At 49.6% G+C, this 109,358-nt stretch overlaps 2 protein-coding genes across 5 annotated transcripts; one reads left to right on the top strand and one right to left on the bottom strand.

Annotated features, from left to right (window-relative positions):
• The first annotated feature begins 458 nt into the window (after positions 1-458).
• NINJ2 (ninjurin 2) lies at positions 459-47,750 on the top strand. 3 transcript variants are annotated; one of them, XM_058852932.1, is made up of 4 exons: positions 459-595; positions 41,074-41,305; positions 43,271-43,455; positions 44,304-47,750. In XM_058852932.1, exons 1-3 carry the CDS (start codon positions 566-568, stop codon positions 43,432-43,434), a joined length of 426 nt encoding a protein of 141 aa, XP_058708915.1. In that variant the 5' UTR covers positions 459-565; the 3' UTR covers positions 43,435-43,455; positions 44,304-47,750. The 3 variants fall into 3 exon arrangements, with proteins under 3 accessions (XP_058708915.1, XP_058708916.1, XP_058708917.1); XM_058852933.1 differs by lacking the exon at positions 459-595 and adding an exon at positions 2,463-2,669; XM_058852934.1 differs by lacking the exon at positions 459-595 and adding an exon at positions 34,269-34,330.
• A 1-nt stretch (position 47,751) lies between these two features.
• B4GALNT3 (beta-1,4-N-acetyl-galactosaminyltransferase 3) lies at positions 47,752-107,295 on the bottom strand. 2 transcript variants are annotated; one of them, XR_009279090.1, is made up of 21 exons: positions 106,959-107,295; positions 71,891-71,994; positions 71,151-71,228; positions 63,846-63,941; positions 63,221-63,311; positions 62,235-62,335; positions 61,799-61,866; positions 61,199-61,277; positions 60,752-60,818; positions 58,860-59,003; positions 58,353-58,462; positions 57,746-57,846; positions 57,051-57,127; positions 55,545-56,475; positions 54,215-54,510; positions 53,709-53,862; positions 52,993-53,065; positions 52,429-52,582; positions 51,618-51,744; positions 47,849-50,831; positions 47,752-47,766 (listed from the first exon to the last, which is right to left on the bottom strand). XR_009279090.1 is itself a non-coding variant. In XM_058852931.1 (20 exons), the coding sequence occupies exons 1-20, from the start codon at positions 107,092-107,094 to the stop codon at positions 50,723-50,725; spliced, it is 3,096 nt and encodes a 1,031-aa protein (XP_058708914.1). In that variant the 5' UTR covers positions 107,095-107,295; the 3' UTR covers positions 47,778-50,722. The 2 variants fall into 2 exon arrangements, 1 of the variants encoding a protein (XP_058708914.1); XM_058852931.1 differs by lacking the exon at positions 47,752-47,766 and having other exon boundaries at positions 47,778-50,831.
• Positions 107,296-109,358: the final 2,063 nt, after the last annotated feature.

A 109,358-nucleotide genomic window follows, 5' to 3' on the forward strand; every position in this document is an offset into this window, starting at 1 on the left:
TGTTGTTCCATACCAGGAGCCTCTCGGAGCGCTGGTTATGATGTTGTTCCATACCAGGAGGCTCTCGGAGCGCTGGTTATGATGTTGTTCCATACCAGGAGGCTCTCGGAGCCCTGGTTATGATGTTGTTCCATACCAGGAGGCTCTCGGAGCCCTGGTTATGATGTTGTTCCATACCAGGAGGCTCTCGGAGCCCTGGTTATGATGTTGTTCCATACCAGGAGGCTCTCGGAGCGCTGCCCGCTCACTCGCCCCGGCCCCGCGGAGCTCCCGGGGCTCGGCCGGGCTGGCCGGGCGGCGGAGGCGCGATCACCACGCGTGTCATGGAAAGCCTCAGAGGGAGGGACGCGTGTTGCAGGGCTGCCCGGACAAAGGAGAACGGGCTGCCGCCCCCGTCTCGCCCCCCGGGCCGTGCCAAGGCCGGCAGATGAATAGCGGCTGTGTTCTGGCTGTGTTCTGGCTGTGCTCTGGCTGTGCTCTGGCTGTGCTCTGGCTGTGCTCTGGCTGTGCTCTGCAGCCCCGCTGGGACAGCCGGGCCGGACAGAGGAGAGGAGAGGAGAGGAGGATGGCATCGGACACCAGCTCCAGCCACAATGTGAGTGCTCGGGAAACAGCCCTGGGGCCGGGCAGAGGGAGGGAACAGCCCCGGATCGGGGGGACAAACACCGCTCCCATCGTTTGCTCCTCCGCTTTGGCAGGCGCTTTCCTCTGAGAACTCGCTTCTGCTTTTTCCCTTCGCTCCCCTTTGAAGAAAAACCAGCGGCAGGATGTCTGCTGTGTTCTGCCAAGGGCAGTTAGGAGCCTTTTTTCCAAAAAAATCAGGGTAAGAGGAGGGATATTGCTAAAAAGAGATGCTTTTTAGGGAAGGAAGGGCAGCGGAGGAAGAGATTGAGCCCTCAGGAGGAGGCAGCACACGCTCTACACCCTGCTCTGATCTGTCCCTCATCTCACAAAGCCTTCCTCTGTCTGCCAGAAAATACCCTCAGCCTGGAGAGGAGAAAAAGAAATAAATACAGCAAATACTGAGGGAGTGAAGAGGCCAAGGTTTCCTATGTGGGGTTTATAGAGAAACAAAAGTTCTTGGTGAAGCTCTTTCGGTTCTCTGCGTTCCTGTTCTGGGTGTTTGTGTTTTTTAAGAAGGGTGTTTCTTGTGCACAGCGTGTGTTCTCGGAAAGGGCAGCTGCCCAAAGGTCTGGAAAAAAGAGACTGTTAGAGATGAAATGGAATCAAAAGCCCAGATCACAAACACCCATCAAACCTCAGAAGCTCAGGTCCAGATCTGCCCTTCAGACAGCTGTGGAGAAGGGAAGGACATGAAGCATTGCCTAGGGCACAGCTTCCAGCCCTGAGTAGGTGGCATCAGGGTCCACATTTTGCAGCTGATTTTTCTGTCTGAAATGGTCTTAATCATCCTCAGACTTGGCAGCAGGGAAGTCACTGTGGGGTCACAATTTCTGTTTCTTTGGCCCATGTCAAAGAAATTAAAATGGTAAGATTTGTGCCCTTGGAAAAAATCAGGACAATGCTCCTTAACTAGAAAGGAGGAGTGAGGCTCCCCAAACCTGCAGACTGTATCTCTGGTGAGATATGAGGTGCAGAGCAGCTTTTGAAGATCTGGGATTAGCTGTAAGAGACACAATTAGTGAGGAGGATGCACAGGTAACTATGACAGTTACTGAAAATGTACTTTATTAAGACTGGGAGAGATAAATGTTAGTCTTTCCTAGAACTAGACAGCAAGACAAAAAAATACAGACATCATTAAGCCAGGAACTGATGGTAAAGAGAGGACAAGAAAATGATGCTAAATAAAAAGTCAAATTAACTCCCTGTATATTGAATCACTCCACTTGATGGAAAGTTTCAGGTGCATCATGCATTTAAAGTCCAGGTATAATAGATGAAAAAAAATCACTTCACTCATTAAAAATCTCATAAACTACTGAAAAATCTGTGTTGTCGAGTTTTCTCTTCCAACCCATCTTGAGGTTAAGTGAAGAGCCTCCAGCACCTTTGGCCTGTACAATACTCAGCTAAGTAAGCCCAGAAGGCCAGAGGTTCCCTGAGCTCAGGAAGAACACCCTGTCTGTGTCCAGAGCAGCCATGTGGAGAGGGTGCAGCAGCACACAGAGTGTCCCAAGAGTCCCTGTGCTGCTGAGGTGTCCTCTGTGTCCCCTTGGCACAAAACACAGGTGAATGTTCACACATTCCTGCAGTGCTCAGAAACACTCAGTTCCAGGAAAGGGAGAGATACTCACCGGTGTAAAACATAATGCATATGTTTTATGGCATAAAGTGCAAAAGGACCAAGCTGCTTTCATTCTGCAAAGGCAGGGAGGAGCAGAGCTGACCCAGCGAGGAGCATCGAGGCATGAGCTGGGAGCAGCAATCATGCCATCGACACATGAATAGCGAGCGCCTTTTCCAAGACTCATTTAGCAAGGAACAAAGAAAGTTGTGGGTACAAGGAGTCTCAGGCATACCTTTACTTTCACATGTGATTTGACTGCAAGCCAGCCACTTTATTCTATAAATAAAGGCCCAGTGAGCCTTCTCTGAGCTCTCCTGGCTCAGCAGCCTGGCTGCATGGCAGGGATTGCCCCTCACGCTGTGACAACCCTCAGGGCTGCTCCTCAAAGCTGAGACCTCTCACCAGCAGCAGATCTTGGGTAAGTGATTGATACTGCACATAACCCCCTGGTATGGGAACTCTGATTTGTGCCCTGCTAACTTTGATTTTATCTTGGTAACTTTGATGGTTTTTTCTTGGTGAAAACTTTTCCCGAGAACTTCTTTTCCTTCTTTTGCTTGTGCCTTGGTAGCTTTGAATCATTGTTGAAATGGTTGTGCTGTGTAACACCCGGGTGAAGCTGCCCATCAAGCATTTTAAGTCCCATTTTTACAGCATCATATTAAAATCAGTTTCACAGATGTCGTTGATGATGATCCTTGAAGTGATCTAAATCCCTGTTCATATGAATCGGTGTAGCTGGCAGAATCCTGAGCCAGGATTCAGGACAATGGCTGAGATGAGCAGAGTCCTGTAAATGACGTGACTTGACAAGTGGGAGGTCATGGGAGAAGTGGTCACTGGCAGAGGGGGGAAAAAAGAGTGTTTTTCTGTGGGAAGTAGATTTAAAAGCCTCTTTTGAGTGCCTGCTCTGAGCAGTGAATGCAGAGCAGATATCTTCATGGAAGTTTCCAGCCGTGGGTTTAGGAAGGTCTGGGGAATGCTCAGCACGCTGTGACTCACTGCTCCTCAAAGCAGGAAAGCCCTGGAAGCTGGCTGTGATACAGAAAAAGAAACTTTTATTTAGAGGCTGAGGGTCCTGTGTGTGAAGCAGTTGCACAGCACCTCTGAGCATTTCTTGGCATTTACAGGCAGGTAGCTAAAGCTGAAACACTGCAGCTCTGTCCTCATGGAGGAGACTGCAGGGAAAGGCAGGCAGGATTTAAGAAGGCTCTGAGGAGAACTGATCAGTCCCCCACGTTTTTTGCTTATTCTGAAGCACGAGCAGCAGCTCACTCAGCAAAATTGAAAGTGTCTGTAACAGGATTCCTTCATCCAGCATGTCATCAGCCTGTGGAATTTGCCATTCCTGGGGCAGGTTAGGAGGTCAAATATTGGGGCGAGCAAACACTGAAAAGAGGTCGGGAGGTCCAGTAACAATATTTACAGTTCTGCAAGCTAAAAAAGGTACCTTCAAATTCCATTAGCCAATGGCAGGATAAAAATAAATATGCTTTTCAGTTCCCTCCAGGCTGTGGCACAATGGCTGAGCAGACCACAAGAGGTTGCTTGCATTAGAGAAGTTGGACACCAGCTCCCCATAAGTGGCACCTGGGACTGCTGTTTAACAGCAAGAAGCATCTCCACTTTCTCCCTCACAGAAATTCTCCTGTTCTGTGAATTTCTAGGGAGTCTGCTTTCCCATTCTGACTTCTAGGAAGACCAACAAAACCTCAAACAGTGCAGAGAGAGCTGCAAAAAGGAAATGGTGCCGAAATAGGAAAAAGGCACAAGACTGTGCAGCCTTACCTGATTTATGCCAGCCAGTCAAGTGCTAGGAAAACAAATAAAACTGGAAGGAAAATAGTTTAATTAAATAGATTAATTTACCTATTAAAAGATAAAACATTGACAGTATTTCATCTGAATGATGCATTTTTCTCCCCAGACGTCTCTATTTGTGGCTTCCAAGTGAAACTTTCACCTTCCTCTATTAAACAGCTGCCACCAGGCAGAGAGCAGAGTCCTGGTGAGGTATAGCAGATATCCTGAGATAGATCTGAAAAATACATTTGGGACAGAAACAGAACAACCCAACAAGATCCAGATCCCATCACCAATTTCCTTTTACTTCAGGAAACACAGGTTTTTAAAATAGAAGTATGGCTTTGATAGAAGCGCTCTGGCTGATCTGTCTGTACTTTGTTGTGCTATTTTGGCCCCAGACTCTCACCTCCAGCCCTTCCACAGAGATCTGCAGGGGGAGAAGGGAGGGGGAGCCATAGAGGACAGCTCTTTTAGCAGCAAAAGGCCCATTAAATCAGTTTAGCTGTGCACCTCAGCTGCTGCAGCTCACGCTCTGGCACCTCAACACAGCCCTGCTTCATTGGAGATCTGAGGCAATGTCCCAGACTCGGAATGGGAGCCACTGACAGCATCATTCCAGCACTCCCAGCCAGGAACAGCCCTGTGGACAGCTGAAACTCACACTTATTGCCACAGCTAGGCCTGCTAGAGCCCCAGATGGATATTGCAGAGCAAAGACTGGGGCTGGTACTCAATGGCTCCACAGTTTTATTAGATTTGTGTTTGTTCTGATGAAATGTCATCTGTGTTCATACTGCAAAAGAGGTCATATACTGTATGTTGTGTCGTTCTTTTTATAGTTTCTTACTCTTTGGATTAAAAAAAATTTACAATCCTCTGGGATGAGAAGCAGAAGTAATACCTCACCATTTAGGGAATCATTCATACTTCAAAAGTAAAAAGAGTAAACAGCTAAAATAATCGTTCTGGAAAACACTGAAATTTTTTGGCAGGAGTTGCTTCATGAATACCTTGAATGGAAAATACATCTGTGGAAATAAAGACAGGTTTATAAGTAACTTGCAAGGAAAAAAAAGATTTCAAGTAATCGCATACTTTACTTCCAGTGCTCAGTTTTTGACCAGATCTACAGCAGGCAGACTTTAGAAAGGCAGATGAGCAGAGTTAGCTGCAGGTCTAACAGTGTGGACTTTTCCAAAATGCCCACAAACAAACAATTGGAAAGTCCCCCTTACCACAGTAAATCCCATCTCCCACATCCCACTTTCAGTCTAAATCTGATAAGGGCATGCAGAGAGTGTGTTCACAGCTGGGGTAGACTTTCAGTTTTTTGGTATTTTGTGGCTTTAATTTGTGCCTCAAGGCTGTGATGCGCTTACAAGTTCCTGGTTTGGGCATGTATTCACCTGCTTCTTCAACAGCAGCCAGCCTCTCCTCTCCTCTCCTCTCCTCTCCTCTCCTCTCCTCTCCTCTCCTCTCCTCTCCTCTCCTCTCCTCTCCTCTCCTCTCCTCTCCTCTCCGAACCTCTCCTCTCCTCTCCTCTCCTCTCCTCTCCTCTCCTCTCCTCTCCTCTCCTCTCCTCTCCTCTCCTCTCCTCTCCTCTCCTCTCCTCTCCTCTCCTCTCCTCTCCTCTCCTCTCCTCTCCTCTCCTCTCCTCTCCTCTCCTCTCCTCTCCTCTCCTCTCCTCTCCTCTCCTCTCCTCTCCTCTCCTCTCCTCTCCTCTCCTCTCCTCTCCTCTCCTCTCCTCTCCTCTCCTCTCCTCTCCTCTCCTCTCCTCTCCTCTCCTCTCCTCTCCTCTCCTCTCCTCTCCTCTCCTCTCCTCTCCTCTCCTCTCCTCTCCTCTCCTCTCCTCTCCTCTCCTCTCCTCTCCTCCCAGATGTGACATTTCCCCATTTTCATTCCTCCTGCCTGGCATGGCCAGCTTTCCCTTGGGGCAGGTTTTGCTGAGGCCCTTCCCAAACACAGGGATAGGGTTTGAGGAGCTGGGCTCTGGGTTTTGAGGTGTCTGGGGAAAATGAGGCAGCGTGGAGTCCAATGTTCCCCTGGGGCATCCTTGCAGCAGAGGCTGATCTGGGTCCTCACACTCCATCTGAGGGCGGTGAAGGGAAGGTGGGAATGGCTTTCTGAGGGAGGGAGCCTGGTCCCACACCACACTGGACATGTCTGATGACCACAGAGCAGCCAGAGTTTGGGTCACAGCTGAAAGTTAGAAGTGGTGAGGGACAAAAAATGGGCTCTGTGAAAGCAATCTGATGAAGCTCAGACATTGCTGAAGAGAAAATTGTGAGGGAGGGAGGGAGGGAATGGCCAGGGATCAGCGTGGCTGTACCCTGTCTGGGGGCCAGCTCAGGCAGCAAACCTTGCTGTGTTCCTCTTGTGAGAACCAAAAATGAGGAGTGACTCAGGATACAGCAACCCCACAGAGAGGGGAGAGCTTCTCTGAGAGCCAAAGCGTGAGCAGGCACCTGCACTGCCCCTGTCCTGTGCCTGCCCTGAGATACAAGGGTTTATTAAACTGTCTCTGAGGACAGGCAATAAAGAAATGAGCTCCTGTAATCTAGAGTGCCTCAGGTATGTAAACACAAAACAGAAACCTTGGAGTTGGACAGCAGAGGGATGGAGGGGCCAATGCAGAGGCTGCAGGATCCACATCACCATCACCATACACCTTGACACACTCCTTTCAACCAGCCACGATGTAATTCCTTGTCAAATTACATGAATCAGATATGTGACTCTGTAATTACATCTGTGCAAACCATTATACACAGGATCATAGAACTTTCTACCCAAAACAACCCTTGGGGAAGAAATTTCTCATGAAGCTGCTTGGGTCAAGGTTCAGTGAGTGCTGGAAATTCTGGGGGAATCCTGTTGGCAGGTTTAGAGAAATGAGAACAAGAAAATGAGATAATGTTCTGGTTTGTGGCTTGTTCATGCTCTCTTGGGTTTTTCTTTATTTTTTTCCCTAATATTTATGCACATTTGCAGGAGTTTTCTCTTCTGCAGTCACATAACTGAATAATGTTTTGTGACATTTAAAAGAAGGTCCAAATTCACCACAGACCTTGATTATGTGAGTAAAACAACTGCTCCTACCAATCCAACCAGAGCCAAAGGGTGGCCAACCATTCCTCTGTAACCTATGTTTTACTGAAGGAGTATTTCCACAGAAAATAACAGCACAGAAACACTGTCCTAGGACTTGTGTGAGAAGCAAGTTCTGTCCCTAGTTCTCCAAGAGTGCTATGAATATCAATGAATTTAATTTCCCAATCTCCACATGGAGCAAGAGGTGTTTTCCTGCCTGTTTTCCAGCTATGAAGTCAGGGCAGGGATGGTTAAATGGCACTGAGGTAGCCAAGGGCACACCAGGAGGAGGAAGGAAAGGATGAGCACCTCTGGATGGGTGAATTGCCACAGAGCAGCAGTATTCTTTGGTTTCATTTTTGTTCTCACTGGTTAAATTCTTAATCTCCATCAATTCTTGAAGGAGCTGTTGAGGATTTTTTCAGTCAGCAGAGCCCGCTCTGTTACTTCACACGGTGTAAAGAGGAGCATTAACTGAAGCTGCCAATAAGAGACCACACATAATTCCTTCCCTTGCTGAATGTTAACTTCAACACCCAGTGGAAACAAATTTTGACACACTTTCAAAAGTTCAAAAGGCACACAGCTGTGTCTGCACCTCTTTCTGCTGGAACTGGAGTCACCCTCCCACACCGGTGTGGTGTGAAATCCTGAGGCCAAAGTGAAACAAGCTGAAATATGTTAAACAGAAATTCTGACTCAGAATGACCATACAGGTTCTTGATGCAACTTTTCAACTTGAACTTTGCACCTCCTTCTGGCTGATTCAAGATGAAATGTTGCTGCATGTCCCTGTGTGATTTCGGGCTGTGGCCACACGGTTTTTGCTGACTGAAGCTGGAGCAGGGAGGTTCAGCCTTCCTCATGACCACCATCAATTATTATTGCTGACTCAATGCAATGCTCAAAGCAATCACTCTATCAAGAATGTCTGGGCTAGGAAACCTCCATCACTGAGTGTCTAAGCTCACCCAGATCATTGTGAAAGAACTTGTTTAAGGAATATGTCTGGGCAGAGACAGGAACAGCAGCTCCTTTCCACAGGCCCTCATCTATCTTACTGCAATGGGATAATTGCTCAAATTCTTGAATATTTCTTAGCTGGTTATGTTAGCTGGAGATCTGGTTATTCTGTGATTATCAGAAGACAGCAGGTATGCAATCTGGGTTCTTCTTCACTTGGCTGTAAAAATTAAGGCAAACAGTTAACAGATACGAACACAATAAAAACTATTCCTACATAAACATTGGCACCTGGGGTTTTTCTCACCTTTTGCCCATGGTGATACCTTGATTGGCAATTCACACTGATCAGGGAGACATTCACCAAAGGACTGATATTCTACAAGAAAATACACTGCTCTGCTGTTTGCTTTTAGCCAAAACAGATTTTTGGTTAAACCATCCTCACGTGCTGGATTCTTGGGACCTGACTCTGGTGCCTTAGCCAGCCCCCATTTTTGGCATGTGGTTGTGAACAAGTCGCCGAAGGGAGTTGTGCCAAAGGGCTTTTACTCTGCTCTTAATGGCTCCACGTCGAGTCTGAAGGAATCTGAAGCGCTCACAAAATGTGGTTTCCCCTCTGGTGTTTGCTGTTCAGCTGGCTCAGCAGCTCAGCCATTTAAAACCATTGTGAGTGGATTTAGCACTTGTGAAATAATGCTGGCCTGTTCAGACCCAGAGAGGGATGGGCAAAGTCCACTGGTACAATAAAAGCCCCTCTTACCTCCTTCTCCTGGGAGGAGCCAGGGTGCAGTGGAGTTGGAGGGAGAAAACTGCTCCCATCCAGGTGCAACCACACAGATATTGGGTGCAAGAGACAGCAACTACCAAAATAAAAAAAGCTAACGTGTGTTCACAGGTAGGAATAACTTCAGTATCCCAGAAGCAGAAAACAAACAAACAAACAAACAAAAAAAAAAAAAAAAAAAAACAAACCAAAAAACCAAAAAAAACACCCCAAAACAAAACAAAACAAGACAATCAAAAAACCACCGAAAACAAAATAACCAAACCCACACCAAAACAAGCACACCAAAACCTCACTAAGTAAGTACAGGGAGAAAATCATGAAGGAGAAGGAAAAAATAAAGAGGAGCACAGCCCCAGAAGAGAGCTCCAGCAGGGTGTGTTCCATAAAATCCCAGAGTCTGAGTGCTGGTCAGCCAAATGGGGGGAGCAGATCCAGAGAACAGAGGCCCAGAGGTCCCTGTCCCCAGAAACCAGAGCAGATGGAGTGCCCCACTTCCTCCTAGTCTGAGCTACTACCTGTAGCAAGAGGAGTGTTCCGTCCCTGAGCTGATCTAATGCCCAGTTATTCTGCTGAGACCATAAAAAAGGAGATAACAGGCACGCTGTAGATCTGTATCCTCGTGCAGAGATCTGAACCCAGAACCAGGCTCAGACAAGCAGCTCCAGAGCAGATGACAACAGGTCTTGGTGGCTGCTGATTAGATTGGCTTTTGGTCAGATTTGGGATCAGATTCTGGTTCATTTCCAAGCCCTTCTGCCTCCAGCCACGAGCCTCCAGCCACCCCCTGAGCTGCAGGGGCACTCGGAGGGGTTTTGGGGCAGCACGGTTCCCTCGCGGGTCCCTGCCTGGGAAGGGGAGGTGAGCTCAGCTCTTTGGGGCCAGGTGCAGAGAAGGGTGTCCCTGTCATCACCAGCAGCAAAGAATGGCTAAAAAATAAAAAAATACATCACTCTATGGCTGCAAATGATAACAGCACATTCCTCTTTATTCTGATCCAAAAGCAATTTTTTCTTCCTTTGTTCCCCTCCCTGTGTTTTCCTATCTGATGAGAACTTGTTTCTCAGCCAGGAGCCCGGTCAGCCTGTTATTGGTGTGCCTAACATCGTTTTTATGTTCCTCCCATTTTTTTGTTTTACCTATTATCAAATGACTTATGAAAAGCAAAGTTCAGCCAAGCAAACCTCAAAGGAATTATGCAAGAGCCAGCAGCCCTGAGCTTTGCCACAAGCCCCATGCAGGAGAGGTGATGTGGGTTGATAAATCTGTTTGTGGGGTACTCTGTGGGTACACAGAGGTGCAGATACAGCTGGCAGGGGCTGTTCCCAGCAGCTATCCCTCAATCAAACGCTGTCTCTAGCCCTGCTCTCCACCTCTCTGAGAACTGAGGGGCACTATCCAGCCCAGCAACTCCTATCATTCCATAGGGATGATACAATTCCATAGACATGATACATTTGTACCCTGCACACCGACAGAGTACTTCCCTCTCCTTATCAGCTGCTCAGTGGGCGTAATTGTGAGGCTGGTTCAGCAGAAATGGGAGCCACACTTGTGGGAAGTTTGTGTCAGGACCAGGCAAACACACAGGCTGGGAGAAGGCTGTGATTTCCTGATCACAATCTTTGTACAGAAAGATCTGTGGGCTTTAAAGGCCCCCTTCTCCTTTTGGTGCCCTGGGAAGGGCAGGCAGGACTCTGGCTCCTCTGGGTGGGCTGCAGAGGATTCTTTGGGGATGTAAAATTGTGGGAATATTGTATCTGTTACACAGCAGCATTGTCTGCCTCTTGCCCAAGGCACACGGGTTACGTGCACAGTCAGTGCTAACATGTTGATACCTGTGAGCAGAGGGAAATTCACATTCTGTACTCCAGTGCTGCAGGAGCTGAGGTGTTGAGATGATGCAGGGAGGGCAGAGGATGGATTACAAGGTGAAAGGTCTTCAAAAGGCTCAGGAAAACAAAACTGTTTGGTGTCAGGGTCACAAACTGGAGAGAAAAATTACAGTGATTTCACTAAATACTTATCTCCCTGTCAGGTAGGGATAAATATATATTAAAAGTCACTGGTCATGTTAATAGTATTAATAAGAGCAAAAAAGTTTCTTTTGCCCACTTTCTCTGGTCATGCTAGCAGCAGCACCAGAGTATCAGGGTGCCCAAACAGAATATGAGAAGTCATGAATAAGAAAAAAAGAGGCAAATTGGAATTTCTTTTTGTTGGGTTTTGTTTAGGATTTATTTTTTAGGGGAAGAAAAAAAAAAAAAAAAAAGACTGTAGTGAGTGCACAGAAAGGCACCACAAAACCCCAGGACTACTGCACAGCATATTGACAGAAAAGGCAGAAACCCAGAAGGGAAGGGTGTGATCAGGAGTGAATAAACCATAGGGATAAACTCCTCAATCATTTCATGCTGGGTGTTGTAAATGTTTCAGTGCATAGCTAAAACGGGGAGCTAATATGAGCCTTTTGAAATATGGCCAAATAAAGACCAGCACAACTGCCTTTTAAACAGATTCATCCAGTGCCCATCTATCCTACACTGTCCAGGGTTTTTCTTCCTCCTTCCTATCTCTTTCATCCCTCCTGAAACATTTAGGGTTTCATTTGGACACAGCTTTTTGGCTATCCCCTTACAAGAGTCCAGCTTTGGCACACAATGTTTTCTGGGTGAGCCCCACCTGAAATCCAGGGCATTTGTTCTGTACCGGTGGTTCCCACTTCTCCTGTCCCTTGGCCACCTTGAAGGGACAAACTACAGGACAAACACAGGTACAGTGAGAAAGGAGCCACACAAAGCTTCAGCTCCTGCAAAGTTTTGTTTTCCCACTCCTAAAAGTTAACGTGTTCAGTGTCTGAATGTGAATGTTTCTTCAGAACAAGAGTGTGTTTGCAGAAGCTGGGCATTCAATCATCAGAAAAATGGTTATTCTGCTTTAATCTCCTCCCATTCCTATTGTGGCTCTGAGGGATTTGCTCCCCTGTGCAGTCTCCCAGGAAGGCCTCATTTGCTACACCCCTTTCCAAAGGTCTCTCAGAGCAACCTGCACCCAGGAGAGCTCTGGAAAACACAGTTGTCACTGGGGACCTGGGCCTCCCTTGAATTTCTGCCGTGCTGTTCTATAGCTCCTCATTATAAAGTGAGCTCTTAAAGGTTCTTTGTCTCTGCAGGGTTGAAAGTTGCTGACTGAATGTCTGGGTCCAATTTTCCAGCAGTCCTCCTTTAACTGGCCGTTCTCAGCTGTGCAAAGCGCTTGCACAATGCTGCAGGATCATTCACACATCAATCTTAGTTTACATTTTGAACCTGTTTTGCAGAGGGGTTAATGAGAAAACAAAAGACAACCTGAATAATAAGTCACCAGAAAAAACCACTATCCTAATCCTTTAATATAGAGCCAGAACAGCAGTTCTTTTCACAGAGGGAAGAGGAGGGACATTTTTCTAATCTGAGAATGTAATTCCCAGGGACAGTGTATGAGAAAACAGCAGTAATCTACAGAACACCCAGGAACAGTTGTTGAAAGATTCCCAGGGTGTTACTTTTGGCAGGACATCAGGTTCCAATAAAACCCTCTGAAAACACTAGCCTAACAACAACAATAATAATAATATTTTACACAGATGAAGAGTCTTTTATCTAAGGCTCACTGCAAATGATGAACGAGCCTCTTGAGGAGAGGTGGGTAAAACCAATGCTCCACAGATATTGCCACTGATTTGGTGATGTAGGAAACAGGTTATTGTGTGCAGACTTTGGAGGGCACACAGAAAAGAGTTAACATGCATGGGCAAGCTTGGGAGCATTCTTTATGGTGAACTTTCGTGGGCATGGTAATGTGTTTTTGAACGTTTTCAGTAAATCAGCTGCTGCATTCCTCACACACAACCTGAGCACCTGTACACAAATCAAGCAAGCAATGATTGATTACGTGGTGTAAATACACAGAGCACTTGCTGAGTTCATTCACAGCCACTTCACTGTAATGTGAAGTTCTGTGTGCTCTGCTTCAGTTCCTTCCTGGCGTGCTCTTGGATGTTTTCTGAGAGCAGACTGGACTTTAGATATGTGTGCAAGCATAGATGAGTGTATGAAAAGCTATGAAGGGAGAGGTTGGTGTGGGCTGGAAGTTTTGGATCCAGACTTTCACCTTGCACTGTGAGCCCATCCCTGCAGGGGAGCTGCTCCACAGTGTGGCTCCCTTTCACAAAACCTGAAATTCTGCCTCACTCTGGGCCACACATGAATCTCAGCCTCTATTTCATGTGCCACACTGTGAAGATGTTGCTTGTGGTGTCCCAGTGGCAAAACCTGCAGTGAGATACAGCTTCTACTGCATCATTAACAGTTTTCATGGCTGAATTGGATTGCATGTGACTTTTTGGCATGAACATATCATCAAATGCTGCTGCCCTGACCTTACCTTGGTGACCTTAGGAGGACAGCATATATTGAGATAAGTGGTTCCTCTCCTCAGGGCCTCCCAGTTTATATTTCACATGAAGATTACATCTTGCTCTTTGTAGCCACTTTCAGAGCTAGCATCACTTTTATTTCCCAGTACAGCACTCTCCTCAGCCAGCAGAAGCTGTTGAGCTGTCTGGGCCTGGACCCTGGAGTTCCTACTCACTGCTTACACGAAGGAAACTGTGAGAAACAATTTGTGTTTCCTCTGTGTCATGAGGGTAACAACACCAGCAGCAGAGGTTTGCCAAGGCAGCCCCAGCCTCAGCAGTGAGTCACAGCAGAAAGATGAGATTTGGGGGTGATCCAACAGCCTGCTGCTCCCAAAAGGGGGAACCCTGCTCCACTGCAGCCCACAACCCTTTGCTCCCTCCTTATCTCCCTCTCCCTGACACATCCACCTTGTCCTTGTGCTGGAATCTGCCAAACCCTTCTCACAGACAGTTCAGCTCATTAAAGCTGGAGAAAATTGTCTCTTCTAAACATGTATTTATTTGTTTGTTTGTTTGGGTTTAGCTTAGCTTGTTGAGCTGGATTGGCTCAGGACAGAGTCTAAGGAAAGCAAAAGCACAAGAGAGCTCAGGAGTCACAGCAGCACTGTTTGCTCTGCACTCGTAGATCACCTTAGCCACAAGGTGTAACTCTCAGAGCTGGGCTGAAGATATCCTGTGGCTGCTAGTTTCACTTTTTTTCCTTATGGTTGACCATAGCTACTTTCTGAGATGATTCTGCCAAGTCAGGAAGCAGATTAGCAGAATAATTGGTATAATTCAGAAGCTGCATTCAGCTGCAAATGCAGAAGAGAGAATAATTCTGGCCTCTCAGAGCTGCATTACACAACACCACAAAAGAATGAAGAGGGGCAGTTAGAACTGATGACACACAACTGGAATAGCTTTTATGGGTTGAACACAACATGATGGGAAGGCATGACAGCCTCCAGGAGCTGTGCAATGCTTTACTCACTATCAGACAGGCCCACATGGCTGCCCTGTGGCTGGAAGCAGCATCTATCACTAAGCTAAAATACAGAGGAGCTCACCAAGCATCATGAGTCACTGCAGCATTCGAGTCCATTCTCTCTGTCCAGTTTTGCTTGCCCTAGACCTGGAGGGTCAGAATCCTTAAATGACCTTCAATACCAGCATTACTGGAGTGCTTTTGCCTCCCTACAAATGCAGCTGCACTTGTTTCTTGTTCTGCACTTGTTTTATGGCACTCATTTCCCGTGCAGGGGGGACAGATGTGCAACTGCTGATGTTCAACACGGGATAAAAGTTTGCAAACTGGTCTCAGCAGCTGCATTTGGAAGTTAGATTCTGAGAAAGTGAACTGCTCCCATCTTCCCAGATTCTGCTTTTGAACAGCCCTATAGTTATGGTCAGACACTGGAGAGATTTTTGTGGTGTTGAAAGAACGTTTTGGAATTTCTTGTGCAGCTCAGAACTTAGCAGATGACTCACTAGCATTCACCTCTATTTGTTACTGAGCTAAAACTTTTATCCCCTCGGCTTCTTGTGAAGTTCCACTCTGTATCCTTTCAGAAGCAGAGCCTGTTCTAATGGGAAAGAACAAAAAGTTTTCAAAAGCTGCCGTGTTAAATTCCCCCTGAGCTCATGTGCACGTGTCCAGAGAGGCATTTGCACACGTAAATCCCTCTTGCTCACTTCTGGCACACCAAAGAGCCACGCTGCTCACCTGGGCTGCAGCCACTGACTGCAGCTCTGCAGAGAAGTTTGAAGGAGTTCCTTTGTAAAACCTGACCCAGAGTTTTGCTGATGTTCTTTACGTGCCAGGCTCGCTGCTGCCTGCCCCTTCCTGACGGAGTTTCTGCAGCCTTGCACCCATGGCATTAATCAAAAGAGGAGCTTTTTATTCCTGGCAAGTGGGAACGGTATTTCCACATCCCAGGTGTTATTGGTTCACCTCACTGTACCTGTGAGTGATCACAATTTGACCAAGCTTCAATTTGAGGGAAAGCAGCTGTCTAAAGCAGCAAAGAGCACCTTACCCAGGAGCAGCTCGCTCTTCTGCTTGCATATTCAGTCCCAAATATAGAAGACATGGCCAGAGGAGTTCAAGCTAAAAATACCAATCCTGAGCCATACCTAGGTTATTTTACCACCTTGTACCAGGATAGTGAATTTTTCAGAGCAGTTTGTGGAAGTTCCTTTGTAGCACAACATTGATCACATCTCTTTCAACTGTAATTTTTTTCCCCCTGCAAGTGGGTCAGATTCCTTCTGGGTTCTAAACTTTTGAGAAAGGAATATTTCTTTTACTCTTAACCTGGAAATTCACAATCTGGTCAGAAATGCTTTGACTTATGCAAGTCCAGATCTGTACTCCTTTCATAATTGTCTGCCATGGTAACAAAAAGGGCAGTGCCATGTCTGGTCCCTCAAGCTCTGTACTTGTGCCAAAGATAACCAGTTATACTGGCATAATTAATTTTGATGCATTAATAGCACAACAGTTTTTGTCTTTACCAGCCAGAATATTTTGCCAGTAGGATTTGGCAAGCACAATTTAACAAAGATTTTTTCCTCTGTTAAGAGGGAGAAAAATCCCTGATTTTAAAGAACAGGAGAGGAATCCTCATTTAGGGATTAATCACCACTTCGTAACTCCTGCAAAATCCACACTCCAGGCTCTGATTTAGTTACACACAATTGCTCTGGCTTACTAATTAAGAATAACATGGGTATTAGCCTTTCTTCTTTCAGGTTTTTAAATTGCTGATTTAAAACTTCTGCCTGTGTGAGAAGCATTGCTAAATATCTGAAGTGTAGAACAGCAAGGACATTTGCATCTCCAGTCAAACCCACAGGGGTGGAAAGGAAAGGCATGATCTGCATTCAGCACCTCCACCTATAACCTGGAGGACACCTGGAACTCCTCAACCTCCACTCTGTGAGGAAGGGATTCTCTCCTGAGGGTACAGAGCAGATTCATATTTGGACTCCATTTGTTGTCACTGAGGGAGTTTGAGCTTGAAATGATCAATTCCCTCCAAGAAGTGCCCTAGGGACACGTGAAGCTGACACCTACAGAGCCTTTCTCGCCCTTTCCCTCAAGCTCTTAGCAGGTATCCAGCTTTCTACCCCCAGCCACAGTCCATTTATTGTGAATGGAAGTGGAAGGAAAACAGCTTCTCCATCTGACTTCGGATGGGAAAACCTCCCCACCCTCCCTGTCTAACTCTAAATTCTAATTCTAGTTCTAAAGTGAGTCCCACTTTGTTATCAGCACCAATAAGGCTGTTAGGCAGGAAGGAGATGATTTACAAGGGGCAGCTGACCACATCTGCAGGGTATTGGTCCCTTTACAGGAGGAGTGTGATGGTGCTGCTGAATGGCAGGGCTGATTACTCATCTCAGCCTGATTAAGGCAACATTTCTTCTAATAACTTGTTATTAAGAGATTTGTGATTAACTTTGACTTCAGTACTCTGTAGGGATTTATTATTTCCCTGATTCCTTTGAGCCTGATTTGACAGCAGCTTTGAATTACGAAATTTGATGCCATCTTTGATTCGGTTGCATCAATAGCTTTTTTTTCCCCCCAAAAAAGCTCTCTTTGCTCACTCCTTTATGCTACCAAGACTTGCTAATATCTTTGTACCTGCAGAATATTATAATAATAATAATAATAATAGTAATAATAATAATAATAAACAACAATAATAAACAACAATAATAAATAATATTAATATTAATATTGATGCTAAAATAAATTAAGTAATAATAGTGAATAATGATAATGACAATGATAATGATAATTATAATAATAATGATGATGAAAAATAAAAATAAAATAATAATAAAAGGGCAGCACACAAGATTACTTGCTGTACCAAGCCAAAGCTCCCCAGAACACATGGCAGCATGGAGAACAGGCAGAGATGTGAGTCAGAGGAGATGGATGAGATGGATGATAAGCCCAGAGGCAGAACGAAGCATGGCACAAGGAGCAGGGAGTGCTGGAGGCAGCCATTAGGCAAATCAGGCACATCCAACCATGTCCCCATCATGAGGGGTTCCAGAGGGAGCCACGTCAGCTTTTCCTGATTGACTTTGATGAGGGGATGCTGGCAGTAAATAGTCAGAGCATTCCAGCTGGGACATCCTAGGCACAGGAAACATTCCCACTGGAATGATCTGCTCCCCCTGGCTCCTCAGTGTCAAGGTGCAACAGGAGGCCGACCGAAAACTCCTTCTGAAGATGATTGTGGTATGTGGGGTCCTGGGGGGAAATGGGGGTGGAGCAGCATCTGCTTTACTCCTCAGCAACTTCCAAACACATCTGGAGCCTTGGCACGTTGCACAACCTCCTGCCACAGCAGCAGAAGTGGTTTGGGGGGGTCTTTGGCATGGAAAGGAACCAACAGAATGAAAACCATTTGTATTGGACATTAGTATTAGATTTCATTGTGCTCTGTCCTTCTGTGGGAGCCTGGATTCCCAGAGGAATAGAATTGCCAGGAAGGTGTTTTCTGTGCATTTTTCCAGGTAGCTGCAGTCATTTCTTTCACATGGAGATGTCATTTCCACAAGACAGTGCTTTCTCAGTCAGCTCCAGAGCACATCCCTGATGGTGCAAACCTGCAAGCTGCCCAGGAGCACAAGGGAGTGCACATGGGGCTGATTTAACTCTCAGATATACAGCTGAGCTAAGAAGTGCTTTCTCCATTTCTAGGTGTACTCAGGGGATTAAATGCATTTTGAAAAGCACTCTGTTTGCAGCAGCAGCCATCTCTTACCCAGGCATAGCTGGAAAAGCTGAGATCCACTGCAGTGACTTTCCTGACACCCAGGGACAGGGCACTTTGGATAGCAATCCCTTCATTCCTCATTCTGTAGACCCAGCTGCTCCACAGAGGCTGACATCATTTGACCACAAAGTATAATGCTAACCACCAAGATTTTTGCCAAAATATGATTTGATAGCTCAACACATTAAAATTTCTTTTGGAATCAAGTGAGTGTCCAGTAGATATGCTATTATTCACCAGTGGCATGCATTCAATGTCTCTATGCAATCATCCAGCAGTCTTTTTTTTTTTTCTATGGGTATATCTGCCAAGATGAAAAACAAGGAAAAATGTAAACCATTTTCAATGTGCTTCCAACTGTTGGACGAAGTTTTCTGAAGCACACTGTTGAGTTGTGATCTAAATTAACCAATATTCTCCTGAGCAGCTGCTATTCAAACAGTTACTCTGCATTTTCTATTTTGATTATGATCTGCAAACCATTGAACATGAATATTATCAGGTGGGCTACACATGTGGAAAATCTGGGTTCATTATGAGGCAGGTCATAAGGGAAGTTACCTCTTCCCCTGTAGCCTGGAATGATTTTATGGTCTTTTCTGGAATGAAGAGTTCTCTTTAAACAAAAAAAGTCCATCTTCCCAAATATCTGCTGGTGTTGCTGTTGCCAATTTGACAACTGTGACATATGAACACTTCACAGGAAATTTGGAGGTTTTTTGGGCTTGTATTTTTTTCCCCTCCAGCAGCTCAGAGTCCTGAAAGAGCTGCTGATGAAATATTGAAGAAGCGTTGCTAACATCTACTTCCAGCAATATAACAGCTCAGCTATACGTTTTAGACAGAATAAAATCTTGATATGGAATAGCTTTCCACTGGAAAATGTTCTAAGGAATCTTTCTGAAACTGCGTTGAGAATCCCAAAATTTGTGAAAGTTTTCCATCTAAATGTTTCAGAATGAAACATTTAATCTTTTCACTTTGAAGTAGCTCTTTATTTTGTATTTGATCCACCTGGTTTTGTACGTTACAAAACATTTTAAATATTTTTTTGAGTAGCTGAAGCATTTTGTCTCAGCACAATATAGGATATTTTTCCCCTTTAACTTCTCTTTCCCAGACAATTTTGAAGCATTTAGCATCATCCTAGAACAAAGTAAAGGGAATGTAACCGAGAAATGAGGGTGTGTTACCCCCTCTCCTGTGGATGTGAGCCACACAGGGTCTGGTTCAGCTCCAGCTTTCTGCAGGAAAGCTTGGCTGCTCCCCTGGGGCTGCAGGGACTCACAGCATCACCTCTGGACATCCTCAGTGAAGGTTTCAGTGCCAAGGCTTTGGCTGTCACAGCATCCACACTGCCTGCATTCTGCAATTCCTCCAGGAACCACTGAGTGTGTGGTCTTAGGGAACACAGAGCCACTTCCAAACCCTGTAGCAAGATATCTCAAACAAACACTTTGTGTCTATTAACAAAATTAACAAAATAGTTAATAGGTTAAAGTTAACAAAATTAACAAACTAGAAGAGTTCAGACTTTACCAGACTGTTGTGGGGAGGATTGAGATTTTCTGCTTGAAACGTTTCCCCCTCTCAACCCTGGTGAACAGAGGAAGATCTAAACACAGTTATCTACGGTGAGATTATTGATCACATGTGTTATTGTGATAATAATAATAATTGTAATTATTGATTACAGCCTGTTGGCTGAGATGCAGGCTATTTCCAGCTGAACAGAACAACTTTAACCACACTATGAGAAATTCAGTGATGATTTCCAGAGCGTGTAATTGAGGTTGTTACAGGTAAACACCAGCAAGGGCTGGGTATTTACCAGCTAAAACCAGCACTGTTCCAGCACTTACTAACCAGCAGCCCCTTTCTAACCTGTGCTCACAAGGTTTATCTCTTCAAAGAACCACAGAATGGATAGAGTTGGACCCCCTCTGCCATGGGCAGCGATTTGTCCCACTAGACCGGGTTATGTCCAGCCTGGCCTTGAGCATTTCCAGGGATGGGCAGCCCACAAACCCTCTGGGCAGCCTGTTCCAGCACCTCACCACCCCTGTGGTAAAGAATTTCTCCCTGATATCAACTGTAAACCTGCCCTACTTCAGCTTAAGGCCCTTCACCCTTGTCCTAGCCCTGCATGGCCTGGGAAAACATCCTGTGCTGGGCTCCAGGTGGATGCAGGACAGGATCCAGGTGGATGCAGGACAGGCTCCAGGTGGATGCAGGACAGGATCCAGGTGGATGCAGGACAGGTTCCAGGTGGATGCAGGACAGGTTCCAGGTGGATGCAGGTTCCAGGTGGATGCAGGACAGGTTCCAGGTGGATGCAGGTTCCAGGTGGATGCAGGACAGGTTCCAGCTGGATGCAGGATAGGACAGGCTCCAGATGGATGCAGGACAGGATCCAGGTGGATGCAGGATAGGACAGGCTCCAGGTGGATGCAGGACTCAGGTGGATGCAGGACAGAATCCAGGTGGATGCAGGACTCAGGTGGATGCAGGACAGGCTCCAGGTGGATGCAGGACAGGTTCCAGGTGGATGCAGGACAGGTTCCAGGTGGATGCAGGACAGGCTCCAGGTGGATGCAGGCTCCAGGTGGATGCAGGACAGGCTCCAGGTGGATGCAGGCTCCAGGTGGATGCAGGACAGGTTCCAGGTGGATGCAGGACAGGCTCCAGGTGGATGCAGGACAGGATCCAGGTGGATGCAGGACAGGATCCAGGTGGATGCAGGACAGGCTCCAGGTAGATGCAGGACAGGATCCAGGTGGATGCAGGACAGGCTCCAGGTGGATGCAGGACAGGCTCCAGATGGATGCAGGCTCCAGGTGGATGCAGGACAGGCTCCAGGTGGATGCAGGACAGGCTCCAGGTGGATGCAGGACAGGTTCCAGGTGGATGCAGGACAGGTTCCAGGTGGATGCAGGTTCCAGCTGGATGCAGGACAGGTTCCAGGTGGATGCAGGACAGAATCCAGGTGGATGCAGGACAGGTTCCAGCTGGATGCAGGACAGGTTCCAGGTGGATGCAGGACAGAATCCAGGTGGATGCAGGACAGGTTCCAGGTGGATGCAGGTTCCAGCTGGATGCAGGACAGGTTCCAGGTGGATGCAGGACAGAATCCAGGTGGATGCAGGACAGGTTCCAGGTGGATGCAGGACAGGTTCCAGGTGGATGCAGGACAGGTTCCAGGTGGATGCAGGTTCCAGCTGGATGCAGGACAGGTTCCAGGTGGATGCAGGACAGAATCCAGGTGGATGCAGGACAGGTTCCAGGTGGATGCAGGACAGGCTCCAGGTGGATGCAGGACAGGATCCAGGTGGATGCAGGACAGGATCCAGGTGGATGCAGGACAGGCTCCAGGTAGATGCAGGACAGGATCCAGGTGGATGCAGGACAGGCTCCAGGTGGATGCAGGACAGGCTCCAGGTGGATGCAGGCTCCAGGTGGATGCAGGACAGGTTCCAGCTGGATGCAGGATAGGACAGGCTCCAGGTGGGCTCTCCCAGCAGCACTGGTGCAGGTTTCACCTGGCTGCCATGCAGAGGAGCAGAGCAGAGGGTGTTTTAAGCTCAGGGCTGACTCTCACAGTGGCTGTGCCTCAGCCCCTGTGTTTTTGTGTTACAGCTCCACAGCCTTTCCCAGGGACATGAGCCCAAGGAAGTTCCTCCTAATCCTGCCCACCATTTCCACCTTTGGGATTTCATTGTTGCTAGGTGAATCCATTCAACAAAAGAAACTTCTGATGTCAGGACACAACCAGATCTGAACCATGCACTGCTTTACTGTCTCTTTAACTCTACAATTTACTGTCTTTTAAAGCCATGCTGGATTATTTCTGGAGAAGAAAGTAATAAAAGGTGCAGATATATGGCAGAGATTTCAGAATGTTCTCTGGCAGGAAGCTGTGCAAAAGCAGAGAAGTCACTGCAGGGAAAAGACAGCTTCTCTAAAAAAAAAAAATAAAAAGATCTAGTATTAAGAGAAATGCACTTTGTCATCATCACATGGCAAGGTCCTTATAAACACCCTTGATTTTGGAACCTCTTAAATTTACACTTTCTGGCATCAATATCCTGATGCCACGGATCTGTTTGGACAGAGATGACAATCAGTTACTCGATTAAACTGAAGAATTGACTAAGTCTAGCTTTACCTGCAGTGAAATAGATTAGTAGAATTGCTGCTATATCAGCAGCAGAGCTGACTCAAGTTTACCAGTGTACAGCAATACATTTCAAAAGTTTAGGAAGAGAAACAGATCCCCAGGAGTCCTTGGGGATCACTGAATTATTCAGTGTTGCCTTCTGAGTAAGGCTGATGCTGCACCACTTGGCTGCTTCTGTAGCAAATCCAGTAACTGGTGTTTGACTGGAGCATATGAAGGTGTCACATCTTGATTTAAAGAGTTCAAGAGATGGAGATTTCACCCCCTCTCTTGGCAAGTTATCTCCCTGTCCTCATTTTCAATTTAAACTTAACCTCAATTCAGCTTCCTGTTAGAGGGGGGTTTGTATGAATTCTCCAGCAATATTTAAAAGTTGGTTTAGTACCTGATACTAATTAAATCTAATTAAATAAAGAATTAATATTTCTTTTAAGCAGGACAGCTGCATCTCTTTCAGTTTCCCATTGCAAGGCATTTTATAGCATCCCCATGATTTGTATGGCTTTTCCTTTTCTATGCACTCTCCAGATTCTATGGGTTTCTCAGCTGTGAGCAAATTTCCCATGTCATTGTGATGTTAAACAAATTAATCTCATGAACACAGCTCTGCTCCTGTCATCACTGTAGAACTGCTGTGTCCCACAGCAAGCTCATGTTCAGTGCTATTTCCATGAGGATCCTTAAAGCCATTTCTGAAACTGCCTTCCAGTTGGATGGCTCTTAACGCTCATAAGCTGTATTTCACTTGTATTGTAGCTAGAAATCATAGGAAAGGCTAGATATGAAAAAGAGTTGGAGTAACCCTTGTTATTTCATATTTATTTGATATTCCATATCCATGCAAACTGGCAGAATTACCTGGCACAGGGCCATGCTGATGAGAATCAAGTTACCTGTTCATACTGGCTCAGCTGAGGCTGCTTTCACTCTGTGACACACAGATCCCCTCCTGCCTTCCCCGTCTCCACAAATAAATCCAAGCAGGTTTTTGTTAAATGGCATCAGTTTCACGTTCCCCTCAGCCACATCTGCAGCCTCATGGCCTCTGTCACAGGCTGCCTCTCACACATTCTGTTCTCCAGGCCTGCAAGGGTCCTTTCTAACACTTATTTCAGCTTTAGGCTCACGGATGACACAGATAAAAACCCTGAAGTGCCTCAGCCTCAGTCAGCACGTCAATCCCAGTTTGGATGGTTCCAGCTCTGGCACTCAGCATCTGTGCCAGAGCCAGCCTCAGCACCGGCTAATTGTGGCCACCAGAGCACAGCTCTGGGGCTCAGCAAGGGCTGCAAAGGGCAATAAATCCTTTGATCACAGGGTATCACTGAACACAATCCATATCTTCAAATGATGTTTTCTGAAACAAAAAAGTAATGCCCAGAAAGCCAAAGCTCACTTTCTATTGGGCACAGTTCTGTCTATTCCCTTTGCTGCTTTGCTGGTTGAAGCCCATATCAAGCTTTCTCCTCGTTTGCCCTCTGCTATCAAAGCAGCTGAGCCAGGGTTACCGAGGTCATCTTGTTCTGCCTCTCTCTGGTCACTCTCCTCTGGACTCAAAAGGCTGCTTCTTGCTCAAAGACTTATTAAAAGTTAGCAAGAGAAAGCTGTGCACCTCACACAGCTCTTGTGCTTCCCTGGTGCTGTTTAGGCATGCTGGGGTTTATTTTCTCATTCTTTATGGCTGCTGGTTTTCATCTTCCACTGCTATTTGTGAGGGCTGGAAAGGGTTTCTGCATTCCCTTGGTGCTTGATTACCTCATCCCAGTTCTCTTTAAACACAAATGAGAACTACTGAGTATTTCTGCTGTTCCTGGATCATTAAGATTTTCACCATCTTCTGCTAAGTAAGTGAGCAGTTCAGTAACAATTTCTACTGTTAGAAATTATTTTATTGCTGGTACTCTTTAAAATCCCTTACTGTCCTTAGGCTGCAAGGTAAAGGTTTCTTTTGCTCCCTTTCAAGTCTTTCCCCTCTTTATATTTCCACAGGCTCTAATTTACATAATTGCTGCCTCCTTCCTTTTTTCTTCTCCTCTTCCCCATTTATCTGATATATTTTTAATAGCTGCCTTTACTTCCTCACTTAATAGGGAGGTGCCGCTAACCAAAGATGTCCTTGCTCACGATTATGAAATTGTGGTTTTCAGTCATCTAGTAAAGTTTCCTAGAATCATTTCCAGTTTTCCTTCACACTTTCCTGTCTAGACCTCACAACTTCCACCCCATTTTCTCTTCCCAAACACATCCATTTATCATTTTCTCAGTTGCTTTGCAGAGCAGGACATGGGGAGCGTCACACACAGGAATAGAGATGTAGAAAACAGACTAGAAAGTAAACCTCATATCTTTCCTTGGACAAGGTAGAAGATGGAAAGTTATTCATTTAACATCCTAACGAGAAAAATGGGATTATTTTCAATGTCTCTTCAGAATATGCTGGACTGGGGTTCAGGTCCAGTTCTCATTTAGTCTAATTACAGAGTCATTACCAGGAATTACTAAGCTTGCACAGGCAGTCTCTTTTCTAGGAATTAACCAGCTCTACTCAGTTTGAAAATTGTTGGAAATATGTTTTAGCCATTATCACCAAAGAAAAGAGAGGCTACTGTGAAAATGAGATTAAGTCTAGTGATAAAATAGCTTTAAATAAGCACTAAAACACCAAGCACTCACTCACCCATTCCTATTAAGCTTTCCAGAAGCTCGTGCTTTATTAACAGCAGTGATAATTAAATGTGCTGTTTGTTAGTCCAGCTGTGATGCACTTGGGAGTCCTGAGGGAAAACACTGAGGCAGAGCATTGGATTCCCAGGTTTTTAGGAGTACCTTGGTGAAAGATGGAAAATGTGTCCCCTAAAAACCTGGGAACAGATGGATGGAGCTGCCTTTGATGCTCCTCCCTCCTGTTACACGCTGGCTTTGAGAATTGTAAGGAAGCAAAGGACAAGAGCACGCGATGATGCAGGAGTCAGGCAGAACAGAAAGTGCTAATGATTATGAAATTAGAGTCTTGATTACAACTGAGCACTGATTAAGCAAAAATGTGGTAGAAACATAAGGCTACTCCTTGGTACATTTTATTTTGGTTTGTTTCTGTTTGGGGTTTGTTTGTTTGTTTGTTTGTTTGTTTGAGGGCCAGTATGATAGCACACAACAACAAAAGAAGCATCCAGCTCTGCATAAGCAAAATGCCTGAAGAGCTTTTCTGGTTTTGTTTTCTGGGTGGTGGGGATTTTTTTGTTTGGTTGGTTTATTTCCCCTTTTTTTCCTCCTTAAGTGAAGTTGTCTGCAAAAGCGTGAGGGAAGAGGAAAAGAGGAAGAGAACTTTTGGGAAAATAGTATTTCTCATAAACATTACAGAAACTTTGCTCCACTGTTATAGTTATTTACTTGGTTTTAATGCTGCTGTTTGTGGGGAAATAAAATAGTGTACAAACCAGGTAAAAATGGCTAGCAGCCAGGAAAAATTAGAAACACAGCAGAAGGAATCAGGGGTTTGGGGTATGCAGTGAACATGGATCTGTCAGGAGGAAAATGACTACTGTCAACCTCAGGAAAAGGATTCTTCATCCCAGGTGTGCTCCTGTTACTGCAGCCCATATGACTGATGCAAGGGCTGAGTTTTGTGTTTCATGTATAATGCAACAGGAGAAGTAATTCCAGTGCAGGAATAAAAAAGTTGATTGTTTTCCATCAACCCCAGCCTCCTTTCTTAGCTCATTTTAAAGTTTTAAATCTCTTTCCAGACTAAAATTACACCCACATAGTCGTATCCCCACTGGAGTTCAATTTAGTTATCTTGGAAACACGACGATGAAATGATACTGCAACTATTTCTCAGTTATGGTGAAACCAAGACAATTTTATGGAAAAAAAGGAAAAAAGGTTTAACTGGGGCAGAGAATAGAACTAGGTACTAAATATTTTACTACAGAAAAAGATCTGGAACGTACACAAATTCGTGCAGCAGATTTGGTTTTCTGTGCTATTGGCAATTCTTTTTTAAAAATTAGGTCACTTTTTCAAGGAAACCTTAGTAACTGGCATATGTGGAGATTATACACTGCAGCTTGAAAGAAAAGGGCTTTTTAACAGCAGCATCTCCCATCCTATGTCTATTGTTTTTCAGCAAACAACAGAAGATTTGTCAAATTGGAATGGCTGTGTTTAGTCTCATGTTTACTCTTCTCTACAGCTGAATGCTAAATTAGAGTCGTCACATTGTCATAATTCCCTAAACTGGTTTGTTTTTTTTCCTACTCAGTGTTCCTGTACACATTCCTTCAAATCACAGGGAAATTTACTTTGAACTTAACTATTTGACTTTTTCTGTGGGGAAGACTCTTCTGCTTCAGAAATGTAAACCTAGAGACTGGGAGATGTAGAAATATCTATGCAAGATGTAGGTGCTGGTCCTTACAAAGCAGAAAGGCAGGAGCAGGTGCTGTGGCTGACTGCAGAGCACTCCTTCTCTGCCCAGTCTGATACAGACTCATCCTTACTTAACCCTTGACATCCATCTCTAAACACCCCTCTGAGACCTCTGAGGACAGAGCAGCTCTCTCTGACGGTGGCCAGACGTTGCAGCAAGGTTGCTCAGAGAGGTTTTGGAGACCCCATCAGTTGAACACTTTATTGAGATGAGCACGAGGAAGTTCAGCTACGTCCACTCTTGGCTGAGTTGTGAGCAGAGGGTGACCCCAGGGGTGGCTGCTCTCTTCAGGAGCAGTGACAGCAGTGGCTGCCATCCCCAGCAGGAGCAGTGACAGCAGTGACAGCAGTGACAGCAGTGACAGCAGTGACAGCAGTGACAGCAGTGACTGCCATCCCCAGCAGGCTCCCCAGGGCTGTGCAGCCCTGCTGGGCTCGAGCACCGTGTCCCCAGCTCTGGGGACCCACGCTGGGCGCCAGCCCTGGCACGGGCACACGGGCACAGGTGCATGGACAGCTCACCACCAGGGCAGTGCTGGTGGATGCTGCTGCTGAAAGCTTCAAATATGCTCTGAGGGGAGGATTGCTCTTCCATGAGAGTGGCCACAGAGGCAGCCTCCCCTCGACAGAAACGCTGCTCTTGAGTACGTGAAATAATTATGAGATGAATATGAATTGAAAGTGCACTTCCTCTTGACCTACTTCCCAGGCAGAGAAGCACAGCTTGATGCCCTCCTGTTTGGAGAGGTAAAATTATCTCTGCATTCCCTGGGCTCCACACAAGCCTCTATTGTTTGGTACCAACCACATGGCTCATTATCGTGCCTACTACGCAGTCTCTCGTAATGATTTCCTTCCCTCTCCTGTCAACACCCAGCTGACTAACCAAACTGGTTTCTGGGCAGAGAAGTGGACCTGTTTACCCTGCCAATAAATACACCTCTTTTTCGTTGGTGCTCTGAAGGTAAACATGCACAATGGCAGCGTGAGCTGGCCTTGGGACAGGGGCTGCTGATGCCCAGGTGCTCCAGGACTGTAGCATCAGATTCCCTCCTTGTTAAGGGAACAGACCTTTCCTACTCACATGGCTTTGGGATGCATCTTTTTACTCCACCACAAAATCAATTACATGTTCCATTAATGCCAGTGGAGCCTGGCTGGGCCCTGAGCCTCCCAGGATAAATCCTGCAGCAGCCCAAGGGTTAGAGCAGGACAGCAGTGCCAATTCCGTGACAATCTCCTGGCATGAAGGATGTAAACTCCAGAAATAGAGCTTTTGACACACGCCCTGTCCCTTCAGAGAGGTCTGTGGCTCTTGCTCAGGTGTCTAAGTACAGAGGATGCTCCAGGACAGCTCCTGCTGGCATTTCAAAGCCATCAACTGTGCTGGCACTGCGTGGTTCTTCCATCAAAAAACCTGTTTGAAAGGGGAGAGGCTGCTGGGATTTTCTGCCCTGGATACGCTTCCCCCCCTGCCCCCCCAAAAAAATCACTTCATGTGGTTTTTTAGGTATTTATTATAACTGATGTCTTGTCCAGTACCAAGTTGTACTGGAAGCAGTAGGGAGCAAGGGGTCACTGAATGATTTTTTAGTTAATCCATAACCTGAAGAAGCCACATGGAGAGAAGTGATAGGATGGTGCATAAATTGCCAGAACAAAATCTCCATTCCAGCTTCCCAGGCTGAAGTCTGTAGGCCACAGCGAGGAAAACTTCTGCTAGGAGAGAATCTGGTCAGGGGCTGTGGTTTTTTTCACATGTACATGCCATCAGAGATAAGAGCTTTTCCTGCAGAGTTCACCCAGGATGGATTGTGAGTCAGGGTACATGAATCACCTGCCAAACCCTGCAGTGCGTCAGTGATAAGAGAATACAAATTCAAAAGTGCAGGTGCCATATCAGCAGCTGGAGTGGAGCTGACAGAGCAGTGAGAGACAATGGCCACTCCTGAATTCTTTGCTTTGAATGTTTCGTCTCGCTTTCCACATGAAGATGTGACACATCTGAGTGATGTGACAGGTCTGGGTGTCCATCTGAGCTCTCTTGCCTTGTCAGCAGCGATAATTTCATTCTGTTTGGGCATCAGTAGTTGCTGCTGTAATCTCAGGCATCACTAACTGATCTCACAACAACCAGGTGTGTCCAATAACCAAGTGTAGTTCTGCATTTACCTTATCTCAGGGGGTGTGTGCATGTGGGTTTGGGTTTTTTGGGAGGTTTTTCTTCCCCTTCAATGTACTGGTGTACAATGTTTTCTTCCTTCTGAAGATAATTCTATTATTGTCTTCTATAATTCTGTTATTTCTGTTATATCAGCAAGGATGCTGAACAGGGAAACTCTTTGCTTGAATTAATTCAAGGAAACTGATTCAAAGGCATTGTTTTGGTTGTCAAAGCAAGCACAGCTTCAGCTGAACCGGGCTCCGATTCTCTCAATTTGTTGTCACGGTCTAATTAAATTAATCTTAATTTAGATCAATTAATTAATTAAGATTGCCTCAAACCCACACAAATGCTGAAATCCAAAGCCAATAGGAGTTATTAACCATCACCCTTGGCCAGCCAGCCACAGCCCAGGGCTGCCCACTGAGCTCCGGTTCCAGTGGCTCCTGCTTGCCCACAGCCCCCAGGAGGAGCCCAGCTGGCCACGGAGCCAGGCAAGCCTCAGGCAGCTCCTGCCCCAAAGGCACTGCAGGCAAAAGCCCATCCCAATTAAATAAAATTAAAGCTGTTTGTTTAAATGCTGCTTTGGCTTCCCCGATGCCAAGCGCTTCCTGCGACGCTCCACAAGTGTCAGAAGCTCAGAGCTCATTTCCATCCACCTCCTTCCAGGGGGCTGGTGAGGCCTCAGACAGGCTGATTTCTCAGAGAAAATTTCTTTTCAGGCTGATTTCTCAGTATTTCCCTGCACTGAGCAAGGCATTGTGGCTGAGAAGTTCCCTCTGGCTGCACCAGGAGTTCCAGCCCTGTTGGGCTCATTGAAGGGATCCACATTCAGTGGTTTGGAGAGAGCACTGTTTGTTTGGAAGTGGGACATCTATAAACCAGTTTTTGCTTCATGCTGGATGGGTAAGAGCAGCCAAGGCCTGGTGTCCTGCTGCTGTGCCCAGGGATGAGCCCACCCCAGACACCCTGGCTCCCCTGGGCAGGCAGGAGCAGGAACCAGACCACCTTCCTCCCCACACATCTGCTGCTGCAGAGCTTCCCCCAGCCCCAGGAGCCTCCCCAGGGACCCAGGAACGCTTCCCAACTCCTTCCTACTCAGAATCTGGGAAGGGCTCCACACTCCTGGAGCATCCAACCCCATTTCCTGGCTCACTTAACCTGGCTGATCCTGAGATGTGCTACCCTAAAAGCCTTTTTGTCTTCTGTGACCTGGGCTAGAAAGTGATGGGGTGCATCTCATTTTCCTGCCACATCTGGGACAAGCAGACCTTCACCATTTAAGGCTATACAGGAACACTTCTTTCACAGCACAATTGCTCTAAATCATTGCTTTAAAAGCTGAAATGTTTAAACAACTGAGAATGAAGTTTATGCTTGCTTGCATTCTCTGTGTTATCAGCAAGTGAGGTTGCACAGAGTTTAGGTTAAGGCCAATTTTATTTCTAAACCACTCTCTAATCTAATCTTTAATACTCCTTTTACATAAAACTGAACAGCCACAGCATCAGCTGCATGAGACTCTGAGCCCAAAACATAAAACCTCTCCAAGCCCTACTGCAGTGTCCTTCCTGCACTGCAGGAAAGAAAAATTGAAAACTTCAGGGGGCTAAAATTGACATTCAGGACATGTAGTGTTAAAGCAGGAGAAACAGCTTTAACTGAGGAGAAATTTTATGGGAGGAATGTGTGTCACATGGTTTGTATCCAATATTCAAAAGAACACAATATAGGGCTGCAACAACCATTAAGAAATATCTCACATTTAATAAGGGGCAGTTTTACTTGCATGACAAACCTCTGAAGCAGCTCTTTTTACAGTTCCCCTCCCAAGCTTTCTTGTAAACATTATTCACTGTTACCTGCCAGTCACAGCTTAGTCCAGGGTTTTGTGTATTATCCAAAATGCAACACAAAAGCATAAAATTAAAGCAAAAATAAAATTTAATAGATCATTAATAGAAGAAAAACAAGAGAGAGAGCTCTACAGTTTCTTTTCCAGTATGGATACTTCCAGCATTATCTTAAATGAGTTACATTAGCATCTTTGGAGACCAAAGAATTCTGATTTCTGAACTCTTTGCCCTTAGACTTCAATCCCTGCTGTGCAGCTGCTCAGAGAAGTTTCCATTTTATTCAGTGCACTTTTGCAATACCTCCTAACCTAGAATGGCTGTCTAGAAGGCATAAAACCCTTTTTAAACATAGTTATAACCAAATTTATAATCCACTGGAAGAAGATTGTCAGTATATTAGCAGAGGCATAGGATAAGGAAGTTTCTTAATGGTGATGCTTTCAGGGCCACACTTTTGGAGTATAATTTAATTTAGCATTGTGAACTTAGGCTAAGATGGACAAAGATAAGTGTTTTAATTGTTTAACTTCCATTGAACTCAGTGGAAGTCCCAGTACCACTTTTCCAAAGTGGGAGATATTGCTGCCCACCAGCTGTTTCACTTCTGATCTCTGCCCAACAGTAATTCACAATTTATGTTCAAAGTTCTGCTATTCCAGTGGCCATTTTTATAACCCATTAAATCTGAACTGCCCTGAACTTAGCATGCCTAACTCCTACAGCACCATCAAGCTGCACTGGAGGATGGGAAGCAAGAGCAAAAACAATCTCATCCTATGAATCCTTCTGTCAATACAGCAAGCTATAAACCCAAACAACAGAATGACCCCACCCTTGAAAGAACTCCAGGAAGAAAATGGGAAGCCAAACTTAATATTTTTAATTACCAAGGCAAACCTTCCATTCTATCATTCCATAACCACCTTAAACCTCCCCCAAGAGCTTTCCTGTATCCTAAGGCAGGGCCTTGGCCCAGCTTTCCAATTATTAAACTCCTATAAAGCAGCACAGCACTGGATCTGCTCATTTCAGATTTTCCTTCTGTGTCCAGGGGTTTGGGTGTGTGTTGTGCTGCATCTTTCCTGTGCTCTGAATGTAAGAAGGGCTCCCTTGGTGACACAGTTAACAGTTAATATGCCTCATCCAACCATTTATCTAATTGAATAATCCCCTTCTTTTTTAGCTTAACAGTCCATTCTCACATCTCCAGTTTTACAAACTAGAAACCTTTTTCTTTTTTCATGTGTGCCTTTTGATGTGAGGTAATTCCATCTCAAAGCTTTGTCTGCTTCAGGTTTCTGTCTCATATGGCCAAAAATACAGGTTCTGGCACAAAACCCCATCTGGATTTTCCTGTTGGTTCAGAGTCACATAACTTCAGTTAAGAGCAGCAAGACTGCAGAGGAACCTGAACATCCCCAAAACAATGTCTGTGTGCCCCCAGACAAAAGACACCGAGTGTACCAATGAAAGAGGAGAATTGGGAAGGAAGGGGAGGAGTGGGGGATTCTTTTGGTTCCCCCAGTGAGCAGGGGCTCAGCAAGCTGCAGGCTGAAGGAAGGGAGGTGATGCTGCATCTGTCAGAATCTGGGTTGTTTCTGCTGCAGGCTGCCTGTGTGCTCTTAAGCAAGTCTGTGCCCGTCCTAACAGGACACCCATGGTGTGCTGAGGTGTCTGCTGCCACTTTATTCTGAGAACAGGAGCATCCCCTCCCTGTGGGACACATCCCCTGCCTCTGCAGCTGCAGTAACTCCTTCTCGACCCAGACTGCAGTGGCAATTCCTCCTGAGAGGTGACAGGAGCAGAGAGCCATGCACTGACCACCTGTTACAGGCTCATAGGGACCAAAGCTCAACCTCAGCTGCTGAGAAGGGATCCCCTGGAGGTCTCTAAGGCATTTCACAGAGTGATTTCCATTGCTTTGTGACCTGACCTGTGAAGGTTTCCCAGCAGACTGGCAGACCCTTTCAGACCCACCACTTACAAGAGATGAAGAGCTGCCCTGCCCAGGTGAGCTGTGCCTTGGTCCCCTTTAGGGAATGCCCAGGAAGGAGCTGAGGCAGCTCTCTGTGCCAGGTGCCCATGGCCAGCACTGTGCATGTGACAGAGCAGAAACCCTGAGTGCCACCAGCTCTGCCAAAACCCTCAGCCATGCTCTTCCCTCTTCCCACCCGGATTCACACAGCTTCCTTTCCGTGGAGAGCACTCTAAGGGTGGCCAGGGGCTTGTAAAGCTCAAAATGTGCAGCTGAACCTGAGCTCCTGTGCCTTGGAGCGAGGTTTATCTGGGAATTGTTGCAAGAGGTAGAGCGCCCTGGGAATGGGAATTCCTGCCTGGTTTCATCAGCTTCAGGGCTCCCCTGCATGGCAAATGGAGTGCAGGTGGATTGTGTTCACAGCACAGGAGCACACTGCACTTCTGCAGGAGAGCTCACCCATCCCTCTCTCCCCCTACACATCACCCCTAGGAGGATTCCTGTTAATTCACAGACAGGGAAATCTGAAATGCAGGGAGGGCAGCTGGGATGCCCTGAGCCACATGGCAAATGACAAATGAACCTTGGGCTACCTCACATGAAAAGCAACATCAGGCCAGGGCTGGAGCAGTTCTAAATACAGGGTCACAAGGGACCATTGCTATATCCTTGCCCCATTCTAAGATTTTTCTCTTCCCCTCCTCAAACATCTGCTGCAAACCACAGTCAGAGGGGAGCTGGACCTCTGGCCTGATCCAGTACAGCTGTTACTATGTTCTCTCAGTTTTAGAAATCAACCTGACCCCTCAACACTGGATACAAACACGCTTAGGCTTGGAAGGAGTCCAGTTTTAGGACCTTGCTTTATGAATGTTTTGTATTAAAATGATTTATACGAACACATTTGCTCTTTGGATCTGGCAGCAGCCTGCGATCAGACCCAGCTTTTCTTAATATTTTGGGCCATAAGCCATCCAGCTTGGGGATTTATTCATCTTAACGTGTTTAGCTTTGTAAGCACAATGCAGTAGTTACTGTTGTGCCTCCCGGCTGCTCTTCCATTTTTTATAAACTCATTCTCTCTGCTAACCTACTTTGAATTTTTTCTTCTAAAGCTGTTTTTAGTCTTCCCCCACCTCCTTTTTTTTTTTTTTTTTTTTGTCCCCCAAAACACTGGGATAAAACACTAGTGACTTGAATAGGCTCCAGCTTCTATATCCTGACTTTGGAAATAATTGTTCCCACTAATCCTTTTGAGTGCACTCCCAGTTCCATATATTGAAAGAGCTGTCCCCCCCCTGCTCCCCATACACACCCGATTGCTTCTGTTCAGCAATCAGAGATTATGCATCAGCACTTTGTAATTGCTGGTGCCAAGCAGCTCTTGAGCCCCAAACTCCCAAACTGCCCCAACCCATGCAGGGAGGCTCCTCCAGCACTGCCTCCAGCCTTCCCTCCTCATCCTCAGCTACCTGGAAAAGAAAAATGATCTTGTGTTCCAGCTCAGCCCTGCAGCCTGCCAGTCGATTCCTGGATCCCTCCAATTCGGGGTCATAAATCCACTTAACGAGGGAGCTCCGTACAGATTTGGTGAGACACTTATTTGAGCGATACATAATTTATGTTGCCCTGTAGCTCGGGAACCCTTGAGTGAACACGCTGGAGAAAGCTGGCAGGCAGCAGCAGGGAGTGCCCGAGGGGGAGAGGGGAGCAGGAGACGGCGGCCAGGGAAGGAGGGCACGGAGCAGAGGAGCTGGATAGCAGGAGAGGGCGAGAAGGAGGAAAAGGAGGAGGGGAGGAGGAGCCCTGGAGCTGCAGAGGGGCAGAGAGGGACAGGGGACGAGCAGGAGGGGAGGAGAGCAGGGCAGGGCAGGGCAGGGCAGGGCAGGGCAGGGCAGGGATCAGCGCCCAGCAGCACCGGCGGGGATGCGCTCCCGCAGGCGGCCGGGGCTGCGCTCCCCCGATCCCCTCGATCCCCTGCCAGCCTTCCCAGCCTTCCCAACACTCCCAGCCTTCCCATCCTTCCCAGCCCTGCCAGCCTTCCCAGCCCTGCCAGCCTTCCCAGCCCCTCCAGCCCTGCCGAGCCCGCCGCTCCAGGCGCTCCGCATCCCTCTCCCTGCAGGACAGCGCAGGGCGCTGCAGTTTTCCTTCCAGCTGGGAACAGGGCTCAGCCAGCGGCACCCCCATCCTCCAGAGACAGAGGGGCCCTCCTCTGGCACCCCTTGGCTCAAGGACGAGGATGCTGAAGGCTGCACTGCAGGTGACATCTGTGCCCGAGAGACCTCAGCAGTTTGCTAGCAGCAATGAGACAAAACACGGGAGGCAGAGAGAGCAAATGGAAAGGCCAAGTGTGGCAGACTACAGAACACGAACAGTGCTTGTCAAACCCACAGAATCTGTGCCTGCTGCTTGCCCAGGCTTCCACTCCTGAAGAGGCACTGGCTCCCAGTCGCTCCTGGAAGTCACTTTTTGGCTGGAGAACTCTCATCCAAGCAGCTGGTGTCAATGGGTTCTCTGTTAAATTCAGCAGTGACCTGTCACAGAGGTGTAGGGACACCTCAGAGACAGATCTCCATCAGGACCAGTCTCTGATACGTGGGGAGAGGTAGTGGGAAAGCACCTCAGATTGATTTTCTGGGATTTTTGCAATATGGTGAACTGAAGGCAGCAAACACTTCGCTCTGAGCAGGACCCCTGGTGAGCAGAACAGATGGCTGTATTAAAAGGAAAAAACCCTAAGCACAACTGGACTAGCCAAGAGCCTCCACAGAGGCTGAGGAGGGGGGACTGGCCCTGAGCACTGAGTTTTCCTTCCACCTGCAGCATCCACCACGAGGTTTGCTATTACTTCTGTTCATGGAAAGCAGCCACTTGCTGCTGTGCCAAACTGGAGAAAAACAGCCTTTTCCTCTCCAAGTTCCCAATGCAGTCAGTACTGGGGTATTGGCAAAGTGTTCCTCGGGTGTCCTCTCTCCTGCACACCCTGCACAGAGCTGCTTCCTCAGCCATGAGCTGACACACAGAGCTGGCAGTGCCAGGTGAGCAGGGCTGGCCACCGCCACTCCTCCCGCTCCTGCTGCTCTCTGTGCCCAGCCATGGATGCTAAAAAGGGCAACATTCGCTCCCTTCATCCCAGGTGAAGTGGTCAGGAGCTGCAGGGAGAGAAGCCAATAACTGTGCCCTGAGAAGCAGGAGCACTGACTGGGGGCCAGCCTTTAACCCTTTGCTTTCTGCCAGGAAAGGGGACCGTACTCCTCTGCTGCCCTGCAAGATGAAGGTGACTGCCAGTGAGATTTTGCCTCCATCAGCCAGTGCTTACAAAGCCTTTCCAAAGCTGCTGACTGGCCAGTGCTGGGGAAATGTTCCCTGGGTTTCCCCATGCCTGATGCTGTGTGTGGCTGATCAGGGCTGGGATCCCCGTGGTGGCTGTCTCCGAGTGCCTGGCCTACATTTGTGTCTGTTTTCTTTGGCATCCTGCAGCATTTCCCTTGGAAGGAATGGCCAATAATACATTTCCTACTCAGACATTGCCCTCTGACAGAGAGCTCCCATAAAGATCATCATTCTCATTCTTGGGAGCCTCGTGCTGTTCCACTGCCTCTTTCAGGCTGTTCTCCTCTGGGGACAGGATCACAAAACCCACAGAGTACACAGGGATTTGCAATTAGATCTGCTCTCTCATTCTTTTTCCCCTAATCTGAAAAATGTGACAAGTAAACTGCAGGTTTTGTAGAAATTGTCCAAGAAAATTCAGAAGAGGTTTGTGCTTCCCTTTGACCCCAAATCTGCCGGCTTTGAAAGAAATATTTAGATGAAGCTCCTCCAAAAGTTTACAGAAGAGAGTAGCTGTTTCTTGTAAAAATAAATGCATGAAAAGCCCCAAGAGTTTCTCTTGAAAACGAATTTTAGTGGGAATTTCTCAGGTAGTTTCAAGGAGCTGTGGAGCTCAGCATACCCTCTGGTACCAGAACCTGGTTTCACAGGCCTGGGGACCTGAGAGCTCCCTACAGCAAAACCAGAGGACAAGTTGAAAAAGAAATTAAAATAAAAATTCATTCTGTTTTTTTGCAGTGATATTGATCCTTCTTTCCATAAGAATTCCTACACAAATTAAAAATAAAAATAGAAGTGGGAGTTACATATCTGTGCACAGTTCTGAGTGAGAATTAAGCCTCTGATGTAGAACTCATAGATGGGTGCCTCACTCAGCCCCTGAGGAGATCTGTATCCCTGTGCCAGTTTAACACAAGAGAAAAAGGGATTTGCCTGGGTCAGACTGAAGGCAGCAGGGTCCTTGCAGGGAGAGAGGCTGTGTCACAGGGATAGAGGAGACATCCAGAAAGGGGACACAGGGGAGCTGCTCCAACAGGAGCTCACCCAGCGCTGGTGTATGGCTGAGCTGGAGCTGCTCAGTCCCACTCAATTCATGCTCTCATTTCCCTACTCTCTGCAAGGGGCAGTGGTGTAGAGCCCCCGTGGGAAAGGGCTGTGTCCAGCACATGTGCTGGCTCTGCAGCAATGCTCTCAAGATGGCCTTGGGGTCTGGCTGCCAGATCCAGCTCCCTGACATGTTACAGAGAAGAAAAGGCAATGATCTCCACTTCCCTAAGGACAATCCTTCCAAAGTGACTGGAAAGTCACCAGCTCTAGCCTGATGGCATAAATGACTTTTAGGTGAGCCTTCAGGTATGTCCTGTGACTCCACTTAGGGCTCTGTTTGCCAAAAGGGAATCATTTCATCTCCTCAGTGATACCACATAACCTCCCTCAGCTGTCTGGGCAATCCTCCTACAGGGAAACCCAAGATGCTCGTCAATCAGCTCCTGGGCTGCAGGAGTTTACAGGCCTGAGCTTTAAAGAAAGCAAAAGCAGAAATGGTCTTTGGAAAGCTCTGTGTGCACTCTGGCAGCTCAAGGAAAGCATCACAGCACCCCACAAACAGCGGCTCAGTGCGACAGCAGCGGCACCCCGAGCAAAGCCATCCTCCAGCATCGATCCAAGTGCCAGGTCCCTGAAGACTCCTGGTTTGTTTGAGCCTCTCCTTATTGGAAACATCAGGATTCCATTCCCAGCTCCTGGACTGGACAGACCACTGAGGGCCAAATCCATCTGTGGCTTTTCCCTGCATCACAAGGAGCCACGGAACTGGTGAAGGGGCTGGAGCACCAAGGGGATGAGGAGTGGCTGAGGGAGCTGGGGGTGTTCAGCCTGGACAGGAGGAGGCTCAGGAGGGACCTTATTGCTCCCTAAAGTGCCTGAGAGGAGGCTGTAATGGGGTGGGTGTTTGGGGGCTGCCCATCACAAACCTTAAGCCATCCAGATGCAAGTTTAGTGTCCAACTTCCATCATCCCTTATCCTTTCAGAGATCCTTCTGGATCTGCCTGGACTGACAGAACTTTGATTCTGGAGTCACAGCTTTCCAGTTGTGCAGGTTTCCCCATCCAGCTGCTCTGCAGAGGACAGCAGGAGCTGCCTGTATTTTCATGTCCCAGATGGGAACATGCCATCACACTCCTCCACGTGAGACAAGTCCACCTCAGAGCTGTTTGTTTTCTCTGCCTCATCATCTGGGACACAGAGCTCAGGGCATTGCAACTCTGCCCCATTTCACCCTCCAGGTAGAGGAACACAAGCTCAAAAGAAGGAAGTGTTTTCATTCTACCAGAGCTCCTGACTTGCTTTCTTTTTCTCCCCTCAAGCAGCCAGAACCAGATGCCTCAGGCTCCTGGTACCAGTCACTCACATAACAGCAGCTCTGCCCTGTTTGTACAGTGCCCTTGTTCTCAGGCCTGAACTCATCCTTACACAGCCACAAACCATCAATGCTCAGCCTTGTGGTGCTGCAAGGAGGGGCTGATTCCTCAGGAATGAGGGAAACAGCAACGAGAGGGCTCAAATTGCCAGCCCTGCAGCATTTGGTACCAGCTCCTCTCTGTTTCAGCAGGAGCACATGTTCTGAAGCCCCTCAAGATAGGTTTTTAAAATGTGTTCTCAGGACATGAGGACATGTTCTCATGATCTTTTGCTGCCTCCTTTCCTCAAGGTGCCTCGATTCTGTCACTGCCACTGTAATGTTTAAATCCCAAACACCTCCACACAGCCCTGGAGTTTTTACCAGTTCTTCAGACTTCCACCTCCTTGCAGTATCTTTTACCTTCCACAGCAAGCAGTACAGGCTTTGCAAAGGAGCTGTGTAACCACAGGAATGTCACTGTCACAAACTGTAAGAGCTAAATGCTCTCAGCTATCATATTAAAAAAAGCCCTTTCCTACCCCAAGCAAGCCCCTTGGTAGGGATCACAGCTCACCAACAGCTCAAAACAGACACAGCCTTTCCTGCCACTTTCATGTCTTTGTGACATCAGGCTGACCCACTGGACACTGGAAGTGTTGTTTTCCTTTCTTTTTAAGAAAAAAGAGCACAGTTTATTGCAAATACACCTAAATCTCTTGTAACTGTTGCCTTTGCTGGTGGTTTATTACCAGCTTGTGATGCTCTGGGTGAATGGAAAACTATCATCCACTTCTTATTTTTTTGGTTTGGGGTTTTTGGGCATTTTTGGTTTTGTTTTTTGCTTTGTGTGTGTTTTTTAATCACTTGGGTCAAGAGAGCAACAGGTGAACTCACTTAACAATGGATGGCCAAAAGCAGCCCAAGTACCTCCACCTTGCCATTAGGTAAAGGGCAACCAGATGGTTTGGCTTTTGTAACCAGCTGTTTCTTTCCACTGCCAAAAAAACCTCCCTGAATGACTAATTAAGGTTAAGTGTGATGGATCCCACCCCTTGTCTCATTGCATTTCAGTGCCTGATATTTTGAAGAAATGCTGTCCTTGGTTTCAGAAACAAACCCCTGGACTATTTTGTCTGCTTTAGCATTTTGTGTAAGACAGAAGCCAGCAAAAATCATTCAGAGGAGGAATAAAGCCCAGCCACTGACAGTCATAGAATTATAGAATTGTTTATGTTGGAAAAGACCTTTAGGATCACCAAGGCCAGTCACTAATCTAATACTGCCAAGGCCACCACTAATCCATGTGTCTAAGCACCACATCTGCATGCCTTTTGAATTTCTCCAGGGATGGGGACTCAAGCATTTCCCTGGGCAGCCTGTTCCAGAGTCTGACAAACCTTTTGTTGAAGGCAGATTTTTTCAATATCCAGTCTAAACCTCCCCTGGTGCAGCTTGAGGCACAACTGCTTCTCACCTGGGAGAAGAGCTGGCTGCAGGTTCCTTTCAGACAGTGTAGAGAGCAACAAGGTCCCTCCTGAGCCTCGTCCTCTGCAGGCTGAGCACCCCCAGCTCAGCTGTTCCTTGCTCTGCAGACCTTTCACCAGCTCCATTGCCCTTCTCTGGGCCTGCTCCAGCACCCCAATGTCCCCTCTGGATTGTCAAGGGACAGAAACTGAACCCAGGATCTGAGGTGCAGCCTCACCAGTGCCCAGTACAGGGGGATGATCCTTTCCCTGCTCCTGCTGGCCACATATTCCTCATACGGGCCAGGTGCCATTGGCCTTCTTGGCCACCTGGGCACACTGCTGGCTCATGTTCAGCCAGCATCTCCAGGTCCTTTCCCACCAGGATAGCCTTCTCCAGGTCCTTTTCCCACCAGGAAAGCCTTCTCCAGGTCCTTTTCCCACCAGGAAAACCTTCTCCAGGTCCTTTTTCCACCAGGATAGCCTTCTCCAGGTCCTTTTCCCACCAGGCAGCCTTCCAGCCTCTCTTCCCCAAGTGTGCAGTGCTTCATGGAGGTGTTGTGACCCAGGACCCAGCTCTTCATTCTGCCCAACCAAGTGGCCTCAGTCCCTTGATGCAGCCCCTGCAGATCCCTCTGCAGAGCCTTTCTGCCCCCCAGCAGGTCCCACCCAGCTGGGTGTTCCCTGCAGACTGAGGGTGCACCCCATGCCTTGGTCTAGACCACTGGTAATGTTATGAAACACAACACCCAACCCAAAGAGAAGATCTGTCTCTAATCCCCTGTAAGTTTGAGTCTTATCCTTGTCCTGAAGGAAGAGAATTTAATATTCCTTGCAAAATCCCTGGCTTTTGGATAATCTATGTCATTGTAACTCTGGACAAGCTTGTTTTTCACAAAAACACCCATTATTTTTTTAACCTTGCTGAGCTCCTGATCACAAATCTCAATCTTGTGCCTATTAATGCCACGAGGCAACTGCGAGGGGAAGCTGGGTGCTGCCAACACGTTTAAAGAATGCAACTTTGACCCTTTCCCAGGCTTTCTAGGTGACCCCCAGGGAGAAGACAGCATCCCATGGGAGCCAGAGGTGTCTGTTGGTTTAGCAATGCAGGTGGTTCCTCCTGTCTCCCCAGGGCATGAACCCTCACCTGCGGATCAACGGGCCCATGAACATCAACCACTACGCCACCAAGAAGAGCGTGGCGGAGAGCATGCTGGACGTGGCGCTCTTCATGGCCAACGTCACCCAGCTCAAAGCTGTGCTGGAGCAGGGCACGGCCTTCCAGTACTACGCCACCCTCATCGTGCTCATCAGCATCTCCCTCTTCTTCCAGGTGATGATTGGGATTCTCCTCATCGTCACGGGTAAGGCGTGTGTGTCCTGGCAGGGTGCTGCAGGGACAGGGACAGGGACAGGGACAGGGTGCGGTGCTGCAGGGACAGGGACAGGGTGCTGCAGGGTCAGGGTGCTGCAGGGACAGGGACAGGGGCAGGGTGCTGCAGGGACAGGGACAGGGTGCTGCAGGGACAGGGACAGGGTGCTGCAGGGACAGGGTGCGGTGCTGCAGGGACAGGGTGCTGCAGGGACAGGGTGCTGTGCTGCAGGGACAGGGACAGGGTGCTGCAGGGACAGGGTGCTGTGCTGCAGGGACAGGGTGCGGTGCTGCAGGGACAGGGTGCTGTGCTGCAGGGACAGGGGCAGGGTGCTGCAGGGTCAGGGACAGGGACAGGGACAGGGTGCTGCAGGGTCAGGGTGCTGCAGGGACAGGGACAGGGGCAGGGTGCTGCAGGGACAGGGTGCGGTGCTGCAGGGACAGGGTGCTGTGCTGCAGGGACAGGGTGCTGCAGGGACAGGGACAGGGTGCTGCAGGGACAGGGTGCTGCAGGGTGCTGCAGGGTCAGGGTGCTGCAGGGACAGGGTGCTGCAGGGACAGGGTGCTGCAGGGACAGGGACAGGGACAGGGTGCTGCAGGGTGCTGCAGGGACAGGGTGCTGCAGGGACAGGGTGCTGCAGGAACAGGGTGCTGCAGGGACAGGGTGCTGTGCTGCAGGGCCAGGGTGCTGCAGGGACAGGGTGCTGTGCTGCAGGGACAGGGTGCAGTGCTGCAGGGACAGGGTGCTGCAGGGGCTGGCTGCTGTGGGGTGGAAGGGAGGAGCCTCTTCCCCCAAACCTTTCCCCTCTGGCTCCATCTGGGGCTGGATGTGGGTGCTAGGGAGGTTGGTGTCAGTGGGAATGGTGGGTGGGTTGTTTTTGGTTTGCAGGTCTCTGAGCACAGCTCTTCTTCACTTTCCCACTGCTGGCCCCTGTGGAAGAGTGGGGATTTGGGCAGGATGGGCCCCTTGCTGCCCCCCCTGCTCCCTCATGCAGCTCTTGCAGACACCACCTTTCAGCTGTATTTTGTATCCTGTTCCATCTGGGACTAAACAGAACAATTCAGGCACAGAATTCCCTGTTTTAACCTCACATTTAACCAATCCCACAGTTTTCCTATTGGCCCACAGACAGTACATTAACACCAGCCTGCCCAGTGCTCCATCTGGTACAGGAGTTGCTGGATTTCAGTCTCCAACAGATTCCCACTATTAAAAACCTGCAAAATGCTTCATTTTCCTGTATATCCTACAGAACATACAGGGTTTTTACGGGGAGCAGAGGATTGGAAGCTTTGGGAAATGATATGGGGAACAATATCATTCCTTCCCCTGTTGCACACACCAGAGCTGCTCCTGGTGCCAGCTGTGATGGCTGGAGCCAGCTGGGAGGAGAAAGGGGACAAGGGACCACAAGGTGGCTGCTGTTTGCATGGCTTATTGGCCAGAGAGCCCTGGTAGCCAGGTCTTGCTGTGTCTGAAGGGACCATGAGCCAGGACTGATCCCATTCATGCAGCCAGGGCTGGGAGCTGTGTCACCACAGAGGTGGCACCTGGCTGCTGGGGAGGAGCTGGCTGTGCAAGCAGAGCACTGCAGCCCTTGTCTCCCGTGTCCCACAGCCTGTCCCCACCACACCCCAGGGCCATGCAGTGCTGGGGACACCGTGGCACGTGTCTGGCCAGTGTGCAGAGTAACTTACCTACTTAGGGCTGACCCACTGCAGGGCCATGGCATCTTCATGGCAAAACAAAACATTTTGGCTGAAAATCAAAACAAGGTGAGTTTTTCTCTGCTGCAGCCCTCTGTGTCATCCTAGAGCAAGCTCCTGTAGGACTCCTGTCACTACCCCCTCTGCTCTGTGGCCTCAGCACTCAGGGGCACCGTGAACATTCAGCAGGAGCTGGGGGACTCAGAGTCAGTCTGCAAGCCCCCTCCTCTTTTTGGGTTGTGTTGCACAGCTCGTCTGAACCTGAACGACATCGCCAAGCAACCCCGCCTGAATATCCTCAACAACGCTGCCACAGCTCTCATCTTCATCACAGTCATCCTCAACATCTTCATCACAGCCTTCGGCGTGCAGAAGACTGGCCTGTACCCTAACAGGAATTTTGGACCTTATTAATTCATGGGGCAGTGGATTCAGGTAAGAAAGGGTGAGTTCCCATCACTGCCAGCCCCTGGGAGGGCTCTCAGGCTCAGAAAACATCACAGCAAGGCGGAGAAGGCACAAATTAACAAAACCTTTCCAGAGGCACGCTGCTGTCCCACAGAAACCTGCAGCCACTGAACAAATTCCCTCAGAGGAGGAGGAGCTCCCCTCACTTGGTCCCTAAAGCAAGAACAGCAAACATCCCAGCTGCTGGGATTTGCCAGCAGCTTTTGGAAGGCTGCAGGGCTCGTGCTGGATACGAGCAGCAGCTGTGGATGGGAGTTCAGAGCTCGCTGTGCTCTGGGAGGAAGCCCAAGACAGCAGCACTGTGTGAGCAGAAGGAAAGGAAGGTGCTGGGCAAGGCAGGGAGGGAAGAGCTCTTTACAACAGCACCTGTAGTTGGGCAGGGACTCTTTTAAGCACCTAATGCTCATTTTCAAGGGAGCCCTGTAAGGAAGTGCTCATCCAAATGGCTGGGTTCCCACGTCACATCAGCGAGGGAATGACATGTTCTTAAATCAAAAGCACTTTAGCTCAAGAAGCAAAATTCACATTTCTTGCTTATAACCTGCAAAATGTAAACACAGTTTAAATGCAACATACCAGGGCAACAGCCAACAAGAGAGCTCAACAGACACAGGCTGTGGTGAGGATGGATGCAAAGGCCACAAGCCTCTACAGAAACACTGCTGGTTTGGGATGCAGAGAGGGGCAGGGGCTGAAGAGCAGCACCCCACACGTGTGGGGCAGTGGTGCTGTGGGGCAGAGGCTGTGCTGCTCCTCTCTGGCTGTGCACAGAGGAGCCTGACGTGACCTTACCAGCATTTCTTGTGTTCCTGCAGGGTCTGAGCAGTGCGGCTCTCCTCCACTGACCTCAGCAGGAGCCCATGGACCAATCCAGAGATCTGGGTTAAATTCAAACCTCTGTGTGTGTCACAGCACACCAGCCCCTTGCTGTAATACTTCTGCAGCTCTGGGGGCTGGGAGCGCTGCCTTTCCCAGCTAGAGCAAACTTTGCAAGAGAAAACTGCAGGAACAGCAGCAGGTATACCTTGTAAAAGTGCAGTTCTGTAAATCTCTTCTTATTTTAGCTGCCTGCTTCACATATTCAATATTGGCTCATTTGCTAGAGATGACTGAATTATTTACTTTGTAGGCTAAAGAAATAAGCCCAGTCTTTTTTTTTTTTGTCTCAAATATAAGTCGATGCCCTTAAAGCAATTCTATCTAATAGTTTACCTCCCAAATGTTGGAATGGATTTCTCAAACTGAAAAAGAAGTTTTCCTAGGAGGACAGAATGGTGTGTGCACATGAAGATAGCTAAAACCAGTTCAAATGTTTTCCTAGTCCTTTAAAATTAAATGTGACATAGTCAAGAAAACAATCAGGTATTTCCAGCACTGGAATATTAACAAGGACAGAAAATAGTTATTGTGGTCTGATGTCATCATCAGGGACCTATCAGGAATTATGTCAGAATAGGCTGACAATATTTAGTAGAAAATGAGGAAACATTATACATAAGGACACAGCCTAGGCTTATTGCCACAATGAAAAATTACAGCTGAATAGCTTATTACTTTATTAAAAAAAAAAATCACCATTATGATTTATTCTTATCACTAACATAAATGTTTTAAAATGTATTTGGTTTATAATGACAGCTCTGGTAATTCTCTTGTATTAGAATAATTTGTTTCCTTAAAAAAAATTCCCTTGAATTAATGAGCTTCAAGATTTCTATGGAAGAGCAAAAATTTTCAATCCTAAAGTTTTTAGCTCTACAGTCATGCTAAAAAATGGTATTTTAATAGCCTCATGTAAGCCTATTTAAATAATTCCATTCTCTTTTGATTATTAAATGATTTTTCCATTATACTGCAGAATCAGAATTTAATATGGACTTCTCATTTTGTACATCCTTGCCACCCCTGGGAGAGAAATGCCATGAAAGCATCCTCACACCAGTCTTCAGGAGCTATGGGAGTGCCTGACATTTAGAAACAGATACAGATTTCATTTGCACACTGTATTTGACTTTCCAAACCCAAATTTGTGTCAGTCACACACACGTGGTGCTTTTCCTGGGAGGCTGTGAATGATCTCGCCCACGAAGGCGCTGGGTAAGGCCAGGGGCCAGCAGCAGCTCAGCACCTGACACTGAGAGACTCTCCTGAGCTGAAGCAAAGTTGCATAAAAAGGGGAGGGTGGAAAATACCAGTTATGTATCTACCAGAAGCTGAAGTGGCAAAGCCGAGCAGAGTCTGAGATCGGTTTGGGGAAGCAGGCAGAGACTTGTCCTCCACTTCTTCTCGGGGTGGCAGCTCTGGGGTGGCTCAGAGCTTGCTGCTTCCCTTGCTGCTCAGTCTCTGCTCTGACTGGCAGCCAAGGGCTGGATGTTTCTGGGAAGCCTGTTATCCCAGCCCCTCCAGAAAAATGCTCCAGAGGTGGCAGAATGAGCTGTAGGCACAGCAACACCACAAGCCAAGAGCTGCCAGCCACTGCTGGCTAGCTGGGTTCATGGAAAGGCAAATTATATATCCTGTGTGCAGACCCCAAACCCTAGGAGTTATTGCTTCTCAAAGCAGGAGGCAAAGCAATTAGCATTGATGACTGAATGTAACGAGAGGGAAAAACAGGAAAGATTCAGCTGGGAAAGAAGCAGTGAGGGGAATTTCATTACCAGACCTTCACTTTGTTTCGGGGAGCTGCTGGATTGGCATGGCAGCGTGTGAGGCCTGCAGGGCAGAGGGGGCTTCCTGCCACTCATCCCAGGCTAGCAAAAGACCAGCAGCACACTGGAATACTTTCCCTCCATCTCCTTTAATGTTAATAATTTATTGTCATAGTGAAATCACACTGTTTAGCAACCCTGGCTGCCTTTTCCCCTCGTTGTGTGTGACTCCCATTGCCACCAAGCTTTTGATACTCAAAGGTGGCACAGCTGAAGTGAAAAGGGGCCAAAATTGAATTGAAATAAGCAGCTGCTGTGAAAGAGCTGACCTCCCACAGCATAGTGCCAGGTTTAGGCTCCCAGCTGTGGTCTTCTCCAGGAGCTGTGCTTGCCAGGAGAACCACTGTGTTCTCCACATTCTCTCATCACATCACACCCATGCTTTGCTGCAATGTCTATTTGCCCACCGTTTCCACCTTGTTTCACACGATAAGCCCATGTTTTGTTGCCATCTCATTTCCCATGGACTGAAGCAGGGCTCACTGCTGGCCAACCTTGCCCACTCCCTCTCTCGGGTACTGCCTGTGCCTTCAGCTCCTGAGCACATCTGGGTTCTAATCCCTGCTGCACACACAGGTGGGTGCAAGTGAACACACAGACACACCAGAGCTCTTGTAGGAAGACAATGTATTTATAAAACACGAGGGAGAATCTGTACATCCCCCAGCTCCAACACAGAGGTGGCCCAGGAGTCGTCTTGAAGGCACAGAGCCACTTTAAGGCAGATAACTCAAAGGTACAACTCAGATTTTCAACACAAGGCATCTGTATCTAGAAACAATCAACTTCAGATATTTGGAGGCAATGAGGAGAGATGTTCATGCCGGGCAAACATCAAGACAACGATGAAACAAATCATAATTTTCACACAATACACTTTGCTCAGATTAAAAGCCAGCCCTTCTTCATACCTTTGCTGACCTGCAAAGCAAGTCTGAGCACCACACTTCAGTGCTGAAGACACAGTCACATTCAGAGGCAGAGCCCCCTTGCCCTGCACCTCACACTTGGTGGCCTGGACTCCCCAGCCTGGTCACATCCCACCCTGGAGGTCTCTCTGCACATTGTCCATCATGTCCCCAAGACAGCGCTTCTGGAGCAGCTTGCTGCTGGCCTGCTGCAAGGAAAATCCCAAGCCACTGACTTCCTCCAGCTGTCCAGCCAGGACACAGCCAGGATGCACATGAGGGCCAGAATCTCCAGCACAGCTTCCTAAAAAGATCCTGGTGACAGAAATGTGGCCAGCTGTTGAGGGGAGTCAGCTTCCTGGCCATGCTCTTTCACTGCAGGGCTGCGGGACCTGTCCCTGCTGCGCTTCCTGCTCTCCCCCTCTGTGTGACTCTGGCTGGGGAGAAAAACTGCAGCCTCAGAGCAAAGCCCAGCACTGCTCCTGCAAGCTCTGCTGCTGGGGAGTGAGGAGGTTTTACTGCTGGCCAGGAAGCTGGGGAGTGTGGAGCCTCTTCCCTCCCTCCCTACACCTGCAGGGACCTCTCTGAGCCCCTTCCCTCCCTCCCTCCACCTGCAGGGACCTCTCTGAGCCCCTTCCCTCCCTCCCTCCACCTGCAGGGAGCTCTCTGAGCCTCTTCCCTCCCTCCCTACACCTGCAGAGACCTCTCTGAGCCCCTTCCCTCCCTCCCTACACCTGCAGAGACCTCTCTGAGCCCTTTCCCTCCCTCCCTCCACCTGCAGGGAGCTCTCTGAGCACCAGGGCTGGAGGACAGTTTTTGTCCCTGTGGGCTCTCCAAGCTCCTCCACAGAGGCTGCCAGCTAGTGCCAATGAGTATTAATCACATTTACTACTGCAATGCTTGGATGCCAACTGAGAATTCCCTCTGAAAGGGAAGAAAGTTTGAGATGGCAGCTCTGACAGCAGGGGAACTGGCCATTAGGAAACTGGACTGAAAACTCCTTACATCTCCACCAACTCACGAGGTAGTTCTGCTTTCACTGGCCTGGGTTACAAGGTGTGAAGGAAGGAGTGCAGTCACAGCTGAAAAACGGGGCAAAATCCCCAAATTCTGCTGGCAGTGCTGCGCTGAGGGGTGCACCCGACTGTCCTGGCTGTGCTCTGTGGTGGGGAAGGCTCATGGTGTTTGTGCCAAGTGAGTTAGCTCCTGGATGCACCCAGCTCTTGCCAGTGCCTGCAGAGGGACACCAGCTGCTGACTTTAGGTCACACCCACGGCCAGATGTGAAAGCACACGGTACAAAGAACTGCTCCCTGTGCCTGACATGGGAACCCTGCAGTGCTCCATCTGCAGAGTGGGCAGCAGGCTGTGCCAGCGTGGTGAGCTCCAGCTGCTCCTGCAGCCCCTCCCTGCTCCACAGGCACTGTGTGGCACGGCCAGCCTGGCCAGGCCAGTCCTGGAGCCTGGAAAGGAGCTCACCTGCACACTCGTGGGGCTGTGCTGGGGCTGAGGGAGCCACAGGCTCTGGCTTGCACCGGCAGCGTGACTGACGCTGCACATTCCAGGCACAAACAGAGCTTATTGCAACATTGCATCACAGGGCTCTGCTCTCCCAAACTCCTGTAATACTTAAAAAAAATAAAAAATAAAAAATTCCAAAAAACTGTTGACTGTTGTCAGCCTCTTCCCTCTCACCCCAACTGCCATGATTTAATTTCTTAGCATTTGCGTGGGTGAAGTATTTTCCCTCATTAGGAAGACTACTCTGGCTTGGGAAGCTGCCTCTTCTGGGATATTCAGTGTCTGCATTCTAGCAAAGGCTCCATGGATTCAGAGACACGGCCATCTCTCCTGCCTGCTTCCCACCACAGCTGCACAATGTACAGCAGAACTTTCTGGTATCTGCTTGACTTCTAAATCCATCAGAACCCAGACTGATGCAAGCAGAGATGATTTGACACAATTTCCATCTCACGTGCCAGAACTTGTACGTTCAGTTTTCTGCAATAGTGGAACTTGATGGACTTGTCAAGCACCACAGGCCCATAAGAAATGAATGCCTGTTCTGAACTGGCATCTACTCCATCAGCAAAGAGCAAAAAAATCTAGCACCATGTCAGCTTTGCCTGTGTTCTGCATACATCCACTACTCCTTCCCAGCAAGTCCCACGGAACTGGGCACCATGAGCAGCATCCTCTGCCACACTCTCCCCTCAGGCTTGAGACCCTTCCAACATGGCATGGGGACACTGAAGCTCCAGTGGAAAGCACTGACTGAGCCAGCTCTGGGTTTATATAGTCCTCTAAAATGGTTACTGAGTAAAAAAAAATCTTGCTTTACACCAACGGGAGTTTTAGGGGATGAGACTTCCCTGTGGCAGCAGGCCAGCTGTGGGCTCTCCCCACAGCTCTTGCATCAATGACAGCATGGGTTTGCCCATCCTTTTGTTCACTCAACCCTCTTCTGTCCCCACTGTTTGTTACACCCAGTGCATGTGCCAAGACCTGAGGCCACCTCCTCTGTACCAGGCCAGAGCTCCCAGGGCTGCTCCAGAGATGAAGCACCAACAGCTGTGCTGGTTCTCCAACCAAGAAGCCTGCTCTCTACAAAAGAGTCAAACTATGACAAGACATAACTGTGAGGCCATAACTTATTAAATTAACTTTTAGATGCTGCATAAACGTACAGCATTTTGAGAGCAGAAGACTCCTGTCTCTCCTCCTCTGACAAATCACAATATTTCAACTAATAAAATATTGCCACTTCTTCCCTGCTAGGATTTCCCTGATATTGTTAGGACAAACACACGTCTGTCGGATAAGGCTGCAAAGTTCCTCCTGAGATGTTCTGTTAGCTTCTCTGTACAGTCCCCCCACTACCCTCAGGTGGTGGGTCAATAATTTAGGTGAAATTGTAACATCACCCTTGCCAGCTCACCCAGCTACAGGCAAACATGACTCTTGTAAGGGAAATGTATTTGCAACTCCATCCACGGCCCATGATTTGCTGAGCATCAGCAGAATTTTTCATAATGACCAAAGTGAAAAGCACAGAGAAACATCCAAGAACCAGCAGCCTAAAGTGCCTATCAGCTCCTCTGCACCCAGATTTCCTGAAGGCAGCACATGGGCAAGTGGGTGCAATGCTGATTAGAGAACTTTGGTCCCCTGTTCAAAATCATGGGTACTGGAGAGATGGCAAAGGAGAGGAAATGGGGATGGTTGTGGGTTCTTTTCTTTTTTTTTTTTGCATTTAAGTTTTGAAAGAGAAGCTGCATTGCTCTAAATAAACCGTTCTGGGCTTAGCTGGGATTTGTGTTTGTTTGGTGCAAGACTCAACAGGAACCACAGCACCTCTCCCCCTGTACCTTCCACCAGACTGCATGGCAGGAAACACAAGTCCTTCCCTTGGAGGAGACATCTCCCCCACACGGATCCCACGGCTTGGACGCAGCGGCTGATGAGAGAGGCTCCCGCTCCGCCAGCCTGATCACCCCTTCCTCGGCTGTGCCACACCATCAGAGGGCTCTGGAGGCAGAGGAAGGGTTTGGGCACTCGGCTGTGTGCCCCAGTAAAGTGCACATCTGGATGAGATGCTGGACAGCTCTGGGGTTGAAGGCTACGCTGTCTTCAGCTGGCGCCGGTTCCACATGCCCCTCTTGGAGTGAAACCAGTGGAAAAAGTTTCTCAGGGAGAGGCGCTCCACTTCCAGCCCAGCCTGTAGGATCCTGGCAGAAAGAAGAGTAGACTTAGGGAAAACTTCATCACAAAGGTGCTGAGGGACTCAGCCACAGGGAAATTCTCTTTTAACTTGTGCTGTTGACAAGAGACATCAAGCAAATTGGATAGTCCAGAATAGCTGAGGGGTATCCTGAATCCGAAATAATCAGAATCTAATGGCACTTTCTGAGGGTTTATGCACCCTTGAGAGCAGGACTGGTCAGAAGTGCCTGCTTATGCCAAGACAGGAGGAAAGATGGCTGGCAGCACCGGACTGCAGTCAGCCAACAGAAAAGACAGGGCAGGACCCAAACCCCACGACTACAAACCCAGGATTTGTGCAGCAAAGATCCCTCACCACAAAACCCTCAGAAAATTTAACTGTACCTCATAATCTCTTAATCCCTCTCCACCAGTTGCTCTTCAAGGCAATTCAATTGCTAAATGTTATATAGGAAATGTGAGTGACACAGACTGTGCCCTGCAGTGCTTCAAGGGGACAAAGTCTTCACTGTCACCAGCGCCTGATCTGCCTGAGACCAACCAGCAGTGTGGCTGGAAGGCAGCAGAAAACAGCTCTTCTCTTACTAATGGCTGCAGTAGAGTGTTCTGTGTCTCCTCACCTACTAGGTTTGAGGTCAGGATATGCTCAAAGACTCTCCCTCACTGGCCAAGGTTATGGTGGCAGTAGTCATCTCAATCTCCCTTAGATCCCCACTCCAGTGGTCATTGGTTCTCCAGGATCTGATGGGCTTACCCCCCTGAGCACTTGAACAATGACAATGGATGCCTACCTGTCCAGGAGTTCCCAGTCCTCTCCTCCCCAGCGGTCCCGAAACTCTTTTGTGTTCATGCCTCCAATTTTGTCCAGGTCAGACTTGTATATGCCCAGGAGACCAAACCCATTCACCTCCCAGTAGCCTGAGGAGAGCACAAAGGAGGCACAGCTTTTGTTGGGGTTTTGAACCACTGATGGCTCCAGAAGAGCTGCTGGAGTGACACTCAAGCTGCTTTTGGCACAATGTTGACACCAGGGAGTAAACTCAGCACCAAGGCAGAGCCAACCACACCAGCCAGCTCTGGGAATGAGCAGCACAGTCTGTCCCATCAGCTTGTTAGCAGAGCCTCTCACATCTCCTGTCTAGCAACACAACTCCTGGACTGTCCCAGCTTCCCAGGGTTGTCCCTGTGCCTGGAGGCTCAGGATGGCCACCTCTGTCTAAGGGAAATCCTATACTGTACTGCTTTTCTCCCTCCAACCTGGCTTATTTCCCTCCCCCTGGTCTACCAGCTGTCCTCAGGACAGGCTGTGCCCCCAAGAGAAGAGAGAGATGGACGGGCAGGAACAAAGGACAGCTTTTCCCAGGTCCTTAAATCCGTAAAGAGCCCTAGGAGACAACCAGGAGAAACATCAGATAAGGGGCTCTGCTAGCTTTCTGATCTCAAATTCCAGGTACCTGATGCTGTTAAACCCCATCCTATGTCTAACACACGCTCACCCTGGCAGTACCTCAAGCTCCAGACCCTGGCAGTGCCAGAGCAGCAAATGTAGAGGAGGCAGGCACTTTCTTCTTTCCCCATTTCCCAAAGTCTGAGCCCTCTTACCGTCAGGCCACTGTGGGGACATCCCGCAGTGCAGCCTCATGACCATGGGTGCAAAGGCCATCTTGCCTTCCACGCAGTGCTTCCTGATGGAATCAATGATTCCAGCTGGGAAGTGGATGTGGAGGTCACACAGGAAGACAATGCTGTGAGGGTCCTGGAACCAAAAAAATAGGTTGGCTTTCAGTCAAGTAGGTAAATCATTCTTGAGGGGCAGAAAGACAAAAATATGGGAGTCAAAATCTCATTATTGCATCAGAAACTGAGATTCCCAAGGGCTGGCAAATTGTCCCCTGAGTGGCTGTTCAGTGATGAGTGTGAAACACCACGACTGTGACCTGGATCACAAAGCTGCTACTGCTGACTTCCCTCCTGTCTGACAGTCCCAGCAGGTGGACCAAGAATCAAAAGGAGCTCAGAATAAAGAGAACCTTACCCTGGAAGGACAGGAAACACATCTACATTTGAACTGGTCTGCTAGGCTATTCCCTTCCCTAAAAAGCAGTACCAAAGGCAACACCAGCCACAGAGTACAAGCCCCCGTGCCCCCCGAGCCCCCAGACTCACCGTTATGAGGTCTATCCCCGCCTGCAGCCCAGCAGAACGCTCAAAATTCCCTGTCAGCTTCAGGTACTGATAGCTGGGGGTCAGAGGGGAAAGGGAATGTCAGTGGCACAGGAGGCACCATCGCTGGCCTGTGCAGCTGCCCTCGCCCCCTGTGCCCTCTGAGGCACAGGAAACCTTTGCTGGGGAAGAGCACAAGCCCAGCACTGCTCCCAGTGTCCCAGGGTGTCTTTCCCCTGAGCAGAGCCTAGCAAAACTCTTCTCAGCTCTAGCCCAGCTCTAGGGCCAGACCTGGAAACTCCTGGCACATAATGGAGCCAAGGCTGTTCCAGATCAGAGCAGGGTCATTCCAGCAAGCAGAGGTCTCCATGCTCTCTGTCCCACTTCTCACAGCTTCCCTGTCTGTTCTGTCCTCCCCCTGCCCCATCACTGGGACACTTGCTTTCCCTTCTCTCTTGCAATCTTGAGAAAAGAGACAAATTCAATAAATTTAGCTGGAAGACTACACCAGGTACTGCCTTACACCTTTCTATGCATATATATGTGGATGCACATCATAACAAGAACATATTCTTGTGCATGTGCAAGGTCTGGATGATGGGGCCTGCAGTGTTCCAGCTGCAGCAGGCTGTGCCTGGCCAGCACTCAGAGACTGCCAGATGAGCTATATGCAGGCATCCATGTGTGAGTGGCTTTTTGTGAGCAAGCAGCACTCCCACCTGTGCAAGGTAGACCTTTTCAGAGCCCTCTCGACATCCATGTCATCACTGCTGTAGTCTGTGATGATGATGCTGAAGTAGGGATCCTTGGTGACTCGGAACAGCTCTTCCATGTCAGAGATGAACTGCAGTACCCAACGTGCCTGGTTTTTCACTGGTCGTATCGCAACGGGGAGAGATCCAAAGCAAACTGATTTCAATGGTGGGGTTTGTACTCACCAGGCAAGGCTTCTTGCCTTCTACTAAACCCCAACAACCTTTCAGGGATGATGAAACAGGCTGAAAGCCTGGTCCACAGCGTCAAGGAATCAGTGTGGGTTCTTTCCCACCACGTGACAGGGGTTTTCTCGGAGCTTACAAGGCCCTATCATATTTCTGAGGGTACTTAACTTGGAGAGAACAGAAATTGGAAGTGACCAAGTAAGATGGTTGAGCCCAGGACTGCCCTCATGGGAACCCCCACGCTGCCACCCCTCCACATCCTGGGGAGACGCAGGTCCCCTCACCTGGCACCACGAAGTGAACCACGGCCCGGTGGTTCCAGGAAAAGCCCTGTGGCCAGCACAGCTCCGGCTCGTTGGCCGCAGCCATCAGGTGCCGGCGGCGGCCCCAGGCCAGGCTCCTCATCCTCCTCTCGTCCTCCTCGCGGCCGCTGCCCTGCCAGCCCCGCGCGAAGACGTACTCGGAGAGGCGGACGCGGCGCTCGCCCTGCTCCAGCAGCTCCAGCTCCAGCAGGTAGCGGCTGCCCCGCACGCGGTCCTGCCGCTTCTCCACGTTGACGATGCGCTGCAGCTGGAAGCGCCTGCGGGACACACGGCTGGCCTGGGCACCCCTGGCCACCGCCCCTCTCCCTCCTCCTCGCCATTCCCAGCTTTCCCCTCTCTGCTTCCCCAGTCCCATGGGAATGCTTAGCACCTAAATCCACACAAATGTGGGATTAGACCTGGGACTCCAGCCAAGAGAAAATATTTGGCAAGAGAAATGAAATAAAGGTGACGCAGAAAATAACAAATGTGTCTGAATGATTGTGTAGGGCTGGTAATAGCGAGTGTATTCAACACCACCTACAACGATCTTGGCACAAGGAGTGTGTTTGGGCTACTGAAACCGGCTCGTGACAGCCTATCAAACAAGAATACGCAGTAGGACTGAGCAATCATACAGTAAAAACTGTCAGGAGCTGTAGATTAAGAATGGCCAAAACTGGGTGAAATGCCAGGTCATTCCCTTTCGGATCATAACAGAGTTCCTGCTATAAAATAGATGCTCGTGAGTTAAAAATCCTGAGAAAATCTTGTGTGTACTGATCAGTTACACCTGGCTGTGACTGAAGTGACCCTGAAAAGGCAAATGTGATCTTAATATGTAGCATTAGGCCTACTTCCAGCAGGGATTAGAAGCTAATAACACCTGTTCCATAAAACAGCCAGGATATTGGTCACTTATGTGTGGGAAGATTAACACCAACTGAAACCTGCATGGAAAAAGACTGGTAAAAACAGCCCAACAGAAGGGAGAAGGAGTTGGACTGTTCAGCTTACAGAGGTTATAGGAAGTGTGTTGGTTTGCCAGAAGGGATGGTAAGCCTTGAGCAGAAAAAGAACTGTACCAAGACCATGTAACAAAGGAGTACCAACCAGCAAAAAGCTGGTACCATTTCTCAGGCAAAAGAAGTGTAAAGTTCAGTGTTTTACACAGATTTCTCACCTGAAATCTTATTTACCACATCTAGTTCATCCTCTGATTCTCACCAGTCACTCACATAACAGCTATTCCCCATGCAGCACGGTAATCCAGCCCTGGGACAGCACCTCTTGGTTTTTCACTGTGCCTTACCCTTTACTCCTCTGGTTGAGCTTCCTCAGGAAGACACGTGTGACTTCCAGGGCCTCTCTTTCTCTCAGCAGCAGGTTTCCCGAGGTGTTGCACTTCAGGTCAATCCAGTCCGTGCGCAGCATGTGGAAGTCCAGGTTGCTCATGCTGAAGGTTTGCTCCCAGTTGACTGCCTGGTCAAACACTGGTACATAATCAAAATCCTCCTCATCTTCCTCCTCTGGCTCCCCATCCACCTCTTCCTCTCCTGCTGCTCCTCCAGGCTTGCCCTCCACAGGAGATGCCACGTGTGCCTCTCCTGCACCCACATCCCCATTGTTGGCTCCCTGCTGCTCAGTGATGTGGGGCTGCAGGTGGCTCAGCCACTGGGGCACTCCTGGCTGCCGGCTGGGGCTCCCGGCTTTGTCAGAGAGCCGGCCTCCTCTCGCAGCTGTCACGGGCTGCAGCCCGTCCTCCACGCTGCCCAGGCCTCCTCGGGGTCTGACCCCCTTGGGGACTGTGACCTCTGAGTCCCTGGGCTGGCCACGGGACTGCTGCCTTTGAGACACAGCCCTAGAGGGAGGGTTTGTCCCTCTGGCAGGCACTCTCCCCTGCGTGGCCCTGGCGTGCTGCGGAGGGCTCCTGGAATTGTCTTTGACGCCGGCTTTCAAACGGGGTCTCTCTGTTACCGGGTTTCCCTCTAGGCCAGTCAGGCTGAGGCTTTGGTTGGAAGAGGCCAGCATGGCTGATTTGACAGCAAACCTTTTAGTCCTTCTCCTCCTGTGTATGTCCTCTCCTGCACCGCCAGCCAGCACGGAGAGGAGCCGGCGGCGCTCTGGGATGGAATAGTCGTGGTGCAAATTGTCACCTGCTGGCTCTGCGCCCACCGGGGCACCAGTGCTCTCCACGTCCTGCTCCTCATACTGCAGGTCATCCAGGTTCCCCTCCTGGGAATCTGTGGGATCAATCAAAGTTATACCTCTGGCATCCTCCATTGCCTCCCCCAGCCTGCCCTGCCCTGCCCAGGCACCCCCAGGCATGGGGCAGCCACTTCTGGCCCCCTCTCAGCGCTGTCTCTCCTGCTCAGAGGGACAGGGCTGCTCTCCCACATGGGAGCCCTGCTCTTGTTGCCACCAGCCTCCTCAGCAGCCATCACCCACCGCTGCCAAAGGCTGTGGAGCCTTCTGGCTTTGCCCTTAGGGTAGGGCAGGTGTGACCAGAGGCTGCCACACTGCACACCTCTGGCTGTGCTACTCCTGCCCGTGCTCCTGCTAGAACTGCACCTCAGCTAAGCCTGAGAGCTGTCATGTTGTCTGCTGTAGCCACCACTGTTTGGTGAGCTCCCAACCTGCCCTTAAGGGAAGTAAAAGTGGCAGCAAAAGTCTCCTCCCAGACACAGCAATCCGGCAGGGAAAGGCTGAGGCTTCCTTGGTATGGAAAGCCAACAGCTTCTTTCAGCCGGTGCTGCAAGACCACGCTCAAAAGTGACAGGTAAAAGGATTCTTTGGGTTCTGACATGAGGGCCCCTACCTGGCTGCTCTGTCTTTTCTCCAGAGTCCGGACTCTTCTCTGTCCGATCCATTTTCATGTACTTGTAAAATCCAAATCTGCAGACAGAAGAGCAAAACACAAGTTTGATTAAAGTTACTTTGCCCTTTCCTGGAAGAAGGAAGAAGATCCTGAGCACAGGGAGGCCATAATCAGCTATCTCACTGGGAAAGTGACCCTCCTTATCCTGCAAATAAACTCCTCCTGAATGGCTGGGAGTCCTTGCACAAGGTGTCTGATTGTTGCAGTAGGGAGCATGCAAGCAGCAGTTCCCTTGTGGGGCCACCCCTGGGATCTGGGCACCAGTGAAGATGAGTGACACACATTTCTTCCCCCAGAGAGAGGCCTGGGGGTGAGCATCGTTTGGCTTCCACACTGACAGCCACAGCAGGCCAAGCTTGCTGGGAATACACTCCCTGATGTAAGAGAACAAACATGCTCTGACTCAGCTACTGGGTTAACAGTGCAAGAAAAGCACTGGCAGTTTCCCCTTGGGACTAAACATATTTTCACTTAAGTTATCAAAAGAAACTATAAATGTTTTGATGTTTTGCAAGACTTAGGGGATCTTTAAGAATTAAGAAAATCCTGCAGAAGTGAACATGAAATTCCACACCAATTCCAGCCTTCAAGCTCCTCCCCACCCTGCTACTAAACCCAAATTTACAGCATGCTACCTTTCCAAATAATAAGGGTTTTCCTGGTAGAAGCATTTGTTCTCCTTCTCCATGTGGCTCAGGCGGCTGTAATCATTTGGGTAAACAAAAGATAAATGAACCTGCGAAGAAGAGAGAAAGACAAAGTGAAAGCCCATAAATGCCAGGTATCAGTCCCAAGGTGACCCAGACACGGCTGCAGGGTACCCAGCCCTCCTTAGGGGGAGCAGGAGTTGCTCACTCTTTGCCTCTCCACTAGCAGGCAGTGAGAACGGAAGACAGAAGGAAGCATGCAAGGATTCATGTATGTGTGTGCCTTCCACCCTCTCCCTCAGCGTCTGCCCACCCCTCTAACTGTGAGCTCAAGTCCTACAACAGAGTGAGAACTAACTGGGGGACAGGTGGCCCAGCCCTCCGGGAGAGACATCCATGGCTCTAGTAACCCACACACAGAGAAGGGAATCCTCAGCCATGGCAAGACCCCTGCAGGGCACGGTCAGGCCCCATGGCTAACAGGATCTCCTCCTCCTCCCCCTCCTCCTCCTCCTCCTCCTCCTCCTCCTCCTCCTCCTCCTCCTCCTCCTCCCTGTGCATCCCTGGGCAGCAGCGGGTAAGAGATGGAACTCACGAACTGCAGTCCCTGGTAGCGCTGCAGCGGGAATCCGTTCACCAGGTAGCTGGGCTTGTACGGGCAGTCCGGCAGCGCCCGGTGCACGCGAGCCCGGCTGAGCACAGGCACTGAGGGAGAGGAACACACAGCCAGGGCTGCAGGAGGAGCCCTGCTGCAACCCACGCACCAGCACAGCTGCTTCTCACCCCGGGTTCCCTCTATCCATGTGAACTATTAAGAAACAGATTAAACAAACCTTCTTGCACAGCTCAACTCTTTCCATTCCCCTAAGACGCTTCCACAAAACTACGCTTGGGGATGTTGTGTGAGCTGGGTACTGAGAACGAGGAGCTGGCTTTGGTCTGTGCTTTGTCCCTGCAGTGACTGACACTGTAACTGCCCCTCTCTTTTGCACCAGGGATAAAAGAGCGTGGCCTGGGTAACTGCAGTGCAGGAGGACAACCCTTCCCAGCCGTGCTCCTGCACAGGCTGCCCTTACCTCCTCAGCTGCTTTACAAGTCTTACCTTCATAAAGAGTGTCCCGGGGGTCAGGCTTCAGCATGTCAGCTGGGTGTGCCCTGCTGCCAGCACTGCCAGCAGCCTGGCTCCTGCCACTGGCCAGCGTCTGCGGGATGTGCCCAACCTCATCCATCTTCAGAAGTGTCTCGTCTAGAAACCAGAGACACAGCACAGGGGGAGGCAGGGGCTAACTTGTTCCTCGCCCCAAAAAGCACCTCTCTCCAGTGTCAGCCCTTTGCAGGTGGCACTGCATCCGTGGCACTAATGCCATCTCTGGCACAGGCAAAGGAAAGGCTCTGACCCAGGAAGCTGGAGATACAGAAGCTGTGGGATGGGAACAGGGCTTTCACCAAAAGCAAACACCCACAGGGATGGGCAGTGGAGGAAAATGACCTCCTGCCTTGGGTACACCAGCAGCAGTGTGCTGAACAGGGCCTGTGCTGGCAGGAGCTATGGGACACCTCTCTATTATTAGTATTATGTTTCTTCTCAAAGGAGATAAAGAGAGATGAATGGGAGGAGGAGAAAGCTGAGGAGCAAAGCTCTTGCCTGTGCTGGAAAAGGATCAGGACCTTGGGGAAGGACCTTCAGTGGCTGAGGAGGATGCTACTCCAGAATGGGAATGAAGCCCCACAGTAAGCCAAGAGCAACAGGAAGCTCAAACTCAAGACTGGATGTTGGTTACATTTTTCCTCAGTTGCTGCTGTCATAGGACTTCATGTCTCCATGGATCTTACTCTAAAATGAGGGCAATTGAATAAATATCCATGAGGGAAAAGCAATATCCTGCCAAGGGCAGCGGTGTGTAACTCTTGGGTACTGAACTACGTGGGGCCCCAGAAAGAATGGATGTCATGTGATAGAGCCAAAGGCTACTGTGAACAAGGGAAAAACCATGGGCAGAAGGCAACAGACAAAAATGAGACTGCAGCATTGCACCTAATTGTGAAGGGATCTCCTGGAATGCCAGTCTTCTATTCTACAGGTAATTAGTGAGATGAAAAGAGCAGAAGGAAAAAGGATGAAGATGGAAATCCTACCCTAGGAAGTGGGAATGGAATGGAAAGCCTATCCTGGCCAAATGGGAGGTTTCAGAAAATACAGCAGCAGGTTGAGATCCAAGACACTGCAAACAGATGTCTTGATTACATCAGGAAGTCTTCCATGCACTAAAGGGCTGGTATGGAAAAAAGCCCAGAAATGTTGGAAGGCAACAGCAGCAGATATGGAAAGGGGGAATGCTGGCAGAGGAAAGTGATGCTGACAAAGCTGGGTAAGGGTAAACAGGACTAAGGAGCTTCTTAACTGATAACACCTTCACTTGATGTGCTAAGAAGGGTTTACAAAACAGGAGGGACTGGACTGATGTGTTTGCAGCAATCCAGCACCAGCTCAAAGAGACTTGAGGCTGGTACAGAAGAAAGCAGCATCCCCCAGCATTGCCAGTGTATCCTGCTGTGTTCAGGACCCTGAGTGAAATCTCCTGAAGTGCCACAGCTGCCCCTTCTCCCTGCTTGTGTCCAGCTGGCAGCATCCTCACAGCTCCCATGCTTTGGGACTCACGTTCCCCCTGGCTCTCAGCAAGCAAACTCCATCCTGTGTTACTCTCCATCTACAACACTTCTCACCCTTGCAGGCTCTCCTTTCTGCCCTTCCTCACTTCCTCTAGACCTCCCTGAAACAAGGGTCCAATCTCACTTCCGAATCTCCCGTGTTCAACAGTGAGTCACGCCCTTGTCCAGAAGTCTTTCTCCTGAACTGTCTCCACCTTTTCCTCCCAATGATATGTATCCTGCTATTTGCCTGGCTAGACAATGATTCATGGTGAAACACTGGATGCTGATACATTTAGGAAGAATGGGGAGGTGCTTGGGAAAATTTGTGATGAAGATACTTACTAGCAAAAAGGGAGAGATATTGGGAGTCGATGACTTTGAACTTTGCTTCTGGGTCATTCAGTCTCCACTGGAACAGAGAAACACATTAAATTGAAGCACCTGTGGAATTAACTGAGCCTGAACAAAAGGAACACACTAACCCTGCTAGGACCAAATTTACCCAGCAGCCAAAGACTGGGAATGAGCTGAGATCTCCCAGGACACATCCAAACCAGGAAAGGCCAAAAAGCTGCAGCAGACCCCAGAGAAGGCAGATCTATCCCAAGCAAGCAGAGGAAGGGGTCCTGATACTTGGCCAGGACTATCCCACACAGAAGGAGGTAAGGGCTGTGGAAGGGATTAGCTACATCTCATGCAGTGAGGAGCTGAGGCCGGGGAAAGGAGGGAAATGGTTCCAAACATCATTCCCGAGCTCTGTATTCGGCACCAGCATTTCCACAGACTCACTGCAACTTCCACATGGTCTGTCCCTCTGTCATCCTGCTTGTGCAGCACCTCGAAGTAATACCTGCTTGCCGCTGACAACCTGGGAAGAACAAGGTGTCTGTCACCAGGAGCATCAAGGAACATTTCGTAGCTTGTCAGCAGACAATGAGTGGAGAGCAACCACACCCAGAAACAACCTAATTCTCAGGGTAGGCAGGGTTAGCGCTGCCAAGAGGATCCAGATCCTGACAGTGAGATAGGCAGCTTCACTCCTGCACCTGGAGCACTCCAGACCCTTCTCAGTAAATTCTGAGGAACTCCCCCTCAGCATTGCCTGCTGGGTTTTGGCCTCTGGGAAACCTGGCCAGTTCCAAGGCAGGAAGCTTGGGATACAGCTCATGTAGGGGAGCCTGGATGTGCTGGTGGCTGATTGCTCCAGGGAAGAAAAATTCAGTGTTGCATTCCTGCAGTAAATCAGCAAAGCTTTGGCAATACCCCAGAGTAATCCCTTTCTCTGTGTTGCTAAACTCCTCAGGACAAGCCTGAGTGCTTTTCCCTTCTCCTTGTGATTTCCTGATCATGTGCAGAGGTGGCTGGGACTGAGGGACTTTGCTCACTCACCTCACCATGTTTGACTTCTGGCTGTGAAATTTCCCAAACTCTCCTGGTGCAGTCCACTCCTTCCCTGTCTGTGAAGAGACAGAAGATGGCTCTACTTAAGATGAGTTTCTTCCCTTGTTACTGCACTGACAATGATAAAAAGGGAAAATCGAACTCCCTCTTCCCTCCAATTCCTCCTGGTAAGTCATCTGTGAAATCCTTCACCTCTGGACAGATTTAAGTCCCTTAATTTGAGCAAGGGTCTCCCAATTGCACTACCAAGAGGCAACTGGCTTAAGGTATGGCATGTCACACCCCATCTGGCATCTGTGCTGATGGTGTCTGAAGCTGGGCAGGGGAAACCTGGCTAGTCCAAGGAAGCAGTAAGTCAGAAGGGTCCCTGTTCCCACAGAAACGTTAAAGCCTCAATGGCACAACCCTGCAGCATGCACTGTACCTTGCCTACACTGGCCAGCAGCTGGAGACCAGAGGGTTTTTCATCTGGACTCAGCCAGAACTCAGCATTGTCATCCGCAGCAATGGCAAACTGAAACTCCCCTGTGGAGAGATGGAGGGAGTAAGTAGGGCTCTGGGGTAAGGGCTTGTGCACAGAACAGACCCTGCTCCTCTAAAATGCCGTCTCTGCCCTTTTTCCTGGTGAGATCATCCTTCCCTTTTGGTACTGTCACCCTCCCTCCTTTGAACCTCTGTGAATTCTCATAACTCTGCTGTGAGTGAAAACAAACTTTACAGATGTCACTGGTTCACTGTCCCTCCTGCACTGGCCTCCCCTGACATCTAACCTGGAAAGAGAGGAAGTCCATGCAAAGCCTCCCCTGACACCCCTTTCGCTTCCAGAGCAAACTCTTGTGTGAGACGCAGTGTTTGCACGGAGGAACGTGCCCATGGAGCCACAGAGGGAGACAGAGGTGCTTGAGGCTCACTCTTTGTCTGGGGTCACAGGATGGCAGCTGCAGGCCAGGGCCATGCCAGAGGCTGTGCCAGCTCGGGCCAGGGCTGTGCAGCCAGGGACACAGCTGGGGACACAGCTGGGGACACAGCTGGGGACACAGCTGGGGACACAGCTGGCAGTGCACCGGGAGCAGCAGGGACCGCACGGAGCTCACGGACAGCCCTGGCCCAGCTCAGCCAGGGCTCGTGCCCACACACACGCCGTGGGGCTGAACATTCCAACACCACTGTTATTTATCCAGCACTCCCCAGCTGCCTTCTCCTGGCCTTTTCCCTTCCACCCTGCAAGGGAGGAGGCAGATGTGCTTCCAGCCGTGCCGAGCCCATGGCCGGTCACGCACGCCACCCACATGAGGGACCCGGTGTTGGGCTTGCCAGGGTGAGGCCACCAGAGGCTCAGCACCAGCAGGGGAGGGAGGGAGGGAGGGGAAGGTGACAAGAGACACGAGTGAAGGCACTCAGAGCCCTCACCATCAGTGAAAGGATGCAGGTAGCCAAATATCCGGAGACCGTAGTTGGTCCATTTTGGAGACACAGCCAATTTCTTCAGCGTAGTTCTTGTCTGAAGAAGAAGAAGAAGAAAAAATTCGTAAAAGTAATTTTGGATGTGACAGAGACAAGGGGAGAATCAAAAACCCTGGGACAGGTGGGCAGAGGGTTTTCTCTGAGAGGAGGATGGGGTATGGGATGCAATGGAGGCAGAAGGAAAGAGCAAACCAAGTAAGAAAGGAGGTGGAGCAGGTGCTGCTGAGAAGGGAAAAGCTGCATGGGGGATGCCATTGAGATGGTGGGGACAGGACATGGCATTCCCCAGCCACCTGGAAGGAGAGCACCAAATCCAGGCTCCTGCAGCCCGTGTGTGAGCCCTGGCAGGACAGCATGTGCAAAATGACCCTCCCTGCGCAGCAGGACAGCTGAACCCTTGGGAAAGCCTCCTGCTCCCTCAGCAGAGAGAAGGAAGCTGAGAGGGAGGTGGTGGATTTTAACAAAGAGCAGGACAGAGGGAGGTAGGGACAGGACCTGAAGGGAGCAGGGGTGATCCACCTGGGAGGCTGAGCTGGGAAGTGCAGGACAGCGGGTGTCATGTCCTACTCACGTGAGGGAAGAGGGGGAAGTGGAGGTTTCTCCTGAGCTGCTCGATGGAGCTGCCACACCAGTCCTCAAACACGTGCAGGTTGGCCTGGCCCTGGAACTGGAGGGCAGAAGTGGGGCACCATGAAGTGTCACATCCATCCCTGTGTCCCTCCCCTGCTGCCTTGGTCTCGGCTGGGAGAGTGAGGGGAGATTCCTCTGCTGTGAGGGGCTGCTCTGCAGGAGACACGGCTCCAGAGCACCGCTGCTCATCTGCTGAGAGTGTGGGGCTGGCGCACACGACTCCATGGCACCAGGGAACTGTGCCAGTGCCAGGGACACCTCAGCTCCATGGCTGGGGTTCGCTCCATCGAGGAGGTGTTTGAGCTCTGAGGCCGTGGTGTGGGACACATTGCGGGGTCACAACAGCTCCTCACGGCGTAATGTGCTGCAAGAAGGTGCTTTGGGCTCCCTCACCATGCCAGGGCTGTTCTCCTGACCTGAGGAAGAGGTCTAGGGAGGGGAGGTGGCAGATTCCCCTCTCAGACATGTCCCAGAGGCGAGGCTGAGGGCGGACGGTGGGGACAGGCCGATGGAGGCCGGGCAGGACGGGGAGCAGCAGCACAGGCGGGGCAGTGGGGCAGCTCGTGTGCCTGCAGACACCCAGCAGCACTGAGGGAATGGGGCTGCCAGGGTCCAGCTGACACCTGGAGCACAGCTGGGCTGGGAAAGGCTCCCTGCCCACTGTGGGACTTCAGCAACACACTCCCCAAAGGACAGACTCTCTTTTTGTCAGAGCCATTCAGAAGGGAGTTGCTGTCTGCCCCCCACAAAGCCCAAGCTTTCTGCCTGCAAGCAGTGGAGCCAGATGCTGAAACCCTCCTTGCAGGACTGGCATCCAACAGTGAAGAATAAATCATCTGAGATGGTACAAGCTACCTTAGATGGCAAAACACAGGAAAGGAATAGGTTGCCTTGGGAGCAGGGAGGTCCTGCTGTGGCTGTCTTGCCTATATAAGGGCTGTGGGAGCAGGGCTGGGGAAACAGCCTGAGCAGCACCCACAAGTCTACAGATGGCAGCAAATTCTCAGTTTTCAGCAGGGACACTCTAGCGGGCCTGAAGCAGCACAGTGGAGGAGGGTCCAACCTCTCGGTGCGCTTCTGCCAGAGAAACTTCTCCACCAAGTTATTTTTCCCAGGATGGTGGGTTGGGGTGTGTTTTGAAATTGAGTGTGGCATGAAGGAAGGTCGTGAAGCAGATGTGCACCAGCAATGCTCCTTGCTAGCTGTGCACTTTAGTTGTGCATGTGGAAATCATTTCTGTGTGCCAGGCAAAGCACACTCACAACCAGCACTGCTCTGCAGCTGTCTCCCTGTCCCACTGGTGTTCCCACTGCCAGGGCTCCACGGATGTCTGCAAGCCCACCATGCCCCCCACTAACATCTCCTCCTCTTCCCTCCTCTGCTGCCATCCCTCAGCCTGCATTCTGCCCACCAGACAAGAGCAAAAGCAGCGAGACAAAGTGGGTGTAATCCTCAGAGTAAATCAGAGTGCGGCCAGACAGAGGGCTCAGGGTGATGGATGCAGCCCAGAGAAAGCCGGGGCTCTGCAGGAACTTGTGACACAAACAAACCACTTCAAACAGGACAAACACTGAACTGGAAACACTGAATTGCTGTGCAGCCCCACTCCCCTTGGCCAAACCCAGGTTCACACCCAAGGGTCTTACGCTGCTTTTCTCAGCCAAATCAAATAATGACAACTGCTGTTTCCTGTGCAACATGAAGTGAGAGGACAGGCTGGGCTCCCACAGAGAGTCACTGCCAGCAGCTGTGTCCTGTGGAAGTCACAAGTGATGCTGGCTTTTCTCTTGCTGGAGGATCGCTTGCACACGGCAGAGAGCAGGCTCAGAGCTCTATGAAATGCAGCACAACACTCCCACAGTGTGGACAGGCTGGCACTGCAGCCCACTCCTGCCAAAGACACACATCATCTCAAAGCTCGGGACTCCAGTGAAGCTGGGCTGGCTTTGGCATGGGGCAGCCCAAATGAAAAACCAGATCTTTATGAGGCAAGCCCCAAAAGACACGCTAGACTTGCTGAAATGTCTGCAGAGTAAAAGCTGGAGCAGTCCCACTGCAATACAACACTCCACTGCAGTTTGGCAGGATTAGGGAGGGGGCAGCCTAATAAAAAGTGAGGCAGACTCCACGGTACAAGGTGCACCATCAATACTTAAAGAGATAATTCCTGAGACTTCTAGCCCAACACTCCTGCCTCCAAAGTCTTTACAAAGCCTCCAGAGAGGAGATTCTGGCAGGAATTACGAGATCACTTTGCTTTCCTGCACTCACAGCCACTAGAAATAATTAACTGGTAAATGATAAGTACTGCTTGTATGTGATTTTAAAATCTTTTCTGAATCAACAGATTTTCTCCTGAGTTACAGCAGCTTAACTTAGCTTCCTCTTAAAGTGAAAAAAAGAACATTATTGACAGATAAGTGCTGGCTGCCCAAAGCGCTGCTTTGGGACTGAAAGCTGAGCTAGGCTTTAATTTTAGGCCCCCACAAGTCATCAGTGTAGCAGCTGTTTTGAAACTCTATCACCTCTGTCCCTCCAGCTCGAGTCAGAGCTGCCCATTACAGGCAGCTGAGAAATTCTTCTGTTTGCTCCATGAGCGTCCTCTCATGCAACATGCCATAAGAATCTCCTGCTTGGGGCTTTTGCAGATTGCAGTTATAGAGCAACATCACCACCGTTCCCAATTCATGTGTGCTGAAATGTCAATGGATCTTCTAAAACACGGTTTATAGAACATGATTCTAAAACAGGGTTACCATGTTTGACTTCCCAGCTCGGAACTACCTGACCCTGTTTTACAAAGGGTTGGAAATTTAGGACCTAGCAAGCAACAAGTTCCCCTTCTCCCCTTAAAAACATCTGCTTTGAAAATTCTGGATAGACTGATTTGGCCAGAAGCAGGAACAGAAGCCATGAGTGTGAGCTTTCAATGGGAACTGGTTTTATGTGACCTTCCCATTTAGAGGGCTTCTCCTGCCCCTGAGGTTTCTCTCCCTGTCCCAACACCTCTCCTCAGCTGCTTCTCACCATGCTGAAATAGCAACAGGGCATGATGCCAGCTCAGGCCCAGAGCAGGCACAGGTCACACACCAAGGGCACAGCACAGCACAGTGTGAGTGTGCCCTGGAGCACAGCACAGTGTGAGTGTGCCCTGGAGCACAGCACAGCACAGTGTGAGTGTGCCCTGGGGCACAGCACAGCACAGTGTGAGTGTGCCCTGGAGCACAGCACAGTGTGAGTGTGAGTGTGCCCTGGGGCACAGCACAGCACAGTGTGAGTGTGTCCTGGAGCACAGCACAGCACAGTGTGAGTGTGCCCTGGAGCACAGCACAGCACAGTGTGAGTGTGCCCTGGGGCACAGCTCAGTGTGAGTGTGCCCTGGAGCACAGCACAGCACAGTGTGAGTGTGCCCTGGAGCACAGCACAGCACAGTGTGAGTGTGCCCTGGGGCACAGCACAGCACAGTGTGAGTGTGCCCTGGGGCACAGCACAGCACAGTGTGAGTGTGCCCTGGAGCACAGCACAGCACAGTGTGAGTGTGCCCTGGAGCACAGCACAGTGTGAGTGTGAGTGTGCCCTGGGGCACAGCACAGCACAGTGTGAGTGTGCCCTGGGGCACAGCACAGCACAGTGTGAGTGTGCCCTGGAGCACAGCACAGTGTGAGTGTGAGTGTGCCCTGGGGCACAGCACAGTGTGAGTGTGAGTGTGCCCTGGGGCACAGCACAGCTCAGTGTGAGTGTGCCCTGGGGCACAGCACAGCACAGTGTGAGTGTGCCCTGGAGCACAGCACAGTGTGAGTGTGCCCTGGGGCACAGCACAGCTCAGTGTGAGTGTGAGTGTGCCCTGGAGCACAGCACAGTGTGAGTGTGCCCTGGGGCACAGCACAGCTCAGTGTGAGTGTGCCCTGGGGCACAGCACAGTGTGAGTGTGAGTGTGCCCTGGAGCACAGCACAGTGTGAGTGTGCCCTGGAGCACAGCACAGTGTGAGTGTGAGTGTGCCCTGGGGCACAGCACAGCTCAGTGTGAGTGTGCCCTGGGGTACAGCACAGCACAGTGTGAGTGTGCCCTGGAGCACAGCACAGTGTGAGTGTGAGTGTGCCCTGGGGCACAGCACAGCTCAGTGTGAGTGTGCCCTGGGGTACAGCACAGCACAGTGTGAGTGTGCCCTGGGGCACAGCACAGCACAGTGTGAGTGTGCCCTGGAGCACAGCACAGTGTGAGTGTGCCCTGGAGCACAGCACAGTGTGAGTGTGCCCTGGGGCACAGCACAGTGTGAGTGTGCCCTGGGGCACAGCTCAGTGTGAGTGTGCCCTGGGGCACAGCACAGCACAGTGTGAGTGTGCCCTGGAGCACAGCACAGCACAGTGTGAGTGTGCCCTGGAGCACAGCACAGTGTGAGTGTGAGTGTGCCCTGGAGCACAGCACAGTGTGAGTGTGAGTGTGCCCTGGAGCACAGCACAGTGTGAGTGTGAGTGTGCCCTGGAGCACAGCACAGTGTGAGTGTGAGTGTGCCCTGGAGCACAGCACAGCACAGTGTGAGTGTGCCCTGGGGCACAGCACAGTGTGAGTGTGCCCTGGAGCACAGCACAGTGTGAGTGTGCCCCGGGGCAGGGCAGTGTGAGTGTGCCCTGGGGCAGGGCAGTGTGAGTGTGCCCTGGGGCAGGGCAGTGTGAGTGTGCCCTGGAGAAGAGCAGTGTGCCCTGGAGCTGCTGTCCCCAGGGAGGCCAGGCTGACTCCCTGGAGCACAGGGTTGTGCAGTGATGGGTGCAGTGCCAGCAGTGATGGGCACAGTGCCAGCAGTGATGGGCACAGTGCCAGCGCTGTCCCCACAGGGAGAGCTGATCCTTGCAGGACAGGGAGGGCACAGCTGGGCCAGGCCCGTGCCCCTGCAGGCTGTGCCAGCGTGGCTGAGCCCCAGTGCTGCTGGAGCTGTGCCTGCCCTGCCCTGGTGCTGCAGGAACACTCCAGTGCTTCCCCTCCTTCCAGTGAGACGTGGTGGATCATCCTCCCCTCCTGGAGAACCAGGATCAGCTTCCCAGACAGCCGAGAGCTCTTCCCAACCCAAACCCTGCCATGTCACACCTGGCTGGGGGTGGCACCACACACCCAGGGCTCCTGCTGAGCAAGGAAGATCAGCAAAGCTGAGAGGATTGCAGCAGCACAGACATGACCTCCTGCCCTGGAGCTGGAGCAGGATGGAGAAGAGAAGGTTTTCCTAATTTAATCCTGGGTGGCTTTGGCATCACCGAGGCGAATCAGCTGCGTAGCTGCACACAGCCCAGGGAATGATAAACAGGGCACACAGAGGGCCTGAGCCAGGGAAGAAAGGCGACATTGTGCTGCCAACTAGAAACTCCTGAGTCTGTGAGACTCTTCTGTCTCCTCAGAGGGGCTCCTCCTCCTGCCTGGCCCAGCTCCCCTGACTGGGTGACATCCAGCAGCTGGGCCTGGCTGCACGCTCTGCCCTGCTGAGCACTTGTGGGATCCAGCGAGGCAAGGCAGCAACACAGCCCTCTCTGATGGGCACCAGCACACAAGGAATGGACATGGGCAGAGCAGCAGGAGCTTTGTCTGTCAGCCCTCTCAGGAAAGGATGTCTCCTCTTGGGGCAGGTTTGGTAGCAGGACAGCACTGCAGCACAACCCTTTGGATTTGTGCAGCAGCCGTGCAGCTGTGCAGGGCTGTGCTCCTGGGCATCCCCCACACCTCCTGCAGGGAGAAGAAACTCCTGAGCTGTGCAGCCCTGAAGGAGGAAAGGATGCTCTAAATGCCCCCCAGCACTGCCCAGACCTCTCTCCTCTCGGAGAGATGCTTTTGCAGAGGTAAATGAGAACAGTCTGGCTAAGCAGTCACTTTTCTGAACGCCGTCCCCACGGCTCCAGCAGTGTCAAATGGTGACACTCATACCCCACGCACAGCTCTGCCCTGACCACAGCCAGGCACGGTTCTGAATGAATGAAACTAAACACCCCACATTTCTCCAGCCTGAGCAGGCAGTGGGTGATGCTGGGAGCTGGCAGACTTTGCTCTGGTGCCTGGCAGTGACAGTAAGGATAGGGACTATCACATGCACAGACATCTTGAGGAACCAGCGGCAAGGGTGGACCCACCTTTCCCCCAGATCCCAGAGCAAAACTTCAGTTTGGGATTTCCAGCGAGCACACTTGGCTACCACATTATCCAAGGCTGAAGACTTAAGCTGCCTATCTCATATCCTGAAACTGAGAGAGGAAAATTGAAACCTGTTCTCTTTCAGCAATGCTGGCTGCCAGCTCACTCTGCAACCCTGTTAATTATTGATGTTCGTCAGGAATAGGCCTCTCCATTCCAACAAAGCCCAGCTCCCTGACTTGTTTGAGGCAACCTGGTGTCCCTCGCCCCAGGAATCAGGCTGCAATTAAGTTATTAGAGATGCTGTAGAAAGGGCACAAGGGGATTATAGACCCTGGGTAATTAATTTGGGCAGAGCCACAGAAAAACTTAATCCCCAGGCTGGGAGAAATTTCAGTCGGTGGTTATAGGAGGACAGCGAGCAGCTCTGTACAGAGCTGTGCCCACAGATCCCTCCCCAGGGGAGTCACAGAGGCTCCTTAATTTGTGCAGGTCTCTAATCACCTTGAGGAATTTAGTGAGCAGGCTCCATTAACTAAATGCCCCCTGGCTGGTGTCCCTCTCATTAGAAGCAGGCTGCATTGCTCCCTTATCTGAAGAGGAATGATGAGATAAGGGAACAGGGGAGGAAGGAATAATTGAGGCATGAAGGAAACAAAGGGAGTGTTTACCCCAGCCTGCAAGGGTCACCAGAGAGGGTCTCTGTTCATGGAAGTGCCACTGCAGTGGAGAAATCTCCACGTATGACACGCAGGGGTTGGATGGCAAGAGCCAGAGCAAGAGCAGCGTGACACTTCTGTGGGCCACAGTCATGCATTTGCTTGTTGAATGCTTGGCCCTACACACCCCAGCCCTGAACAAACTCCACTTTTCAGGAAGGTAGCGGGCTGTCTGGAATTGTGGGTGGGTGTTTGGAGCCTTGAGGACTAGTGCAGACACCAAATTATCTGGGATCTGGACAATTCCAGGTGATTACTCAGGTCTGTAAATGTCCTTAAGCAGGGAGAAGGTGATAGGGAGTGGAATCTAGTAAAGTGAATCAATTTCCAGGCATACACCCCCACTTTTCATTTCTGCTGTACAGGTCTCTAGCCATAACCCCCCTCACACAACACGGTGGAGAAAGGCACTCACCTCTGGCATCCATGGGACAGGGCTGTCCACAGCTGCGTAATTTGATTTATTCCTCCCACCTATCTGCAGCTCCTGGATCGGAAATACAAGTAGAGAAAAGTCCAGATAAATGACACAGCACTGACATGTACAAGATGGTTTTACACCAGCTCTGCAAGAAGGTTCAAACCTCGTGACAAGAACATATGAGAAAATAAAATAACTTTTCAAGCTCCCTTTCCAAAGGACAAGACAGATATCATGAACATAACAAGGTGAAAATATGTCCTGGCTTTTTTGAGAGCACATTTCCATGGTGAGCTGCTGAGGGAAGAGGATACCAGTATTGTATAACTGCTTGTTAGCACAGAGTTAAAACTTAGGTCATTCTCTGGGGGTTTTTCCCCCATCTGTGTTTCCAAAGTGTCCAAGCGATAGTTCTTCCAGCACTGCCTTCCATCAACAGTACTGAGATGTGCTTCACTGGAGAGCAATAAACTCTCCTGACCTTTCACTTCTGCTTCTCTCTTGCCTTCCTGAGCCACAAGCCCAGCCAGCTTTGTCCCACCACTGTGGCTCAGTACATCTGAAATAACTTTGCCTACACCGGAGGCACGAGAGGTGCACGCTCCTGTGAGCCAGCTCAGTTTGCCCTGTGGCTCTGCTCTCCTTCCTGTGAGAACAAAGAGCTGTCTCTTGGGGCCAGCATCCGAAAGGAAAGGCTGTCCTGTGTGCTCAGAAGGCAGCCTGGGTGTCCTCACCTGGTGTCCCAGCTTCCATGGATGCTCCTGCTGAAGGATCGTGTCCCCAGCTGGGACACGGGCGTCTGACAGAACCTTGGCAAGCTCCCTCCAGCTTTCATATCCTGTACAGAGGAAACAGAGAGGTGTCAGGGAACAGGGGAAAAAAAGAAAGGGTAGCAGTCTCCAGTATAAACTGGTCTTTGCAAGGCTGAGAGACCTCTAACAGGAGTGGTCCAGCAGAGACCAGGAGTTGTTTATGTTGCTTGGAGTTGGTAGACTGGCACAGAGAGAAAAATTGTCTTTATCTTCCTTAAAAGCTCTTCCCTCCTTCTTATTAATTTAATACTTAAATTAAAGATTCATCATAGTTCTAAAATATATATCAGAGATTTCATTAATCACCACAGGTTTTTAGATTACTCACATAATCCCAGTAGTCAAACTAAAGAATATCAATTTTTATCAATTAGCAGTGCCAAAGAAAAAGAAGACAGTAACTAGACTACCAATTAATTTAACCATCAAAAGCATATTATTCTTATATGCACCAATTTTCACAGTAAAAGCTTCAATTTTCTTTTCTGGAAGGAAATTATGGACACTCATCTGCAACACCTAAAGTATTGGCAGTGATGCAGTCAAGGACACTGCTATTCAAGTGAAGTCACCTTCACTTGAAACTCCTTTCCCCTCTCATTCTGCTCAACCCAGAAGTCAGGATCAATTCTGATTTCCTTCCAGAACTTCAGTGACCTCCTGGGTTTAGGAGGGACAAAGATGAGTAGATGCAGCACAGCTGCCCGTGCCTGCTGCCCCACCACTAGTGAGACAGTGCTGGTGAGCTCAGACCTCCCAGCAGCGCTCCAGGGCCTCACCCCGTGTGCTTTTCAGGTCTGATGAACATTTTGGCACTTGTTCAGCAGGTGACCAGCCTGTCACAGCTCAGCAGTGTGCCCACGGCAGCTCCAGCCCGAAGGACAAGTGCCAAAACCTCCAGCAGCCTCTCCCAGGCTGGTGGCACACCAGCCCAAAGCCCACACAGCAGGGAGAGCAGCCAGGCTCTCTCCCCATTCTCTTTAAAAGTGGAAATCATCCCCAAAGCTCCAGGGAGCACAAAGAAGTTGGCTGCTTTGGTATGTACAGGGAACCATCCCAGCAGCCTCCAGTCCCAGTGTTTAGATGAATGGTCTGAGCCTCCTAAGCTATTCCTACAGGCAGAAGTGGCAGGAAGGCGCTCTGAAAGAGAAGAACAGCCCACTGCTGGTGAAACATCTGCTGCTCCACAGCCAGCACACCCACCTTCACCCAGCCCACCTGCCTACAGCCTGCCCACCCATCAGCAGCTGGGAGACTCGCTGTGCCTCAGGAGCGCGCTCAGCCCGCTTGCTTTGGAGGGGCTTTTACAAGCCACATGGCTTAGATCATCCCCCAACATCTCTGGGCTACACAGAGGCCAAGGCAAACCCCAAACCACCCCAGGAACAGGAATTCACAAACAGCCCTCGGCCAGATTCCCCTCCCTGGCTGTGCTGAGCTCTGGGCCCGTTGTTTTGAGTACAAATAGGGTTGAAAAACTGTCTCTACTTGCTCCTGAATCTGGGTCTGGCAGAGGTGAGCAGAAAGCTGCCTCCTATGGTGTGCTGATCAAAGGGGGCAATTAACAAAAAGAAAGTGCAAAAATGGTGAAAAACATGAAAGTAGTCAGAGATTCAAGTGAGATACAAGGCTCAGAGCCAGCTGGGGTATCCTGCTTTCCTGATGTGGGTGTTGGCTTGGATGTGTGGGTTTCATCAGGCCCTGTTAGATGCTGAACAGTCACAAATGTCTGATTGTGATTGTGTCTGATTGAGATCTTCTCAGCCCCAGATTCTGATTTAAATTTATGATTAAAAATACCAAGGTCAGTATCTATCTTCTGCAGAAGACTTTTCAGCCATTGGGTGAGCAACCTACTGATTAATGCAGCTAAGCACAACTTGTGCTTAAGGGACTGACTGTCACGGAAAAGAAAGGAGAAATTCATTTGTCTTTATATAATTCTATGTGTAACTGGTGAGTTTCCTCCTTGTTCAGAGCAATGAGGCAGAAACCACTATTTGTGAGTGTCCTGCAAGTGGACACTGTTACCTCTGTCTCTCTTTTCTTTGCCTCCTTTGGGCTCTGTTCTCTGTGGATATATCTTTTCTCTAGTCTCTTAGCCTTCTCTGGGCTCAATTCTCTGTGAATACAGCTTTCTATAATCTCCCAGCCTTCTCTGGGCTGAATTTTCTGTAGATACAGCCTTTCTATAGTTTCCCAGCCTTCTCTGGGCTGAATTCTCTGTGAATACAGCTTTCTATAGTTCCCCAGCCTTCTCTGGGCTGAATTCTTCTGGGATCCTCCCTCGTGGGGAGTTCCACTTATCTCAATCTTCATTATTTGAAGTAAACTCTCGAGCTCGTTAAAATCTTGTTTCTCGTGTTTATTGTAGGATCCTCACAAAAGTTAACAGGTCTCTCCAGGTTGGTTACAAGGTTAATCTTTGCAATTTGGTACATTTCTTTCTTCTGATGGTACAAACAAGGCCTTGTGGCACACTTCATGTCTGATACACAAAATGGCCTCGAACTATGCAGTTCTTTTATCTTTATACTTATTTTTATCCAATTAACAATAGACACGTATATTATTTTTCTTAATGACCCAATGACCCATCACCTCTGTGATGCACTGCGGCATTTTCTATCCAATCACTTACTATCACCCAAAAACCTCTAGGAGAAGAACATGAAGAAGAAAGAAGAAAGACAAGGGACAACACCCTAAATCTTCCATCTTGTCTCCTGTTCTCTAAACTACTTTTTCACCCAGTGATTTAAGAAACTTTCTAATCTACACACCTACCTTTCTTATCTAACTTTAGCATTTGTTTTCATGTATCACTATGAAAACATGTTCATGAATTTCATATTATATGAAATTCAGTGTTTTCTTGAATCCCAGAACTAAACATTAAAAGCAAGGGCACACAGTCTGTATTTCAGACTCCAACAGACACAGGAATTCCCACTCAGAATGGTCCTGAAACAGACTTTGTAGCTCACGTGAAATTCAGCACTTGCTGCTTTGAGGGCTCCTTATAACAATGGGAGAGAACAGCAGGCTTCTTCTCAGAGAATAGACCCACAGAATATCCTGAGCTGCAAGGGAGCCACAAGGATCACTGATGCTCAGCTGGCTAGAGAGGAACCAAGTAAATCAGGGAAAAAAAAAAGGCAACAGAAGTCAGTTCACCCCTGGAAGACACCAAGAGAAGCAGGTTTGGTTTTTTCTCTTGTGCAGAGGGGAGAGGTTATTTGGTTCCATCATTAAACTCAGCACTTCACTGCCCTGTGGAAAAAGCTCAGGGCAAAGCATCAGCAACCTGCCTCTTCTGGGAAGGGCTGGCACAGAGCCTGCCTCCCAGCAAACACAGAAGCCTGGCTGCACACAAGTGCCAATGGCTGACATTTCTTTGACCCTTGGAAAAGAGAAGAAAGGAAGGCAATTCTCTGTGTTGTACAAATATTTACCTAACACATCAGCCAAGCACAGAACAGACAAAGGAGCTACGAATTAATCTGGAGGCAGTGATTTCATTGCTGGGTAATTTGTGCTTTGGCAAGCCAGTTCTCCAGCATGGTAGGAAATGATTTTCAGGATATAACAGGATCAACACCCCCCTTAGAGAAAGTTCTTGGCACTCCAGTTCCTTCTGAAAAGATTGGCTTTTGCCTGCGGGTCTCCACAGGACACCCTTGGAGAAGGACCTGGTTTTGCCCCTGCTTTCCTCACTGAAGGAAGGAAACCAGAGCAAAGACAGATCTCCTGCAGCTTTCTGCAGTCAGAACACCTCCCGAGGCAACTGCTCACCGAGGCTTTGTCCCCAGCACACTGGCACAGCATTCAGAGGTGGCCTTGCAGGTCTCCAGTGCTCTGTGTCACCTGGAGAGGGGAGCCCTGAGGCCATGTCCACTGCCCTGTGTCAGGAGCACCTGGTGAGGTGACCTAGCACAGGTTCAGCCTGTCCTCCAGCTCTCTGGGAGATGCTCACTGGCTCCAGCACTCTCCTGATGGCTGCTTAAAGCCAACAAGCCTACGCCCGGAAAATGCAGGAGTCAAGAGCTAAAATACCTCAGCAAACACTTCAGTGCTGCTAAGAAGGAATGCCAGCACTATTAGCTTTGATGGTTTTCTCCAGTCCCTCTACAAAACTGGTTCTGGCTGGGATGTGAAAAGGCAGAAAAGCCATGAAGGCAGAAATCAAAGGCTGGGAAGAGCCTGTCTCAAAGCCAGGGGAAGACACTGAGCCAGGCATTGCTGCCATTAGCCTGTCAGACAGAGGCACCAGCCAGCTCCTGGCCTTTCTCTCTCCTGGCCTTCACTTCCCAAAGCACACCAGTCCTTTTCCAAGGCTGTTTTTCACCTCAAACACCTCTGAGGAAGGCAGCACTGATGCAGGCACAGCTTGCCAGAAGCAGCAGCCAGGCTTGCTGCCACATCCTCCCCCTCCCTGGCTCCAGTCCCATCTCCTCTCTACAAGCAGAGGTGCGTCTTTCTCTCTGCTTTTGCACCCCAATGCTCCAAGGTTCCAGTCTCACAGGAACCAGTCAAAAACATGAAGTTGGTTCTTCTTCAGAGAAAAGTGCTCCTTTTTGTCCCTGTTCCCATCAGGCTGGCTGGCAGATGCCTGCTGAGGATCCAAATGCCCAGCAGGGCTGACCCTCAGCTGCTCCTCTGGATTTGTGATGGGAAGCCCTCGGGATGGAGCTTCCTATGGAGATACGAGGCAGGGGAGCACAAAGCAAAGGCAAAGAAGCTGAAGAGGAGGCTGAAACAGATGCTGCATCCTACAGCAGAGCAAGCTGCCAGAACCATGCCAGCTGCCCACAGCTCCAGTGAATCAACCACTGAGGGACAGAAAAGCTGTACAAGAGAAAATAAGATGGAGATGATTCTTGCCCAGGGTCTTGTCAGGCAAGAGGGCCGTGTCTGCCTCTTCTCAGCCACGCATTTTACTGCTCTGGGGTTAAAAGTCAGCAAAGGAAGCTGCAAGTGGAGATGGAGAGATCTCACCCAGCAGTTCTGGCTCTGCCACAGCAATGCACTTGAAGCCCAGTTCAGGAGGAAAAGAAATAGAAATAAGAAAGCAGAAAGCCACAGCCTGAGATAAGAGCCAGCAGGAGCCAGGGAGCTATCAGGCCTCGGGCAGGAGTGTGACCAGAGCTGCTCTGTGTGTTCAGAGATTGAATCCACCCAGCCACTGCCCCAGCCCCAGCCAGCGCTGACATTTCAATCAGCCTGTGAAGATACCTGGCAATTGTGCAAAGGGAAATCCCAGGCCCACTCAGGTGATCAACTGCCCCTCTGAAAGACGAGATTTGATTACTCTGATGTTGTTACTGCTGCTTACATAGCTGCAAATGTTATTAACACCCACATGCTAGCCAGCCCTTCTGTAACCCTGCTGAATGATTTCACTCAGCAGCCTCAGGAAAGAGCAGGTCCACAGGCTGTTTTGCACAAAAGCATTTTCCTTCTCATCTGAGAGCCTTCTCCTCTTCTATTTGTTGCAAGGAAGAAAGGGCAAGAAAGGAACTGGCAGGAATGAAGCAGGGTGCTGCTCTTCATTACCCTCAGCATCCACAGACCCCTCACCATGGCTTGATGTTTTAACCCTCCCTTGAATGGTCTTATTTCTCCTCTTATTCTGGTTGAATATTTTCAATAACTTTACTGTTATTCCTTGGGACTTCAGCACCATTTGAGGTCTTTACCAGTGCTCCTCCTGGCTGAACAGGTTTGCAGGTGCAATACCTAATACCCCCAGACATTACCACTAGGAGCCTTGCAAACATACCGGTCCAAAAGATGCTGCTGAAGGTTGCTTGAAACTGAGCATGAGAAGGTGTTTAGAGAGCTTGACGTGCATTTCACACACCCTGACCAGAGCAAACCCTGCTGCTGGTGCCACTCTGCAGAGGAAGGAACATCTCCTGGCCTACCACAGACACTAACACAGCCCCCCAAAACCGAGTGCAAAAATCACAAGGATGAGGTGTGAGGTGTAACCTGACCTTCCACAGACAGAGATGTGGGTGAAGGACACAGGGAAAAGAGACAGCCAACAGTTTCTGGACATAAGGATGGGTTAGGTCAAGTCATGCCTCACAGATGAGGTCAGAGAAACTACCAAAAAAAACCCGTTCAAGGGTAGGGCCAGGTCAAGGGAGTCTCTTTGGTTACTTATTTAGGTCATTTAAAAGGATAGACAGAAAAGAGTGAACTTCTGGTCCTCAGGTCAAGACTGGAACATCACTCCTGCAGTTTTAAGGATTCAAGGAGCATGAAACCCAGTGTTACAGAGGGAGCCCTGCAAACCTTCCCATTTCTGCCTAGTGCAGAACCCACAAATGAGGTTGCTGACCTCCTCCAGGGACAAAGCTCAAGTTAGGAACCTTGTGTGCAGAAATAAATGACTCCATTCTTCCTCCAGGTACAACTCTGATTCACTGCTATGTGAATGGCTTTGCAAACTGACAATAAGCCACAGAACATTAAACATACTTGAAGTATGACAGAGGAAAAGGCAGAGCACTGTGCCTGGGAAGGAGAGGAAAATCAGCAGACATTAACTACCCAGGGCACTGATGCAGACTCTCTGCCAGACTCACCCACAAATAATACCTTGCTGCTGTTCCCCTCTAGGTATAGGAAATGTATTTCATGCAGCAAGAGAGGAACTGATAAACAATGGCTGGGGCACTAACTGGTTTCACAGAAAATATAATTCAAATCGTGCTTCTGTCACTAAAATTTTCCATTGCTCTAGTTAAATCATTAAACCACCCATGCCACACAATGATTCCAAATATTCCTCCAAATGAGCAAATATTGCCTGCTGTCTGAAAGCTGAGTGAGGCCAGGCATATATGGAGATGCAGTGCTGCATTTCAGTGAGAAAGGCCATCATGTAGCTGCACTATCCTTCAAAATTACAGGGCTGAGCTCCTTTGTCAGCTCCAGAAACACCTCTGTTTCAACCTAGAATGTGCTAGAGCAAAACTATTGTAAACTCTTGCCTGTCTGCACTTGCCACGCTGAAGGTGCAGGAGGTTCAGGAGTTCATGTGAGCACGGAGCATGCAGCCAGCTGAGGTGCCCCAGCCACAGCCTGGCTGTGCAGTCACAACCCCTACCCCAGGGCACCTCTGCCCACAAGAGCCCTGTGTCCTCTCCTGCCACCCTCATCTCTTCAACCTCCTCTCCTCTCCTCTCCTCTCCTCTCCTCTCCTCTCCTCTCCTCTCCTCTCCTCTCCTCTCCTCTCCTCTCCTCTCCTCTCCTCTCCTCTCCTCTCCTCTCCTCTCCTCTCCTCTCCTCTCCTCTCCTCTCCTCTCCTCTCCTCTCCTCTCCTCTCCTCTCCTCTCCTCTCCTCTCCTCTCCTCTCCTCGAGTCTCCTCTCCTCTCCTCGAGTCTCCTCGAGTCTCCTCTCCTCTCCATTTCCCAGGGGAAGGAGGAAACACTGGCTCGAAGGAAGCCTGAGCAGAGGAGCACCTACTGCTGCTTTCAGCACCCTAGGATAAAAGCCCACGATTTTGGCACTGCTAACTTCTGCAGCAAAGCAGGGAGAAATGCTGGCTAGTCTGTTACACTCTTGAGGTATTCCACGGGCCATCCTAAGCCAAATAAAACAGATATAGAAGCTTTTAAACCATCAAATATATTTTCAAAATTATGCCCATGATAGCTGTGCAGCTAAATTCCTTTACTGCTGGCAAGTCCCACTCTTTAATTTACAGAACATGGCAACCGTGCTGCAATTGTGGTGTGCTTGTCCCCGAGACACCCAGGCTGCCTCTGTGGCTGCCTCTTTGTACAATATTGCCATCAAAAGCAGTGTTTTCTCTGGTTTTACAGTCCTCGTGCAAAGCTACAGAGTTCTCAAAACAGCTACAGTCAAAGAGGCCTGATTTGTTCACACCAAGAACAAAGGGATTTGAGTAGTTCTCATCATGCAATCACACTTACCAAGCCAGCCTTTTGCCAGTCATTGTCTTCAAAATATGGCATTTGCATCAAAACATTTACTGCTGTGAGATTTGCCTTGCTCCAGCTTCAGTACTTGGAGTTGTGAAAGGAACACAGTCAGGTGTTTTGTTACCAGGCCAGCTTTTGATTTCTTACTCCTGCTTCTAAGGTAAAAGTAGTTTGCTACTCTGACGGTGAACTGTAACATTAGGCATTATTTTTGTTTCAAAAATACCTTTAATCCTGGAACATTTGCATGGGTTTCTACCAATTCACTCCCAGTGACCACATCCTCAACAGCTGACTCACACTCTGCTGTCTGCCTTATTTTGTTTTTAACACAAATAATGGTAACAACTTTAAAAATTCCTACCTAAACCCCAAGTGACTGGCATGAAAAGCAGATGTTCCACCTGGTTTTGATCACTGTAAGTGGTATTCCTGGCACTGTCCCCGTCATTTGGAGGCACTGCTGACGCCTCAGAGACAGGAGAGGCAACCAAGGCCTGCTCCACTGAGGTAACAAGTTATTTAAAGCTGAAATTTGCCTCCATTTATCAGTGCCACACATCCCAGGCACTGCACTTGGACACGGAGCTGGCAGGCTCCCTGCCTGCTCTAATTCATATCTGCATCATCAGGAACAGCAGTGAGGACTGATTTTGCAGAGATGCATGTTTCTAAATGCCTTCTACAACCAAGAGATCTGCTGCTTTCATGTCCACAGTAGCTGAATAAATGCAATTAATAAGAAGTAACATATGTAGGCAGCTTCCCTTCCCTGAGCAGGGGGAGGTACCTACAAAAATCAAGAAAGAAAATGGCAATTTTATGCTCAGCAGCCTTTGCCATTTGTTTTTCTTTCTGCAACAGGACTGTGTCCAAGAGAGCTCAACAAGGTCATCCACAAAGCTTTCAGAAAGCTTTGGTAAGTGCATTTTTCTCAACTGATCCAAACACTGCAGCAACAGACTGCCCAAAGAGCTTCCCAAGACTGTTTTCTTGGTTTTTTAATACAGGAGCTGTCTAGGATGTGAAGCTGAACATCAACTGAGCAACAGACCTTCAAGGCAGCATTTGTTACTGCTTCACCAAACGCAGCTAATGCATCATTTTTTATCTTGGGTGAGGAGATTCCTGAAGACTCAATACTTTGCCACTTCCATGCAGATGCAGCATTCCCAAAATACCTTCTTGCAGCTTGATTTTCAGTCAAGTTTCTGTGGAACTTTGTGCAGTAGAAAATGCCATTCACTGCTTCCACAAGAAAACCCCCACACTTTATTTACCTCTCTACTTGCCATTCCTATTTGCCATTTTGCTCAAAGCTGCTGTAACAATTTTCTCACCCTGAATTCACCCCAAAAGCTGTAACTCTCCCCTGCTGAAATGTGCTATTTCCATGGGCTCTGTGAGCTTTGCAACAAAATCACGACCCTATGCCTTCAGTGGTGCCTGGAGGCAGACTATGGATGTGATTATGGGCAGAGGAAAATCCAGAAGGGGCTGGACAAACATCTGCCAGAAGTGCTGCAGGTAGGGTTGAGCTGACCTCAAGGCAAGGGAGCGAGCTAAACCAACTCTCTTGCAGCCACTCCAGAAATATCTCATGATTTGCTTAAATTACTTTAAATTGCCTGTGTTCTCGAGGGCAGCAGAATGACTGCTCTGCCCGTGGCTCTGCATGGGACGCCCTGCTCTGACATCAAACAAAGCCCTGAACACAGAGAGAGGCTCCTCTAACTGTGGGACAACACAAAAGCTCCCCAACAGCTCTGCTGAGGAGGAACCAGAAGCAGGCATGCTAATAAATATCAAACACAGGAACAGAACAAGCCTTCCAGTGTTACAGAGAGGAACTGATTGCAGTGGTTGAGGAACTGCTTTGGCACTGCTCTCTAGGCACATCACACTGCAAACCATCTGATGATTGCATTTGGAGTCAGATGAAGCTCTTCTAATAACGTTACTGGGGTTTGGATGAGGCTCTAGAACTACTAACAAGTATTTCAGGAACCTGGATGCAATCCCTGTGTACAAGTTTACTTCCACAATTTTGATCCAAAATCTGAAACTGCAACTTTCTGTTCAGACTTAGGTGTCATTGAACGATTTCTGCTGAAAGGGACCTTAAAGTTCCAACCCCTCTGCTGTGGGCAGGGACATCTCCCACTTGACCAGGCTGCTCCACGCCCCATCCAACCTGGCCTTGAACACTCCAGGGATGGGAAATCCACAACTTCTCTGGGCAGCCTGTGCCACTGCCTCACCACCCTCACAGGAAAGAATTTCTTCCTAATATCTGATCTAAACTCGTCCTCTTTCAGCTTAAAGCCATTCCCTCTTGTCCTATCATTATATGCCCTCATAAAAGTTCCTTTCCAGCTTTCTTGTGGGCTGTCTTTAGGTACTGGAAGGCTGCTGTAAACATGATCAAGCATCAATTAAAATGACAGCAAAAGGCAACTGGAATATCAGGATATTCTTCAAGAATGCCTGAAATTTCCCATCACCAAACACACCACCAGATGCTGACACCACCCAATCTACACTCTGGCCTCTAAGCCTAAATGCCAGCCTTCATCTGTCTTTGCAGAGGAACTGTGCACGCAACCTGACACCAGCATCTCTATTGAGCCAAGCTGGGATTTGTAACACTGATTTCCCCTGAATCATCCTCAAACACCACCTGCTACTCAGGGCAGACCAACATGCAAAGACAGGCTAACATCTTGATAAATAATGGAAAATCCTATATACCTGTGACTTCAAATATCAAGCCTCAGAGTGGAGCAAGAACACGCTGGAGCTCTTCCATGCCACAGGACCTGGACAAGACCAGCTGGCAGCCCTCGCTCAGGGACCCTGCCCCAGAGCTAAGCACACGTGCTGGCTTCTGGGACAGCTCTATTTACTCACCATGGGTTGCTATGAGGAAAAATCAGGGCTGTGTACACTCTCTTTACAGAGCTCTTACCCAGTGACATAATTCCAAAAGATGAACTTTTGAAATACTGCTTCTCCTCTGTCTGAACTAACTCCCACGGCAATGTCCTGCTCTGGATCTCAAACCAGCCTGTGCAACACACTTGACAAAAATAATTAAGAAAGTGGGAACAAGGAGGAGTTCACAGAAACCACTTTTTGTCCCACAGAATCACAGAATATTCTGAGTAGGAAGGGACCCACAAGGATCACCGAGTCCAACTCCTGGCCTGGTGCAGGACAATCCCAGGAATCCCAGAGAGCCTTGTCCAAATGCTCCTTGAGCTCTGGCAGGCTTGGAGCTGTGCTCGCTGCCCTGGGGAGCTGCTCCAGTGCCCCAACACCCTCTGGGGGAAAAACCTTTCCCTGATATTCAACCTATACCTCCACAGAGACAGAAAGAGAGAAAGAGCTTGTATTTACCTAGTTTGCTAGAACCCTCATGCCTAAATCCCACTGTTTGAGAGAAGATCTGCTGAGTTTGCTGAATGCTAAACTGGACAGACTCCACTCTCACTTGGGATTATTTGTTTTTAATGCTGTCTTCCAATTAAAAACTTTATGAAGAAGACTTAAGAAATGCCACACAAGAAGAAGCAAGAAGAACAATTTCAGTTTGCTCTGTAAACCTTGCCTTAAAAGTTCATTTGTTTGATTGATTCCAAGTGTAGATCCTTTCAGAAGACCAAAGAAATTCACATTCTTAGGGGAAAAAAACCCTGATATACTACATCTCCTGTCATTCTCTCCCTATGTAGGGGAGTTTGAGTTGTTGCAGATTGTGGGGGTTTTTTTCATTGTGATGCAGCTTAAATAAGTTTAATAAATAAAATATTTTAATAAATAAAATTTAATATTTTTATTGTTAGTATAGCTGGGAGTTGGAGACAGAAATTAAAATGGTTTAACATTGGAAATATGATGGTAAAATTGTGTCATCACTGCACTTTGTGAATGACATTTACGCTGTATTATAAATTTAACTCATGTCTGTGCTACCTTCTGCATTAACAAAGCCTGTGTGATAGGTCTAGTGTTTCATCACTCCGCCCTAACTTCCATAAAGTCAGGGGAACCATTTCTACTGCTCATTCAGAACTTCCAGGGAACTGAAAAATTATTTACTGGAACATTTCTGGTTTGAGTTCTGCTAAGCTTCTGTCCCAGACAGAGCAAACCGGGAGCCAGCGAGGAGCTGAGACGCAGCTGAACTTCCCGGAGGCCAGGCTGCAGGGCCAGCCAAACGGGCTGCAGGGCTTGCCAAAGCCAGCCCTGCCACCAGCACCATCCCTGAGCGCTCCCAGGAGCTCATCCTTCCCCAGCAGGAGCCAGTGTGCCCCACACAGCTATCCTGTTGCAGTGCAATATTTCACTGTGCTGAGCTTTCCACCAGAGCGCTGGAACTGCCCCTCCGACTGCTTAAGGTGGCCTGCAAGCACCGATTGCAAAACTCTCATTTTCTTTCCAACGCACTGGAAATTTCCATAAGCCAAGGAAAAGGGCTTCCTACTGCCCAGCACTCGTTTAGCTAATGAACTTCAGGACAAACAAAACCCTAACAACTGTCCAATCTGCCTCTGGTGTAATTCAGTACAGGAAACTCACACGGTAATTTCTGTACTGGCTGCGGAATAAATATCCACTGAAAATGCCATCTGACACTGGTTATTTACATGCTGACCTGAGATTTCATCCAAATACTCTTCTCAGTCTCTTTACCAAGTTTTACTGACCTTTTCCACAGGCTCCTGGTGTGATTCCTACCAAGCTCCACTGACTATTCAACTTCAGTCCTTTTCCATAATGGTAAGAGTGCACTGCTTACACAACCACATATATCAAAATACCCAAAATTCTAGCATGTTCTGCCAAAACTGAAGGCCAGGGATAGCAGCTGTCCTCACCAAAAGCTGTTTATTGTCTGTCCTTTATGTTCCTCTGACCCCAGTCACTCACAAAGCTCCAGGTCCCACATTGGTAGGAGAAACTGAAACATTACAGTGCAGTTTGTGTGCCACACAGGTTTTATAGGGGAAGTTTCCAGTGCAGTGGCTCCTGGGATGGAGATGAGGACTGTGTGGGCTCCAAAAATAGCCCAGGGTAGGTCATTCTCCAATACTCTTTTCATCTATTTTTAATGTATGCTAATACCAGAATTGTTGAGGTTGCACAGCACCTCTGGAAATCACCTGGTCTGAACTCCTGCTCACAGCAGCATCTGTCACCCAAAGCAGCTCACACCAGAATGCCAGAGTCCTTTCCTGCAGAGCTCCCTAAGTCCATCTCCCATGGGATTCTCTGAAGCAGGTCCCTGAACAGGGCAAACTCTTCTCTCATGAAGTCCTGGGCTGTAACTTGCCTGCCTCCAAGTTAACTCCAGCCTGCTCACTACACAAGGCAAAAATAATTTGTGAAGCAGTTTTAAAACAAACAGCCATCTAAGCACACTGATAACTCTCAACCCCAAAAGTTTACAGCTTCACTACTTTTAAAAAACCTGTCCTTAAGTACCTTGGAAGCAAAAGTCCCAAGGGAAAGTGCTGGGATTTGAGCCAAGCCACACAAGTGCCTATTTAGAGCCTAGCCTAAAACAGCAATACAATTAACTACTTCAGAGTTTGCAGGAATCCTGTGAGGTTTCCTCTCTCACTCTGTGCTCTCCATTAGTGATGCACCTTCTTCACAGCAAGTTTCAAGTCTGTCATCAAAAATCTTTGTGATTCTGGAAAATGAGAATGGAGGGACAAAAGACAAGAGATTAAATGCCAGAAGGAATAAGGTTTTGCAACCTAAGTTTATTATTCATATCCCTACTGTATTAATGAGATAATAATTCTTTTCATTCAAATAAAGCAACCACAGAATAATATCCAGGCTACCACATCAGAATTTCATAGGATTTATGAAACACGGAGCAGAAAGTAAGCACTGTTTGCTGCAGGATGTTAGGGTTTTTGTCTGTGATATTTCATATATTTCATATTATATTTCATAGCACACGGAAGTGCCACTGTTAGAGACGCTCTTCTGCTGGGAGAGCTGATGCCAAAATGATGCAGTGGGAATTTCAGCAGTCTGTTGTCCAGGAGCTTACCCATCCAAAAAAGTCCTGCTCTGATGGAGATGCTGACAGGTAAACTGGCAGCAAAGTAAAACTGCTCACCTCCATCAGGTCATTTCTGTGCTGCCCTGGCTCTTGGCAAGAGTTAAGCCAAGAGTTAGACGTGGTGGTAGGAAATGAGGGCAGCACCACCTCAGAATGTTCAGTGTGCCCTTTCAGCCAGCACCAAGAGTGATGCTGGCACAACAGATACCACACACCTTGAAGGATCTGGGCTGCTGGGGGGAGTTCTGTCACACCTTTTCATGACACTGACTGAAATGTGAGGTGTTCCTTCAGCACTGCCAAGATGGGGCTTTCACCCTCTCCGAAAAGCAGCTGTGTGGTGGTTGAGATTCAGTGACCTCAACCGCAGCACCAATGAAGGACCAGGACAAAGCTCGTGAAGAGTAAACTCTGAATGAGTAAATTCCAGCATGTCCTGAATACCAGCATGCTCTCCCTCACTGTTTTTCAGTCAACATTTGATGGTGAAAGTAACACAAACCTGATCCACAGAAGTACTGCGAGGCTCAGTTCTTTCACTTTCTAAAACACCGAGAAATACCAGGATGGAGAGTCTGATTCACAGTGTCTGTGCACTCAGGCTCGCACGGATTTGTTACAAAGATCCTACCGCTTCTATTGGAAAAATCAGGCCTCTGGGCACTCTGATCCTCATTAGAAATAAGATAAAAACTTGCTTTCTGGTTAAAAAAATATCTGATCTCTGTATCTCAGAAGCTGGCAAAGTAGGCCTCACTGGGTTTAACTTCAAATGCTTGCAACTGCATAATTTGGGAATGTCAGAGCAACATTTTTTATTCATCTTTGCATATGATCAAAAGCATGACTGTCACAAAACCAGAGACACACAGCATGTCCCAGAACTTTGGTGAAATCTGGTCCCTAAAGCATTCAGTTGCTGTGAGCAACCCTTGTGGAGGGATGTCCTTTATGAACAACTACTTTGGGTTATCTCAAATAAAAGAAAAGTTTAATTAGCAACTTCATCCCTGCTACAGACTGTGAAGAGATACAAAAAAATCAGAGCATGCATAATTTTCCACAGACTCCACGGAAATTTTTCAGACAATTCTAAAACCTATCCCCTATCTAACCCCAGGAAGACTTACAGGTCTTTTTTACAAAACCTGAGCTCACTTATGCTAGCAATGTAGTGGCTCTCTGGATAGGCAAGCTCTCACCCAGCAACAGCTCAGGAGAGAGGATGTACACCTCGGGCATAACACTAACTTCAAATGTTTAGCAAACAGGAAATATCACAGAAGAGAAAAAATCTCGTATTTTTGTCTACCAACTCTGCAACAACAAGATGACTGTCCAGTTTCTTCTTGTCAGCTGGCTTCTCTATACTTTTTATTTGTTTTCTTTTCTCCCTGAAGGGCACTCCCTTGCCCTCCCAGACTCCTGGAGCCTCTGGCTATTTTGGGGAGCACATGGAGCTTGCCATCTCCCCGCAGCCCTCCTGAGACTCCTCCTGAAAGCTCTCTCGTGTTTCCTGGTGAGCTCTGTCTCCTCTTTCAGCAGCTGCCTGTCCTGCTCTTACAGCACTGGGAGGAAACACAACTCCATTAATAAATGATCCTGCTCCCTGCTCTCGCTTCCATCGCTGTGCTGTGCCCACGGCAATCCGGCTCCTGAGGCGAGGGGCAGCAGGGCCTGGCTGCGGCCTGCCCGCTCCCAGCTCAGGGCTCAGGGCTCAGGGCTCAGGACACAGCCTGCTCACTGCTCTGTCACAGCCACAACCTTCCTCAGAGGGTGACAGAGCCACCCAGCCTCCTGCCAACACCTCCAGTGACAGCAGCCCTGCATATTTTATCCTGACATTCAGCCACCGACTGCTCCCCGGCCCGGCCCTGCCTGGGGCCCGAGGCTCCTCTCACAAAAGCCCATCAGGTTCTGGGACTCATCCCGGAGCCCTGGGTAAACCTAAGAAAAGAAGCAAGGATGAGGAGAAAAAAGAGTGACTGTCATACAAAAAAATGACAAGCTATTCTTTCCAGCCAGGACTCCCCATCTCAGATGAGAAAAGCAGCACTGAAGGCATCCCAGCAAGGTGCCAGAGCTGGGCAGGGGCCGGGGCTGATGGACACTGGGCTGGGGGTGATGGACACTGGGCAGGGGGTGATGGACACTGGGCTGGGGGTGATGGACACTGGGCAGGGGGTGATGGACACTGGGCTGGGGGTGATGGACACTGGGCAGGGGCCGGGGGTGATGGACACTGGGCAGGGGGTGATGGACACTGAGCAGGGGCCAGGGGTGATGGACACTGGGCAGGGGGTGATGGACACTGTGCTGGGGGTGATGGACACTGGGCAGGGGCCGGGGGTGATGGACACTGGGCAGGGGCCGGGGGTGATGGACACTGGGCAGGGGCTGGGGGTGATGGACACTGGGCAGGGGCTGGGGGTGATGGACACTGGGCAGGGGCCGGGGGTGATGGACACTGGGCAGGGGGTGATGGACACTGAGCAGGGGCCAGGGGTGATGGACACTGTGCAGGGGGTGATGGACACTGAGCAGGGGCCAGGGGTGATGGACACTGTGCAGGGGGTGATGGACACTGTGCAGGGGGTGATGGACACTGGGCTGGGGCCGGGGGTGATGGACACTGGGCTGGGGCCGGGGGTGATGGACACTGGGCTGGGGCCAGGGGTGATGGACACTGGGCAGGGGGTGATGGACACTGGGCAGGGGCTGATGGACACTGGGCAGGGGCTGATGGACACTGGGCAGGGGCCGGGGGTGATGGACACCGAGCAGGGGCTGGGGGTGATGGACACTGGGCAGGGGCCGGGGGTGATGGACACCGAGCAGGGGCTGGGGGTGATGGACACTGGGCAGGGGCCGGGGGTGATGGACACTGTGCAGGGGGTGATGGACACTGTGCTGGGGGTGATGGACACTGGGCAGGGGCCGGGGGTGATGGACACTGAGCAGCCCTGCTGAGCCCTGAGCTGCTGCCGAGGCCTGGGGAGCTCTCAGTGCTCGTGTGCTCACGGTGCAGGGACACATTTCTCACAGCACAGCCGCTCCTCTCCCCTCCACAGGCTGACAAGATGTAGCATTGACCCCTAACAGACTGGGAGCAGGGTTTGGGGAGGCTGGGTACCTGTGACCCTGAGACAGAAGAATAAACCCCGAATGAAATCCTGACTGCTTCAATAGCACAAGCAAGGCAGGAGACACGTGGGAGCACATTTGTTCAGCAACTCGATGTGCAGACTTTAAGTAGGACCCATGAGATGCCAAAATGCAATTACAGTCAAAGAGGTGATACAGGACAGCATCTCAGCATCCTGTATCTTCTCTTTTTAGCAGCTTGCTCCAGTTCACTCTGCTTTTCTACCAAAAGGATGCTTTCTAACCAATGGTGCTGCAAACCGCAAGCTGGAAAACCAAGCCAGGTTATTTTCTGCTCTTTAAAAACAAAAACATCACCCACCAGGGATTTTGCCCAATGCTCAAAACTTCCCAGCTGCTCATTTGTGTGCACAGCTGTATACAGTTTGTACAGAGCTACAGGAGTGGAAGGAACAGAGCAAAACCAAACTGCCACAACCAGCAACATTAAAAGGATTCTTTTTACCACTGATCCTCCCAGTAATTAAAGTAGTCTTCTTCCAGTTTTCTGAGTGATTGAACCACCCTGGAAGAATCAACCCCAACATATTTTCAAACGGTGTTTTGGTTTACTCAGAGAGGGCCAGTTTTTAATTCACTTCTTAGAAGTATTCACAACAGGCCTGGATTGTCTAAAAGGCTAGCCTTAGCCAGATCAGGAGAAAAACAAAAAAGAAAAAGCAGTGCCCATACAACTGTAAACAATATCAAATACATAGATAGGAGAGATTTTGATCTGCTCCTGGGAGTTGCACAAGCAAACAAACAAAGTGAAATAAATCTGGTAGATTATCCATTGTAATTTCTCCACTCAGCTCTAAGACTCTCTGCCAGAGATGGAGCTCCTGTGCATGGAACAGAAACCACAGAGGCCTGCCTAGGGCTACTCAGCAGGCAGACATGGGCCAAACTTACTGAGTGCTGCTGCTGCCTCCAATTAGGGACCAGAGCTGGTGCTTTAACTCCATCTTACAAGAAAGGGTCTCTCTGAAAAGCCACAGTGTATGCACAGTACCTCACTGTGGAGGAAATAAAAGCCTTATGTAGGAATTCAGTAATTAGCAGATCAGGCCGTTGGTTCATCCCATCAGATAATCCACCTTTGACCAGCAGCCAACAGCTGATGTTTAAAAGGCAGAAGAAAACAACCTTCAGAAGTACCTTTAGCTGTATTACTTTACAGACAAGAAAAAAAAAAAAAAAGTCCTGATGACCTACAGAATCAGTCAGCTTATGCCCTGCAGCAGAAATTGTGATTACTCCTCTCTTACCATGCATAGTTGTGAGTGTTACTATTAGTCATAAAATTATCCAACCCTTAAAAAGAATACCAGCCACAGCACTTGCATCAGTGGCTCCTGCAGCACAGGATTAACTATGCTGAGAGCACTCAGCACATACACAGCAGACTCATTTTACAAACAATGCTTCACAGGTTCATGGTGTAACTCCCATTAAATGGTACAGGGCTGAGGCAAATCAAGAGACCGATTTCATCTCTAAAGCCACTTTGAATTAATTCTGCTGTAGGACCGGCATTGTCTCTCTCCACAGGAGAAGAAAATAAGGACACAGGGATCTTACACAAGTAAATTCTGTCACAAGAAAAGCTCTTCTGCCTCAGCCACCTCTGCTCTTCCTTCCCCTTGGTGCTTCTGAGACCTCATGCTATCCCTGAGCACTGAAGCACACAGAACTAGCTGCTCTGCTCCAGACAGAGATGTATCTGGGTTCAAGGGAATGTCAGAGCTCAGTCATGCCTGTTTATGTTCTCTTCCATTTTTAAAACAAAGCTGCTCCAGCCTGTATTGGCTGCAGCCCAGCGGGAGCCCTGCCCCTGCCTTCCGTGGGCTTCGATCCAGCCCGTGGCCTCACTCTATTTATGTTCTGATGAGCTGCAGCAAGAAAGGCAGACAGCTTTGTTGCACAGCCAATTTTTTACCATACAGACCAGTGAGTGATTCCTGGGTCACTTCTCGTCCTGAGCAGCGCCTGCCTGACCGTTTTTCAAAGAGGTTTCCTTGTATTTTTCAGTTTCAGGTGTAAGGCATCCTGTTTCATTGTGGCCTTTCCAAACAACTCCAGTAACTCAGAGGGATCCAGTTATGCAGGTGAAGAATGTATTGGTTTGACCATCTCAAATCTCATAGAGCCTGACTTTAATTAGCTCCTTATGGCCTGTCTTTGAGCTCAGAAGTGCTGTGGTAACTCTGGAGTAACTCCCCTGAGCAGCAGGGTTTTGAGAACCCTGAAGTGAAGTTCTGACCTTGTATAACACTCCTGCAAGGGCTGACCAGTGAATGGCCATGGGAGCAGCTCCAGGCAAACCCAGACTTCCAGGGCCCAGCTTTCAAACCCAGGTGTCCCCAGGCCATCAAGTTTGACCATGTCAAGCAGGATGTTTCCTGCAGCCGCATCCTCTGCTCCACTCCTGCAGGAATTCCTGGAGGTGAGACCGGCTTGCCTAAAGCAAATCCCTGTGGAAACCCAGGTGTTTCACCTCAGTTTGGCAGCAGTGCAAAGGACAGGAGGACCAAGGGTGTCCTCCTGTGGAGCAGATGAAGCTGAAGGCAGCCAATGGATGTTACTCCTGCTGGGTTCTGTTCTGTGCCAGCAGGAGCCTGAGGAACTCTGTGGAGCCCCACCTGCTCAAACTGGAGCTGTGCTTGGCCCACAGCCTTGTCCCACGAGCAGCCACCTGCACCTTCCTGTCCTTTCAGCCCACGATGCTGCCAGTGCCTCTGCTGCATGGGCACCTTCCTGGCACTCCAGTGCTGTCCTCACACATGTGGTGCTACCATCCATGGGGCGTGGTGCTGTCCTGCTGCCTCTGACTGTCCCCAGCCAGCTGCCCTAGTCCTTTCCATCACCCCCTAGTCCTGACCACTGCAGCTGCTTCCTCAGACACTTGTCCTAATCCTAGCTCGTGCTCTGGCTATTTCCCACTGATCCCTGGCCTCTCCATCTCTCGGTCCCTTTGCAACTGTTCCAGGGTTACTCATTCAAAGGAACCAGCACTGAAATTCCCCTCCCAGGCCTGCATGGCAGACAGGCATGTCTTCTCCTGGTTTGATGGTCTGTGCTAACAGCTGCACCCAGCTGCAGCTCTTTTTCACACCAGAGTCCAGCCAAGTCCTTCTTGTTTAACAGTTTCTGCCTCCACCACTGCCAGATCCCCAAGCAAAGTGCACGGAGCTGGTACCTGAGTCCCTGCAGACCTTTGGCAAGGGTGTTGGGGCACAGGTAATGGTGTGCTCAGGCAAGGTGTGTGCTGGGGAACCACAGAATTACTGCTGCTTACTGCCACAGCAGCCCACAGCCACACAAGGAGGGTTCTAGAAGCTGCCAAGAAGCCCAGATGATCTGACAGAGCCAGAGTCTGCCCTCAGATCAAACAGATGGATAAAAACAGCTGTGTGCACATGGCCTGGAGAAAGTGTCCTAGATGGTGGCACTGTCCTGTGACTGTTGCCTGTGACAGCTGTACTCAACTCCAGGTGCAGCTGATCCCCAGAGACCAGCAGCCACCCACACTGAGCAAGAAGGGTGCCTGGGGTCTGGATTCACCCCTGAATTTCTGCATTTCCACCCACCACAGCCAGTGCCACCCACTTCACATCCATCTCCCTTGGCCATGACCAGTCAGCCTCCTCTCTGCAACAGCTCCAGCACACAGTGAAAGGCAGAGGGGCTTGGACATCCTGCATTTTGATTTAGTCACAAGCACCCCTCCTTCTTTCTACCCTCAATATCCCAAATTTTTCAGGTGATGAAGAGATGGTCCATGAGCTAGAGCTGGGAGAGGGCAGAAAGGCTCCCTGTGCCAGCCAGCTCTTGGGAGCCAGTCCCTGGCAAGCAGAGAGCAGCAGGCAGGCTGGCACCAGCTCCCTGCACAGACCCTCACATCAAAGCCTGCCTGCAGCTCCAGAGTCAGGCTCTGCCAGGACAGGAAACGTGGAAGTGCTGCAGAGCAGGTGGGTTGTCAAGGAGACCCTCTGCACCAGCTCCCTTCAGATGTGCACAGAGCAGACCCTGCCCTCTCAGTGCATCAAGAGAACAAAATTCCTTTGTCAGGTTTTACATTGAAAAATGTGGAGAATTTGCCTTAGGGCTGAAATTTCAGGATCCCTACACACTGTCTTGGTGTCCAGACAATTACTACTAATACCTGTTATCTTGGTTAATGGAAGCACAAACAAGACTCCCCAGTTATAAATAATTTTTTGGAATTTTAAACTTTTTCAGCAACAATTTTCGTTTCATCTAAGTGAGCTACAAGTGACAACTCTTTGTTTTAAGCTCTCTGCCTGCTGAGATCACAGATGATGCTGTGTTGAAAGGGACCCACAAGGCTCACTGAGTCCAGCTCCTGGCCCTGCTTGGCACCATCCCCAAGAGCCACATCATGTGTCCAAGACTGTTGTCCAAATGCTTGAGCTCTGTCAGGCCTGGTGCTGTGACCACCCTCCTGGTGAAGAACCTCTTCTTACAGCCAAACTAAACCTCCCCTGCCACAGCTTCAGGTCACTTCCTCGGGTCCTGTCACTGGTCACCACAGAGAAGAGATCAGTGTCTGTCCCTCATCCTCCCCTCAGTCTCCTCCAGGCTGGCCAGAACAAGTGCCCTCAGCCACTCCTCACAGCATTTCTCTTCAAGGCACTTCACCTTCCTCGTGGCCTCCTTTGGATGCTCTCTAATGGCCCAATGTCTTTACACTGTGGCACCCCAAACTGCAGCCAACATTCAAGGTGAGGCTGGCCCAGTACAGAGCAGAGCAGGACAATCCCTTTCTTTGCCCAGCTGGCCACGCTGTGCCGGACACAGATGTCCCTCCTGGCTGCAGGGCACTGCTGGCTCATGTTTAACTCACCACGGACCAGGACCCCCAGAGCCCTTTCCTGGCACTGCCTGCCAGCATCTCCTTCCCCAGTGTGTCTGTATGGCCAGGGTGCCCCATCCCAGGTGCAGAACGTGTCCCTTTCCCTTGCTGAACTCCATATGGTTGGTGATTGCCCAGCCCTCTGATCTGCCAAGGTCTCTCTGCAGGCCCTTGCAGGGAGTCAGCAGCTCCTCCCAGCTTTGTACGGTCTGCAAACTCCCTCAGTTTCCCTTCAGCCCTGTGTCAAAGTCATTTGGACTCTCATCTGCTCTCCTCATCCCCGCAGCTGAGGCTTTGCTGGCACTTTTCCTCCTGCCAACAGATTTTAAACTTGATCACTTTGTGGTTGCTGTGGCCGAGACAGCCACCGATCTCCAGCAGTGAGAGCTCTCTGCAGACAAGCAGCAGATCAAGGAGGGCATCCTCCCGAGTCAGCTCCCTTAGGACCTGTTCCATGAAGCTGACAGCCAGCTTTTCTGGATCTCCTGGTTGTACCACCTGTGTGATACCCCCAGCTAACTTCTGGCAAGTTAAAGGTCTCCAAAAGGACCAGGGCAGTTGACTTGGAAGTGTTCCCTCAACTTCTCAAAGAATAATTTGTCGGTGTCATGGTCCTGGGTGGGAGGTCCACAGCAGCCTCCCACAATGACATTTGTATTATTTGTTTGCTCCTTGATTCTTCCCCAGAGCTCACTGTGAGCTCTGTACATCCTAACCCTTCTGTTACACACAGTGCCTCCCCCCAGGTGAGGAGATGGTGTGGGATGGTGGAAGAATTTGAAATGTAAATGCACGGCTGCAACCCTAGAAAGGAAACTTGCAATGGCCACGTCATGCCTTATTTATTCCAGGATCTGACCCCTGGCATACATCAACGCTGTTCTCCACCCTAAAGGATACCAGAAGGTGAAAGGACTGTAACGTTCTGCAAGCTGTGCAGTCCCAGGAGTTTGGCAAGGCTTTCACAGTCAGGAAAGCATTCAGGGGAGCACAGTGAAACTGCTCTTAGTAGGCGAGGTCAGCGACAAGCAGGTACTTGTGTGCTGGGGTGGGCAGGTATGTGAGGAGTGAAGGCGTGGGGAGCACAGCCACACACCCAGAGCACAGGGAGCAGCGTGAAGCTGGGAGATGAGGTGGGTGGACAGCCTCAGAGATGAAGGGATGCCTTTTGGAAGGAGGAGAGATGTTTTGCAGGGAGGAGCAGAGCGATGTGGGGCTTTGGGTGGGGAAGGAGGGAGGAGGGAGAAGCTGGTGCAACAACATCAAGGAGTGACCAAGTGCTGCAATCACTGACGCACAGGCTGGGGTTATCCAGGTGCTGCCCACCTCCCCCGGGCAGGGAGCTGCTACAGGAGCTGCAGCACACGCTGTGATGTGCCTACAAATGTACAATGGCACAGTTTGATGTGGGAGACAGCAGCATGGAATAGGCACATACTGTTTCCTGAAACCTGTCACCTGTGGTGCCTTCACTGCATGACCACCCTGCACAGGGAGGAGCCCTGGCTGTCCCCATGCACGAGGGAAGGCAACAAGAGAAACCCTTGGCAGCAAGGGACCAGCACTGGAGAGAAAGTGCCTGGAAGCACTTGCTCCTCTGGTGGACAGCAAATGCCAGCCAGCATCACTCACCATGTTTTAAAACTGCATCCAAGACTGATCCCATGAATCCCAGGCTGTATCTTGGCATTAACTGTGATGTGAAAACATCAGGGCAGGGTGTAATGAAGCCTCCCACACCCTGGCTCCACACAAGGAAACCACTGCAGCCCTTTATGCAAGGCTTTTATGCAGAACAGTAAAGCTGGCGTTGAAGATTGCCTCTGGTCTATAAACAAACTCACTGAGCCCTGGAGCACGCTGCCTGAGAGCAGCAGCACACAGCTTACTGCCAAAACCCTCACCCCATCTCCACACTGCAGCCTCCTCTGCTCCAGAGCGGGGAGAGAAGAGCTGCACTGGATGTTCTTACACATCAGCTCCACACAGGCCACCTTGGGTAATGAAAAACCCCTGGAAAATTGCCCCAGCGCTGGAGCTCAGCACCAAATTCCCTGCCCAGCTGGAACACCTGCAAGTGAAGTACAGGTGCTGCAGTTCTCCTGGTGGGAAATGGCACTTCTCAACCTGGAACAAACAGGTTCCATCAGATGTGCTCAGCACACAGAAGGAACACGGGTGCCTTTGGAGCACAGGACATTAAAAGGTGCTATCATGAGGCTACTTGGCACACAATGCAAAATTAGGCTAGGCCTTTGTTTTCCTGGGAGATTCAATTGCTAGTTTCTGAGTTTCTGGACTCTGGGCTGATTTTGTAGTGCTTAGAGCACACAGAGACCCTCTACACACAGAACATGCCTTTGGAACTTGAGATACACACACCTGCAGAGAATAAAATTGTTATTTCCTTACAAAGCTACAGATCCAGACAGCACCATCACATCTACTTTAAATAATGATAGTAATTTTAAAAGTCTGGATTACTGACAAAGAAATGCACACAGGGAATTGTATAGTTTCATTTAAGCCATATAGTGAAATGACAAATCCCACAACAGACACAGCTGGTAAAATCTGAAAGCATTAAGGAAGAATGATAACTTATGTTCCTCCAACTGCACAAGTGTACAGTTCATGTACTACGTTCATGAGAAAAATCACTGAAGTCTCATGCCTCTGCCTTGTCCTGCCAGGGTGGCAAGGGCTGGACAAGGGTTGTCCTGAGCACAATGGTGGCTCAAATGTTTTACTCTGCACTATCACCACTCTCTCTCATTCTCTTTTTTCTTGGTTTTTGGGGTTTTTTCTTAACTTGCATATGCTTGCTCTGGGACACTCCCCCCAGAAGCGCTGTCTGATTTGAGAACCAGCCCAGTATCAAACACCTGAGCTGTGCTCCTCCCAGGGCTTCTACCCTCAGCCCAGCAATGTACAATACATCACAATATTTTAGTGGCCACTGGCATTTTCTGATCACTCTGATCTGAGACTCATCTCACTATATCCCATTTTTGGCCACTCCTTACTTTTCTTAAATCATTTCTGTCATTTGTACTTGCAAATGCTTCCTCTTCTGCTGGTTTGACCTTCACTTCTTCTTTCTTTGCATGAGCTGCAAAACTTGCTAAAATGCTGCTTGCCCTCCTCAATCTGCCTGTGTTGTGTATCGAACTCAGAGAGTTGTAAGAAAAAAGTGAAAACAAAATTTACAAAGAATAAAAATAAAACCAGAAAAAACCCCAAGCAGTCATGCCTTTTGGGAAGCATGCAGTTTTGGGAAAAAGCACTCAAGAAAGACCACTGGAAGGCCCAGAGTTCATTGGCAAAGCAGCATTTGCAAAGCGGAGGATATCGGCCGGGGATGATGGAATGGAGACAGCGAGCAGGCAGCTCAGAAACTGCAATGACAGCAGCCAGAGCGAGGCAGGGTGCAGCAGGGCTTCAGAGAGAGGGTGCACCTTCCTCTGCCCAGCAGCAAGGAGCCTCCTCTGCCCACTGCAGCAGCAGGAGCCACAGGGAGCTGGCCTGGGAAGGGCAGCGTGCTCGGAGGGACCCCGAGTGCAGCAACTTCTGCACAGCAGCTTCAGAGCAGGGATGGAGATGAGGGCTCAGAGAGAGGGGAAGGGAACAAGGAAGGCCGAGGCATTGATCTGCTGCAGACTTGGTGAAGGTGAGCAGCACCATGGCAGCAGCACAGAAACTGCCAAGGGATGAAAGGCTCCGGCAGACAAAGCAAATTAAATTCAGGCTCAATGCTGAGAATCTCAGCTCGGCTAATGGAGCAGGCAAGCAACATGAACAGGTAAATACAGATCATCAGCTACAGCCAGTAGTTCCATGGAAAAGGAAAACGCCCATTACCAAGGTTAAATTCTGTCAAACCCTGGTCTCACAAATTCCCTGAAGAATTAACCAAAACAGCAGAGACAAGATCCAAGAATACATCTTTTCAAGTATAAATAAGCTCCCAACATAGCACAAGACAGAGCAGCACAACTGTCCTTCAACTCATACAACTCACAGAGCCCTTCCTGCCTGAGGAAACAGCCGAAAAAGAGCTGATCAGGACCGGCCCTGGGAACTGGTGACAGAGACAGAGCAGCCAAGCCACATGGGCAAAAAAAGGTGATGAAAGCAGCTCTGCCATGCTCCTCATCCCACAAACCCGACTGCTTAGGTCCTGAGCAATTAAACACATGGATAAAGAGGTTTTGCCCCTGCCTGCGAGGGGAGAGGAGAATGATGGTCGATACCAAACCACTTCTGGGGCTTGCAGCACTTACAGCTGGTGGTCCAGCCAGCACGTGGAGACAAACCAAGCATCAACTTGGCAAAACCTTTTTCCACAAAGCACCATTCAGGCTCTGTTTAGCACTGAAAATCTTTCTAGAAGCGGTATGAATTTAGATCCATGCAGATATTTACACCGCTACCACATGTGGCTGGTGGCCTCCCACCTCCTCCTTCGTGTCCCTATCTGCCTTCCCACAAAAAAGTGGGCAACCACTTGCCTTGCTGCTGTGGGATCTCTGTTCTGAACAGCCTGGGGAGCTGGGGGAGCTGGGGGTCAGCAGCCACAGTCCCTGCACTTCGAGGTGCCGCTGGCTCCCAGCACGAGGCAGTGGCTGCAGGGGACGAGGCTCAGCCTGGCTGTGGCCGCTCCACCGAGTCCCACAGAGCCAGGTCACGGACCCTGGAGGTGGCTGCACTTCCTTCCTCAAGGCTCACCCCCACTCTACTCTAGACTCAAAAACAAACCCTCTCACTGCCTTTTTATTTGCTGTTGTTCCCCTAACAAGAAAAGTAAGCAACACATGAGCCGGGAAAGAACTTAGTAACGCCTTCGTTCTTAAGCCCTTGGCGTGGATGTTCCTTTGAATTTCCAAGTAGATGCAGGTAACTACTCCCTCCCACTGGAGTGACAGTACAGGCTGTGGGGCATCGCTGCCAGTGACAGGATTTGCTCTGATACAAACAGGCATTGATGTTTTCAAGACACAGGAGAAGTCTCATTTTGCAATTGCTATTTACTCCTTATGTAAGGCAGGCAATTACCAAGGTACACCTCTGGAAATCATAGTTCAATCAGGTTCGATGGGAAAACTTGGTTTTGGTAGATTGTTTGTTTATTTTGCATTTTTGATGGAAAACAAACACAACACTCCCAACTGGGCTGCTTACAACAAAGCAGGGGCTGTGGCAGCTGCTGCAGAGTGAGCTGCTGGAGGAGCCTCTCGGCACAGGGTGCTCTGGACTGGATTTTCTCTGCCCATGATACATTCTGTTCTGCAGCTCTGATGGGGTTAACAGCACCCAGACATGACTGCTGCAGTTTTACAGAAAATTGCATTACGAAACAGAAATAAAGCTAATTTAGGAAGTGAATATTTACGAGAAGGGCTGCAGATACCTTAACCAGGCTCAAGCGAGCGGCAGCACGGAGGAAGCTGTCAGAGCTGCCAGCTCCAAATATAAGGGCCAAGCCCACGCTAGTGACATGGAAATAAATAAGGAACCTCTTCAAGAAGGGTGGAAAGATTTATTTAGAATGGCAGGAAAAAATAGACATATCATAAATGCAGATTATCCCCACTCCAAGAGAACAGGGAATTCTGTGGCCATCACAGGTGATGACACAGACCAAATATTATTACTGGTAAATGGGACACAGCAGCATGTGACAATGAACTACGGTTCAGTGAGCCTGAATTTACATATTTCAGTGAAACACAGGCTGCCATGTAAGTTCCTGATGCTCACAATTCAGAAGGCACAGGGAAAAGAAAGCCAAAAAGATAACACGTGCCTGTCCCAGGCAAGCCTCAGAGCTGTATTCCGTGCTTTTACACTACTGACTAGCACTGGCTGGCAATTTCCAACTGCTAAAAAAACCAAACAACCCAAGAATATTTGAATTGCCAGAAATTAACATCGAGGTCACTGGAGTAAGAAAGGAAAGCCCCATGGATGGTGCAGAGGCCTGGGACTTACCATTTGTTATCTCTGATGGAAAACAGTGACATGGAAAAGGAAAAATAGCTCCAGATGTGACAACTTTGCTGTATTCTGTCACAGCTTAATCCCCTTCTTTTAGAAGTTGAGAAAAAAACCCACACTGACCTCTCTTCCCCTCAAAAAAACCCCCAGGACGACTGAAATGGGAAATAGTCAGAGAATGTTGAAATAACTAAGCCTTAGGAAATTATTAAATCAGATTTAGTGATTTTTGGGGGGGCACTGATGCTTCAAGGGGACTCAAGTCCACCCAGCAATTGGATTGTCTGAAATGATTCAACATCTTAAAGACTACTTGAGTATCATTATTCTGTGTAGTTGATTTAAATTATTTATTAAGGCAACACAAATTATTTTTCTGTGATGTCTTAGGAGAACTTAATGGCAGCATTATCCCAGACCATCTAAACATCTTAAAGCATCATGGAACTCTCTCCAGATCAGGAACATCAAGGTGTTTGCACGTTGGCATGGGAAAGTCTTCTCAGAAAAACAGAAATACAGAGCAGCTCTGCTCAAGATCCTGGTGTACTTTGGTTCGGCTCATGGCACACACTGGCTGTGAATTTCTAAATTCTAAATTTCTGTGAAAAGGGTGAGTATCCAAGGGCCAGGTTCACAACTGTTTCCACCTAAAGCACGTGGGTCTTTCAGAAAACTCACACCAAATGTAAATAAACCAGCTTATTTCCTTTTCTGGAAAGTCCTTCTCAGCTATTACTGCAAGCCTAAAAAAAGCAATGGAATTGGGAAGTGACTGAAGAACATCAGCACAGAGCAACAACAAACAGGCAAAGGAGACTAACAAAATATAGAAATTCCCGAGGCTGGCTCTGCCAGCACTGGAGGAAGAACCCCAGCACTGCTCCTCTCCCAGCTGCCAGGACCTGCAGGGCAGTTCAGTCCTCAGGAGAGGACATCCTGCAGATGTCAAAGCACCAGAGGAAGGATGACATCCACCTTCCCTCCCATCTGCCTGAAGCTGCAGGCGAGGGCAGGCACACAGGAGCCTCTCTCTGTCTGTCCTCGGCAGCCCCGGGCACAGGGCACCCTGAGCCCCCCATACAAACCTGTCATCCTTGGCATGGCACACCAAGAGATGGCACAACAGCTCATTTACACAGCTAATCCTGGCTAATGAGCCAGGATCCTGAGCCTGACAAGCTGCAGCTCTGAGGGGACAAACAGCGGCCAGGATGGTGCTGGCTGCAGCACATGCAGCACATGCAGCAGTGCAGGGATGCCACAGCCAGCCTGAGCCCCGGGCTGCTGCTGCAGCAGGAGCCTCAAAGAGAGCCCTGGAGAGACCCCCCTGCTGCCTGCAACCTGCCTGCACTGGGAATGCTGCAGGGAATGCTATTGCCTGCATTGGGAATGCTGCTGGGAATGCTGCTGCCTGCACTGGGAATGCTGCAGGGAATGCTATTGCCTGCACTGGGAATGCTGCTGGGAATGCTATTGCCTGCATTGGGAATGCTGCTGGGAATGCTGCTGCCTGCACTGGGAATGCTGCTGGGAATGCTGCTGCCTGGCACAGATCCCTGTGAGCATTGGGAATGCTGCTGCCTGGCACAGATCCCTGTGAGCATTGGGAATGCACAGATCCCTGTGAGCATTGGGAATGCTGCTGCCTGGCACAGATCCCTGTGAGCATTGGGAATGCACAGATCCCTGTGAGCATTGGGAATGCTGCTGCCTGGCACAGATCCCTGTGAGCATTGGGAATGCACAGATCCCTGTGGGCACTGGGAATGCTGCTGCCTGGCACAGATCCCTGTGGGCACTGGGAATGCTGCTGCCTGGCACAGATCCCTGTGGGCACTGGGAATGCTGCTGCCTGGCACAGATCCCTGTCCCCAAGGCTCCCCAGTGTCCCTCCAGGCCCAGGAGCAGCAGGTGGAAGCTGCCTGGTAACACAGAGCCTGCCCTCAGCTGGGATGGGGTGCTCTGAGGGGGTGCCTGTGCCAGCAGCTGGCACAGAGAGGAAATGCAGCCCTCTCACAGCACTGCAGAGCAGGGCCCCGCTGCTGTCCAGGGGCAGGGAGGGAGCTGGGGGAGATCAGCAGCAGTGCAGAAGGACACCGTGTGTGCCCCGGCAGCCCAGCCTGCCTGTGAATGAACCTGCAGCCCTGGCTCTGCTCCTCCTTGTGCACCCAGGCCAGAGGAGGAAGTCGGATACATCGCATTAAATGTCCAACTTCACCTTTCTGGCAGATATTCCTCTAGTGCTAACTCATGCTCCTGTCTGCTCTCATCAGGACAGCTCACCCTGCTCTTCATGCCCAGGGTGCCTGAGGGTCAGAGCTCACACGGGGCAGGCACCATGGGAAGCCACTGTTCTGGGAAAGCAAAGGGATCCTGAAGATGCACATACTGGGGAGTTGGAAGTCTTGCCATAAAGACTTCTTTATTTGCACATTTCCGTAGTTTCTCCTGAGCCCCTCCTATTTTCCACTTGAGAGAGTGGGAGTGTGCACTCCTGAGTGAGAAGCAGCAGTCTGAAACGCTGAGACACAAACCACTAACACAGCCCAAGAGGGGAAGACAGCACACTCCCAGTGTTATTTACTCACAACAATAAAATGTGGAGGAACAGGGGGAGGTTGAAGCACTTGGGAAGGGCAGGTTGAAAAAGGGGCCCCCAACTCCTTGTTCCTACAAGCTGCACCTCCCAGGATTCCAGCCTGGTCCTGAACACCCTCCTTGTGCCTGGCTCAGAGTGTCACACACACACCTGCAATAAAAGGAGTCAGTGCAAATGATTTATAGACTCCTGAAATACCACGGGCTCTGCAGCAGAAAAAACAGATTCTGCACAGCAGTGGCTGGGATCAACCTCACCTCCAAGTTCCTCCAGGGATGGGGCTGTGTTTTCACTCTGTTGACACGAGATTTCAGAGCAAGGGGGGCCTGCAAACACAGCTTCCAGCCTCGCTCCCTCAGGCACACCTGTCTGCACAGCTGGGCACAGGAGAGAAGAGCAGAGGCAGCAGGAGGAGCTGTCAGACCCACCACCTTTGCCACCCAAACAGCGCTGCAGCAGCTCTGGGGAGTGGCAGTATTTTGGAATGAGGGTTTTCCTTATTTTGGAATGAGGGTTTTCCTTATTTTGGGATGAGGGTTTTCCTTATTTTGGGATGAGGGTTTTCCTTATTTTGGGATGAGGGTTTTTCTTATTTTGGGATGAGGGTTTTCCTCTCCCTGCCCTTGTCCCTTGCACCCCTGCTGCCAAGCCAACTGCAGTACAGCAGTAAAGGCAGGATGCAGGACTTGCTCTCCAGATCTCTGTGTTTTCTCCCTGCCCAACACCTCATCCACCCTTGAAATAATAAAGTTTCCCCATCTCCAGCAGGAGCCAGGTGTGCTGTGTGGCAGCTGGGAAAGATGAGGAGCACATTCCTAGTGGGAAGCCTGCTCCAGAGGTTAGTGCCTGTCAGCAGCAGGAGTGAGCAGACTGCCTCCAGCTCCTGGCAGGGAGGCACTGTCCTGCCTGTTACAACTTGCTTTGGATGACAACAGGCCACATTTCATGTGAGGAGAGTGTGCCTATCTTCAGCTCACAGCAGCCTGCTTGTTTCTCTTCACTCAGCTGTAAACATGGCTAAGATTCCTGTAAACCCCTCTTGGGCAGCAAACCAGCCAAACATGCTCAATTACCAAAAAAAAAACCCAAAAAAAAGGAACAAAAAGGCAAACCCCTCAACAGAAACACCCTCCTACTCATGAGCAAACAGCCCTGCTGCCAACAAGGCTCCCTAGGAAGAAATGTAGGAATATCACCATAACACACTCACATCACAAGGGAAAAACAGTTTTTTCCTTTACCTGACCAACTACTCATTTCAGCAGCACCTTGAAAGGAAAGGCATCACTCACAAGAGCCCATACTATCCCCTGTGCCCTTCCAGCCCATCCCAAACTCCTGAAAAGCTCAACTTTCCAGATCAGCTTTGGCACACAGAAATCCCAAGCCATGGGGTACACCAGGCACAAGTTCTGCACCTCAGGCTGATCTCTCAACCTTTGACTTTAACACTACAGCAAAGTTTCCCTCGTGCCAGACTGTCCCAGCACGTGGTGATGAAACATGAATGCCAGTGGGTACTGATGATTACAGGATATTCTCCTAGACTCCTTATGCACTTTTATCCAACCTATTTCATACGCTCCACTTTGTTGCACAGCAGAGCTGCAAATACCTCCAGAGGGGACAGTCAGGACCCCACATTTTTAAGCATCACTTACTCAAACACCTGCCCCTGGGCCTCTGACATCTGCTCTCTTCACCACACACTGATCTGGGGGGTAGGAGGAGGAGAGGAGCACAAAGCTCAGGAGATCCACCATGCCTGAATAGGACTTGCTCAGAGACTTGAGAGCAGGGATGGTGTGGGGGCATCAGAGGGGCTCATGTTCTCCATCTCATGCTGAGAGGAAAAGTCATATTCTCTCTGGGTCCTTACAGCTTTGCAAGAGGAGGAATCAGTTCTCTGGAAAGAGAAAACACACCTGGCTTTCCATACACAGGCTGCACTAGGATGCCTTTCAGGGAGGCAAGAGGAAACTCTGTAACAGATACAGGAGATGGAAACACTGATCTCCTGTAGATCTTTCAAGCCCAGCAGCTTTTCATCTTTCTGGCCCCAGTGGAGAAGCCTTTTAGCTTTTTGCCTAGAAAAATTGCCCAACAAAGAGCATTTGTGTTTTATCATTAATTACTGGGAGGCTGTTGCATCAGCTAAGTTGTGATGCAGCTCTTGGTCGGTCCCAGGAGTGACTTACGATAGGGTTCCCACCTGGGACATGCAACAGAAAGCAATGCAGAAACAAGGGGAAACTATTAATTGCTTGCAGAATCACTCTCCCCTACACCAGCTTCCCAGGATCCTGGAAAGAGGCACCACTTGGAGTCACAAACACAGCCATCCCTGTCCCCAGAGAAAAAAATATTACTTAGTTTTAACAGCCAGAAGAAAACAAACACTATTTGTCTTCTGCTCAGATTTCTGATTTCTCTTAAAACAAAACAGGCTTTTAGAGGTATGAAGGCAAGAGGAAGGGTGGGGAAGGTCACAGATTAACCTTCCTCCTGTTAGCAGGTTCCAGGACTCTGGCTACAAGGCCAAGAAAACATGACACCAAGTGCCCAGTGTGACCACAGCCCTCTGTGATGCTGAGCCGTGAGGAGCTGCCTGCCAGAGGATTTTACCCTCCCACCCTTTCCAGCAGCATTTAAATACCTTCTGTTTGCAATGAGCAGCAGCGTCTCTGGTGGACTGGGGAGAACCTGGAACTTTATATAATTGAACTTTAATATAATGCAATTATTTTGTTCATGTTCTGTTTTAGTTGGTAGTAACTGTAGTCATCACACTGTTTCCAGTTTTGGTCTTAAAACAGGATGACTTTTGTAACCGAGATGTAAAAATAACCCTGTCTTAAAGCAAAGAACCCAATTCACTAAGAAAGTTGTTTTTTCCTGCACGTCTCTGCTGTCCCTGCTCTCTCAGCCCATTTCTCCCAGCCCTCCTTCTCCCTTTGCACTGCTGGCAGTGAAAGGACCATCAGCTGCACAGCTCCAACACCCAGCTCAGTGTCACCCTCCCTCTATAACCACTGCTTTAAATACTTCTCAGTGGTTTGCTCCCTGCTACACAAGCCCCTCTGCCCACCTGTACAAATCTTCTCTAAGAATTTTGCTGGGGTTTTGCCCAAGTGATGTACAGTAAAAGGCATGGTGAGATTGCATGAAAGATGTAATGCAAAGTAGACTTGTAGGACAACTCATGTTCTCATTCCACCAGGCATAAAAAGAGGATTATTACTAGAGGATTTATCCTAGCCAAATAAATCAGATCAGTTACACTGCTGGAGTAATAAATACGTGTTTTTAGCCTTACTATCACATCTAATACAGAGCAAAGGTACAGGTTGAAGTCCTGTAATGGACTTTGTGGCTGGAGACATTCACAGTGCTCCTTGCACAGCCAGAATCCAAAGCTTTGAGACCGAGACCAAGCCTGACTGGCAGGAGTGAGGATTGGGAGTTTTATAACACCTAATGAAAGGACCGAAATACTGCAAAGTATCTACAGGTAAACACTAACATGTGCTTGAAAACGTACTTTCAAATTAGATTAGTACCAACTACTCGTATTGTCTAAATAAACAATTGAACAGCAGCAACATCACAGCCTTTTACCAAACCTTGCGCCATTCAAAACTTTCCCGTAACTCAGACCAGAGAAGCTCAAGAATCCCCAGGGCACCGAGGGGATTTTCCTGCACTCGAGAGCGAGCAGCGCAGCTCGCTGCCCTCGGCCTGAGCCCCGCGGCGCTCCCGCAAGGCTGTCCGGAGCGATCCCGTCTCTGCAGGGTGTGAATTCCTCCGGCTCTGCCCGCGCCTCTCCTGCCCCAGAGCAGCGCCCGAAGCGCCCCGGCAGCTTCGCACCGGGCACCGAGCGAGGGACACCCAGAGCTGCGGCTGCGGGCTCCGCGGCTCGCTCCCGTTCGGGCACATCCCCCGACGGGGAGAGCGAGAGCCGGCGGGACGAGGGAGCAAAGGGAGCCCGCAGCGCCCGGAGCCCCGCTCGGGCACCGCTCCGGCACCGCTCCCGTTCCTGTCCCGCTCCTGTCCCCGCTCCGGCCCTGCTCGGGCACCGCTCCTGCCCCTGCTCCTGCTCCGGCCCCGCTCCGCTCCCGCTCCTGTCCCTCTCCTATCCCCGCTCCTGTCCCCGCTCCTGCCCCGCTCCGCTCCCGCTCCTGTCCCTCTCCTATGCCCGCTCCCGTCCGCGCTCCTGTCCCCGCTCCTGCCCGGGAAGGGCGCAGCGCTGGGGCTGCCGAGGAGCGCGGCGTGCCCGGCCGGAGCCCCGGAGCCCCGCTCCCCCCCTCTGCCGCCCGGGGTCACTCACTGCGCTCCGGGACAGCCCCGCCGCCGGCCAGCAGCTCCAGGTAGGCGGCCCAGAGCCCCAGGGCCAGCGCGCCCAGGGCCAGCAGCAGCCGCAGCTGCCTCCGGCGCCGCAGCCGCGCCAGCAGCCGGCCCCGCATGGCGCCGCTCAGGGCGCCGAGCTCCGGGACGTGCTGCTGCTGCTGCTGCTGCTGCTGCTGCTGCTGCCGCCCCGGGATGTGCTCCGGGACCTGCTCCGGCTCTGGGACCCGCTCCGGCCCCGGGCCGTGCTGCTGCCGCCCCGGGACGCGCTCCGGCCCCGGGCCATGCTGCTCCCGCTCCGCCGCCCGGCCCCGCCGCTCCCCCTGCGCGGGGCGGACCCAGGTGCGGGCGGAGCCCCCCCGGCAGCTCCGGCCCCGCTCTGCCCCCGCCCCGCCCGGGGGTCCGCTCCTGGCTGGCCGCAGAAAGACGCCTCGCTGCCGGAGGAAGCCCCAGAGGCCGCCGCCAGCCGCGGCGGGAGCATCCCCCGGCGAGGGGACGGGAGAGGATAACTCCTCTGCCGGGAGGAACCAGAACGAGGGGAGACCATTCAAATTCACACTGTTTCAGAGAGCTGAATCCATTTGAAAGTGTCTTTCACCTGGTGCAACAGGTGTACGTGCTTGGAAGGGCATTGCTCGGTGAGGAGGAGGAGGGCTGCTGAAGCCTCCAAAGCTGATGTTCCACCGTCACACCCTCAGCGGGAGGATGTCAGGCTCACAGGAACACCAGCACCTTCCCCGGCTGAAATTGCTGCTTCACTGTATGTCTCAAGCACGCTTTTGAAGTGACTTCTCGGAGTCCTTCCCATGCTGTTGGTTTCATTTGCATCACCAAGTTGTCTTGGAAGGTGCAAGCTGGATTCCTCCTCGGTGAAGGAAAATGGGAGATCACATCTGGGATGTGCATCGTGGATCCAGCTGGGGAGCCAGTCCAGAGTTACCCCTTCCCAAAAAGATGTGGGTGTTGGGTCACTGGTGGCAGCTCTTTTCCTTCACAGCCCTGCTCCTGCCCAGCTGCAGCTCCTGTGCTGTGTGGGACCACCAACAGGAACTCTCAGCCTGAAGCTGGTTTTTAAAATTAATGAGATAATGGTACTCCTTTTCTTTTCTGAGACCCCTATTCAGAGCAGCCTTCTGAAGCGTGAGGCTGCACAAAAGGACACTTGCTGTTGTTTAGCTTTAAAAGCGTGCCAGAAGCCCTTTAAGTGACAGTGAGGGACACTGAGCAGCGTGTGAGTCCCAGCAGGGACAGGCTGACAGTGTCAGACCCCAGCACCAAGGGCTGAAGAGCACGGCCCCAGCATCCAGCAGCACCGAGAGCCGCTGGAGCCTGCCACACAGCTGGGAAGGACCAAGGATGAGAGGTTTCCTTCACACCAGTGTCTCAGCTCTGTGCTGGGGAGGTCTCTCTTGCTCAGGGAAAGCACATCCAGGGCCTTGTGCCCCAGTGCAGAGCTGCAGAGATGCTGCTCAAGCCCAAAACCAAACCCTGGTGAGTGGCTCTGTCCTTGGCCTCCCCCAGCCCCCTGGGACCAGGTCCAGTGTGCAGCCTCAGAGGCTCCAGGGCTTGTGTTCCTCCTTCCTACCCTGTCTGAGGCTGCAGATGCACATCCATCATCCGAGCTGGAATAATGGGGATGATTCCTCCAGTGTAAACAGGGAGAGCTGCCCATAGCCAGACCCCAGCAGTACCCACACAGCTGAAAACAGGGAGCTGTGCGTGGGTTAATCACTACAAGGCAGGACTCACGAGGCCACAGCCCTGTGAGGGCTTTTTGGTGGCTTTTGAGGATTATCCAGCATGAGAGAAATAAACCAAGTTCTTATATTTGTTCCAAAAAAGACAGAAAATACTAAGAAAAGTGTGTAATAAATACAGGTCTAAATTATACTTTGCCATTTAAAGAATGAGAATTGAATGATGTATTCTTAGCAGAGAGTTGTCTGCATTTCTTAAACAAACATGCTTGAAAAATAACAGCTGCACTTTGTTGCATATTAAAATAAGTAATCACATTTTTCTCCAGTGAACATTGCACTAAAATGGAGGGAAGGGAAAAGTGAAAGTAAAGGCTCACAGTAGCATTGTCAACTTCCAAAGAAACTTTCCTGATAGAACTGTGCTGTGATACAGAAAAGCTCTTGTCCCTGGAGAAAAAGCTTAAGGAAATGACCATGGCATGGTGCTATCTGTTACAATATAGTTACAACAGAACAGTATTAATGAACAAATTAATCTGAATGTGTAATAAAAAGTGAACTCATAAACTTGAATAGCTCTGCACTGTACTTAAAATAACTCATGTTGGGCCACTTATTCATTGCAGACAGAACAGATGTCCAGGGATAAGGTTCTGGCAGTGATGTTTAAAACCACCTCATGA

Source organism: Poecile atricapillus, chromosome 18, assembly GCF_030490865.1.
Source record: "Poecile atricapillus isolate bPoeAtr1 chromosome 18, bPoeAtr1.hap1, whole genome shotgun sequence".
NCBI lineage: Eukaryota > Metazoa > Chordata > Aves > Passeriformes > Paridae > Poecile > Poecile atricapillus.

What these genes read in the sequence shown, in the direction of transcription:
- B4GALNT3 (XM_058852931.1), bottom strand. Translation starts at nt 107,094, where the DNA reads ATGCGGGGCCGGCTGCTGGCGCGGCTGCGGCGCCGGAGGCAGCTGCGG. An exon ending in CCTGCATCCTTTCACTGATG is followed by an intron (nt 62,336 to 63,220) that starts GTGAGGGCTCTG and finishes ATCTCTCCACAG; the next exon opens with GGGAGTTTCAGTTTGCCATT. An exon ending in GGTTCACTTCGTGGTGCCAG is followed by an intron (nt 53,863 to 54,214) that starts GTGAGGGGACCT and finishes CGATACGACCAG; the next exon opens with TGAAAAACCAGGCACGTTGG.
- NINJ2 (XM_058852932.1), top strand. Translation starts at nt 566, where the DNA reads ATGGCATCGGACACCAGCTCCAGCCACAAT. An exon ending in ACACCAGCTCCAGCCACAAT is followed by an intron (nt 596 to 41,073) that starts GTGAGTGCTCGG and finishes CTGTCTCCCCAG; the next exon opens with GGCATGAACCCTCACCTGCG. An exon ending in GATTCTCCTCATCGTCACGG is followed by an intron (nt 41,306 to 43,270) that starts GTAAGGCGTGTG and finishes TGTGTTGCACAG; the next exon opens with CTCGTCTGAACCTGAACGAC.